General features: G+C 40.3%; 1 protein-coding gene across 3 annotated transcripts; it reads right to left on the bottom strand.

Annotated features, from left to right (window-relative positions):
* Window positions 1–9233: 9233 nt before the first annotated feature.
* LOC140070862 (melanopsin-B-like) lies at window positions 9234–83106 on the bottom strand. Of its 3 annotated transcripts, none has more exons than XM_072117873.1 (10): window positions 82892–83105; window positions 43459–43598; window positions 42542–42675; window positions 35600–35803; window positions 34728–34899; window positions 33048–33203; window positions 31199–31306; window positions 29286–29460; window positions 13346–13489; window positions 9234–9818 (listed from the first exon to the last, which is right to left on the bottom strand). In XM_072117873.1, the coding sequence occupies exons 1-10, from the start codon at window positions 82904–82906 to the stop codon at window positions 9411–9413; spliced, it is 1656 nt and encodes a 551-aa protein (XP_071973974.1). In that variant the 5' UTR covers window positions 82907–83105; the 3' UTR covers window positions 9234–9410. The 3 variants fall into 3 exon arrangements, with proteins under 3 accessions (XP_071973974.1, XP_071973982.1, XP_071973991.1); XM_072117890.1 differs by lacking the exon at window positions 9234–9818 and adding an exon at window positions 13716–13755 and having other exon boundaries at window positions 13396–13489; window positions 82892–83106; XM_072117881.1 differs by lacking the exon at window positions 43459–43598 and having other exon boundaries at window positions 82892–83104.
* Between the last annotated feature and the right edge of the window lie 47823 nt (window positions 83107–130929).

Here is a 130929-nt window from a genome sequence, read left to right as displayed (position 1 = left end):
TGCAGGTAGCCTTAGGCTGACGTTCAGGTTGAGTTTTTCCATTGTGATTTTGATTCATAACTTAGATGGAGCATCTTTGATTTCTTTCATTTAAAATGGAATTTTGATTTAGTGTCTCAACTTGTGTTTTGTCCATTGAGATTTCTAAGGTCTGCATTTGTGAGGTACTTTTTTTAATTGCGTTTTTCAAAGTGGTTGCTGTTTTTTGAAAATTGTTGTGGTTTGCATTTTAAAACACATGCAATCACATACACAAACAGCAGGGAGAACAAGAATACACTTCATATGTATAAATTCCAAGAGACACAGGTGAATTCCCTTAATGTGTGTACAGAAATGAAACCTTGTGTGCACTGATCAGAGACCAATACAGTAGTCTTAGGTCATGTTCACATGTAGCGTTTTTGGATTTTTTTTTTGGATACATTTTTGAAATTGCGAAAGACGTAAAAAGTCACTGGTTGTGCTTATTTCTATGTCTAGGTAGGACTTGGCATAGAAAGAAGCGCTTTGCAGCCATTAACTGGATACATCAAGGGGCTGGAGGGTTGGCGGGGCTAGCTTAAAGGAAACCAACCATTGTTTTTTTTTTCAGCAAAACCACTCAGCACAGGGATTAAACAAGATATGATTCTACATCAGTGTAGTTACAGCATTGTCAAGGTAATTTTGCTTCATAATGCATCAAATCAAATGGTAGATTTTCTCCACAGCCCCACTTCTATCATGAAGACCAAGAATTGCAAAGAAAGCACATTAACATGCTGGTGTTAGCCACCTCAGGCCTGATCTGCTCTTCTTTTAGCTTCTTATGCCCTGTTTTTTTTTAACAAAGACTTTTAAAATTATGCAAATGAGCCCAAAGGGCTCTGAGCTCCACAGATGTTAAAGGGCCTGCAGTCCTCAAGTTCATTTGCATACACACACCAGTATGTTTGGTTTACAATCCTTCATCCTGGTGGTAGATGTCCTTTAAGAAATCGGATTTCAGTTTATTCAATTCCTTAGTGTTTTTATTTTGCTTTCCAGTGCTAAGTGATACAATGTTAAATGAGATTGCAGTGTCATGTACACAAAAGGAGCCCATAGACTACATGGACTGCATCTTTTATGTAGTTAAGTGAATGTATCAGTAAAAACCATGGAGCATGCAGGGGCTGATTCTCTGCACAGACAAGGATCAGCCATGGCTGAAAGATTTTTTACTGCTGGGTAGATACTGTAATAAATCCAGTAGGGGTGATATTCCTAATTATATTCCTAGTATGAGGAAATTCCTAATATTCCTGGTTGGAAATTGAAAGTGAAAAATAGAGCAGAGTGTGAGTAACATCTGCATCCTTAAACAAACTGTTTTCTTCTACTCTGTTGAGTATTTTTATGGATCAGCCCAGCCTAATTCATCCCAATGGGCCACTTAAGTAAGTGATGCATGTATAGCAATGTGTCAGGCAAATCCTGATGAGACTTATCTACCGCGCCTGTCCATTATCTACCGCGCCTGTCCATTCACATATGAAAGAAATTCAATGAATTACAACCTTACTGGTTTCTTTTTACAGAGGAGCCACTTCAGATTTCTCATACCATGAATACCACCAACTCTCGATGAAGCCCACTGAGTTATTAACTGGGTTCTGATGAGTTGTCTATCATTTTGATGTGGAATATAACACTGTCTGTATTGCTACTACCAGGGTTCAGATCTAATGAATGACAACACTTGTTTTTCTATTTGTTGTGTAGGAAATAAAGTAATATGAATTTTACTCATTTATGTTTCCAAATCTGTTTTGACTAGCTCCTAGCAGAAAGTAACATTAAAGGGGTTGATCACTTTTCCTCATGTTTTTTGTAATGTATGTGTAAGTGTGAGTGGCAGGATATTAATAAATTTACCAATATACATCTCTTAAAAGTTCTGCTCTGCCTTCATGATATGTAAAGTGAAGCCTCCTGTCATCATCAGCTAGACATTCTGGTCTAAAATGGCTGCAGATTGAAGGTCATGTGATCTCGATCTGTCTCTGAACAATTGCCCTGGCAGAACCTTATGATAGTATTCGTGAACATAAGATCAAGGTGCAGGCAGGGCGATTGTTCATGGACAGATAGTGATCACATGACCCTCCATCTGCAGCCATTTTATGGACAGGAATGTCTGGCTGATGAGGTAAAAGTAAGGAGGCTTCACTTTACATATCAAGAAAGCAGAGCAGAACTTTTAATAAATGTATATTGGTAAATTACCTACTATCCAAACCCCCACACTTACACGCACATTATAAAAAACATGAGGTAAAGTCTCCAACCCCTTTTAATGTATATTTACTTTACAGATCAATTACGATAACTTGTATCAGTAAATGCATATTTTTTACTATTTCTATCCTGATTAAATGCAATGAAATCAGTTTTTCAACTTAATCCTACAAATTCAGAGGTCGAAAAAATCAAAGAGTTACAATACTTACCTGTCCTCCAAGGGAGACAACTTCGAACCCCTTCCTGCAGATGTGTTTTTTGTTTCTGCATGTTTTTGCTCCCCTCATTTAAAAATCAAGAACTTTTTTATTTTTCCATCTACAGAGCTTAAAGAAGCCTTGTTTTCTGCATAACAAATTGCCCTTCATAGTGGTGGTATTTAATATGTTTTGAAAACTGGGGGGAAAAATGCGGTAATAGTGTTAGAAAAATTTATTTTCACCAGTTTCTTGTGGGCTCTGTTTTTAACGGCTTTCATTGTGCGTCTTAAATAACATGTTCCCTTTATACTCTTGGTCGGTATGATCACAGCGATGCCAAATTTACATAAGTTTTATTGACTTTTCAATAGTTTAGCGTGCGGAGCTGTATAAGGTGTAATTTTTTGCAGGACATGATGAAATATTTATTTCTACGATTTTTTGGACTGTACAATCTTTTGATCACTTCTTTTTTATGAGCTGCAAAATGGTGAAAAAAATGCAGATTCAGACATTTGGGTGCCATTTTCCATTCCGGGATTCAACGCCAGGAATAACAGTTTTAATATTTTGAAACATCAGGAGTTTTGGGACATGGCAATGCATATGATTTTTTTTTGTTTATTTTTATATCAGTTCCAGGGGAAGGGGGTAATTTAAACTTTAAGTTGTTTTTTTTTAAACTGTTTTACTCTATTTGCAGAACCTCTTTGGCACTTTAACCCTGGGGGATCTTGTCGTTCCTACCACGTACTGCAATATAGCAATAAGGCGGTATATGGTGGATTTGGTGAAGATCTGTTACAATACAAAAAATACAAAAAAGATGGTAAAGCTTTAAAAATAGGTTGCTGCCTTTAATACATTATAAATAACGCGTAACTTTATTATACAAAACAACAGATAAATAATACATTTACATATAGTGAAAAGAGCTTAGTTCAATAAGCCTAGATGTTTGAAGGTTACAAGAAAGTTGATTGAGTTTAACAAATGTATAAAGTTGAACTTTAATATATCTGTATGTGCTGCAAGAAAAACAAAAAGGACCATCTTTAATTTATTGAGATTTTGGTATAACTAGCTCATACTTGTGCATCCATAGCCAAACAACCCACAAGTAGAACATATAGCATTATATTGACTCGTGCTTATCAAAGTCATGTGCTTTATAACATCCAAGATCGCAAAGAAGCTCTGAAGAAATTTGTGCTTAGCGATTTGTTTTCAATATTTTCCCTTTTAGTAATTTTTAAACAAATATACATAGCAATTCCATTGGCCACATGTCTCTTTATCACTTAATATAGAACAATCAGTGGTGGATTAAGTGTCCCATGGGCCCCAGGCTGTTCACACCACTAGGGCCCCCCAGCATCCAAACCGACATGTCCCTGGATTTTAGTACTTAAGTGCTACTCTACACTGACCGGCCACTTTATTGGGTACACCTGTCCAACTGCTCGTTAATACCTAATTTCTAATCAGCCAATCACATGGCGGCAACTCATGCATTTAGGCATGTAGACATGGTCAAGACAATCTCCTGCAGTTCAAACCGAGCATCAGTATGGGGAAGAAAGGTGATTTGAGTGCCTTTGAACGTGGCATGGTTGTTGGTGCCAGAAGGGCTGGTCTGAGTATTTCAGAAACTGCTGATCTACTGGGTTTACCATCTCTAGGGTTTACAGAGAATGGTCCGAAAAAGAAAAAACATCCAGTGAGCGGCAGTTCTGTGGGCGGAAATGCCTTGTTGATGCCAGAGGTCAGAGGAGAATGGACAGACTGGTTCGAGCTGATAAAAAGGCAACAGTGGCTCAAATCGCCATCCGTTACAACCAAGGTAGGCAGAAGAGCATCTCTGAACGCACAGTACGTCGAACTTTGAGGCAGATGGGCTACAGCAGCAGAAGACCACACCGGGTGCCACTCCTTTCAGCTAAGAACAGGAAACTGAGGCTACAATTTGCACAAGCTCATTGAAATTGGACAGTAGAAGATTGGAAAAACTTTGCCTGGTCTGATGAGTCTCAATTTCTGCTGCGACATTCGGATGGTAGGGTCAACAACATGAAAGCATGGATCCATCCTGCCTTGTATCAACGGTTCAGGCTGGTGGTGGTGGTGTCATGGTGTGGGGAATATTTTCTTGGCACTCTTTGGGCCCCTTGGTACCAATTGAGCATCGTTGCAAAGCCACAGCCTACCTGAGTATTGTTGCTGACCATGTCCATCCCTTTATGGCCACAATGTACCCAACATCTGATGGCTACTTTCAGAAGGATAATGCGCCATGTCATAAAGCTGGAATCATCTCAGACTGGTTTCTTGAACATGACAATGAGTTCACTGTACTCAAATGGCCTCCACAGTCACCAGATCTCAATCCAATAGAGCATCTTTGGGATGTGGTGGAACGGGAGATTCGCATCATGGATGTGCAGCCAACAAATCTGCGGCAACTGTGTGATGCCATCATGTCAATATGGACCAAAATCTCTGAGGAATGCTTCCAGCACCTTGTTGAATCTATGCCACGAAGAATTGAGGCAGTTCTGAAGGCAAAGGGGGGTCCAACCCGTTACTAGCATGGTGTACCTAATAAAGTGGCCGGTGAGTGTATATACTTTATATCCTTAATCTTGTACTGTTCATAAAAGTTATTTAATGATAAAATTCAATCATGCTTCTATAACCCATGTATTAAGAGAACCTATCCCATTCCCTAACTGCATGTAACCTTCCACCCCGTGTACCGTCCAGAACAAATGTCCCAGACAGTGTAAGAGATATGGATGCTGCCCCCTGGCCTCTGTGCGCTCTGAACTCCCCCTCATACTGTAAATACTCACTTATAATCTGAGGCTCCCAATTTTACCACAAAAAAAATTGGAAAAGTTGTTGACTAAGTATAAAACCTAGTGTAGGAAATGCAGCCGCTACTCTAATAAAATGCAGCTGCGCCTTATCACTGAAAAGTCCACAGCAAAGCCCCCCTTTAAAGAATTGTCCACTGCAGAGCCCCCTTTAATGAAATGTTCACAGCAGATGCCTCCCTTTAATGAAATGTCCACCCCAGATTCCCCGTTTTAATGAAATGTTTACAGCAGTTGCCCCCTTTAATGAAATGTCCACCCAGATGCTCCCTTTCATGAAATGCTCACAGCAGGTGCTCCCTTTTAATGAAATGTCCACCCAAGATGGTCCCTTTTAATGAAATGTCCACAGCTGATGCCACCTTTAATGAAATGTACACCCCAAATGTTCCCCTTTAATGAAATAATCACCCCAGAAGGCCCCTTTACTGAAATGTACACCCCAGATGGCCCCCTTTAATGAAATGTCCACCCCAGATGGCCCCCTTTAATGAAATGTCCAACCCACATGGCCCCCCTTAACGAAATGTCCACCCCAGATGCCCTCTTTAACGAAATGTCCAATATCTTCAAAAAGATGGCACCCTGGCTCTCCCAATCCCAAACTTTCTTGCTGTATAATCTCACGTGTGATGAGCTCAGGCAGAAACGCTTCACTCAGAAAAACGCATGATGGGGTACTAACAGCCGCATCCTGTCACGTTTTATGGGAACGCCCTTTTCATCAGACATCATGAAGGTAAATTTGCCTAGATCAAATCCCAGAACCGTGAAGCACATGTGAATTAATCATGGAAAGTCTTGAACTGCAGTCGTGTGAATTTTGCTAAAACAAGTGATAACAAAATGTGTGGCAAGTTGTATGGCTGTATATATTTGTTTGAAAATTACTAAAAGTAAAAATATTGAAAAGAAAGTTGTGTGTATTTTATTATTATATGACTGCTATTGGGACTGGGAGATTCAATATAGCATACAACTAATACTAACTTGTCTTGACTTGATCCATTTATATATTTGTCCACATCACCCCATCATACACTACTGGCAATTGCAGTAATCATTTAACAACAAGATCTATTTGCTGACATAGGCAGAATCATCTGTAGAAAGGTTAATTGGGAAGATTTTGAAATCTTCCCACAGCAGTCAAAAAAGCAAACAGAGGTAACCTCTCCAGAAAGGATCATGTTTTCTGTGTGATGCCTTGTACAAAGCCCCAGTGTGCTCAATTAAAGGACCATATATCGCTCTCTAATAGAATCCAAAATGTCACCAACAGAATCAAAGATTTCATCCTTACCTTTGTGTCATAGTGATAAACAAAAAGGATCTGATCATCAAATATGCTCTTTATCTTTTTTCACAACTTTATTGTTAAGGAAGGTCAAATAAAGCAGATAATGGTTAAAAGCTTCTCTGTGTATCTCAGGAAATCAGCCTTGGCCGTGTCCTCGGTCTCACTATCATGTGTTTGCATGTGTGACAGATGCCTAGAAAAACCTTTTACCATTGCTTTGTTTAAAAGAGTCAATCATTTTTAAGCTCAGTCCTAAAGCCTTTGTATATGTTGTAAGTAACAGCATGACAGGAAACAGGAAATGGATCAATTTTTTCTGGAATGTAGCATGCCCTTAACACTGTGGAGTCGTTGCTTTGCTATTCTGCCTGATGCGTACTAAAGATTTTACTCAGTGGGAAGTGGCTGTGGAGCAGCTGAATGCAGAGGACTTAGGAATAGCCAAAGGTGCCAGCCTCTTGCCATCAGAAACCAAGTGGAACACAATCTTTATGCGTATTCCCTCCTTCCATCTGGGTCTGACAACACATGACTCCAAGGGGCTGGCAGTTACAATGCAACCAAACCCTTGAAGTGATGCATAAGTCATTATTTTACACGTGGATGAATATACAGATCCCTCGTTATTTTGTGGTCACATGATGTAGGGTCATAGCAAGTGGCCCAGGGATGCTACTTCATGCATTACATAACCATGGACTTGTTTGAAATAAATGTGAAGTTTATTTTAACCCCTTAAGGAGGAAGGGTTTTTCGGCTCATTTCTCACTCTCCAACTTCAAAAATCCATAACTTTTTCATTTTTCCGTGTACAGACCTGTGTGAGGGCTTATTTTGTGCGTAACAAATTTTACTTTCCTGTAATGTTATTTATTTTAACATGCCGTGTACTGCGAAGCTGAAAAAAATTTCCAAATGTGGAAAAATTGAAAAAAAAACGCCACGTTCTTGTGGGCTCAGTTTTTACGACTTTCACTATTCGCTCCAAATAACACGCCTACTTTATTCTTTTGTTCGGTGCGATCGCGGTGATACCAAATTTATATAGGTTTTATTGTGTTTTAATATATTTTCAAAAATTAAACAAATGTGTACAAAAAAGAAAAAAAAAATTTTGCCATCTTCTGACGCTAATAACTTTTTCATACTTTGGCACACGAAAATGTGTGAGGGGTCATTTTTTGCGAAATGAAGCGACGTTTTCATTGCTACCATTTTGAGGTCTGTGCGACATTTTGATCATTTTTTATTTCATTTTTTATGTTATGTAAAAAGGTGTAAAAGTCGCATTTCGGACATTTGGGCGCCATTTCCCGCCTCAGAGGTCACCGCCGGCCGTAACCGTTTTTATATTTTGATAGATCGGGCATTTTGGGACGTGGCGATACCTAATATGTTTGTGATTTTTACTGTTTATTATGTTTTATATCCGTTCTAGGGAAAGGGGGGTGATTTGAATTTTTAATATTTTATTCATTTTTTTTATTTTTTAAACTTTTTTTTTCTTTTTTTTTTCACTATCTTTTAGACCATCTAGGGTACATTAACCCTAGATGGTCAGATCGCTGCTACCATATACTGCAATACTTCTGTATTGCAATATATGGCATTTTTGCAGCACATTCATTACAATGAGCCACTGGCTCATTGTAACGAATCTGCAGCCGCCAGATAGCCTCGTGTCAAAAGAAGACATGAGGCTACCATGGCAACCGATCGCCGCCCCCCCGATGACGTTCGGGGGCGTGGCGATCGAAAAAAAGATGGCGGCGCCCGCGCGCCGCCGTCTTTTAAATGCCGCCGGCGACTTTGCCGGCGGCAACGGGGGGGTTAATAGCCGCGATCGGTGCTAGCACCGACCGCGGTTATTAGCGGTGGGGGTTTTATGCATTATGCAAAAACCCCCACCTTTGTATGAAGAGGACTCAGCCCGTGAGCCCTCTTCATACATCCCTTATACCTCTGCGCCGTAGAGCTACGGCGCAGAGCGTTAAGGGGTTAATAGTGAGCATTCATTTTTCCTGCATAACCCCTTTTATTTCATAGAGGAAAAGGAGGATGGATCCTACCATGTGAGTACACAGTGAAATACATCCTAGCCCTCCATCGGGAATCCTCTTATATTAACTTATATCACTAGTGCTTGTTTTTTTTTTAATATATATTTGTTAACTATGTTTAAATGGACAGTGCTGTAAAAGTAAGAATAATATTGGGAGCATAATAGACATTGGTGACTGATAATCACTTTGCACTTTGTATTTGCACTCATGTCTTCAAATCTGGCAGTGAATATTTTTCCAAGTATGAATTCATAAAATACTCCTTTACTTTCCTCTATAGCAAATATGTCAGTGTTTTTTTTCCCAAGTCTTAAATCATAAAATCTTCTATTATTTTCTTATGCAGTTTGGAATATAATAATATACACATTTTATGTTGGTTTCTGAATGCAAAAAGTCAACTACAGTTGCTTGGGTTGTCAGGATCTTTGATGACAGAAACTGTGTGGCTATATAATGATGTGACTGTCAGATAGAGATGTATCACATCAAAACTATCAACATGAATGGGGAATTGTACTACTGCTACTGCTTATATACCAAATTCTGCTTGCCGTGTAATTCTATTATTACAGTTCAGTCCAATCATGGCCTAAACACTACTTTCTGTGCAGTTCTATCAAAATTATTTTAACACTGTTTAAGCTGTTGCATATGGACAATATATAACAGACATGGAATTTGAAATCTATCTTCTCTACTTGTTTTATGACAAAAACTTCTCAACCACTTCAAAAAGATCTGCAGTTGATGACAGTCCTTCAAAGTCCAATAAACTTGTGTCAATCTTAAAGTTGAAGAAATCATCATCCAAATCTTTTACACTTCTTTCATCACAGTCAGTGTCAGTCTGCTCCTGCCCTTCAGAGATGCTACTTTCTGAAGTTGGGATAATGACAATACGTGGAATTGTTGCATGAATGATCCAGTCTAGATTGCAACTCACATCACTATCCGTCAGTTTTGGATTACTGACTATATTGTCTTTAACCATAGATTGAAGGCCAAGTGGATAAGAAACTGTGTTGAGTGAATTTGATAGAAGAATCTCTTGTGGGTTTCTTTTTCCGGATCTCTTAAGTGGCTGGTGTAGCATATGTATGCTTGGTACAATCTAAGTTGCAGAAACATAAGTCAAACTATTTTGACACAAGACATAGCAGCTTTTTCTAAATAATTGTTACTCAAATAAAACAAAATGAAGACACACAATAAAATGTATTACATATAATAATATAGAGAAAAAGCTGTTTTAAAAGTTTGAAGGGTACAGAAATTATTCAGACCTCTTTAAAATTTTCACTCTTTGACTCATTGCAGGCAATTGGTAAGATCAAAAAAGTTCTTTTTCTTGCTCATTAATGTACATTCTGCACACCATTTTAATATTTTTGCTAATCTATTGAACAATAAAAAGTATTCAGACCCTTTTCTGTGACACTCATTTTTAACTCATATGATGTCTATTTCCTTCTGATCCTCTTTCAGATGGTCATACTAACACCAGGCACACACCTGTCTATGTAAGACTTCACAGTGCATGTCAGAGTACATGAAAATTATGGGGCTTAACAAACTGCCCAAGGAGCTCAAAGACAGAATTGTGGCAAGACAGAGATCTGGCCAATGTTACAAATTAATTTCTGCAGCACTCAAGATTTCTAAGAGCACAGTGGCCTCAATAATCCTTAAATGAAAATGTTTGGGATGACCACAGCTGTCCAACTAAGCAATTGTGGGAGAAGAGCCTTAGTGATAGAGGTAAATAACCCCAATATTACTGTGGCTGAGCTTCAGAGATACAGTATGCAGATGGGAGAACATTCCACAAAAAGTCGACTACCACTGCAGTGCTCCACCAGTTGGGGCTTTACGGCAGAGAGTGCTGACAGAAGCCTCTTATCAGTGTAAGACATATGAAAGCCTGTATACTGTTTACAAAAAACACATGAAGGTCTCTCATACTTTAAGAAATAAGATGAGACAAAGATTGAACTTTTTAGTGTGGTATATGTGGAGAAAACCAGGCACTGCTCATCACCTGCTAAATACAATCCCACCAGTGACACATGGTGGTGGCAGCATCATGCTATGGGGGTGTTTTTCAGCTGTAGGCACATGATGACTAGTTGCAATTGAAGTAAAGACAACAAGACAATGCCCATAAACACTCAGCTAAAAAACAAGGCAGTGTATTCAGAACAACTGTGACCATTCTTTATTGCCCCAGTCAAGACCCTGATGTAAACCAAATTGAGCATCTCTGGGGAGACTTAAAAATGGCTGTCTACCAATGTTCACCATCCAGTCTGAGGGAACTGGAGAGGATCTGCAAGGAAGAAGGCAGGGGATCCCCAAATTCAGGTGTGGAAAACTTGTTGCATCATTTCCCAGAAGACTTTTGGCTGTACTAGCTCAAAAGGTGCTTCTAGTCAATACTGAGCAAAGGGTCTGAATACTTATGATCATGTGATATTTCAGTTTTTCCCATTAGTATACCAAAATTACCAAAAATGTCAGTTTTTTTCCCTGTCAAGATGGGGGTGAAGAGTGTTCATTACTGGGCCGAAAAAATAACTTTGTTGATCTTACCAATTGGCTGCAATGAAAAAAATGAAGAACATTTTAAATAATGGTTTTCTTACACTTCTGACACAACCTTCTGTATATGTGTGGTGTATATTCAGCAACATTGGGATGACACATAATGGGGGACATGTAGGTTTATTTTCACTTATTCCCTTTTGTATATTTGTTTTCATTTTTTTGCCCCCTTTTGGGAGTATTTGCTAATATTTTTGTGCCTACGCTAGGGTCTTAAGAAGTTTGCTGGTGTGTGTTGCAGTGTTCCTAATGCTTCTTTACAAGACAGATGTTTTTGCATTTGCAACTGCACGCCTATTCTGTGCAAATTAGAGACTTTTTAGACAAAATTCAAACTACAACTAACCCATACTACAAAATGTACAAAACCCATTGCCTAAAAATTAGCAAAAAAATAAACTAAATGTGCACAATCACACCACCAAAAGAAATTACATGTTCTAATATATCAAACTGAGATACATAAGAAGGCACAAGTGTGTCAAAAGCAGACAACTTTGAAATGAGGCAGTAGAAATACAATGATACGTGCCCCAGTGTCTCCGTTATGGGTAGGATTGGGAGATTGAGAACCATTTAAGTAACAAATATATCACCGTATAGGAAGAACATGTTCACATGTGCTATGGAAACAAAGAGAAATTTGTCCATACTCAATATTCATGCCAGATTGGCTTAATTCGGCTTGAATAATTGTCAATAAAAAAATTCTTTTCAGACAGGACATATAAAACTGGAAGCTGTTGGATATGAATAAATATTATTTTAGATTCAGATTTTAAATCTTTTTGGACAAAAAAAAAATCCTAAAGGGGTTTTCCCATTTTAGGTATGCCTGACTTTTCCACAATATGGGGGGCATCTATTAATGGCTTTCCAATGCACCAATCAATTAATCCCTTGCGCCACAATCTAACATCACTGTCTTACTTACCGCACAGTTGGTGTGGCCAAATAATGGACCAGGCAACACTATTAATTAATGCCCACCTATATGTCTTACATATCTGATAGATATGTGTCTCAACCCTGAAAGTCACACTTGCCTTGAAAATGGAGGTCTTGATAGATAAGCCTTTTTAATTTCCTGTATCTGTACTGTTGTTAACAATATCCTGTGCATACATATATGACCACAGTATATTCATCTTTCAATGGATTATTACAGTACCATGTTCTGTCTTTATTTGGAAACTATAAAGCTATGGTACACTTGTTATACGGGGAAGCCAAACACCTTTTATCATACCCTATACACACTATAATGGGGTCTGTTGGAATACCATTAGAGCTGTTGGCCCCTAATAAGCTTTACCAGGTAAGTAAACTTTAAGAACCTAAAATGGTCACCTATATCATAGTTACTCTGGTAACGTTTCTCCATAGGTATCCCCTCGAAGGTTTTCTTGGTTTGGCTTGCTATTCAAAGATTTGGAACCCCTGATTGAAATAAACTTCTGTTTGCACTGTTGATATTTTATTGTGTTTTTGCACTAAAGTTATTTGCCAGTGAAAACTAATTGGGTCTGTCAGACTGTGTTGATGTCTATTAGACCATACCAGTACAAAGTGGGTGCTGGATCCTTCAGTGACATGGGATCTGTCATTTCATAGAAAGAAAAGCTGTGCTATTATTTATAGCTACTGAAGAAAATCTGCAACAAAGGCTCAGAATGGAGCCTCCTAATAGATGTCCACTTCAATGAGAAAATGAGTTTGGTTCACACCAAGAATGAACGATTGCTATTCATCTGGGAGAGAAATTTGTAATTGTATTCCATGAAATACCTTGTTTTTGTTTTATGCATCCCTCAGATCTCAGTTCAAAAGAATCACCTAGGTGTATGAAAAGTGAGGCAGAAGTATGTCCAGACACAAATTGTATGATGCTATCACATGCTTTTGTCACCTTGGATGAAATCTCTAAGGTATCTTTCTAGCAATGTTGTAAATGTAACTCGTTTTCTCCTTAGTACTAAAGAGTTGAATCCAACACATAAGCATTTACGTAACTGCTGCATATATATAAATATATACCTTATCTTCAGGTAAAGCATTGCAGCTCCATGCCTTTAGAAGAAGCTGTCCCTTTGGTTCTTGTTTTTGACTTGAAGTCAATGAGTTGCTTCTTTGAAAACACATATTCTTGTAGACTGCTTCTTGCTCCACATCACTTAATATCTAAATGTAAAATAACACTTGTGAACAAGCATGAGTGTCCTTCCACTCAATTATTGATAATACATGTTAGCTGGGATTTCAGCAAAGGCTTTCTTCTACTGCAAAACACTGGGATATGACCGTGTAAATAGTTGAAAGAAGATCCCACTGTGGATTTTTTTCACAAAAGTTTCTACCTGGCCAAGTGTTAAGAAAAATTAGTACTAATTTCAAGGCAAAAACTTACCGTACCTTTCTTCATTCCTAACGTGAAAAGAAGCAGATAACTATAAGTTTAAGAAAATAATGGATCTTATTATATAGCAGGATCACACCAGAAACAGCCAATGCCGTTTTGATCTTTACATCAAAGGTTACTTTTCCCTTTCAATAGGGCAAAAGGAAGCATAAACACATCAGGAAAGATTTATTTGTAAAAAAAAAAAAAAAGTCAGAATTCTGGCATCATTCATTCCAAACAGGAGGTGTACATGCCTTATACCACATTATTAATTCTGTGAAACCAATTTTTCACCTTGTCTAACAAGATGTATGGCTTTTTAAGGTGGGCTTTTTAATAAGTAGTAGCAGATATTTAAGAATAATCTCAACCATTAGTGGCTAAACATTTGCCATTCTTGCCATAGGTGGCATTCAGAGCTCTCCTTGTGCGCATTGCATGCTGTCATTGCATGTCATTTTTGGTACTATATAGAGATCTAGCAGAGAGACAGATACCTAACTGTATAGGGCTCTCTGCTGCTTTCGGGAATCCCCAGCATAGTTCAGAGTAGATTTCTGGCTGCTGGGGTTCCTGCACTAGGGAATCCTCTGACAAAATATCATGTTGCTGGGGATTTCCTTAGCAGAATAGGAACCAGCCACAAGCTTAGGTCATCAAGTACAAGCCCTTTTGGAATCCTATCACCTGATCATATAAGTAAATTCCCATCTCAGGGAGGATCAGCTCTGGTATTAAATTATTTAACATCATTGTCGCAGAACATTACACACAGTACAAACAATACAGGACAAACAATACACTATGTCACCCACTGTACACATGACAAGGAATGCGACTGCAAAATGTCACTTTCTCACCAATACAGTCACATACACTAATTATTGCTGCCGCCACCCTATCTTGTGGCCTACAAGATTCCTACTGCAGGACTAGTTCAAGAACACACTACTCTAGGTACAGTTAAATTACTCCCAGACACACACTGCTACAGCAGAACACAAGCTAACAATTACCATGAAGTGGAGGTATGGGAATGTATCTAGAGCTACAAGGAACACATTTAGCAGATGACAGTTTAATGCGAAGGTAAAGTTCCTACTAGTTACAAAAAAGGATGTAATGAACAAGACATACATAAAAGCAAGTAGTCAGCAAAACAAAAGGAAACATAAAGAAAGAACAGACCACTTACTTATTGGGTTGGCAATAGAGTAAATGAGGAGACCTGACAAAATTGGGGACATTTGACCAAAGCACATCCTTAGTCTAACCCTGGGTGGATGCTGGCATGCTCTTTTTGAATATCTACCTAATCCCGCTTCCTTTGTCATGTTAGAGGGGGTCCCCCAACCCCCTTAGAAAATATACATATTTGTATACTCACACATTTATACACTCTTACACTTATCCACACATATTTATGCTCTGAAATATACATTTATACACTTACACATATCTGTCCCAATAGCTGCTGACTATATGGGTGAAGTTCATGGCAGGAATTAGAGATAAGAGATCCCTATTCATTCCTATTAATTCTGCTGTCCCCTCACTCTCCCCCGACATTTCTTATCTGAGCTGTGTATGCTGTGTACTGTGGAACATGTGAAATGTTATATAGCATCCTGTACAATGTGCAGCATAATATATATAATGGAGCACATCCTCCAATATTTAGTGTTTCAGGTCAGATGTCGGGTCCTCCTGACACTGTGGGCCCCATAGAAGTTGCTATGGCTGCTACCACTGTAGTTAGCAAATTCCCTAGCAAGAATTTACAAATCTAGCAAACTAAACATGAGGATGGCACATTTATTCAACTGCTCATTACCTTTTTTTTGGCTTTCGGACACCAAATCTCTTGGTACTTGACACCCGAGCCCTGAACATAAATTCATAGTTTAGATCTATGAAGTATGCCATGGGTGGCTTGGATGCATAGCTTTTATATAGTCCTAAGCTGGCATTTCCAATACATGAGACAAGATACATGGGAGAGACAAAGAAAGTGACTAGCGAATCGATTCGAACGAAGTGGAATTCAGTCCGAATTTCAAGGAAAATTAGATTCGTCACAGATCCAAAGTTTATGGTGATTCGTGGGAACGAAAGTGCTTTTTTTCTCCTTCATTACCAAAATGGGCATGAGCACAACATGTTACATGGGGCAGAGAACTCTGGGAAGGAGAATGGAACACCCTCGAACACATGTGCACAGACCTGTAAGCCAATCAGCGACCGGCAGGCTTATGTAATGTCATACAGCCCTATAAAAACAGATGGCTATGTCCAATCGTGGCATTTAACAGTGCATTTGCTGTCTCCAGCATCTAGCTGTTTGTACTGTGCTGTAGCAATTTCTGCTCCAATCCCAGGGTGTTCATTTTAAGGGATCTGTATACCCCAAGTAGCAGTTCTTTTTTGTTGCTGAAGTGAATAGGAAGAAATCTGTGTAAAATCCACATATTTTCTGTAGTGATATCTTCTCAAATCCCAGGGTGTCCATTTTGGGGGGATCTGTGTACCCCCAATAGCAGTTCTTTTTGTTGCTGAAGTGAATAGGAAGAAATCTGTGTAAAATCCACATAGTTTCTGTAGTGATTACTGCTCCAATCCCAGGGTGTCCTTTTTGGAGGATCTGTATACCCCAAATAGCAGTTCTTCTTTTGTTGCTGAAGTGAATAGGAAGAAATACGTGTCAAATCCACGTTGTTGCTGGAGTTATTTTTGCTCAAATCCCAGGGTGTTTGTTTTCGGGGATCTGTATAGCCCAAATAGCATTTTTATTTGTTGCTGAAGTGTATAGGAAGAAATATGTATCAAATCCACATAGTTGCTGGGATTTTTGCTCCAATCCCAGGGGTTTTTTTGTTGCTAAAGTGAATAAGAAGAAATCTGTGTAAAATCCACATAGTTTTTGTAGTGATATCTTCTCAAATCCCAGGGTGTCCGTTTTTTGGGGGGGATCTGTGTACCCCAAATTGCAGGGTTTTTTGTTGTTGCTGAAGTGAACAGGAAGAAATCTGTGCAAAATCCACATAGTTTCTGTAGTGATTTCTGCTCCAATCCCAGGGTGTCTGTTTTGGGAGATCTGTATACCCCAAATAGCAGTTTTTTTGTTGTTGCTGAAGTGAATAGGAAGAAATACATGTTAAATCCATGTAGTTGCTGGAGTGATTTTTGCTCCAATCCCTGGATGTCCGTTTTGGGGGATCTGTATACCTCAAATTTCAGGGTTTTTTTTGTTTTTGATGTGAATAGGAAGAAATTTTTGTTAAAATCCACATATATTCTCTAGTGATTTCTGCTCCAATCCCAGGGTGTCCGTTTTGGGGGATCTGTATACCCCAAATAGCAGTTCTTCTTTTGTTGCTGAAGTGAATAGGGAGAAATACATGTCAAATCCACGTTGTTGCCTCTAGTAATTTTTGCTCAAATCCCAGGATGTCTGTTTTTGGGTATCTGTATACCCCAAATTGCAGGGTTTTTTTGTTGCTGAAGTGAATAGGAAGAAATATGTGTCAAATTGGTTGACTAGGTCATCCACTTCCTCCCAAACTACATCTGACAACCCCAGCCAAGAGTCTGTAGGTTCGTCAGATACAACCCTTAGTTGGCATGGCCCAGAAGCAGGTCAGTGGCACTCACCTATCCTCAACCTGACTCTGTCCTGTTAATTTCCCTCAGCCAGAGATCTACTAGGTGGTCAGCGCCACTATACAGCGAAGATGAATTCTTTCAGGACAGTCAACAGCTTCTTGGCAGTGAAGAGATGAGGCAGACATCCTCTGCTTTGTGTAGTAGGCGGGAAAGTAGAGATGTGGAGAGTGGCACGGTATGTTATGTTGCCTTTGCAAGTAGTCGGGCTGTGCATACTGAGACCATTGAGGTGAATAGCAGTGACAGGGAAACACAAATCGATGATGATGTAACCAATCGCACTTGGGAGCCGGGTAAAGCCAGGGATTCATCATCATCGTCGGGAGAGGAGGGTGTCAGCTTGCGCGTCAGGCAGCGAAGCAAGCAGCAAGTCGCTACTGTGGCCGTGAGTCAGCAGGGTGGCAGCAGTGCAAGGAAGGGAGCCAAATGGCCGCGGGGTACAAACCCTGCTTCGAGGGTCCAAGTAAGCAGTGGCACAGGGGCTCAGCGAGGCAGCTGCATTAGTAATCATTCAGTGCAGAGTGTTGGCAGTAATGTCACCACCTCAGCGGTGTGGCAGTATTTTGTTAAGACAGCAGAGGAACTGAACATGTGTATATGTAGAATCTGCGGGCAGAAATTGAAGCATTGCCAGGGAGCTAACGTTGGCACCATGGTCCTGCATCAACACATGCAGCGTCACCATCCAATGGCCTGGAAGAAACGTAGCTCAGTTGTGGAGGGCCATCCTGCAACAGCAGCAGCATCTAGTGACACACATGCTATTTCAGCCAGTCAAGACATCAGCACCTCTGTCGAAGAGAGCTGTTTGTCTTTGAAGTCATCTCCCAGTCCAGATCCTCTTGCTCCTCGCTACGCATGGCACGAGCAGGCGTTGAAAGAGGTGATTACAAAGAGACAACTGTATGCGTCCAGCCATTCTAAGGTTCAGAAGCTGACCGTGCTCCTGTCCAAGTTGTTGGTGCTGCAGTCCCTCCCTTTCCAAGTCGTGGACTTGAGCTTATCTGTTCTTCCCAGGTGCTGCAACTATGGTTAGGGCCAGTACATGTCCTCTACGGCCCACTGGGTGAATGTGCTTCCCACCTAGCCACACCAACAACTTGAACAGGAGACGCCGCACACACAGGGGAGGAACTGGTCCGCGCCATGCAAGAAGAAATCAATCTGTGGCTCCACGACGACTGAAAACCGGAACCATGGTGACAGATAATGGGATGAACATGGTATCTGTGCTGCACCAAGGAGGGATGGTCCATGCGACCTGCATGGCGCACATGTTCAATCTGGTTGTCAACATGTTCCTCAAGTCTTCTACCCATCTGCAAGACATTCTAAAAATGGCCAGGAAACTGTGCATGCACTTCAGCCATTCTTACAAAGCCAAGCACACCCTCCTCAAGTTGCAGCCGCAGAACGGCCTCTCCCAACATAGTCTGATATGCAGCCTCCATAAGTTAGACTGCCTGTATGAACAGAGAAAAGCCATTAATGATTTTTTGATGATGCAAGCGGACCCAAGTACTCCCCTGTGTAACTTTGATGTCAGCCACTGGCAACTCATGCGTGACTCCTGCCGTTTGCTCAGGCCCTTTAAAGAGGTCACATTATTTGTCAGTCGCCAGGACTGCTGGATGAATAACGTCATTCCACTGCTCCATGTCTTGGAACTCATGCTGCAAAATCTGTCTGGTCAGGGCACTGGAGAAGTGGCTACTACATCTCATGGCCACATGAATCCGGTGGGGCCTGAACTGGAGGAGGAGGACATGGGAGCACAAGCAGAGTCTGGTAAAATCAGTGGTTTTTCCGCTCAGCAAAGAGTGGAGCACAAAAGAGGAGGAGCAGATGACCCAGAAGCACCGTGGCAGTATACAGTGGAGATGGAGGCCGGGAGTGCCTCAGGGTCACTTGCGCAGATAGGTTAAAGCAGCATCCTGTGCTCCAACTAGTGACAGCTGAATAGTCAACATCCGACATAGGGATTACTTTTGGCTCTCCACCCTCTTGGACCCTTGCTACCAGTCAAAAATGGGTGACTTTTTTCCAGCTGCTGAGAAACAACTGGCATACTTTAGAGAAATACTGTGCAGACAGTTGGCCACTGCCTATGAGCATTGTGCCACTCTGTGGCCTCCCATGTTGCTGCCAGCTAAATAATTTGTTATTGTGCCACTCTCTGACCTCCTGCTGCTGCTTATGATGCTGCCACCTCCACACTCTGTCATTGTGCCACTCTGTGGCCTCCCATGTTGCCACCAGCTACACAATTTGTCATTGTGCCACTCTCTGACCTCATGCTTCTGCTGCCATCTCCACACTCTGTCATTTTGCCACTCTGTGGTCTCCTGCTGCTGCTGCCGCCACCTCCACACTCTATCATTGTGCCACTCTGTGGCTTACCATTCTGCTACCACCTCCACATTCTGTCATTGTGCCACTCTGTGGCCTACCAGGTTGCTGCCACCTCCACACCTTCCATAATGCTGTTTTTACCCTCCACCACTCTATGAAGTTGTCACTATTTGCTTTTCCCCTTCATTTCATCTGTCAGAAGGAATAAAAAGCCTAAGGATTGATAGCCAGAAGCAGGAGTGGATACAGAACACAGAGGACATGCGAATATCCCATTTACTGGTTATCCCTGTTTTGAATCCACTCTTGTTTATTTTTGGCTTTAGCAATACTGATGATGGATTATTGACCGATTGAAAGTGGACACTGACGGATGGAATGAAGGGCAAAATGATCAGTGAAGTCAATGCAAAATTACTGCCGACACCCTCTCCATTTTTTGGGGGGGTTTCTACATGTATCCACGTTTAACAGAACAGATTCTGTCATAATCTATGGAATCATCTGATGTCAGTGTAAAAAGATTTCACTCTTTGATGTTATAGTGGGATCTTGTCCCTCAGATCAGTCCTTTCAAGTTGGCACAGACGTTACCTTGTTGGGCTGCGTTCCCTTTCACTTATTTGGTCAAGTTGGCCTCTGTAAGTGCCCATGGATTGAAGAGTGAAGCGATTCTAAGAGCGGCGGCTGTCATGTGTGTGTCATACTAAAACACAGCATTGTTTGAAGACGAAACCATGCTCCCTAAGGATATTTGAGCATGGCACAACGTTCTACAACACCCTACAGGCTCTCTGCAGCCAGGGAATACCTGTTTTTTAACGTGATTCGTCATGATTCAATTCGGTCGAATCTAATGTTCGTCTCAGCCCCTTGGTATTAACACACTGTCACTGATTTCAGGTATTAACTCTAAAAATGTTACTGGCAAAGCGGCCAGTGTCATTTAAAAATACTGGCGGCGCCAACATGGTGACATTTTACCAGGCGGCATTTAAATTGTAACCCCTGTGATCCGTCACAGTACCAATCATGTATTACCAGTGGTAGTGAGAATTCTGGTTCGGGTAACAGAACCTTCCAAAGTTGGCCCGAACCCAAACCTTAATGGGTCTGCTCATTCCTACCTATAACCCATAACAATCATTATATTTTATTATGATTGGTAAGGTGAACTGAACCTTCTGCCATTAACATGGGAGTCCAGAACATCAACAGTGAGCCATGTACGGGGGCATGTATCAGGAATTGGCCTTTTAGCACCAGAGTTGATAGTCGCTTAACCTAGTACAACATGAACTTATTTAGGCTTAGCAATAAATGTATATGAATGGTATTTATCCTCTCTATACAGACGTGTAACTCTTTAGGAGATGTACGTTTTTGGCCTCCCATTAAAAAAACAGGCCCCCCAACCTACAGGTTTCCTTTATAATACTTGTGTGTTCATATGTGGAGAAGCTACTAGGGGTCTCTGTGTGACTGCTGAAGTAAACAAGAGGGTATCCATTCACCAACAGCAGACATACAGGAGTTATTGTAAATGATGAGGAATAAAACACAAAGAATATCGGAAAAATACATAGCTCTTCTTGCAATAATTAATAGATGTAAACCCCCTATAAGTAGTTTGCGTAGCTCCAATAAATAATAAAGTGTCAGAAAAATGCTACAATTTTCAAGTACATGTCTCCTCATTCAATTCATAAATACCCGTACAGTCTGTCTAAAACAGAACATGTTTATTTTGAACACATCCTTGCATGCATGTCATAATATATGTACTGTTTTTAGCTTGGAGCAAACAGTCGATTAATTTTAGTGGGCAGGAGCATCTTCATGACAGTGTCCAAACATTAAGCAACCTGCAGTCTCTGCTACAAGCCTAGCATTACATTGTCTAAATCTGAGGAAGATCGAATAGGCATCTGCACACCACGGCAACTGTGTATTAACACAGAAGTGTACCTACAGAGACATCCAACCTGACACACTAAAGAATGGAGAATGTGCACCATTATATACAGGCACATCTTACGGTATAATATCTTCTATAACAGTGCACATCTTCCACAGTAGACAGCATGAATTGGCAGCTCTAATTAAAAAATGTCGGGGGAGAGAGAGGGGACAGCGGAATGGGTGGAATAGGATCTCTCATCTCTAATTCCTGCCGTGTCCTTCCTCCATGTGGTGAGCAGCTACTGGGACAGATCTGAGTAAGTGTATAAATGTATGAATAGTGCATAAATATATCAGTGCATAAATGAGTATATGTGGATATACATGTTGACATGCAAATATGTATATGTTCTGAGGGAGTATATTCTGAGAAGTCTGTTTCACTGGGAGCTGAAATGAAGTATATAGTCACAATAACAGACTGAGATCGAAATTAACGTAAAGAGAAATTCACACTGTTGTTATGGAAAACTTGATGACATTACACCTCAACTAGGATCTGTTTACCATGATAAGCAGGTCATTGGTCATTCCTTATGATAGGACTAAAAAAATTTTTTCTAAACGTTTACAGTGGCTTTAACACTATGAGGAGGATTCATTATTGGCTTTGCACCATTTTTTTGGGTTTGTCTTGTATTTTTTTATTTTTTTTGCGGTTTGCGAAATGTGAACCATATTTATGATGTGTCAGCGCAATTTAGCTTCTTTTCCGACACTCACACCTTTCTTTTTGCTCAATTTGGCACAAAATTAGATAAACAAAAACAAATTCTAACAACTTCTAAACCCCTTCTTGCAGTTTCACAATTCTGACATTCATTTGTTCTTTTTACAGTGCCCCAAATACATTAATGCCTTACAACAGAATATAACATGAACAACACCTAATGCCAAAAATAATGAATGCTTCCCTATGTGATTTAAGTAAAAACAGTTTATTATAAGAGATTCCTCTTGCATCTGAGACTCTGTTCAGCTATTATTTTCACTATAGTAAATTAGGCTAAGTTCACACAATAATAAGGATTTCCAATTATTTACCTCAGTTACAAAAAGAAACTGAACATAACGGATGGCAGTGTCCGTTAACAGTTCAAACTATTTACTTTCACTTTCAAGACATCAATCTATAGCTTCTTTATCTGTATATGTATCCATCTCTCAAATCTATCTATTTGTCTATCTATCCCTTATAAATATCATCTACAGATATATCATTACTACCTACCTATTGATCCAGATGTTCTGTCTACCTATCTACTTATTGATCTGCCTACTTATCTTTATACCACACATTTATCTGTAATCTATCCATTATCTATTTTACTATCTATAAATATTAATGTTAACTATTTCTTTCAATCAATAACTGTCTATTTCTTTATGTAAAAAAAATGTAAAAAAATTACACTTACTATCCATCCCCATTGACTACAATGTAAAAGATAATGTAATTGGTTATGGTCAGTTAGGCATCATCCATTTTGAATCTTTTTTTTTTTTAACGGACAGAAGTTTTTCAAACTCTGTCATTCTTTCCGTCCAAAAAACAGAAGAAAAACAGATGATTGTCTAACAGATAACAACGGATGACATTAAAATTGCATTGTTTTCAATGAGATTTGTAATGGATCCATCCAATTGCAGTTCCATACTTTTTTAAGTGGACGCTAGAAACGGAAATCTGAATGGTAGTGTGAACTCAGCCTTAGAGAACTGGAAATAAAGCCAGCAATATTATTATGCAATCTAGTTTTAGGAATAGAGTTCACTTCATATCACCAATTAAATTTCATTATTTTTAATGTAGATTGAATGATAATCTGCCATACATAAATATTTCTTCAATTAGATGTTATTAAGGACTTACTCCTTGGATACGGCCACCTCTACTAGAGGTATTGCACAAAGAAACAAAAGGTTTATGAAATATCCGGGTATTACTGCATGTCCCACAGTTGTCCTGTAGTAATGATCGCTGAATCCATGTGGTCAGGCAGGGCTCAATAGTGCATGTCTGGCCACTGCTGCCAAAATGTGAGGTGGTCGTAACCGAGGAAGCCATCTCATTTCTAAGGGACAACATGGCAACATTTATGAGAAATTATCTTCACACAGGGACATTTTTTAAACAACATCCAATTGAAGAAATGTTTACATATGTCAAATGAATTACATTAAATGTGAATGCCTAAATGGGAATACCCCTTTAATTAGCACAGAGAAACAATGGCAATGTTCAAAAATAACATTATTTTATCTGTAAAAAAACGTCATGATCACATACATCAATCAACCATGGTGCACCATATTTCTCTGTGATTTAAAGACAAAAGGAATTGTGTTAGGATAGTGGAAACTAATAGCTAAATCTGGCAACTGAATTTGAGTAATAAAGCTATGCCTACAAAATATAATATAAACATAACTTTTCCCACATATACTACTATTTCTAAACAGTTTATCCTCTTCAGTTTTCAGTTTCAATATATAACATTTAGAGATAAACAAGAGGGTAAGTACATTGAATGCCCCAGTATTTCTACATAGGATGAGCTCCCCAGTAATACAACAACAATGCAACTTGTAACCAGCAAAAGTACTCCAAAAAATAGAATGGGAAGGGAAATGTCTTTACATAGTGCAAGAATAAAAGTAATGTTCTACATTTACATTATACAAGTTGATGTATATACTGTAATACTGTAAGGCTAACTGCACATGATGGGGAAATGGCTGCAGAATTTTGCAGCAATAAATCTGCAAGCATTCCAAAATGGCAAACCCAGTAGTCAGGTTTCTGTATTTTTTGATTCTGTTTTTTATATTAGGGAAATTCTTAATCTGAATGAGTGTTGTTGTTGCAAATGGGATAGTTAATGTAAGATGACAGCATGCACTTCATACGATTATAAATTTAGTATAAATGAAATTTAATTGGTCTACATTTGTATATTATGAAAATGAAGAATTGGATGTTAAATTGTGCCACAAAACAGGGTGAATAAAAGGAGTAGAAGGTATCTTATTAGGAATGTAAATGACAATAGAAGAAGACAAAGAACAAATAGCAAGGTTTGTCCCACATGACACATTTTCTTGTGACATTTTGTGCTGAATCTGATTTATTTATATCACAGAGCATACTTGACTACAACCAGGGTCAGTAATTTTCATCTTATTTTTATGTCCTAAGTACACTGAAACTTCAGTCCTCTTCTTCCACCTATTGTGGTCCTGCCCTGTTGTTAGGAAATACTGGGTGAAGGTTTGTAAATTAATTTTTGATAAAATGGGCCCAGAAAGCCCCAAGGTGTGCTTCCTCCTGGTGGATCTGCATCTGTTCCAAACCACTGCGGGCATTGAAAGGGTCAATTTTTTCTGTAAGAGGTACAGTCTGGATGAGATCCCTTTTAAATTGTGAATGGTTTTGGATCCTAATGATGAACACTAGCTATCACAATGGCCTTAATTGTTGAAGTGATCTCATTTTAAATGACTGAATGTTTTTACTTTGTATATATTTTGGCTCATTTACTAAGGGCCCCGCGGACCACACTTTCATTGGACATCCCGACGATTTGCATTTTACGCCGCTGGGACAGGGGTTTAAGAGGGGTTTTTGGTGCGCGTATCACCGGCTTTCAAGCAACAGATATTGGGGGGCGGGCAAACCACGGAATTTAACTTCAAAATTGTGTCGCAAGCCAAGCACTTACATGCACCGGGGGGAAGATGGTGAACTCCGGCGGACTTGAGCTGATAAGAGACACATGCAGGGAATCGGGCGCACGATCTAAGTGAATTGCAGCACAGTGCATTCCGGACGGACAGTGCACTTTCGGGAACTTCGGGGGACCAGGGTTAATATTAATAATGTATTTATAGAAACAAAGGTCTTGTGATTCATTATTATATATATGAAGATCTTGTGATTCATTATTATATATATGAAGTACCCTCACGAATAATATATACAGGTGGTCCCCGACTTAAGAAGACCTGACTTACAGACCACCTCTAGTTACAAACGGGCCTCTGGTAATTGGTAATTTACTATACTAGCCCTAGGCTACAATAAACAGCTATAACAGTTATTAAAGGTGTCTGCAATTAAACTTTATTGTTAATCCTGATTCTTATGACAATCCACCATTTTTAAAATCCAATTGTCACAGAGACCAAAAGAAATTTGGCTGGGGTTACAATTATAAAATATACAGTTAAGACTTACATACAAATTCAAATTAAGAACCAACCTACAGAACCTTGTACGTAACCCGGGGACTGCCTCTATTGCCAACATTTAAAAAAAATGAAAACTTTTTCAAGTATGCTAGATTTTAAAGAGATTGTATCCTTTTAAAGCAGGGGTCAGGAACCTTTTTGGCTGAGAGCCATGAACGCCACATATTTTAAAATGTTATTCCGTAAGAGCCGTACCAAATGGACATGCCCCCCAGTATATAGGTAGACCCAGTGTCACGGGTGCCCCTGCGATCTACGTCTCGTGCCCCTCTCCATGGAGGCGCCCCTTTCCGAGCTCACTCAACTCACCACTTTCCGACTCCCGTCCCGGCTGGCCAGCGCTTGCGAGCCGGCACTTGCAGATTTAATGGGCCAGTGCGCTGCTGATTGGCGCAGCCCACTTTCCGGGTTGCTATAAAGAACGGCGGCTCCCAGCATTGCCCGTCGGATCTTAGTGCTTCATACCTCGAGGAAGCTTTCCACAGTGTTGACCTCCCATTGTGACCCCGGACCAGTAGATGGGTAGCCACAGCACATACTCCCAGTAGATGGGTAGCCATAGCACATACTCCCAGTAGATGGGTAGCCATAGCACATACTCCCAGTAGATAGGTAGCCACAGCACATGCCCCCAAGTTGATAGGTAGCCATAGCACATGTCCCTCAGTATATAGGTAGCCACAGCACATGCCCCAAGTATATAAGTAGCCCCAGCACACGCCCCCAGTATATAGGTAGCCCCAGCACATGCCCCCAGTGCTACCTGCAGCCAGCTCCTCATCGGACCCATGCTCTTCTCTTTGACCCAGGCTCAGATGATGGCGCCTGGGTCGTTCAAAGGACGTAGGCGGCGGTAACATACTGTGTCCAGTGATCAGTCTAAGAGACACACAGCAGCCATCACTATTTATTAAAGTTCTGTCTAAGAGCCATATGCAGCCAACAAAAGAGCCATATCTGGCTCCCGAGCCGTACGTTCCCTACCCCTGTTTTAAAGGAAATGGAGTTTCTGAATTTTATGTTGTTTAGAAAAATATATTGTTTCCCTTAAACGTACTGCTTATGTATTCAAGGGTCTCTCTATCAAAAATCTAATAATGACCTATCCACAGGATAGGTCATTAATAGGTCATGAGTACCCAGAGCAATGAGCTGAAACTGATTAAGCCAGACACAAACAGCTCAATCTATAGTTTGATGTCTATCTAGGCTTATGCACTTCTATGAGAGCAGCAGCTACAGTAAGCCTAGACCAGGCCTGGGAATTACGGCCCGCAGACCAAATCCGGCCCCCTATCTCTGACCGGCCCAACTGAGCTTTTTGAAAAATTTGAGCTCCCATCCCCATGATTAATAATGATGCAATGAGGTCCTCCATGTTTTCATTGAATCAATGTAATGTTTTATTTACAGTTTTTTTTGTGTAGGGATAGTATATACTGAATACAGTATATATCTATTGAGAAGAATGGAGTTAAGCATATTAGTCTGCCCCTCATGCCATCATTCCAATTTCTCATGTGGCCCCTTGGGAAAAATAAAGGCCCACCCCTGGACTAGACAGTGGCAGCAATTTAAAGAGAGCGTGGAAACTTGATCAGTGGGGGTCCTCTGTGTCGAACTCCCGCAGACCACCGTTTAAGGATCAATCCTATAGATTTTATCCAGATAATACCTTTTAAACTCTTCTTATTTAGTTTGGATGAAATTTGCTTAAAGGAAAACTACCAGTTAGGATACAAAAAAACAAACCCGGAGCTATGGGCTCCTAATTATAGGTCTTTTTTCTAGGCAATCCCGACATGTCAATTTTAGAGAAGACCAGCACCAGGATCAAATGAGGAGGAGTGCAGGTGAGTATGTCCGGTTTGTTTTTGTATATTAACTGGTAGTTTTCCTTTAATGCTTTTTTGGTAAATATTATACAAAAGTATATGATGCAATGTTACACTTTGAGATCCGTTCTGAAAACAAAGTATCTATTGATGAAAAAAAAAAAAAAACTTATTCCATGTATTAATCTTCTCATGTGTGGAATTCTGAATACATATTTAAATAAAAGGATTGAAAACAAAGAGGAATTATTTATATTTTTCAGTGGATGATTTTTTCATTCTGTTTTCTGCCATCAAAGGTTTCAGCTTCCCCTGTTTAACCCTGGCATGATTTATAGAACTGAAAACCATGGACTTTATATTATTAGAGTCTGAACTCTTTTTCTCTAGAGCACACTGATGATTCACTCTGATGCTTGAGAGTTCTAGTCAAAAAGATTCTGTAGAATATTTCGTAAGTAAAATCAGCATTGTTTGGGGCACTTTATAAGCTTTCAGACATAGTTTTCTTGTTTCCCACTGATCTGTCATTTTGCATTTTTATCTCCATGCAAATGTGCAACAGGGACATGACCGCAGCTGCTGGTGCACCTGTTCTCTACTTTCTATGCTGCCTAGGATTATCCTTTTACACACTGAGCAGCATAGAGAGAAGGAAAGAGGTACAACAATAAGTGCAGCCACACATCTGATTCAGTCAAAAGCTTGTCTACATAAATACAATATATTATTAAGGTATTACTTTAATTCTTTTTTACAATGACCTATTGCTGAAAAATAGAAAAGGTCCATATGAAGAGCTTATAAAGTTTCCTACACAATGCCCTTGAGGAATTCTTATTATTACTTGCCTAATCATTTGGGTACAGTTTAATCATACAATAGTCTATGGCAGTGATGGCAAACCTTTTAGAGACCGAGTGCCCAAACTACAACAAAGACCCGCTTATTTATCGCAAAGTGCCAACACAGAAATGTAATTAGCGATTTATACTCCCTGTTCTGTCACAGATTTCATTGTTACCAGCACTCTGAGGCACCAATAAAGCAGAAAACAGTGCCAGGTACAGCTGTCACTTTAATATAGCTCTGTGCACAGCAAGTCCTGGGCTGTCTGGGACTGCAGGAAGATACCTGGAGTCCTCTCTGGTGATGGCCTGAGTGCCCACAGAAAGGGCTCCGAGTGCCACCTCTGGCACCAGTGCCATAGGTTAGCCATCACTGGTCTATGGGCTCTATGATTATAGATTTCAATTACCATTAGATTTCCACATTTGTAATGATAAAAATGTTATATATACAATTTCAATACAATTTACATAGAGACTATCATATACTGTAACGTATAGCGAGTTATATAGTGTCTGGAAGAGAATGGACAGTTCATAATCTACATTCATGGATGATTTTAGTATATTTTTTGGTTTAAGTATTGTTAAATATGCTCTGTTCATTTATCCCAGACATACCTACAATATCCACTAGGTGGTGTGATCCAAAAAGTTGAACTCACTGTTTCCGCAGTAGATACTGTAGAGATGCAGCTGTTCTTTTTTCTTAAAGCTAGAGATTGGCGACTGTAGACTGATCCTCTAAATGAGGAGTCAAAATTGCTTGTACACATGCTGTCTTTTTTTGGTAGTCTGATGAGGAACCGAAGACATGGTACAGTCTTGTGAATAGTTTCCCTAGGAAGACAAATTACTTTATTATATTGATGAATAAAAAATATTTGGAAAAAATCCTCTGAATCACCCAAAATCACCTTTCTGCTTCTGCGGCTCTTTTGAGAGCCCGGCATGTTAGTTTTTCTGGCTTTGTTGGAAGTACATGCACAATTTAACAATAAGCAAGTAAGTGTCTGTCTTGTGGACAACTTTTTTATGTTTTTCCATTTCTGACCAACTTCCCTGACGAAAAGATCAAATTCGATGGAAATGGCAAGAAAATGCAGTTACCCCAAAACTGTTGTTTTCATTGATATTATATTGGAAACTGTAAAAACTTTTAATCACTTTTTATTAAAAATGCTAAATAAAATTGCTAAAAAAGTGGTGATTTCGGCATTCGAATTTTTTATGTTGTTTGCTGAATGGGAAAATTATATTGATAGGTCAGGCATTTTGGGATGCAAAGAAATTTAGCATATTTATGATTTTGTTTATTATGTGCATACTTGGGAAAAGGGGGGTGATTAGAATTTTTCCAGGCTAAGTTACATAAAAATCTAAGTCTTTTTTTTTTACAAGGAATGAGCTAGAGATGATCATTTTAACCTCTACTCTACATAGCACTGGTGGTACTTTGAACATATTGAATGATGTGGTAGATTTCCTATGTTCCATGCTGTACTGCTGTGGCCACACATCTCATATCTTGTCCATCATGTTCCTTATTGTGTTGTTGCTGCTACCACTACTACCACTATACATCTTTCTCTGTTGTTTTTTCTTCATGTTTTTTTAAGCCATTGCTTTAATTTCCACCTCAATCAATCACAGTCACTGGCAAATGCAGTTGTGGCGGTGAAAGGAGTAGGTGGACATTATTTTTATACATTTGCTTATCCACAAAAAGAGATCATTTTTGGACTGCTTGTATAAGCCATTATTTATTTCTTTGTATAAACCATGGAGCATTTATAAATCCGATAAAGCTCGGCCTCATTACGCCCACCTATGTCATTCAGCATTGCTGTTTTTTTTTTCTGCACAGTTTGGAAGAACAGGTTGTTACAGCCATAAACTCTGGGAAGAGTGCAGGAGTGGTTAATTACCACTTCTGTCTTCCTCTACTAGTGTTCAACTGTTGTGAATAGAGCCATCATCTCTTTATTCTCTGTGTACTAAGCATCTGAATGTACATTACAGTTTGCAAAGTGCTGTCTAAACCATTTATTGTAAAAAAGTCAATCAATAATGTATGAAGCTGAGACATTTGCACTGTAATGACACTTACATATTGAAACCTAAGTCTTAGGAAAGATGTTATATTTACAACAGTTATGGCTCTGGGTGCATGTGTTCCAGCTTTCCCAGGACAATCTGTGCTTCCTATGAAAACCAGTTATATAGTAAACTAGCAGTGTTTCTATAAAAACTGGGTGACCAATAAGACCACCATTTTATCCCCCCTTGAGGAATAAACTCAGTGACAGTCCATAGGATCACAATATTGCTAGCCATGCTGCTTAGTACCCAACTAGACAGCCATCTCAAATATTTATTATTGTGGGTATTTTGCTTGTTATAGAAAGAAATGTTCATAAAAAAAGAAAAATCTATTGTGTGATCTGACAAATGGTTTGAAAACTGTGGAAATAGAGGTCATGAGAGAGCAACAATCTTCCTCATTTTCTAGGCTATTAATGTTTTATCATTTTAATAGCAGGAGACTCTAGATAACCTAATGCAACTTAAGACTTACCTGTACTTAGGATGTATTATTCCATAGATAATAGGATTATAAATTGCAGAAGCTTTAGCAATCACTGCAGGAACTGTCTTGGAAATTGGTGTTAAAGAATTCCCATGGCTAAAATAGAAATGTATAAGTAATCAGTACAGGATTTGTAGATGTTGAGTAATCTTTCCAAATCTTCAAAGAAATATTCAAAGGTGCAGATAGATATTTGGTACATAGATATAACATAAGTGGATTTGAATATGTAACAGCTTTGCCTTTTTGGTCTTCTGTGCCATCCTTTGTTGGTAAGGTACAGCTGAGGATGTGCTGATATGTGTTTTTGTGTTTAATTCTGTCTTTGCTAGGCTGAGCACTGGTTTATCCCTTTACTAGCAGCTTTATTTAGTTTCTACCACACCTGTCTCCTGTAAACTGTGCTCTGGTTCACTAACAGTTATTTGGCTGTTATGGACAGAATCCCTCCCCACTCTGATGTCACAGAACTGATTCAATTATATTCTCCACTAGGGTTCTGTAATCTCATAAAAGGTTTTGTGTACAAATATTCGGTATAGTATTGCACTTAGCTAGTGTTCATTTTGTCTTTTGTTTTCTGGTACGTTTAACCTTATGCCTGATTCTCTGACTATGCAATTGCCTAGGGATTTTATACTGGGTTGTTCTTTTGGTTTTGACCCAGATTTGGCAACTATCCTTCTCTTTGTATTGCCTTGTCTTTATTTCAGTGTTGCAAGAAAGGAACTTTTACCAGTTGTCTTCTACCGATCACCCTGCATTACAGAATAGATAGATACTACATAAAGTTTTGATTATAGGGAGATGGAATGGGAGAGAGAAAGATAGGTGAAGATAGCCGCAACTCTGTTTGTAAGAAATGTAAGGATTTACTGGTACTTAAACATTTCACAAAATCCATCCATTGTGGAAACTTTGGATCTATTGATATATTGGCACTTGAGACATTGTAGGGTGAATGTAGATTATAGCTTAGTTTCAGTGATTTAAGTAGAACCAGCCACTCCTCTAGCTCATTGTTTGTATTGATGTGCAAAACATTTTGTTGGATAAAGATATTTGTATTTTAAGTCACATATACATGCTAACTTACATAAGCAATTAACCCTTAGTGCTCACACAGCACAGGATATAGACTGCATGTAACTGAGTTACTTAGGATTTGTTCCACTTATTACATGTTCCCTTCTCCTCCATGTGATGGAAGCCGCCAGGCTGTCACCATATACATCCTGCATGTGCACTGTGCAGTGTTCAGTGGATTTACTTGAGGGAAACTAAATTGATTTAATGCTAAATTACTTTGAGAGAGAAGACAAGGCATCATGGGATCTCTGGGCAAGCTAGCTGGCCTCAGCCTTAGGGCATAGACTGACAGATATTAGTCTCCGCCCACTTCACCTCTGGTGAGAAATATTTCAGAACAGAAAATGCCATAACTTTGGAAAGAAAAGGATGAGCAGCACAAAGTAGGCATCGTTCTGTTTGGGGAATTACATATAATAATTCAGTAAAATCCTCATAGCTTTACAGTTACGCTTTAAATGGCTTTCCTTGTGTAATTGCACAGGGTAACAAGTTATCAGATTAAGTTTAAGGATAGTTACAAGTGATAAATAGGACCATATTTATGACCCTTGTGTCATTGGTGTGCAAGGTCCCACTCACACTACCGTAGAATAGACTGCCCTCCAAAATTTGCAGCTTGGCCATTCAGCTCATACATGGAAATCACAGTCATGTGTATGTACCTACACAATGATATTGAGACATGTGCTAACCATATAAACAACAGACAACAAAAGACAACTTAAATAAATGTTAGTGTGCTTACCCAGCCCATGCTATTAATGTGACGCAAGCATAAGGAGACCAAGACAACACATACACAACTATAATGACGAATGCAATCTTTGCCATTTTCCACTCATTCTTCATAGTTGATGATAATGCGGTTTGCCGTCCACAGGAGGCTAGCTTCTGAACATTCCTAAGGGAAAACGTGCAAATTATACCAGACTTAAATAAGTGCAACATCTTGACAATGGGCAACCTTTATAAAAAGTAGTACAAACTGCACTAGTTGCAGTTTGCCTGTAGAGTGTGCGAAGTATGGCAGATAAAGCAGAAGTGGTGCATGGTCTTGATTGATCTGGCGCGCCCTGCACTGCTCTGGAAGTGTACACCAAATTTTTCTTGGTGCACCATTAACATAGAGTGTGCAACACAATTCTGTCAAGTCGAAGTAATAAATGTGGTGCACGGTCTGACTCTACATTGGAACGCCCCTTTAGGCGCAGAATTTTGCGGCACAGTGGAGAAAATGCAGCCACATCACAAAATACTTTGAAAATGCTTCTAATACTGCAGACAGAGAGATAACAGAAAGGGTTAACCCTTACAGCTATGCACCACATCACTTCTAATTCAGCAGGCATCATTTTGGGAGTATAATTCACTGCTAGACACCTATAGCTTCAGTATCTTCCAATCCTTGTTTCCTCTGGGTGAAAGATGGACTTAAGTGAAGTTGCCCCCCCCCACCTTGTTCAAATCAAACAAAATTTGTGTCCAACGTTTGTGCTACGTTTTTACAACTGAAATTTTAGCTGCTATCGTTTTTAAGATATTAATAAAAGTTTCCAGAGGTCAACCAGCTCCCCAGCCAAAATCTAACAAAACTGGTGGCAATCAATTTGTTCTACGTTTGTGCTGGTTTGTGCTGCTAAAATATTTCTTTGTGCTGCTTTAGTTTTGAATATATTAACAAAATTGTAAAGGTCAAAAGGTCAACCAGCTTCCCACATTAACCGAATCAAACAAAACTGGTATCAAACATTTGTGCTTTTTGTTTGTGCTGCTATCATTTTTAATATATTCATAATTTTTTCCAAAGATCAGCAGAGTTCATTCCTTTCAAAGTACAATGTGTTTGCTAGCTCCCCCTGGTGATCAAACCGGAGGTGTCACTAGGTCTGTTTTTTTACCGCTTCATCCTAAACCTACGTAAATACCTAAAATGATAGCAGCACATATGAAATTTTTTGCTGCACAAACGTAGCACTAACGTTTGACACCAGTTTTGTTTGATTTGGTTAAAGTGGGGGGTTTGACCTTTTGACCTTTACAAATTTGTTAATATATTCAAAACAAAAGCAACACAAATGCAATACAATTGATTGGCACCAGTTTTGTTTGATTTGGGTAATATGGGGGGCTGGTTGACCTCTGATGACCTCTGGAAACTTTTATATCTTAAAAAAAAATGTATGCTGCACAAATGTAGCACAAACATTTAACACCAATTTTGTTAGATTTGAACAAGGTGGGGGGCCAACTTCACTCAGGTGACAGATGGACTTCCCCAATGCTCATCTTATGGGTTGAATCTGTTATTATTTAATATGTTAAATAGGTTTTTGTCTTTTAAATCCTAATTATCAATACTCTCATAATAGTTTAGTCATTATAAAAAATATGACCTATCCTAGTTACGTAATTACTCATATATTACCTGCTAGTATTTCTGATTGCCAAGAACATAAGCAAATAGCAGTGAAATATCACAACAAGTGGGATGAAGAAGACACAGCAGCACAGCATCATAGTGTAACTTTTGTTTGCAGTTGTAGATGTGACATAGTCCCATGTGCATGATATCATTAAACCTTCAGGCACATAGGAACCTAATGAAAATGGAAAAAATATAAATTATCTGACAGAATAAATGTACAATACAAAGCTGCAGGTAGTGTTAGGTAGGAGAACTGAAGAGCTCTTTGCCTTCGTGGGAAAACCCCTTTAATACATCTAGATAAGGACCATAACACTATGGAACAATTATGCAACATCATAAATAAAATCCTGATCGAATAGATAGCATGGAAGTGTGGCAAAATATAAACTTTGAATATTCCTCAGAATCAGGGCTGGGGTTCTTTAAATGGGGTAATTAACGAGGGCTCCCTTCCCTTCAGTGGTCCCCTGCCCATTGTGTACATGAAAGTAAATATCCTCTAGCACTCAGGAACTTGGGATTAAAATTTCATTCTTTTCATTCATTTATTTTGCATAGACTTTTTCTGGATTTTGGGTCCCAATTTTTTATTTTTGAACAGGGCCCCACTTAGTCTAAAACCAGATCAGATTAATAAAATATGAATAAGGTGATATAAAAATCATACAATAAACGGGAAATTCATTGCAGGCAATAGAGTCTCAGACTTTAGTCTTTTAATCTTAAGTAATATTACATAATATAAAATCTGTTTCATCTAAGAAGTGATTTGAATGAGATACAATGCAGTTAATCAGTGTGAGTGCATCTTAGCTATCATTCAATTTCTGTATGTATACTAAAATATATGTCAAAGTGATTGCACTTACTCCAACCAAGTAATGGTGCCATGCTCCACATTAATGAATAGAGCCAAACGAGAACAATAACTTGCATTGTTCGCTTTTTTGATGACCATTGTATAGATTGTAATGGCTTGGTTATAACTAGGTAACGATCGATGGCAATAGCTAGTAACGTCATCATCGAGGTTATTCCAAATAACGCCCCACAGAATGCATAGACATTGCAGGCTGAAGAAAATGAAAAACAAAACATTATTAGTGTCAGAATAAATTTTACATAAAACATCATAAATTCAAAATAGTATATGGCTATAGCAATGATATAATAAAATGCATCAAAATCTAGTAAAGTTGTTAAGTTTTGTTTTTTTATTTCTTTAAATGAGCTGGGGCATGTACCTGCTTTCTACTTGCTGTAGTTTCTTTCTAAGGGGATTAAGAATCATTTTGTAAAGGGGATTTTGAGGTAGATTTGACATTGTGTTGGCTTTGCTTTGTCACCTAGTAAATGGCGTACCTGTCACATAAGCTGTGTTCACGTGTAGAGAAACCCACCAAAAATATGCTACAAATCAATTATAGAAACATGCCATTGGTGCAAGAGACCTAACCAACTAGACAGGGGTGTAACTAAGAAAGACTAGACCCAAAAGCAAAAATGTTTGGGTCCTGGCCCTGAGGAAGCTGACAGCAAAATGATTGTCAGGATGCTGTAGTGGTGGTGATTTCTTCATGGAATAATATGCAACAGCCGGCTTGGTATATGATGTTGGTTTAGTAATACTGTAATCCTTCCATTTAGGATTTTGGAGTACTATGTGGATTACATAGGATATTAAACATTGTATTTGTGGCTCTCTGCTTACTACCCAGTGCTTATTATATGAATTGTAACATTATGTCTATTTGAGGGCAGCTGTTTTCAGGTTCACAAGACCATTTGTTTTTAAATTGTGTAATAGTATTTATTCATTAATTTTTTTTGTTTATGTTAGTTACTTTCTGTACTACTTGTAGGCATTAAAAAATGTTTTTGGGCCCTGCAAGGGCTGCAATGCCTATTAATGCGTCTATGGCCTAAGGCTATCCCTACACAATGCATTCTGGTAGTAGTAAAAATATAAGAACTGTCACTTATTGCCAGGCATTTCTCTAGTGGTATTTCTCAGGCACTTATCCTCCACAAGGACTGCATACGATGGAGAAGATTTAATGTCCGCTGCTTTAGATAAATCAATGTGTCTGATGCTTGATAATAATTTTGGGGTAGTGGAAGAGTGGTGAGTCATATTTTGTACCATATTTTAGTAAGCCATCTTTTTTGTGCCAAATTAATTAACTTTTTGTTTTACACACTTAGGCCCGTTCCACACTTGTGAGTGTGATGCAATGAACTCGCATCACACTCACAACGCGTTCTGCCGGGATCTCCTGGCCCGAACACTGCAAACCAGGAGGGAACTGACATGCTGAGTTCAGTCCTGATGTGCAGCGTTCAGCCGTGCGATCTGGGCAGCATGCATTACGAGTGTGATGCGTGTTCATCGCATCATACTCTCAAGTGTGGAATGGGCCTAAGCTTGTACTTTAGCTTCTATGTTGAAGGTGCACCTAAAAGAAATGGTGCATACTTCCAGAGCAGTGCACTTAGTGCAGTTTGCCTCACGTTTGATAAATCTGGGCCATTTTCTTTTGTTCAGGAATCTGAAGGGTAAACTGAGAAGTAAATGCATGTCCTGTGGTTAGACTTTAAAGGGGTTTGCCCATGAAACAAAGTTCATCAAATTTTAATCCCCTAGTGATTTTTAAACAGTAAAGATCAATTTTAACCCCTTTACTTTACAATTTTACTCGGTTTTATTGTCATTTTAGCTCCTACAACTCACTAATGATTAGTGTAAGATTCCAGAATGTGGGCAGGGACTCTCTAAGCAGAAACTATATGATCCTTCCAGTGCTGTGAGATGCAGTGTGCTGACAGTGTGCTTAGATTATCAGGGTGCAGGTTTATCTAGACTTTTATTTAGCTTCTGAAAATTCTACTAGAATCTGAAAAATAGAAAAAGAGAGATAGGAGAGACTCATGAGATATAAATCACAATGTAGCTCTGCTACCTCACCTACTCAATTAAACACATAGTCAGCTCTGCTTGTCTTGTCTGTAGCTTGTAGTGTAAGTCTCTGCACACTGCTGCTAGCATTAAAGGGGTATTCCCGTCTCGGCATTCACATTCAGTTTCATTAATCTTCCATATGTAAACATTTCTTCAATTGGATGTTATTAAAAAAAATGTTTCTGTGTGAAGATAATTTCCCATAAACATAGCCATGTTGTCCCTTAGAAACGAGATGGCTTCCTCGGTTACGACCACGTCACATTTAGGCAGCAGTGACCAGACATGTATTATTGAGTCCTGCCTGACCACCTGGATTCAGCAATCATTACCACAGGACGGCTGTGGGACATGTAGTAATTCTCAGACTTTTTGTTTATTTGTACAATCACTTCAGCAGAGGTGGCCGTATCTCAGGAAGCTATCTCGTTTCTAAGGGACCATATCACTACATCTATGGAAAATTATCTTCACACAGGAACATTTTTTTTAATAACATCTAATTGAAGAAATGTTTATTAATGGCAGATTAATCAAACTGCATGTGAATGCCCAGACGAGAATACCCCTTTAAGTACCTGTGTCTGAGCTGGTCTTGGAACGCAGGGGGAGATGTAGGAGGCAGAGAGCACTGTAGTATGCAGACAAGATACGCTATTTCTGAGAAGAATCCAACCATAGTCTTAAGATTTACAGTTGTAAATCTTTTGGGCAACCAAAATTGTATACTACGATTAAGGATCGCTTAGATCTGAAGCACATCATTTTCTTTATTTGTCATGGCAAATGTTTTTTAAAAGTATGGAATAAATTGTGTATTTAACTCCACTGGATTTTCGTATGGATTTGGCTGAATGCTGGACAACCTCCTTTCCTTTGTGATACCACGTACTGACTCCGACTCAGATACTGCGTGCATCGATCAAGGGGGACATCAGAGAGATGAGCTGAAAAGAAATCTTGTTGTTTCTTGTATACACCAGGACTGATAAAAACAAGTTGGAATTATATCTGTGAAATCCTGTATTTTGAATTAGAGAATGTTTTATTTTGTTATCCTGAGTATATTTAGGAATCTTGTCTCACTGGTCTATTAAAGAACACATATTTCACTCTGTTCAGACAGGACAACTCTGTTTAACATGTTACGCCATCTCCATGATAAATATTTCAGAAATGTATTCATTTTTAGAAGGAACTACAAAAATTAAGAACTATTTCAAATGTATGCAATGCTGACACTGACACACATATGGCTGTCACTTAAAAGTAATTAAATGTGACAGATTAGTAGACAAATTGCAACAAATTGCTGCACATGCTTTTGAAGAAATAATGTATTTTTCCAAATGATAGAACAAATTAGTTCAGTAGTTCTGACACTTAGAGCAATATAGATAGATACAAGATCAGAGAAATATAGTAGAGTCAGGGATTGCGTATGTTCCCTGGCACCCTGTGAGCTTCCTTCTGTTAGCTCCCCTTTCCCCATATGGCATACTGTCATACATTATAAAAATGATCATGGCATATAGTACCAACCTATATAGTATGCATAAAAGAAAGGTAAATACAGAAAGTAAAGGTGGTCTTAGAAATGTCAGTCTTTTATTTTTTATCACAAATATTTTATCACAAAGGTAAAAATATAATTGATACCTCCATAAATAGTATGCACATTATGATAATTTACTTGCCAAAAAAAATGTAATACTTTATAATTAGTCTTCAATATTATAATATTATACCATGAGCAACTACTATATCTACTACTACTATGTATCTGTTTGTCACAAAATCCTTGGTTCACAAAATAATACAGCAATGCAATGTCATGTCATTCAATGATATGCCATAGGTGTCTATGTGTGGACGCTATCTGTGGTTCAGTTGTCTGTTGTATTTTTTTAGGGGTTTTCTTACTATGCTAAAAATATGCTTTGAATTAGTGTAATTGCATTGGAGCCTGTAAACAAATTCAATATATGATATATATATATATATATATATATATATATATATACATACATACATACATACATACATACATACATACATACATACTCAGTGCCTTGCAAAAGTATTCGGCCCCCTTGAACTTTTCTACCTTTTGCCTCATTTCAGGCTTCAAACATAAAGATTTAAAATTGTAATTTTTTTGTGAAGATTCAACAAGTGCGACACAATTGTGAATTAAAACGAAATTTATTGGAAATTTTAAACGTTTGTAAAAAATAATAAATTGAAAAGTGGGGAGTACAATATTATTCAGTCCCTTTACTTTCAGTGCAATAAACTCACTCCAGACGTCAGTGAGGATCTCTGAATGCCTCAATGCTGTCCTAAATGACTGATGATGAATATAATCCACCTGTGTGTAATCAAGTCTCCGTATAAATACACCTGCTCTGTGATAGTCTCAGGGTTATGTTTAAAGTGTAGAGAGCAGGGTTAGACTGGCCCACTGGTAGACTGGGGGATATCTGCTTCAAAAACTCTGCAGCAATGAGTTACAAGAAGGTTATTTGCAAGGTACTGGATGTGTCCTGTGATCATTGACTTACTATCTAGGTTGTAAGACAACCATCCTGCTGTGTAGTGTGATATCTCTAACCAAAGCCCAGCCACCAGGAGAAAGGTGTTATTACTATACCATCCCCAACATGTATACCCATGTTTCATGTATTCTTTGGGTTGGTATGATCAAGGGTATACCAAATATATATAAGTTTTTTTTAATGTTTTCATACATTTACAAAAATTAAAACCCCCTGTATAAAAAACCTACCATATTCTGGCATTAACTTTTCCATACTTCAGTATGTGTATCTGTGTTTGGTGTAATTTTTTGCAACTTTTGATGACGTTTTCAATGCTACCATTTTTAGGACTGTACAGCCTTTTGATAACTTTTTATATAATTTTTAAATATTTTTCAAAATGGCAAAAAGTGGCATTTTCGACTTTGGGTACTATTTTATGTTATGGAGTTAAATGCCAGGAAAAACCCTTTTTATATTTTGACAGCATTACCCAATATGTTTATTTTTTACATGATTTTTGCTGTTTATTTATATTTATATCGATTCTAGGGAAAGGGGTGGGATTTTTTGATTTAATTTTATATATATTTAATATATATATATACACACACATAACATACCTTTATAATTTACCTTGGTCTACCTGGTGTGGTGGTCTAATTTCTCCATGACATCACATCCAAAGGCAGCTTTTTGGTGTAGACAGCTGGCTGGAGAGCCAACGGTAATCCAAGAAGCTGCCAAAGAAGAAAGGAGTGACGTCAGAAGATGGCCGGTAAATGAAGGCATAACATTAGATCTATGCCATGCATCAACCTGTTCTCATCCACACCAGACAACCAAAGGCTTTTATACAAAAGTGGTTTCATCCCCAATCATCAATTTACTTCAAATGTCTTCCAGGCTCAAGTTTATAATAAAGTGAATACAGTGATATATGTTGTAAACAAAACTGGAATTCTCCCTTAATTCAGAACATTAAGACTATTAAAGGCAATAAAGTTTTTCAGTCCTAAAGTGGTTCTGATATATATTTTCATGGCCTGGTCAGCAACTGCACATGTCTGCTGCCAACCAGGAACCTTCCTTATATATCACCTGACCAGTATCCTACATGGATACAAGTCTAGATTTTAGGCCTCATAAACACAACTGTAATTTGGCTGTAAGTACAAATGGCGACAAACTCACGCCCCCATTGCTTGCTATTGGGTACATGCATGGTGAAGTGCTTACCCACCAATGTCAGACAGGCCGCAAGCAAGGGATCACGTTCCCCTTCTTGTGGTCCGCAAAATGTATATTTTGTGTACGTGAGGCCTTAAAGAAAATGAATCATCAAAATCAGATATGATAAACCAGGGACACTTACTCATACACCCAGGAACTGTGACTGCGGTAATCTTCTTATATTTGTTATCCATTTAAAAGTTTTAAATCAACTTTTAAAATTATGACTATGAGCCTGAAGGGTCCCTCTGTGATCTGGCTTTTCAGACTGAAGGCAGTGTCTTCATCCTCTCCCCTGGTCCCCCAGCACTTGTGTATTGAGCAGGAAGTGTATCTGGAAGATTATTTGGGACACAATGCTTCTTTTATCTTTACAGCATTTTATGGTTTAGATTCTATATGGAACTAGTTTGGTTTCATAGCTCTGCAATTACTTTAGAGTTAGCAACATTTGTGGTGGATATTATTTACCTAATTTTCTTTAATTTGTTCCACCTCTGTGACTAGCTTGTTGGAGGAGCCGCTGTGCTTAAGTTGGGCTTTCAACCAACATGAATTGTACACATTTGGTGGAGAAGGCGGAAGAGGCAAAAACCTGGTAGGGCGAGGCATTTGGCGTCTAATACAGACTGATTTTATACATGTGGTTTTATGGATGTTTGTTAGTAAATTTATTTTATTTAACCTAAAACTTCAAGAATCTATGCTATGTGCCTATCCAATTAACATTAGGAACCACAGGGAACTCCGGACACTAAGGGGATCGTTTTTGGCGATGGAACCACTACATCGGACTACTGGATGCATAATTTACCTTGAGAGTGCATTTCTACGACTTTTAGGAGTGGTTACAGGGCTAAATTTATAACCTTTATGTGCATAATTCACCTTATGTTTACCCTGTCCTCTTGATTGCAAGATAACAATCTTGTCAAAACGCAGTATAATGCTTTTATTTTGTGGAGATGTGGGATTTGATTTTAAAGGAAGGATGAGAGAATGGTTTGTAACTATATTGAAAACTAAGAAGTAAATTCTAATAAACAAAAAGAATGAATATGTTAATGCAGTTACATTACCTATTCCACCAAGGATCCATTTCCTGTTAAAACTGTTCAGGAAACAGACTGGTGCTTGGGTAGCAGACATGAGTAAGTCACTTACAGCTAAATTCATGATGAAGTAGTTTGGTGCTGTTCTCAGCTTCTTATTACTGAAAAAAAAAAAAAAAATGTCTTAATAATGTGAGGGATAAAATAACAATAAATGTCCTAAATAAGAAACGAATAAGCAGGGTTCGTTTTCTCCAGGACTCCTTCAAATAGGTTTTGGAAATCTGAAAAAAATCATGCAGTCTGAGTCAAAACTCTCTGAATGGGTTGCTGCAGACTTTGAGCTTGTGATTCACTCCCAGGAACTCCATAAATACCTAATTTATTTATAATGTGTATTCCAGCCCTCGCTATTTTATCTGACTACTATGTTTCCTAATAATTCTGTACCTCCCCTCCATATTAGATTTGACCTGATTATTTTTACTGTGTTTATTCGCTTGCATTTGTCTATTTATCTGTCTGTCTTTCTCAGAGACAGTGTTTGTGGGTGATCTTAGGTCCTGCAGCTCTTTCTCTGTCTTGACATGTAGACAAATAAGCTACTGGTTACTTTCAAATTTCTGTTCTAGATTTTTTTTATTTGATTAAAGGGGTACTACAAGGGTACAAGGATTTTACAAATCCACAAAGAGCTTTCATTTTGACCTTCACTGAAAGTGAATGTATAACAAATCCACCAAAAATATCACATATAGTATGTTGCATCTGAATCATATGCAGTACTATATATGAGTTAGAAGTGTAGTGATATTATGAATGTGTGTGTTATAAAGCTACAATTTTAACTACAATTATATTTTAGCGATGCAGTATCTAGAAATAGTGATATAATAGTAATTTACATACCAAAGAAACAAATAATTATTTTTTGGATACTCTACCTGTAAAATGCATACAGTACTAGTAGATTTCCAACAACACCAACTGAGCCAATAATAAGGATACAGCTTCCAATTGTGTACAGAATTTGGTCTGGAACTTCTGGGAGGGACAAGCCTTTGTGAGGATCGAGCTCCACTGCCTAGAGAAAAAGGTTTTTAATATTTAACTAAATAAGAGAAATAACATTCAGTTTAAAAAAAAAACATTAAAAAGCTGATTTAAGCGAATTTCAGTTACTGATATGCCTCCACAAGCACACCTACCATGAGGCAGGTTGAGATTTCTGCCTCGGGAGGTGCCCCCTACTGTTTAGGGATGGGCGGCATTTTCAGTGCTGTTACTATAGGTTAGGCAGCCAGGACATGTACTGTAAAATACAGCTAATCGCAGTACATCCTTGGATGGCAGGAGGAGAGGTCAGCAGAATCTGAATATAGTGAGAGAGAGGGGGTCTCCACCATCCTCTTTCCCTCCCCACTTGTTCCTCCCAGCATGCTCTACACTCCAGCTTTCTCTGGAGGGCTAAACTCCTGTAGAGAGAAAGGAGGAAAATCAGCAGCTATGGCCAATCCCCAAGCAGAGAGGGAGGCTCAAAAAGAAGAAAATGTCTCCACCAGAAGAGGAAATGAGGCACTGACACTCCATGCAGCTGCAAGTGCAAGTATCATGTCATCCCCTCCTCCACATTCCCCCTGCTGTATGACATTGCCTTACTTAACCCCTTGCTATCCTGTTTAGCAGCTGTCATATAAAGATTACATATTTCACTTGCCAACAATAAAGCCCTCCTGCGTCTCTAACACACATACTCCTCACTATGTAGAGATGTAGCAGTGCTGATGTGGTATCGATCTGGTACTTCTTTCCATTTAGCTATATGTCTGCAAATTTCTGCTTCCACTTTACTGTTCTTACAGCTGTCCCACTGTGGAGCAATAGATAAACTCCCCTAACTATTTAACAGCTCTAACTATATGCTGCCTTTTTGGCATCAAGCAGAGACTTCAACTTGCATGGATCATAATATAATAATAATTATTTATATAGCGCATACAGATTATGTAGCACTGCACAGAGCTTGCCAAATCAGTCCCTGTCCCCATGGGGCTCACAATCTAAGCAATCTACCAGTATGTTTTGCAGTGTGAGAGGAGGAGGAAACTGGAGGACCCGGAAGAAACCTAAGCAAACACAGAGAGATACAAACTCTTTGCAGATGTTGACCTGGATGGAACATGAACCCAAGACTTCAGCGCTGCTGTAGTGCTAACAACTGATCCACGGTGCTGCCCACACTGCATCAGCAGAAGATCCCCTATAAATGTAGCTTCAACACATGTCTTCTGAACTCCATAAACAAGTTCACCCACACCATCAATTCATCCAGTCCACTTCTTGTGATATCCTGTGTATCCAAGGGACTCCTATTTTACAACATAAACAGTGAAAACTAGTCTATAGTTTCATATAGACTATACGTCCCCTTTAAGAACTAAATTGCTTTCTTTATCTAAACTACTTTGGCATCCTGATCTCTATGACGTCTTGAGGGCCCACCATTGTTCTGAAAAAGATTTTACCCACCAATCTGTAGCTCACAACACCAATTCATTAATTATGGTTGACAGAGATACTTTAGATTTATCAACTAAGTCCATTGCAAATTACATTTAATGGTTAGATCAGGCATCCATTACATTATCCATAGAGGAACTGCAGAAACTGCAATGACTCGCCTTCGCTAGAAGAGTGATAATACTAAAGGCAATACAAGAAGAGTGATAGAATTATTACATCAAACTCACTCACTTCAGATCCCTTCAGTATTATTAGCACTTGACATCGTTTGACTGCATAAATTGATCATTCACCTTCTTGAGGCTTTCAGTTATTGGACTTGGGCAATATTCTCAGAGTTACAGTATTTCTGCTTTATATTCATCCCACATTAGGTACATTATCTATGCCCTTTGATATCACCAAAGGTACTCACTGCCCCTCATTTCCACTAATTGAGACACAAATAATCACAACTTATATACCACAGTACTTATTATTTCCAACCCTTTGGAATATTATTCCCCCTTTCATTATTTCTCCTATCATGTCAGCTATGATAAATGAATAGCCTGAAGCCCACAAATTAGCAGAGCCAAATTTTATATTTGATATTTCTAAACTAGAATTAGATTAAGTAGCATTAGGTTTTACCCATTGAAATTCTCAGTTATGGAAAAGTTTAGGACGCATATATTTACGGTAATCCACAAGGCAATGATGTCTTTTATGCCTTTTTAACTAAATTCTACACCCCCATTTTACAATTCTCATACACACAACTTCAACCCTTCTTTAAACACCTCAAGTTTAGAGACCTCATCCCATAGCTCATCCCTTCTATGATTATACACCAACCCAAGATTAAAAGGACTGAAACCGTTTTACAATATTCTTGACCAACACCTGATATTTACTAAATCCTACCTGATTTGGTTGTAGGATCGAGATATAAAAATGTCTTATCTTGCTACTGACTGGTCATCTTCAATCAGGTTAGCCAATGCCTGGCTGAAAAGCACAAAATAACTAGACTAAAACTATTTTCAGATACTATTATACTCCTGATTGATTGACTAAATAAAGCATAACCTTTAGCCTTTAGTCTCAGACAGTTGCTGGAGAAAATGTGACTTTGGTGGCCACTTGTTACACATTTTATCGGAATGTCCAATTTTGTAACGTTATTGGTCTTTAATCTCTTTTTTAGTTTCTTCCCTCACAGTCTCCACCATTCAAAAAGCACTAGAAGTGGCCTCACTCTTTTAAACTATGTCTAAAATACCTCTGAAACATTGAGGCATATAAGGTTTTTACCTTAGCTAAATAGTGTGTAACAAGATGGTGGAAATAAACATTACCCTCTACCATTAAGAAAGTGGCTGACTATCAACACCATGTATATTGATGAACTAACTATATCCCAGAGTCGCTGGAAAATTCTATCTTTCAACAAACTATGGGAACCATGGGTAAACAACCTCTTTTCTCCACCTTGATAGCTGGAAGAAACAAATGAGTTCCATGTACAACCTCTTTTGATCAACAAACAACAATTTAGTCCTCATGTACTTGTCCATGCAAAATACTATTATGCACTGATGTGTGTTTGTATGTTCATATGTACACTGAGACCAGCACTCTTTGGTAGATGAGTATGTTTTATTTTGTTTGTTTGGTTTGCAATTGGACTACTGTTTGGTCCATTCTGACCCTGATGTTTTTCATAGTTTTTAAGGCCAGAATACAACCATTGAGCTTCAAAGCTAAATCAAGATCCTTGGGATAAATTCCACACAGCCAGTGACTGTCTATTATTGTCTAGTGCACAAACCATAATATGCAGTGTATGGCTACATTCACACGAATGTATGGTGGACATGTATACGGCTGTTGTATATCCGACGTATCTACTTCCCATACGCGGCAATGGGTGCACGGCACCGTATGGGAGTGGTACGGTGCTGCACATATGCGGCACTGTATGGTTCCATACACGGGAGAAAAATAGGACATGTCCTACCTTTCTCCGGAATACAGCGACGTGCGCCATATATCACTATGGCGCTCACCCCCTCCTCCTGTACCTGGCGCTGATGTATGCATACATCGCGTGAATGTAGAATATGATTGTATATTTCACTGTAATTCACTGTATGAATACATACCAATCTTTTATATGGTAAAGTTTGTTTTGAATTGTAAACCTTAAATGATCATTGTTAACCTTTTTGATCATGAACCTTGGTGACATTAATGCAAACATAACATTTGCTGCATCATTTCATCTATTAACTAGGACAACTATTCGCATTTTCACAAAAGGGAATGAAAGCATTTTAGTTATAGCACAAATAAATACTCACATGTTTTTGTTAAAGTTATCTTGCCTCAACCTTCAACATTGTACATTTAACTACACTCAACGTTTTCAGTGCTAATTGGTTTTCAAGGTTATTTCTCAATTAAAGGACTGGATAAAGTAATATGTAAAATTTCAGTAAATGGCTTATAGGCATACTTGTATGAAGTTGGCATAAGCAAGTGAAGTGTCCATATATCTAACATGTCCACCCAAATGCATCAAATTTGTCATACCGCACAATTTGATAAATTTGTTGGTCTAGCTTGTCTAAATCTATGGCCTACCTCACTTAAGTCAGTAGTACAATATTTGTGTATGAGGAGTAACAATATTCCTGGACATTAAATTACTTCTATACTGTACTGTATTTTCAATGTTATTTTTAAATCTCCAGGCTATGTTCAAGACCGCATTAAAGAGGCAACTACCAGTACATGCACCCTGGTAGGTCCATCACTGCAATGAGAGTACATCAATCCACCATATTTTCTGGTGTGGAAAAATGGCCCTGCCAAACCTGTAAAATATCAATGTATTGCAGCAAGGCCACATAAGGTAAAACAGGAGAGATATAATTATTATGTCTAGCAGGTTGTAGCATCATGCAGTGGGTCTTCTGCCTGCTGTTACAGCTACACTAAATTCTAAAGCAGGTTAACCTGCCAATAAGTGAGCAGGGAAGAGGAAACACTTTGATCTGCTTTGATATTGGGAAGTGAAGTATCCCAAATCATTCATTGAGTAGATTTATGACAGGAAGATTGCCAAAAATATCCCCACCATTGTAAGGACTAGAGATGGGCGAATTTTTCATAAATTCGATTCACAGAGTTCGTTGAATTTTCTGACAAAATTTGATTTGATCCAAATCATGTGGAATCACATTAAAAAACAGGTATTTCCTGGCTGCAGAGAGCCTGTAGGGTGTTGTAGAACGTTGTGCCATGCTCAAACAATGCTTTAGTATGACACACACATGACAGCCGCCGCTCTTAGAATTGCTTCACTCTTCAATTCCATGGCCACTTCCAGGGGCCAACTTGACCAAATAAGTGAAGCGGGAACGCAGCCTTACAAGGTAATGTCTGTGCCAGCTCGAAAGGACTGGATTGAGGGCCAAGATCCCACTATAACATCAAAGAGTTCACTCATTTTACACTGACATCAGATGATTCCATAGATTATGACAGAACCTGTTCTGTTAACAGGGGGGCAGCAGCATTATGAGGTCAGAGTCGCACAATGATAAATTATGGAGTGTGGAGGTGGCGGCAGCAGCAGGAGGTCAGAGAGTGTCAACATGACAAATTCTGAAGGTGGCAGCAACATGGTAGGCCGCAGTGTGGCACAGTGACAGAGAGTTGAGGTGCCAGCAGCAGCAGGTCAAAAAGTAGCACAATGACAGAGTGTTGAGGTGAGTGACAATTCCAGTCCCTGGTAAAGATGGTGAGAGGCAAATGGAGAAACTGGCAGCAGATGTGTGGCATCAGGCAGGTGGCAGCATCAGAATAGTGGCTGAGGCAGGTATTTAGAATCCAGATTCATTTCTCAACGTTTGGGGGAGGTGTCATGACTGATCTAATCTTATGCATAAGGCATTGCTGTGTTGAAATCCTGGCAGATCCAAGCCGGATTTATCTTGACAAGGGTCAGTCTCTCCACATTACTGGTGGACAAGCAGGTTCTCCTTGGGTAATGATGGCCCCCAACACCCGCTCTGTTGCCACACCACTGGCTGGGCAGGACAGCTTCTCTACTGCAAACTCCACAAGTTGCGGCCACACATCAAGCCCAGTAGTCCAGAGGATCGTCTACCTGAGGTGGTAGAGTGCTGTCCAAGTCGGCTTCCCTCCTCACTAGGCGGGTGAAGGAAGGTGCTCATTAATGATTCCAGACTTAAGATGTTGCTGATGGAGCTGCTGCTGCTCCTACCCCGCCCCATCTCCCCACAGCAGCCGTGGCAGTAGTATGTGAGTTATGACTGCCAGGAATCCCCTGGTCAGACCTGACAGAGGACTGACAATGGCGCACATTAGCAGCGGCCAACTGTCTGCACAGTAGTTCTCTATAGTACGCCAGTAAATTATGCCAGTTGTTCCTCCCTCTCGGCAGCTGGAAAAAAGGCACCAATTTTGGACATGTAGAGAGGGTCCAAGAAGGTGGAGAGCCAAAAGTCATCCCTATGCCGGATGTTTACTATTCGGCTGTCACTGGTTAGGCAAAGCAGCATGCAGCAGGCCATCTGTGCAAGTGACTCTGAGGGACTCCCGGCCTCCATCTCCACTGTATACTGCCACGGTGCTTCTGGGTCATCTGCCTCATCTTCTACCTCCTCCGGATGTTCCTGCTCCTCTTCTCCTGTCACCTGAGTAGAAAAACCACACATTTCACCAGACTCTGCTTGTGCTCCAATGTCCTCCTCCTCCTCCAGTTCAGTCCCCACTGGACTCATGTGGCCATGAAATGTAGTCGCCACTTCTCCAGTGCCCCGACTAGACAGATTCTGCAGCATCTGTTCCGGGACATGAAGCCGTGGAATTACGTTATTCATACCGTAGACCTGGCAACTGACAAATAACGTGGCGTCTTCAAAGGACCTGAGCAAATGACAGGGGGTCACGCATGAGCTGCCAGTGGCTGACATCAAAACAACACAGGGGAGTACTCTGATCCACTTGCATCATCACAAAATCATTAAAGGCTTTTCTCTGTTCATGCAGGCGGTCTAACATATGGAGGCTGGAATTCCAATGAGTGGAAATATCGCATATCAGCCTATGTTGGGGAGCGGTATTTTGCCGCTGCAACTTGAGGAGGGTGTGCTTGGCTTTGTCAGAATGGATGAAGTGCATGCACAGTTTCCTGGCCATTTTTAGAATGTCTTGCAGATGGGTGGAAGATTTCAGGAACCTTTTGACAACCAGATTGAACGGGAGCCATGCAGGGTGTATGGACCATCCCTCCTCGGTGCAGTGCGGACACCATGTTCCTCCCATTGTCTGTCACCATGGTTCCGGTTTGCAGTTGTCACGGAGAAAGCCACACATTGATTTCTTCATGCATGACGCGGAGCAGTTCCTCCCCTATGTGACTTCGTTCACCCAGGCAAACAAGGTGTAGAACTGCGTGCCACTGCTGTGCTCTGCACATGTGCTATGATGGAGAAGCACTTAGACTTGTGGAGGCTGAGGTGGTGGTGAAGAAGGAGGAGGCGACATTGGCACAGGAGCAGCAGTTTGACAACGTGGAGGAGAAAGCGGCGTCTCCTGTAGAAGTTGTTGGTGTGGATTGGGGGGAAGCACATTCGCCCAGTGGGCCGTAAAGGACATGTACTAGCCCTTACCGTAGTTACAGCTCCACACGTCTGCGCTGCCGTGCACCTTCGAAGAAACCGATAAGCTGAAGGACTGGCCCACCTTCTGTTCTACATATTTGTGAAGGGCTGATACTGCCTTTTTGGAAAATAAATTTTGTCTTGCAACTCTCCACCTCGGTTTGACACCAGCCATTAGGTCTCTGAATGCTGCAGAGTCCACTACTTGGAAAGGGAGGGAATGTGATCGCCTCTTTCAACGACTGCTGGCGCCATGTGTAGCGAGGAGCAGGAGCATCTGGACCAGTAGATGATGTCAAAGACACAGATGTCAAACAGCTCCCTTCGGCATAGGTGCTGGAACCCTGACTGGCATGTGTGCTGCTTCCTGTGGCGGCAGGATTGACCACCACATCTAAGACACGTTCACCCCAGGCCATTGGATGGTGACGCTGCATGTGTTGACGCAAGGCCATGGTGCCAACGTTAGCTCCATGGCCACGCTTCACTTTCTGCCCGCAGATTCTACATATACACACGTTCGGCTCCTCTGTTGTCTTAACAAATAACTTCCATATCGCCGAGTTGGTGATTTTACCACCGTTTGTCTCACGTCCTCGCACTGCTGCTACCTGGCTGACTCACAGCCACTGTAGCGACTTGCTGCCTGCTTCACTGCCTGACGCGCAAGCTGACACTCTCTTCTCCCTTGCTTCACCCGGCTCCCAAGTGCGATTGGCTACATCATCATCGATTTGTGTTTCCCTGTCACTGCTATTCTCAATGGTCTCAGTATGCACAGCCTGACTACTTGCAAGTGCAACATAACCTCCCGTGCCACTCTCCACATCTCTTTCCCGCCCACTGTTGTCTGCCTTCACTGCCAAGCAGCTGCTGACTGTCCTCAAAGACTTCATCCTCACGTCCCCTTACTGTGTTGTGACCTGTGCCTGTTCCACCTGCCACCTCTCTTTCTGACATATTGGTTACTCAACTATGTTGATTTGACATGGATTTCTTGATATCAACTTTAGCTACAAAAAAGAATTGAACTTTGGAGAATACAGAACCCAGAAAACTGACACCCTGGACTTTGAGCAAAAATTACTCCAGCAACTATGTGGATTTGACACGGATTTCTTGATATCTATTTTAGCAACAAAAAAGAATTGAAATTTGGGGAATGCAGAACCTCATAAACTGACACCCTGGACTTTGAGAAAAAATCACTTCAACAACTATGGTGATTTGACATGGATTTCTTCGTATCAACTTTAGCAGAAAAAAGAATTGAAATTTGGGGTATACAGATCACCCAAAACAGACACCCTGGACTGTTTTCACTACATCAGCACATGCAGTGTGAAATGACGGGATTGCAAATGGCTTTTTTTATAGGGCTGTGACATCACATAAGCCTGCCGGTCGCTGATTGGCTTACATGTCTGCACATGTGATTTAGGGTGTTTCTTTCTTCCCAGAGTTCTCTGTCCCATTTTACACATTGTGCTCATGGCCATTTTGCTAATAAAGGGGGAAAAAATAAAATTTGTTCCCACAAATCACCGTAAACTTCAGATTTGTCCCGAAACAAAGTTTTCTGAAATTCTAAACGAATTCCACTGCTTTAGAATCGATTTGCCTATCTCTAGTAAGGACATTATCATCCTTCTTAGACAAAAAGGGGTCGGTATATATGGTCAAGTTAGAATGTCTTTAGAGAAAAATGCATCTCTATGGGTTATACACTGTATGGGTTACACTAGATGTAACTGGGCTGTAAATGAATAGCACTATGTACAAGTAAATCATATTATAGACAAAGTCCATCCATCTAGACATCTTGACGTTGCTGTTCCTCTGCTTTATAACCCGGTCAGTGACTTAATTTTTTCAAACTTATAAAGAAGAGAGATGGTCTCCAGAGTCCTTGAGCCCACCCGCTCTCTCCTCCCCAGAGCACCCACTGTTCCCCGTCTATCTCAAGCCCACTGTCCCAATCCCAGGCCACTCACTGTGTCTCTCATTACAAAACAGAATCCCACTTCCTGCTGTTCATTTTTTGCCCTGGAGCCCCACCCAATCTGCTTTCTTCTGCCTAAACCCCCACAGGGACCTTTTCGGTTGGTTGTTTTCTGATACATTTTCTCCTTTCTACATCTTTCTATGTTTAATATACATAAATGTAAATATCCAAGCTGATGAAAAATCAACGGACTTCTAAAAAATAACATTTTTTTGGGAAACAGAAAGATTCTACAGTGCCCTACACAAGGGTATGGGATGTTTAGGGAATGGTGAACTTGATTTGACTGCCTTTTATCTAACTTTATCTACTTTACCATGAACAATCAGGTTTCTGTACTCCACACTATCTAAAAATATAGTCTCAAAAAATCTCCTTTCAGCTGACTTCAAAATTCAATTATTCTTCATTCCTTTGGATTGTTCTACCCCTTTTGACACATTACACCACTAACTATTTGGTATGCTCCTCTCTCTTGGCTTTTAAAGTGTACCAGTGGGTTCATATAGTTTTTTTTACCAAATTTTTAAATTTGATTCCCCCTTTTAAAGCAAACTGAACAATGCCCCTGCCTGGAGCACTAAGCATCCACTGACTTTCTTTCGTGCACCCCAGCAGAATCACAGAAATAATAAAACACAGTTAATGGCCTTTGATGGCCTGAGCTATGAAAGATAGCAAAGAAACTGCTGGAAATAGGTAATGAGGGTAACTTGGTCCAAATTTGCAGTAAGTGCTATTGATAAAATAAACTTATCTGTGACACTACTCTCTCTCTTGCTTTTTTGCTGTCTGATTGATTGCTCATTCAAAGTATTATTTGATCTAGTATTCCCCTTGGGGTTTCTTTTCAGGAAGGCACTATTAGATAAATGCAGGTAACTTCTAATATCAGTCAGTTGAAGTGTAATCTACAGGCTAATTTTTCACTATCCCTAATCCTATTCTTCTCCATACTGTACTCCTCCTTCTGCACTATCCTCTGAACATGATTTTTTTTATCCAACAGTACTCTATCTTTGGTGCCCTTATAAAAAAGATTTTACCATATATACCTGAGTATAAGGCAAGTTTTTCAGCACAATTTCTTTCCTGAAAAAGCACCACTTGGCATATACATGGGTATCTAAAAAAATAAACTCTGTACCTTTCCGACACCCCTGCTGGTACTCTTCTTGATCCCTGCCCACCAGCAGCGGCAGGTCTGTGCGTGCTGGCCGTATATGCACTATAATACAGCAAGCAGCTAACATCATAGTCTGTGCGCTGCCAGCATGCATGGACCTGTCACTGGTGTGCAAAATAATAGTTTATTTTTATGTATTGGGAATACTGTGGGCAGGAGGCTTGCTTGTTATGTACTGGATGCAAGGTGCTGGCTATAAAAGGAGGCAGGGGGGTGGAAAACGATATACTGGGAGGCAGGGTGCTGACTGGCTAGCTATATACTGGGAGCAGGGGATGGATAGCTATATGTTGGGTGGAGGCTCTAACCAATTCATATCCAACCCTAGGAACTAGTCAATTGGTTCTTTCAGGTTTTTGTGGTAAAATTAGATACCTCGGCTTATATTTGGGTCAGCTTATACTCAACTATATACAGCAATTTATTTTTTATCAATTATACTGCCCTTATTTACAGCAAAATAAAAAAGTAAGCAACCATTCTTTTACTTGCTCACCAGAGAGATGTATTTAAAAGATTCTCTGAAAACAATGCATATCTGTTCCTGTCATGGTCTAAACTAAAAACTACAGTATCATCCTATCTTTTTAGTCAGTTCTTTCGCTTACTCATTTAATCAATAAAGAGCTAATCAAATAACTTTACAGGATGTGTAAATGAATGCTAAAAGCATTTCTATTAGTGAATGGGTCAGATAACAAAGAGATGTATCTTTCAAAACATATACCATATCTACTATGATACATTTAATCTGGCAGTGAAAAAATAGCCGAATTTTTTTTTCTTTTCATTTTTTCAATCCACAATCAACAAAAATCTGAAAAATGGTGATTTCTACATGTAAAATGCAGCCAAATACTATATAAAATTAACATGTAATGCAAAGATAAAGAAGAGTTTGTGAAAACACTGGTACATTTTTAATTATTATGTAATTGATTCCCATGTAAGTATTATGGAAAATGGTTTTAATTCTGCCACAGTGAATCAATGATTTTTGATAGACTCATCACACAGACTATTTGGAAGTTGCAGTGCTGCAATGATGTGGAATATATGAAAACATTTAAAGCCACATTTTAAATCTAGTACTTAAAAGGTTGCTTTCAGCATTCAAGCGTATAATTGCTTAATAATAATAATTAATAATTTCAGTGTAATAAAGCGTATGTAGATGTAGCAGCCACACAGTACATATAATTAATATTACTGTACACATAAACAATGTTATATGAAACAGATACAGTAAATAATGCTGCTACAAAGTGTACAGATCAAATTCCCTTAAACATTTTATTATAAAAATAAAAGAACAGACAATAGAAATATAAAACTTTTTAAAATTAAAATTAATTTTTGTATGCAGAACATATGTAACCCTGACAATTTGTGGAGCAAAAGAGCCCTGATATGTGGCAGAGTAAACAATTATGAAACATCTCTAGACTCTATGGGTCACATTGATCAAAAACTGTGCAAACTGAATTTTGGTGCACAGTCATTATGAATCTGGCGCTCCCTGCACTGTTTTGGAAGTGTGCACCATTTCTTTGGTGCACTTTGTTCATGCTGTAGAATTGTAGTGCAGACACAACTGTGGCACAAATTGGACAGAAATATGGAGCACTGACACACAGTTCAGCTGCGACACAAAACAGACACTTAATAAATACACATGCAAGCAGTTTGCTAGTTCTTTGTAGTGCAAAGTTATGCAGAAAACTGCCGCAAACACTTTAATAAATGTGGGCCTGGCACTTAAATCACTGCATTCTAAAGTGGGTCGATGACCACGAGTAACCGTTGGTTTCAATCGGTGGATTTGATAATAGGTGTAGAATATTGCACTAGCTTTGCATCTGTATTCAAGGTAGTGATAGCTACATCATTATTTTCTTTGTCTATACATGGTTCCAGAAAATTGCAGGATAAGTAGAGTCTTGTATTCTACTTTGATAACTGTGCTGATGGACAATAAAGCTAAATTGCTTTAAGTGTAATTTATTTTAAATACAGTATTATGTTTCTCACAATTTATGTTTCCATATACAAAACTGAACTATTATTTAAAAAAAAAAAAGATTTACAAATAAAGCAATTTGCTTGCCTTTAAGAGAGTTTAGAGGAAAAAAAGATAAGCTTTTGTCCTGACGATTTCTGTGCATATGTAAGAATGCATACATTCTTTGGGATGATAAATTTATTTTCAGACAGCAAATGTAACAAGAAAAATAGGAGGAAAAGCAGAAAAACATAATTTTTAATATCACAGCCAGATATTACCATTAATACTGAAAACAAGATTGTCCTTATCCTCAAATGACAGGACATCTGTGTATGTATAAATAAATATGTGCTGAACTCACGTTTAAAGAATGAAGCAAATATATTGTGTTCTACTTTCCAGTTCCAAAAATGAAAACATGCCAGGAACTCCGTTCTCAAGAGCCTGACAAGAGAGCTAAAAATCTAAAAACGAGCATGTTCTAACAGTGGAAAATGTTTTTTTGTCCTCTCTGTACTTATAATACTATCTATGCCTCATATAATATGTATTCAGCATCTTCTGTGCAGGTCTTCCTGCTTTACACTGTTGAACAAAACAAAATACAGTTTATTTTTAACTGAAAAAACTCTCTAATGGTATTTAATAAAATACAACTAAATATGTTGTCCCCAAGGATGTTACTACCAGAGTAGCAGCCATTGCAGGTGTCAACATTATAGGCACTAAATAATGTATTTCTATGCATGTACACAATGCATTTCTGTAGAGAGGGTCAGGGAGTAGAGAGTTTGCCAATGAAGACTGGCTTGTGGGCATGGGAATTATGGCCATTGTTGCTCGAGTAGGGGATTCTGGCTAATATGCAAATATGTTTTTTTACGATGGGACAAGGAAAACAATGACGCTTTTTGATATCTTGGCAGGCAACCCCTTAACACCACACATGGCTTTCAATAAGCCGAATGACATGATGTGGGATTAGAATGTAAGCAGTGTATCTATTCCAGAAGGAACGGCTTCCAAACTACAGACAGCACAGTTTCAGTGTGGTTGTGTCTCTTCAGTATAGCGTAGGGAACTGGTTTGGCTGAGTGAGAGGTTATTGACTATGGTCAGGAAGTAAGAGTTCTTGTTATGGAGACTTTGATATGAATGCATCTGAATTACCAATTAGCAGCCACACTGTGCCTGTATTTGATATTATTTATATGGCAGGTAAAGTCTAGCACTTAATTGCAGATCCTAAGTTTTTATCTCTGCTGGGAAAGACATAAAGCAGTGTACAATTTAAGCCTGTCAAATCCATACAACTATGAAGGTCAATAATACTCCTGCTTTAGTGGTGGATTTGAAATGTTTAACAATATGTTCCATATTGGGTTATCAATTGGTAATCTCAACTCTGCAATTCATTTGTACTCCATTCAGATTTTTTATTCCTTCTCAGAGGCATTTAATAAACAACTGAAATAAAAAATGAACTATAAAAATACAACTTAACATAATTTGTTTCTACATCAGCATAATACAGTGGGCTGCAAAGTATTTTGGCTGCAAACTATTTCACATTTGTAAACATTACAGCCACACACTATAAAATCCAGCATTTACAATTTCTTTTAGATGTTTAATTTGTTTAATTAGACTAATTAGATTACAATGCATGTCAGTATGTAATGTATTATCAGTATCACTTCCACAAGTGCTAACCTTCCAAGACCTGGTTGTGCAACTAAACAGATAGACAAAATGAAAAATAATTATAGATGCAACTAAGAGACCCAGGGTCATTCTGGGAGTGCTACAGAGATCCACAGCTTAGGTGGGAGTATGTGTCCACAGGACAAGTATTTGTCATAGTTTGCGTACTCCACAAATCTGACCTTTGGAGTAGTTAGGCAGGAAGAAAATGAGGACACAGCAAGCCTATGAGAGAAGGTGCTCTGGTCAAAATTAAACATTTTCGTCTATGTATGGAAAAAAAGTCAACACTGCAACCTGTACAAGCCTTTCACACCATGAAGCATGGTGGATGAAAAACATGATGTGAGGATGCTTTGTTTCAGCAGGGACTTGGAAGCTAATCAGAGATGCTGTATGGAGCTAAAAACAGGACAATCCTGGAAGAAAACCTGTTAAGGGCTACAAAAGACTTGAGACTTTGAAGTGAGATGTAAATTGGTTCTATAAAGTCAAGAATGCAGAGAGTTCAACACAGAAATCAAGATGGCTGCCCTGAAAGCCTCCTTCTCTGTGATTGACATCATGCATCCGACTTCTGGTTCTGGTTAGTGATGTGTCTGGATGCAGGATCATCAATTACATTGAGAAAGAAAGAGTTTGACTTCACTGTTAAAATCTCTGCCTCCTTGACTTTATGTAACCAATCTACATCTCATTTCAAAGTTGATTTTCTGGATGATGCCACCACACTGTGTCATGAAAGAAACACAATCTGGAAGGTGTTCAGCTGCTTGGCAACATATTGATAGTGGTTTATTAGGTCAATTTCTGCTGACAGGTTCCCTTTAAACATACAGTTAAAGCTAAAATGGAATGTTGTAAATCAAAGTATATTCATGTGGCCCATACAAAGTCCAGACCTAAATCCCATTGGTCTGACTTGAAAATCGCTGTTTTCCAACCAATCTTTGCTGAAGCTATATAGCAAAAAGAAAATAAATATTTACTCAGGGAATTAAGTACATATGCACTACATACATATACCTTGAATATGACCATGTGTTAATTACTTGTCAATCTGGTGTAGTCATCATTACATCACAATTTATCAGGTGCAACAAAAGTACTCTAAGCCAGAAGTTTTTTTTTTAATGTTATCTATGCACAAGGTAGTCCACCACCTCAAGCTGGAAGCCACAGCTTAGCATTCGACTCAAAGCACTGTCAACCTAAGGTGCCATGGCCCAACAGATACAATTTTTTCTGGAGGCCCACCCACCCTTGAAAATAGACCCAGCTTGTCTCCAATTTGGATTCTTTTCTGCTTAATACCCTAGTGTTAGGTATTAGGCCAACTGAAGCATTCTCTGGTACACTAAAGTCCAACTCTGATTCCAATCTCATAGAACAGTTTCCCCCTCACAGTTATGTCTGCTTTTGCAGTAGTATAATAATGGCAGTGGCTCTTTTTTTGTCAAAATTTGGAATTAAAATAGTTTTATTATTATTTATTATGGATAGATGTCCACTTCAGCACATTTATATCACACACTCAATAATCTATTGCTATGTGACCAATCATGACATGACATTTAAGCAGATGGTTTGTTTTCTATATTTAGAAGGAAATGTTCATACAACGTCATAGAACGTATTTCTGTACTTCTGTTTCACTGATAATGATCCTACATAACTCAGAAGGAGTAAGAATTTTCTTGACAGTACTGAAAATAACTACTGTAAATTATGCCCTATATCAAAAGGCCACATTTGCATTGGTTAATGAAGGGAGACATGTATACAGTATAATGTAAAACACTATGGAAAGTGAAAGATAACTTACTATATTTTGTGAACATACAGGGTGAAGCAACATTGATCATCTCTGTCAGCTGTATTACTTCAGGCTATTTCTAACCTTCGTCTTGTTCTTTATAATCCCAGACATACTGCCCTTAAGGCTTCAAAATGCTACCTGAAACTTAGTCTTTATTTAATTTTTTTTTACCTTTGTGAGGGTCTCACAGTTAGGGAATAAAAAGCAATAGCTCTATACTAACATGGTAACATCACGTTTCCAATAAATCTAAAGATACAGTTGCAGTAAATTGTAATGTAACAAACTTGCATCATCTTTTTTGAGCTAATGTTTTGCGATAATTTATATTGGTTTTTCCTATATGAAAGTCCTTCTCAGTCCCTGTTGAGCATTGGAGCATCACCTTAGTAAAAAACCTTTATACAGCAATAATAACCTTTTGCTCTCAACACTTCTTGCAATTTTCTTACATCTACCATCTACCACCTTACTTGGCATTTATGTAGCAGCTTAATTCACACTGCAAGTTTCTAGAATTTAATCTTTATACCTACATTCATTGTTTCCAAGGCATTAATAAGCAAATGGCTCCATACAAATAGTTTCAGATGTACTCCTAGGTTGCTGCTGCTGTGGCTAACAAATAAAGATCCCTCCCTTATAGTTATAGTAAGAGATGCAACCACTCCTATTTTCTTTACATTCAGAAACATAACAAGTTTTCAACTGTAATTGGTCTTTATCAATCACAGATGCCACTAGAAGTAGCATTTGTGTTTCTGCACATGGGACTGATCACATGACCTTGTATTAAAAAATGAACCTAATATGGTAATACCAAAAAGTATCCTAACAACTAAACTGATACAAGTAGAAAAGAGAAAGAGAATGCCCATAAATATTGAAAAGCAAATCTTTATTAATCTTTATTAAATATGACAATATTAAATCAATTAAAAAGTACAATTCATGTTCCTACATACCAACTCCCCACTCCTAATTCATGCTATCGTATACCACACAGCAGTCACATATACAATAGATCACAGTTCCTCAAAAGTGTGTGAACTACATAATAATATAACAAGGTAACCTGTATATACGTTAGAATCAAATACATGTACTTTAAGTAATGAAGCAAATTAGAGTCATCAAAGGATATCAAAAGGATATCAGAAGAAGGTAACGAATAATAAAAACATCAATAAGGTAGATATCTTAATATAACTGTACATATAATTACCTCGTATGCATGAATATCAAAATTCCATAGAAAGAATGGGGGGAACCTCCCCACACATATTGTACATCACACAGGCTTTCTCAGGGATAATATACAGAGAGCAAACACAAACTATTTATACAACTGAGACTTACCCCCAGAAAAAACACAGCACCAGTGTGGCCAGGGGTGTACCAAGCCTGCCTGCTGCCTGAGGCGAGACATAGAGAGACGCCCCCCCCCCCCCCCCGTGCACATATATGTAATATATCATGGAGTGTCAGGACCAGATCCTTCATATTGGTTTGGTGTGAAAATAAAGCAATGCAAAATGCATACACCTCACCACCATGTAGTATAAAATGCACACAGCGTGCCACCATATAGTATAAGATAAATCCAACAGCGAGGAAGCAGCACTCCAAGTTTCAGTAGTGGTATTTATTTCACCAGTGGAAAAAGATACAACGTTTCAGCTATCTCTATGTAGCCATTTTCAAGTACAACGTTTCAGCTATCTCTATGTAGCCATTTTCAAGTACTTCAAAATGGCTACATAGAGATAGCTGAAACGTTGTATCTTTTTCCACTGGTGAAATAAATACCACTACTGAAACTTGGAGTGCTGCTTCCTCACTGTTGGATTTACTTGTGTAGGGGTCTCTTTGAGCCAGAGTCCCTGAAGCGTGCACCCACACGGATCTTAATCCAGTATACCATTGTGCTACTCCTTCAACTTTTCCTTTATTTTGTGCCTTATATAGTATAAGATAGATAAAGCATACCACCATGTACAAAATGCATACAGAGTACCGCCATGTTGTATAAAATACATACAGCGTACCACCATGTAGTATAAAATGCATACAGAGTACCGCCATGTAGTATAAAATGCATACAGCGTATCGCCATGTAGTATAAAATGCATACAGCGTATCGCCATGTAGTATAAAATGCATACAGCATACAGCCATGTAGTATAAAATGCATACAGCATACAGCCATGTAGTATAAAATGCATACAGAGTACCGCCATGTAGTCTAAAATACATACAGAGTACCGACATGTAGTCTAAAATATATTCAGCGTGCCGCAATGCAGTATAAAATACATACAAAGTACCGCCATGTAGTATAAAATACATACAGCGTACCGCCATATAGTATAAAATGCATACAGAGTACCGCCATGTAGTATAAATGCATACAGCATACAGCCATGTAGTATAAAATGCATACAGAGTACCGCCATGTAGTATAAAATACATACATTGTACAGCCATGTAGTATAAAATGCATACAGCAGATTGCCATGTAGTATAAAATGCATACAGTGTACCACTATATAGTACAAAATAGAAGCTCTTATGAATATCACAAATACAGCATATATATATATATATATATATATACAGCATATATGTACACATATACAAACAGTAGATACACCATATACACACACTGTACATACAGCAAATATACACATATACTATATATACACACACATACTGTTTATACACACACACACATACTATATATATATACACACACACACACACACACACATATATATATATATACACACACACATACATATACATTTATACATATACACACATAAATATAAACACACACATATATACATACACACATATATGCATACATAAGATAACCTTACCTTCCTTTCAGGGTCTTGGTAAGTTTGGTCTTCTCCTGCGGTGGTAGGGAGGTGGGGGGGGGGCGGCTGGCCAGGGAGCGTGTTGTTGGGGGCGGGGGCCGGATGTTCCGGGAGCGGGGCGGGACGGTCCGGGAGCGGGGGTGGATTATGGTTGGGCTGGGAACGGGGGTGGGTTGTGGTCGGGCTGGGAGCGGGGGTGGGTTGTGTTCGGGCCGGGAGCGGGGGTGGGTTGTGGTCGGGCTGGGAGCCGGAGCCTTTGCTGGAAGACAGGAGCGAAGGTATGTGGGGAGTGGGAACAAGGTGCCGGCCGGAGCACTGAAACGCCAGGCGGGAGTTCGATGCCGGAGAGCGAGGGGGCGGGCGCACGCTGCTGGCGCGGAGCATGATGCACGGAGGACGGGTTGAGCCGGGAGCAGGAGCATGGTGCCGGACAGGAGACAGGAGCAGAGGGGGGTTGAGCCGGGAGCACAGATATGCGGGGAGTGCGGGTGGGAAGACAGAGTCGCCCACCAAAAGGAACGCGGGAGTTCTGTGCCGGTCGGCGGGGAGGCGGAAGCACGGTGGCGCCGGCGGTGGGGAGCATGTTGCCAGACGCACGGTGCCGCCCCCTCGTCGAGCAGGAGGCGTGCCGCCTGAGACGAGATGCTCAACTCGCCTCATGGCAGGTGCGCCCCTGAGTGTGGCACATAAAACAAATCGACCACATGCGTTCCACAGAGTGTAGGCGCACAACATTGGAACAAGCACAGCAAATATGGTGTGCACGTCAAACACTGGATATACCTTCCATCTACTGGAAGTAGCAGCAGTAAATATCTTGTTCACACAGTATTAGAAACACTGGATATGCATTTCATATACGTTTCTTATGGTCTCACCAATGCACAGAGTGTGCCAGATTATTGAATCCTGGTCCTGGTTCTTGAGCAGTATTTGTGTCAACCTATGCATCTGCATTGGCCATCTGCTGTAATACACTGCCAGACATTAGTATGGCAGTGTATTACTTTGGACAAGCGATTAGATGCAATCAAATCGCTTGGTCAGGTCCCAGAGTGGAACAGTACATTAAAACTCCTACAAAAGAAATGTGAAAATGGCCACATAAACAGTACATATAATATATTCATAGACAATGAAACAGCCGACAAACACCATACCCTTTTAGTACCTCTTGTCAGTTATAGACCAGGTGAAAATCACACATTCAGAATGTGCATGGGATTAGTCCCGCTGGCTGCGGGTCTTGTAAATTCCACTTGAACATACGAGGATCCAGCACAAATCTTCATAAAAATGAATTCCTTTATTGAATCATCATTTAAAACATCATGGCTAGACAAAAATCGCCAACATTTATTTTTATGAAGATTTGTGCTGGATCCTTGTTTTTTCAAGTGGAACATATAATATATTGCTGTGTCCATAACAACTTCTACAATAAAATACAATCATTACTAGACTCGTACAGTTAACACCTTAAAAAAAAAAATAAAGGCCACCACAAATTTATTTTTCTGTGCTTTCAACCAAACAAAAAAGCAATAAAAAGTCATCAAAAAGGTCACTGTACATTACACTACATTACATTACATTACACTGTAATGCTTCCAATAAAAAGTTTAACTCATCACGCAAAAAATAATTCCTAATGCACCTCAAACCAGACGGGGATGTAAAAACGTGATTTTTCTCTCCAAATTTGTTTCTCATTCAGCAAAATTATTCAAACATAAAAAAGCTATATAAAAAAGCTATATAAATAGGAAAAAACATGTTACCTATGTCAGCAGGTAGTTCCCACACTTGGACATCCATTTATGTCCTGCCGCAAGGATGACAATTGTAAATAATGACAGTGTGGGGTTGTTATAGTCATGATCCCAGTTACAGGCGCCACAGTCAAACAGGACCATGGCGTTTATAGGGCTTCCTCACCTGAACCCACCTCGATCGCCACCCTCAGCATGCCGGCTTGGGGGGGGGGGTGCAGACAGCGTCCATGTCAGCCCCAGGATACGATGAAGACCCCCCGGACTTTCTTCAGCTGCTGAGTGACAGATCCTGTTTCTGACAGGACCTGTCACTGGGCATATCAGTCTATGCATCTTCATAGGCTGACTGCTCTCATGCACCACCATACATCAGTATTGCAGTGTAATAGCGATAAGATGATTGCTTGTTCAAGTCTCATATTGCGAAGGTAAAAAAAATATTTTAAAAAGTGATAAAAATAGAATGGATGAGGGTTAAATTTGAAAATGGAATCACTTTTTAGGGGTTTCTCTTGTTCTGGTATGTTATAGGCTCAGGAAATGCCACAGCACCTGAAATTTGTTTCAGCAAAATGTGCCCTCTAAAAGCATGATGCCGCTCTTCCCCCCCAACCTCTGTTATGGGCCCATAATGACATTTACATCCTTATGTGATGTGTTTTCTCATTTTATACTGCATGAACATGTAAATTTAGGGCTAAATATGTATAAAACCTCCAGTTTATTTAATTTCATGTTCAATGTTTAAACATTTAACAAGCTTAACAAGGGCTGCTTTGAATAGTTCAGGAGGGGGTAATTTAAAATGTGGAACTTTGTGGGGAGTTTCTAATAAATAGAACTTTTAAAACCCCTATACATAGGCCTCTAAAATAAATCAACTCTATCCCCTTAGTGACCACCCATACGGATTTCTCCGTCGGTCAATATAAGGGGTTTTAGGCTAGGCCGATGGGTTTCTCCATAGACCTAACCTAAGGAGAGAGCAGTGCCCCGGTGGTCTTATGACAGCCTAGATCCTGCTGTAACTGTTCCGATACAGCTGTTAACCTATTAGATCCCAATAAACAAATTAATGAAAACGAAAAATAAAATTCATAAAATCTCCCAATTCATTAAAAAAATGGAATAAAGTAAAAAAAAAAAAACACAACATGTTAGCTATCACCACGTCCCAAAATTTCCAATCTATAAAAATGTAATAACGGTTATTCCTGGCGGTGAACCTACAACAGAAAAATGTGCTCAAATGTCCAAATTGGCACTTTTTTGCAGTTTCTCAACAGATATAAAACACAATAAAAAATTATCTAAAGGTCGAACAGTCCCCAAAATGGAAGTAATGGAAATGTCGGCTCGTCCCGGAAAAAAATTACACGTTTTTCAACTCTGTCCTCCAAAGTATGAAAAAGCTATTGGACTCAGATTATGGTAAAGGTAATAATTTTTTGGGGGTACATAAGGTTTTAATTTTTTGTAAAATCTAATAAAACCTATATATATATTTGGTATAACTGTGATCGTACCAAACCAAAGAATATATTAAACATTCCATTTGGAATGTACAATGAAAGACGTAAAAACAGAGCCCACAAGAAAATCACACAAATGTGGGTTTTTTTGTAAATTTTACAGCATTTTGAATGATATTTCAGCTTCCCAGTACAAGGAATGGAATATAAAATATTGTCAATAGGAAGTACAATTTGCTACATAGTAAACAAGCCGACAATTTTTTAGTCGCCAACTTATCATGAAAAATATTAATTGCCGTTCCGGTCGACACACCTATGACCTCTGCTACTTCGTGCACTTTCGTTCATCGATCAGTGAGTTTTATGTCGTGGACTTTTTGAAAGATTTCCTCCAAAGTATGTTCGCCCACGTTTAAATCAGTTGAGCTCTGTATATGGAAAAATAACCCCAAGCATTTGAGGTTTGAAAATAGCTAATTTTTTCAAAATGTTTACCAAATTCATCTTTTTTCATAAATGAATGTAAATACATCAAACAAAATTTTCCACTATTTTGAAGTACAAAATGTAACGGGAAAACAAACTCAAAAACACTTAAGTTAAAGTGTTCTAAAGTTATAACCTAATAATGTGACACATGCTGGTTTTGAAAAAAACGCCTTGGTCATCAAGGCACAAATGAGCTTGGTCACTAAGGGGTTAAAGGGGTTTCCCACAAAAGACGATTCTCAAATTTCCATTCCCTAGTGATTTTTAAACAATACAGATTATTTTTAACCCTTCACTTCAATTTTACTCAGTTTTATTACTGTGTTATAGCTTCTTTTACTCAGTGATGGTCTAAACAGACACATTATAATCCACCTACTTCTTTGATCTGACAATGTGGATAGATTATCAGGGTACAAGGTTTATATACACTTTCATCTGGCTTCTGCACATTATACTTACACACTGACACATAGAGAGAGAGATAAGACAGATGAGAGATGATGACATGCATTAAGGAGTAGAGTTATCAAACTGTCTAAGAGTGATAATGTGCTTAGTTGCCCATGGCAACCAATTACATCTCCCCTTTAAAATATTCACGAGCACTGGTAAAATGAAAGATGAGCTGTAATTGGTTGCCATGGGCAACTAAGCACATTCTTACTCTTAGGCAGCTTTATAAATCTACCCCATATAGAAAGAGAGATGCGACAGATCAGAGATGACAGATGATGAGATTCATGAGATGCACATAACACACATTAACACTCTCCTGCTCTGCTAACTCAGCTATAACACACAGTAAGCACTGCTATATGCCTCCCTCCCCTGCTATCTAGATGTTATCTGTTCTGTAGCTTGTAGATTTAATCTCCTCCTGATGCTGTTTGCCATCAGGAAATGGTCATGTGAGTTTGTCTTCGTGAGCTTGTCTTGGAATGCTAGGGTGGGGGCTGCTGCAGAGAGCAGACAGGAGAAACTATTCATGAGAAGAATCTGCCATGCCTAGTCAGAAGAAGACTGGGGGTCGGATCCAGCGACAACCAAAATTGTGTACACCAGGACTGATAGAGACAGTTTGGAAATATATCTGTGAAATGCAGATTTTTTGTTAATATTAGAAAAAGTGTTATTTTGTTATCCTGAGTACATTTAAGAATCTTGTCTAGTGGGAATACCCCTTTAAGGTGAAAATTAGCTGGGTCCTTAAAGGGTTAAACTATAGAGCTCAAATAGGATATATTTTCTTTTTCTCATGACTAAAATGTTAAACTTTAGTATGGTTCAGTTCAAATTTTAGCCTTTTCTTATAATGTTTTGCTTCTAAAAACACTTTCACCTATGTCGGATACTGTCAAACAGTTCTTACTTTACAGTTGGAAGTGCATTTTATACCATATTGGTAAATTAAGAACATGCTGTAACTAGGAAACATTGCCCATCCAACAAATGCTGTTTACTTCATTTAATCAATCCAGCTCAATAGCATCTTTGCTGTTTGTCACCAGGCATTATGTAATAGAAGCTTAGTTATTTGCTGTATAAAAATGTTAGGATGTCAACCAATTACCAGTTAGGCTGCAAACAGGATATAATAACGAGTCTGCACAATAAATCCTAGGCACCCTAATCCTGTCCAGACTGTAGGTTAGACCTGTTATCTATGATGCCGTAGTCGTGTTATCTATGATGCTGTAGTCGGGATATGGTAGTGGTCGGGTAGGTGTCTGCATACAAACAAAGGCATGGTACTGGCAAGAGACGGTGCGGGAGAATGGGAGTGTATATATTTTTGTTTAAAGCAGGACATCCCCTTTAATGCAAATAAAAATGCATTTGTACTAGCAAGTCATCGAAGATTATGTAGTACATTTCCAATCACAAGGATCTTTCACAGATACTGGAAAAATAACAAAAGGTTCTGTAAGTTCCAAGATATTGAAGATGCATTAAGGGAATGGACTAGAGGCCAGACAAGTACAGTGAGCACTAAGGCTAAACCCCCTTCCAAGCTGTCCCTACCTAATTGACCAACCTATCCTTTGCAGTAGATGACAGCTGGAGACTGGATAATACAATTATAAGAGGGTCAGAATCAAGAGAACAATGCAGAATCCATAGACAAAACAGATGGTAAGAAAACAGGCAAAGGGTAAAGAAATCAAAAATACAGACATCAAGATAAATGCCAGAAAGCTTGAAACAAGACTTATAGGAATCAAGGAAAAAATAGCAGGCAAATCTTTTCTGAGATCAAAATTCCGATCCGGAAGGTGATTGGACCAGATCCCTGACACCCAGACAAGGTAGACCGACAGGGGATAAATGAAAGTCGAGGAAGATTCTGCTAATTTAACTGTCTGCAACCCTGAGTTAATTCAACAGGAAACGGACGGGTGCGGTGGAGATCAATTAAGACCGCCAGGAAAGGAATAATGCACTGTTCAGACTATAAAGTTAATCACATTTATCATTGCATCCTCAGTTGTATTTTAAAAACAGAAGATGGCACTGCAGCCCGAATGGACAACGACTTTTACTGTATCATATATCAGTGTAAGAAATGAATATGTGATTACAGTACATATTTATTATATGTTTTTGAACCTAGTGGATGCCATAAAATACTTGAGAGGGAAAGCTCACAGCAAGGCAGTACTTTATGTCCTGCAGAAAGAAGTTGGTCTTTGAACTCTCTTGGAGAGAGAGACTTTTGGTCTGTCCAAAGAGGACTGGAATTAATTAGCTACTTGATTGAGCTTAGTGAGAGCCATGTTATGAAGGTCTTCAGCCTGCGATGTATCGTTGAAGAGACTGAGGGGCACATTTAATAAGGGCCGTGCGCCAGTTTCTGTCAAACTTTGCACATTTTTTTTAGTTCAAACTGCTAACACAGGTATTTAAGAAGTGTCTGCACCACATTTGTGTTGCATGCGACCCTTTTGGGGTGCGGCTGCACTAGGCATCATGCATCACAAATAAGGGGGCGTTCTGGTGCTCAGTCGGACTGTGCACCAGATCTAACATGCAAAGTCCGACACAATTGTATAGCATGTCCCGTGTTAAAGGTGCACCAAAAGTGGTCACTCTGTCAGCATTGCAGGGGGTGCCAGATTCATGCAGAATGTGTGCCACAAATCCAGAATCTGACACACCCTGCACTAAAAACACAGGCAAACTGCTTTTAGTGCAGTTTGCACTGTTGTTAGAAATTTGGTCCTGAATTTTAAAATGTGCACTTTCTTAAAAAGTCCATCAAGCATCCATCTTCATACAGATACAATGGGGCTTATTTTCTAATGGGGCTTATTTTCCGTGTGATTTTGGAAATTTTTGGGATTTGCGTCGCTGGAACAGCTATTCAGAAGGGGATTGTGTCGCACGCGATCGGCACCAGCTTTCAGGCGACAGAAATTGGGGGCGGGCCGTTGGACAGTCCGACTGATTCAGACTGAGCGCGGCATTTCATATTCAAATTGTGCCGCGACCAATGAATTGTGGCACAGTGCATTGTCGTTAGACAATGCACTTCGGGTGAACTCTGTAGGCCAGGTAAGTAAATGTGCCCTAATGTTTCTTTAGCTACTGCAAACCTCATCACAACACTTCTGCATCTGGGCTGAATTGTTTCAAATACCAAAAAAGACACAGCTTGCCTATTTTTTGTCAACATTATATATACATTTTGAGTTTTTGGTTTCCATTTACAATAGAAGCCATAATACAGAGTCTAATCCAATAATGGCTAACCTATGACACGCATGTCAAAAGTGACACACCAAGTCGTTTTTGCTGACATTAAAGAAGGCTGACAGCATCCGGAGGTGGGGCAACTCTCCTGCTGAGAGCACAGTGCAGTGCTCTTTACCAACATTAGTAAGAAAGCTGCTATTCACGCTGCATTTTACGTAGGAGAATTGCCTCACTTGGGGACACTGACAATGTCAGCTTGCTGCTTTGGCTTTACTACCTGACAGTGTCAGCATCCACAGACGGGGCAATGCTTCAGCTGAGAGTACCTGTGAACAATCTTACAACCGTTATTGAAGAAAGTTAGTTATGCTGTGTAGCGAGAGCCCTCACAGCTGGAAACACTGCACCCCCAATGTCCATTGCAGTGACTACTATACAGGGAGTACAAGAGAGTCATGGAACCAGTGAATGTAGATCAATTTATAGGATGCAGACTGTACTACCCTACACCATGTTCTTACACAAATGTAAGGAATGTCATCTCCCCAGTGGTTGCCTCCATGCCTGATACCCCTTCAGGCTACTTCGAAGATTGGCTGTGTCAACTAAAATGATTAGAATAACCCTACCCCTTAACCTCTTAACAACCAGGCCCTTTTTTTTGTTTTTCAGTTTTCATTTTTCACTCCCCACCTACAACAACCTAAAATTTTTTTATTTTTTCCATATAAAGAGCTGAGTGACAGCTTATTTTCTGCGTAAAAAATTGCAATTCATAGTGACAGCATTTAATATTCTATGATGTGTTCTGGGAAGCGAGAAGAAAATTCCAAAGTGAAATTGTTATAAAAATGCATTTGCACCATTTTCTTTATAATCTTTTTATACATTTTCAAAAATTAAAATCTTCTATACAAAAAATGAATTATTCATTTTGCCATTTGCTGGCCCTAGCAACTTTTTTATACTTCAGAGTACGGAGCTGTGTGTAGTGTCACTTTTCATCACTTTTTCTAAAAAAATGTATATGTGGCAAAATGTGGCATTTCCAACTTTGGGCGTAACTTTTCTGTTACAGGTCAACCGTCGGGAATAACCCTTTTTGGATTTTGATAGATCGTACACTTTGATACGCGGCGATACCTAATATGTTTATGATTTTTACTGTCTATTTATATTTATATCAGTTCTATGGAAAGGTAGGTGATTAGAATTTTTTAATTGATTAATTAATTTATTTTTAACTTTTTTACATTTTATTTATTATTTATTTTACCATTTTTACACCTAGGTTGTCTGACTGATTCTACCCTATACTGCCATACTACAGTATTTTCATTTTTTTTAAAACCTAAGTACAAACAGACCTAAAGAATAATGGGGAGGTGTAATTCGAAGAACACAGTGAAAGTAATAAAAACAGAGCCCACATAAAATGGGGCAAAAACATTTTTTTTCATCAAGTTCACTGTATTTGGAATTTATTTCCTGTTTCCTTGCATGAAAACTTAAATACTGCCAATAGGAAGGGCAATTTGGTGCACATAAGTCTTTATAAAGATATGCAAAAATAAAGTTATGGATTTTTAAAGAAGGGGAGCAAAGTTTCCCTTGCTTTATGGCAGTTTCACAATCAAAGACCACTGTTTCCCGTCTATGTTGTCCAGGGTGGAAGTGCAGGCATCATAGTGATATCTGATGCAAGGAGTCCTTGCTTCCCCATGGAAGAGCAATACAATGCCTTTTTGATGACTTTCCTAGTACCAGAGGTATTATGTGGGCAAGCTGTCCAGCTTGTCCACATCATACCTCTGGCTTTTGCATCTGATTTATATACATCTGCTTTAATGTATTTGCCACACTGTAAGATGAACTTATGAGGATCGGAAATGACAAACCACATTTATGAAGGGGTTTATATGTTAGTAGACTTGCGCTTTGTTGCGCAAATTCTACGACAAAAAAGTGTTGGGAAACTAGAAGTACAAGAAAAGTGTCGGGATTGAAGAGCTACACGTTGAGTGACATAATAAAAAAAAGTTATGAGTGTTTTTATCATAGATAAAAAAAATAAATTAATGAGAAAAAAAACAAAAAAGGCTAAAAGCCAATAATAAATGCCTCCCTAAGTGTTCCAAACCTATCTATCCCAAGTCATCCTGCACAGTAGAATAATATAATAATAAAGAAATTGAAAGGAATAATATAAAGCTTAAAGGGGTATTCCAGGAATCAGCATAATTCATATACAAGTGGGCACTCAAAATATAAGCTAATGTGTAATTAGTTGTTATTTAAAATTTTGCTCCCCTTAGCAGAAAATGCTGATGACATAGACTGTAATGAAGAATTAAAATGCTACTGGCCCTTTAATCAGTCCGTTAATTTCCTCGCGCGGTCCGTCGCAGAAAAGAAGATGGCCGCTGGTCACATGTCCTGTACCTGCCTGGGCAGGGTCATGTGATCACCACTACGTTTGGCTGTAGTCGGTTGGTTGCAGTGCATCCAGTATGGTCAGTGTTGTGGTGATGGCAGTTACACATCATTACTATGGTAACAGAGCAAGAAAACCTGTTACATCCTCACTGTTAGCAGAGCATAAGTGGTAGGAGGAGTTAATGAGAACTAAAGGATCATGGAACTTGTAGTTTCCAGTGGCGTCCATCTTAGTGATAACTCCACCTACTTTAGAGAGGCCATAAATTTTGTAAATCATAAAATCATATTATTTTAGCTCCGTTTTGTGACTAATGACATTGAGTATTGTTGTATTTATTTATTTATATCATCATGGGTTTTTGTGTCAGACGTTCATATTCCCGGAATACCCCTTTAATAAATAGTGAAAAATAAATCCTCTGTTCATTTGCATATACAGTACAGACCAAAAGTTTGGACAAACCTTCTCAATCAAATAATTTTCCTGAATTAAACAATTGTAGAATCACACTGAAGGCATCAAAACTATGAATTAACACATATGAAATTATATACTTAACAAAAAAGTGTGAAACAACTTTAAATATGTCTTATATTCTAGGTTCTTCAAAGTAGCCACCTTTTGCTTTGATTACTGCTTTGCACACTCTTTGCATTCTCTTGATGAGTTTCAAGAGGTAGTCACCTGAAATGATCTTCCAACAGTCTTGAAAGGCCATTGTGCCCTCATTCAGGTCGGTGACCCCGGAGGCCAAGTCATCTGGCATAGCACCCCATCACTGTGACAATATTTTTATTTTCACAATATCTCTATCAATATAATATCCAGCAGTTTATTCGCTATCCTTGTCAGTCAAAGCAGTTGCTACCTTCTCTGAGCTGTTCTCTGAGACTGTAGGATGTGTAAAGAAGAAACTATTAACTCTAACTGCTAGATGGGAAGGGCTGCTGCTCCCTGCTGGCTATAAACGGAGGGGGCGGTCATGTGATACTGCTCTGTGTAGCTAGTGGGAGTCATGTGTACATGCAGATCTCTTGATGAAGAAGTACGAAAAATAGTGTGGTAGAAGGCTTCCCTATCAGTCCCTCAATCCTAATCTATGAATCTGCATAACTTTTTTCTACCCCTCTTTCTGCACAGCACAGACTATACACTTCATGTAACTTTTTCACAGATGGTTTCTACTATTTGTTTCATGCTCTCCATGTGACCAGGGCCGGTTCTAGACAAAGTGGGGCCCTGGGCAAAACTAAAAGTGGGGCCCCAAAATAAAACTATTTTATGACCAGTCACAGTCAGTAAGTGGCTCCCTTTAGTATGGTAAAACAAACTGTAATTTTGAAGAATTTTATAAGAGATAGATCATAGGGAGATTGATGGGCAGCATGGTGGCTCAGTGGTCAGAACTACAGCCTTGCAGCGCTGGTCAACATCTGCAAAGAGTTTGTATGTTCTCTCTGTGTCTGTGTGGGTTTCCTCTGGGTCCTCCGGTTTCCTCACACACTCCAAAAAATTACTGGTAGGTTGATTAGACTGTGAGGCCCATTGGGGAAAGGGACCGATATTTTCTGAAAGCAGACACTTGCCCCATTTTCGATATTGCATCAAAGAGTTTATAGACATAGGCGCCTTCATGCAAACTGAAACGTTTTATAAAAAATATTTTAAAATTGACTTTGATGCCAAAAAATTTGTTCCAAACAGAAAATATTTACCTTCACATCTCCTAAATGTAATAGATGGACATGTGTAGAGTTCACAAATGTGCCCTGTTGATATGTTCACATAAATAAATCCATATAATATCACTAAAACTGTAATAACTAGATATCTGCTTTTGAGCTAGAAATTTTAAGACAGTCACAACCTGCAAAATATAGCAATAAAACAGTAAAGGCACCATAAAACCTTTATAATTTTGAAAGCAGACAACCAGGAGATGCATTTGACAATTAACATTCAAAATTTCCTCTAAAATATGTACAAATCCAGATACTTATATAAAGAAAATATACTTTCTTAAAACAGTAAGATGTGAGGAGATCATACAGACCCCACATGTGTATATTCACCAATATATACAGCAAAGGGAACTCCAGAAAATTGCACTGAGCTTCACACAGATCTATCATTGTATACTCCTTACACAATGGTCACCCAAATAATAACTATATATCCATAAACCAAGCGAATGAGATAATAAAAGTCACTTTTAGATGTGCGCCATTGTATTAGCCGCACAATAACAGAACCCTCCGCGATTCATAAGAACGAGAGTGAGAACGTCATAACATTGGTGTAAATAATGGAGGATGGTGGGAAATAAAAACTTTATCCCAGAACATGTGTGTGTTTTTGGTGTTGCAAATAACTTTTTGGGCATGTTCTGGTCGCGGTGTTGTCACATTAGGCGAAGAGGATCGAATGTTCATCGTATCAGTCAATTTTCCCAACAAAAAAAACTATCACAAAATAAAAGGCAATAAGAGAGAAAGTGTGTTCTTAGATAGTTCTGCATAGAGAAGGGTTAAAAACATGCATATTAGTTGATATTATCCCTTCTCAAAATGTAGTAACATATAAAGTGAATATTTCCATTTTCTGTGAGGTGCAGCAGCTCCTGTGTGCAGCAAATTCTCTCTGCAGCCTGATGGCTAAGAATCTGGATTGGGGGGGGGTACACTTCAGGGGGCTGTATCTCTGGTTCTGTGATACATAGAACCTCACTTCTTTTTTCCTATGAAAGAAGAGACTTTCCTCTTTTATATGAATCTATATGAATTTGTGTTTCTAAGTGTTAGGAAAACGGAGATATTATCTGTTAAACTGCCGTTGGGAGTGATTTTTATATATAAAAATGGCACCTGATTCTCACTTTAAACTTTAATATCTCTGGATCCAGGGCACCTAGAAACACAATTCAAGATTCATTTGAAAGAAGAGATTCTCCCCTTTCAGGGGGCCCTGGGCAATTGCCCCCTTTGCCTACCCATAGCGCCGGCCCTGCATGTGACTATAACTCCCAAGCTAGTTACTATATACACTCACCGGCCACTGTATTAGGTACACCTGTCCAACTGCTCGTTAACACTTAATTTCTAATCAGCCAATCACAGCCAATGCATTTATGCAAGTAGACATGGTCAAGACAATCTCCTGCAGTTCAAACCGAGCATCAGTATGGGGAAGAAAGGTGATTTGAGTGCCTTTGAATGTGGCATGGTTGTTGGTGCTGAGTATTTCAGAAACTGCTGATCTACTGGGATTTTCATGCACAACCATCTCTAGGGTTTACAGAGAATGGTCCGAAAAAGAAAAAAACATCCAGTGAGCGGCAGTTCTGTGGGCGGAAATGCCTTGTTGATGCCAGAGGTCAGAGGAGAATGGGCAGACTGGTTCGAGCTGATAGAAAGGCAACAGAGACTCAAATCGCCACCCGTTACAACCAAGGTAGGAAGAAGAGCATCTCTGAACGCCCAGTACGTCAAACTCTGAGGCAGATGGGCTACAGCAGCAGAAGACCACACCGGGTGCCACTCCTTTCAGCTAAGAACAGAAAACTGAGGCTACAATTTGCACAAGCTCATCGAAATTGGACAGTAGAAGATTGGAAAAACGTTCCCTGGTCTGATGAGTCTCAATTTCTGCTTCAACATTCGGATGGTAGGGTCAGAATTTGGCGTCATCAACATGAAAGCATGGATCCATCCTGCCTTGTATCAATGGTTCAGGCTGGTGGTGGTGGTGTCATGGTGTGGGGAATATTTTCTTGGCACTCTTTGGGCCCCTTGGTACCAATTGAGCATCATTGCAACGCCACAGCCTACCTGAGTATTGTTGCTGACCATGTCCATCCCTTTATGACCACAATGTACCCAACATCTGATGGCTACTTTCAGCAGGATAATGCGCCATGTCATAAAGCTGGAATCATCTCAGACTGGTTTCTTGAACACGACAATGAATTCACTGTACTCAAATGGCCTCCACAGTCACCAGATCTCAATCCAATAGAGCATCTTTGGGATGTGGTGGAATGGGAGATTCGCATCATGGATGTGCAGCCGACAAATCTGTGGCAACTGTGTGATGCCATCATGTCAATATGGACCAAAATCTCTGAGGAATGCTTCCAGCACCTTGTTGAATCTATGCCACAAAGAATTGAGGCAGTTCTGAAGGCAAAAGGGGGTCCAACCCGTTACTAGCATGGTGTACCTAATAAAGTGGCCGGTGAGTGTAGATCTTGCAAGTACACACTATACAGGCCTCAGTCAATTTACTTGTTGAAATCTCGATAGATTTGCTGCTAAACTCCTTCAGTAGAGAACACAAAGCATCAAGGGAATTAATGTAATTGCCTCAGCCTAGGGCAAAAACAGGAAGAGGTTAGTCTCCGCCCACTTCACTGCTGTTGAGGAAGATTTCTGACAAGCAACTTCAGAACAGGAAAATACATGGAAAGAAAAGTGTTGAGCAGCACAATATAGCATTTTTCTGTTTGTCTTAAAATCAGGACTGACAATTTGGAAAATTCATTATAAAATCAGAATTACAATTTAACCACTGTTGTTCCTAAACCTGCAAAAAGGTTACCCTTGTTCTAACTCTCTTTTTTTGACAATTGCTACACTACAACATAGATTTACCAAGTAATCATTAAGAAATTATGGGGCACATTTACTTATCCGGCCAACGGAGTTCACCCAAAGTGCACTGTCGCTTCCCCGCTCAGGTCCGCCAGAGTTCACCATCTTCTTCTCGGTCTATGTAAGTGCATTGGTTGCGACACAACTTGAATATTAAATCTTGCGCTCAGTCCGATCGCCCGATGACACAATCCGCTTCTAAAAAGCTCCCACTGCCGCGCCAATTGCGAAAATTTCCAAAATCCGACGAAAGTGCGCTCCGCGCACCATTTGTATATGAGCCCTTATGTCTGCCACGTTACCTAGAGAGGACAGATCTCCTATGACAATATATACACAGGTAATGTGTAGGAAAAAAACTATATCTATGCACCTACCTTTGCAATACTATACATATGACACAGTCAAGGATGCCAGTTCTAGGAATCCCAGAATTATTACCATATTATTTCAGTCTTTTCATTAATATATGTCACAAGGTCACATTGCAAGTTCTTTACTTGCACTTCACAGGAAAGGAGACGTATTTATGTGTGACACGGTGAAAAATCTAATCCAATAATTAAGTATTCTGATGCATGTCCACACTGAATCATTCAACACAGCTCAGAAACATCAGAGGTGTCAACAAATCATTTCACATTTCAGAGACATTTTATGTATAATTTGCTGGTTACTAAACAATCCCTGGAGTCACATTACGGATTGTAAAAAGGAATTATGAAAACTATTATAGGCCAGGGACACCCTGCAGAATCACGAGGAGCTAAACAACAGCAATTTACAGTAGCAGCATAGTACAAAATCCCATCCTAAATCCCATGTGCTACAAAAAAAATTTAAGATAAATTACTCCGACAGACTCTAAGCTTAGTATTCAGAAAGGTTGTCAATTCCTGCCCCCATCCCCATCAGAGGACAATGTATGTCCCTAGCCTGAGGGTGCGTTCACACAATCAGAGGAATTTAATAAGTCTTAATGATCCCCTGCCTGATTTATTATCACCAGCTGGCAAAAATCTAATTTAATTTTTTTTTGTGCACATACAGTACTGCCCTGTGCCCCAATAAATTAAGTCTGTGCGCCACTTTATTAGGCGTCATTCACACGACCGTAGAGGGACGTATATACGGACACAATAAGTCCCCCATAAGCTGGCAATGGGCACACGTGTCGCACTGTACCGCTCTGTACACAGGGAAAAGAAAGACATGCCCTGTCTTTTCCTGTGTTATGGCCGAGTGGCCATGCATCTCTATGGAGAGGCGAGGGGTCACCACTCTTACTCTCCATCGCGGCGAACGTTTGCGGCCCAGTGGGCATATGTTCGTGTAAACGCAGCCTTACAGTGTAGATGTAGACAGAAAGTGGGAAACAGCACAGTCGTATCCTACGACACATGTAATAAAATTCCTCTCAATGGGGCTTATTTACCAAGGGTCCGCGGGTGCACTTTCGTCAGACTTCCGACATTTCGGTGTTTCGACATTTGCGCTGGGACTGTCGCAGGTAATCACATTTTGGCTCAGCTGTGCTGGTTTTTCTGTGACAGAAATTGTGGGGCGTGCCCTTGGACGATCCGACTGGGTGTTGCAGATCCAAATTGTGTTGCAAGACAATGCACTTACATGCACCAGGAAGAAGAAGGTAAAGTCCGCCGGACCTGAGTGGGGATGCGACACATGCATGATATCGGGCACGCGATCTTAGTGAATCGCGGCACAGTGCGTTATAGTCGGACGATGCACTGTGAACTCCACGAACCAGGTAAGTAAATGTGCCCCAATCACAAAATGTTTTCACAAACACCTAATTTGTTTTGTATTACGAATCTCTATTATTAATGGGCAAAATTATACTTAAAACGCATGCATTTTGGTGAAAACACATTTGCATTGTGTGTTGGATTTTTTCCTGATGCTTTTACGATATAATTCAAAGCAAAAACTGTACCAATGGTATGGTTTTATGGTATTGCAAAGTAAAAGTCACTTTAAAAGGGGACTGTCACTAGAAATGGCCCTGTTACAATAATATATCCTCAGGTAGAGTATGAAATGTATTTTCTAGATTTTCTTCTTTTTTGTGAAATCTTTTTTTTATCTATAAAAATATATCTTCCAAAGTCATGTAAAAATGGAGTTAAAAAAATAGAACCGACCTACTTCGTCAGAAACCCAAAACAAGGGGCTGAAGCAGTTAAAACAGTTATTTCCATACACTGGGATACACTCCTAATGGACCCTGACGTTAGGGAGTTCTTGAACACTCAACCCTCCAGCACATATCGAAAAGGTCGCTCCTTAAGAGACCGTTTGGTACATAGTCATTTTGTTCCGGCTAACCAAACGACCAGGCTAAGTAAACCCATGGTTATGGGGAACTTTCAATGTGGGGGGTGTGTTGCATGTCCCTACATGCTGAAAATAAAGAACTTTACCTCAACTGTGACAGGAGACAGCTTTGATATTAGATTATTTATCAACTGCAGATCTCAGGGAGTTGTATACAGGGCCATATGTATATGTGGCCACGAATATGTGGGTAAAACCACGCAAGAATTTCGTAGGAGGATTGGGGCCCATATAGGTGACATTACCAACCAGAGGGATACTCCCCTAGCGAGGCATATTCTGCAACAACATAACGGGTGCACTAATGTTATTAAATTCCATGGAATTACGAAAGTCCCCCGAAGCCCCAGAGGTGGAGACTGGGATAAATTGGTCCTACATTGTGAGACGAGGTGGATTTTCCATCTTCAAACAGTGTCCCCTGGGGGTCTCAATGAATGCATAAGCTACGCCCCTTTTCTGAAACCCTAGATCTATGGATCCTAGAGGTGGACCCAGTTACCGGCAACCTCTGACCTACGGGTAACCTTATGTTCTGGTCTCTGATTAATTTCGTAACTCTGGTCCATTGTTGTTTATTATTCTTATGTTCCTCTCATGATTAGAGTAAGACTCTCTCCTGTTAGGTGACATACCCCTGCCACTAACTGTATGGTAGTACTTATTGACCTAAGAATCTATAAATTTGTAAGTTGTCACAACATTGAGCACATACTTAATTGCCCCGGTTAGGGAGCTATTCTCCTCCTTGTAGTAAGAAACCAGTTGTAATATCACGTTATGTACAATCAATAAGTCCGCATCTGTTACTCCTCGATGGTGTCATAATAGCCATGATAGGATCGCCTGTATATATTTGTATCATTAAAAAGGAGGAGAACCTATTTTTGTGCTTTGAGATACTTACATGAACCACTGTTTAAGATGGGTTAACAGAACACTGCGCGAAGCGGACCGCCTCCACTCCCCTCTTCACGCCCATACCTGTCACGTCAGAGAGGGGGTGGGATTTGGGGAATTCCGGAGGACGGACATAGTGCTGACGCACTTCCGCTCTGGTCCAGATGACACTGGGCTGACGCACCTCCGCTCCGGACCCGATGACGCGACCGACTGCTGTTTTATTTGGCGCATGCGCAGCACTTTGGCGCGCACGCCGAAACCTAATAGCAGCACCGCTCTGCTGCGTCAGCTAGAAAGTGAGGACCACTGCCCACTATCTCCTACCTATTTATTGCACCACAGCAATGAATTGGGCACAGTATACCTTGATCTAATAGCCCCCTATACAAGCATGGAAGAAACGCGTTGGGCAAGTTCTTACGGGCAATCATCTGTCTGAGTGTAGGGATTGTTTACATAGGAACAGTTGTGGACTGTCCTTGTCAGGGCAGGAGTCTGTGGGACCACTAGGGTTAAGATAGCCCATAGGGAAATCATAGGGCTTCGACCCATTGCCCTCCCCTGACCAGAAGTGACTTGGACCATTAAAGATACACAGACTCCCCTGATGTGATACCAACTCGTGGGTGAGACTGTTCCTTTATTATTAATATATATCCTATGCTCTTTGGTTTGATGTACCCTTTGTATATTTATGTTTGGTCGCACTACTGTGGCACCTATTATTACTAATGTCTGAAGCTCATTTTATTTGTACTGTACTGTGCATAGCAGTCTTTTATCTGTGACTAATTAAAAGTTAAGTTTTATGGATCTATTTTGACTTGTTTCACCAGTGCTGAATTGACTAAAAATGGAGTTACATGCCTGGGAGGAGTCAAGTTTGGAAGCAGCAGGGGGAATTCCTCTTCATTCAGCTTATAGTTTTACAGTATAGTAGATTGACTAGGGTTCGTGTTTCTGTGAGCTGCAGAACTGAAAACACAGGCAGATGAAAGCATATTACGAAAGGTGAGCTGTAAATTAAGATCCAGTTCTTGCTTTTTTTTTTTTTTTAACTGTCTATCTCTGGTTCTGCAAAACCACAATGGAATCAGAAAGATAAGATTGTTATTGTTTAAAATTACATTAAAACATGTTTCCAGGTACTAGAGAATCAAAGATCTCCTTCAGCCTCTAAAAGTGACAATTCGCAGGCAAAATATGTCTCTTCTCTCCCCATTGAATGAATTAATAAATTTGGGGGACACAGTAGTTTAATGTGGTCACATCATGGGGCTCATTTACTAAGGGTCCTGCGGCTGCACTCCGACGATATTCCGACGATTTCTGATCCGCACCACATCGCGCCAGGGATTGTGTTGCATGCGATCGGATTTTGCTGCATCGGAGCTGGCTTGCACGCAACACAAATCGGGGGGCGAGCCATCAGATAACCCGACGGATTCGGACTACGTGCGGAATTTAACATTTCAAATTGTGACGCAAGACACGCACTTACAAGCACCGGGAAGAAGAAGGTGAACTCCGGCGGACCTCGGTGGGGAAGCGACGGATGCAGGAACTCGGGCGCACAAGCTACGTGAATCGCACCGGACTTCATCTTCGTCGGACCTTCCGGATCAGGGATTGCGATAGGACAGGGTAAGTAAATTTGCCCCCATATGTTTACATGCTGTTGACATTATTGATAACAGTTGATGCTGTAATTTGATGAGGTTTAATAAGATGCTGCTAAATTAAAACTGAACAAACTGTCCTCCTGTTCTGTAGCCAACCTACATAATACACACCATTTGGACATGTCCTTAAAAATCAACAAGAAACATAACTGAGCTGAGACATTTGACTCACAAGACACTGCAATAAAATAATAATTTCCTATTTTATATATTAAGTAATATGATCCTGGCAAACAAGTCCCAATTTTAAGCTACTAACCAGCTTTAACCACACATGTGTTATTCATAATCTACATTCTCACATATGATCACTACAATGTTAGAGAATCATTTATAAATGTTTGACTGATATCGGATTTATGTTTTTCTCGGTTTGTTTACCGCAATCTCCTATGCTTGTCATTTATTCCTACAGTTTTTAATATGTTTTCCTAATATACATAAATTATACAGATGAGCGCTTTAGTGCACTAAAATTATCGTGCACCAAACCATATACAGTGCAGTACACTGAAATCCTGAATACTGTACAGCTGTTTGCAATCTGTGAAATGCTAGATGAACATAAGTCAGTCTACTTTAGGACAGAGGTAATCAATATAAACTTTAATACACTATTATACATGACCCTATTCTCATATTACCCTATGCTCTACCCCATAGACTTCTACAGGTGGCAGTTCTTTTTGATTGACCTTTTCCGCATGGACTCTCAGTGTTGCAGCTGCAGATCATTTCATCTTTTTAATGATAAGAAGCTTATTAATATATAAAGCATGCATGATTTTGTACAGAATGATATTTACAGTGTCTGTATTCAAGTAGATAGCCAGAACATTTACATGCTCCCAGCACTGGGTCCCCTCTCATTCAGATTCCAGAATCACTGTGGACATTCCTAGATATCAGAGCAATTGCCTTCCTAAAAGTTCAGGAATAAAGCCATCACAGCAGAGAGCTGTGATGTAAATCATGCAGATTTAGGTTATGCTCACTAGAACTGATGACATATATACTGTCAAAGCAGAATCCCAAACCACACCACCTGAGGTCTACATTATGTAACTGATGGTAAAATACTATGAGAAATAGAAGTGCAGCAGATCCTTACCTCCAGCTCTGCCATCCTCCTGTCTAGCAGGGCAGTGGGTGTGCTGTGGAGATGGCAGGTTGGCCCCTAGGAGGACTGGGGGCTCTGTCCCTGTGATGAGTTGAGAACTGTATCTTTCTGTCTCAGCACATGGTACTCAACAGCAGCAGCAGCTACAAGACAGATGAGACCTCCTGCTCCCCCTCACCTCAGTGTGAGCACAGCCTTCTGACTACAGGGAGACACATCAAGTCCTCACTGAGCTGGAGGGGGAGTGGGCTGGATTATTGACTGATTCTTGGTATTCTGGGCATGTCCCTTCTTTTATGGTTTACAGTTTTCTATGTGGTGTCCTGGAACCAAACAAAAATACATATAATATATCAGTGTCCACGTGGATACATACATAAATACATAGTACCATATATAACAGATTTGTTATGAATCATTTCTATGGCTATTATTAAAGGCATTGATTCATCCTCCTGTGTCCATTAAAAAAAAATAATAAATGCTATACATTTTGACAACATATATTGTCACAACATATAGAGTCATCCATCTTTTATCCATCCCTGTAACAAATACGTCTATTCATATAATATGAAAGCAGAAAATGTGGTACTCCACTACAAGAAAAAAATAGCACATATTTAAAAATATATATATTAAAAGTAAAAAAAAAAAAACAAGCAGTCAGGGTGAACAAAATGCCATTGTTTTTTTACTTTTAATAATTGTTTGAAAACACTTGAAAAAGCTTTATAAAAATTTGAGAGGTATAGAAGACCTACGGGCATAGAACTCAAAAGACCCAGACATTGAGCATTAAGAAGTAGAATAATCTCATAGCTGTAAAATGAAAGGGAAAGGAATAATAATTAGGATTGGTCGGGCAGATTTACAAAGTGTTTTGCTATATGTTTCCATGTGTCACTTGTTGCCTGTAAATTATATTCATAATAAAATAAAATTGAAAAGAAAAATAATTATTTGAAGTGCTCTCTCAATATAATGCTCATGCCACAGGGACATATCCCTCGCCACCCAAAACAGCGACACAGAATACCAAGGACGTTCTGGTGGAATTTGGGATGGTTGGGTGATTTGGGTACTACGAATTAAACTTTCAGGGATCAGGGAAAGCTGAGAGACTCGGTTGTAAATTTAACAGCTAAAAAGCACATGATAGATTCCCATTCGTTTCTCTCCCAGACTCATTCTGGGGGCATACAAATATTTTTTGGTTCTAAATCATAGAAACACATTTACAGTAGTTGGAGAACCACTGGTGTCCAGTCCTTGTTATATCACATAGGATAATATCTGCATAACTATCATGTATTGAAAATAAAGTTAAAAAAAAGTACATGTGTAAGTGCAAATATTTGTACTTACTAGATGCAATACAAACGGACAGCTCTGGGGTTTGCTCTGTATTACAGAAGTTTCCTGTGACTCAAGGGTAAAAATTTAGTTCACCAGTTGTTCACCAGTTTGAGCCTTTTGCACCAGCCGAGCCATTTAAAAAAAAGTGGGTGGGGCACAGAACAAAGTGACAACGAAGCACACTCCAGTCAGATTTACTATAACCTGTGCCAAAAAGCTAGCGCAGGTTTTATTTATTTATGGGAAATTTATGCCTGTTTGTGTACATTTCAATTCACAATTTGCCAGTCTCCCTGGAGCATTTTCTGACTTCAGTTCATTTCTCTGCTGCATTTCTTGACTCCATGCAGTAAATATGGGTTTCCACATCATTGTAGCTTTACAGCAGAGACAGTTGAACATTTTTGGGCTTTGGACTTTCTAAAAGTTGTGTAAATTAGATACCTGGAGATGAGTTGTTAAAGGATGAGAGGTAAAGCAGAATAATTTTTCCGATTTTTTTTTTTTTCGGCCAAGAAGGAAGTTTTCCCCTAATATTGGTGTCAGACTCACAAATTGTTCTGATGGGATCAGGTTTCAGGCTTCTTGCTGGAAAACCTCACCCAGTGCTGCCTGTGATTGACAGCTCCATTTCTGACCCTGGGAAAGCTGAGTGTGGCTTTGTACTCATTTTGTCTACAGTTGCCGTGTGAGTGATGGACGGCTGAGCCAGTCAGTGCTGGAGGTAGTGTCCATTACTGCCTTATATTCTGCCCTGCCCCTTCACAGTCTCCTGTGATCTCTAGTGCTCTTGCCATTGTGTTTCTGGCTATTCTGTGTATTGACTTCTGTTTTGCCTCCTGACCATTCTACTTGCTATACGAATCTGTACCTTCGCTGCAATCTTTGTTTTGACCCGGTTTGTTTGACTCCGCTTGTCTGTCTGTATCTGTTGTTTGTCCCTCAGTACCGTTTATCTCCTAGTTTGACGCCACTTTCCTGTCTTAGTCTGGTTTCTGTTACCAGTGTGAGCACTGACCTATATCTGTATTCTGGTTACCTGTCTGCTCCACCATCCAGCAGCTGCCAGACAAAGTAAGTCTTCCCTGTCATCTTGTAGGGTCACTAAGGGATCATCAGTTAGGTTCCTGATAGTGGAGTCGCCCTTGTCAGGGCGGTTTATCTGCTTTAGGCAGGGCCTTAGCCCCCAGGGATGTCTCAGGGTGAGTTCACCACCACTTACCTAGTCTGACAGCTAGCGCCAAGCCTGGTTGTGGCTGTGTGGTTGCTGCACAGGTACTGACAATAGGATGTTTGTAGTTTGTTTTCTTTTGGGTCAGAATTGTGGATTTATAGGTTGTGCCGACATTGTACTTATGTTTTCCTTTAACCTTATCAACAATGTAACTGATTAGTTAATTGTATTCCTATTTAGGTTTATCCCTTGTATTATGTTTTTTATCTTCGATTACAAAGGCTTGCAACAATTGATGTACAGGTTATATATCTCATTCATACAAACAGAAGAACCATTAAAAAAATTACAGCCAGTATTTTAACTATGGATTGTGCAATTATATAGTGAGCAGATGCTTTAAAATATGTGTTACTTTCTAGGAGAGGTATGTTTGGTTTTCTTCCTGCCTCATGGTCTATAGAGGTGTGCATTTGCAGACTGCAATGTACATTATTAAAGACTAGATTTTTTAAATAAATCCACAGGAATAGAGTCTGTTAATATTATATCCACTCTCTAATGTACCCATCAAAAAATGTGTTTGAGGTGGATATTTTTTTACTTTACATCCATTTGCAACATATCAAGTGGGTACATAAGAGGACTGAAATTAAAATCCTTTTGACAGGTTAACACTTGAGCCTTAACCATCAATTCTCCATTGACATTGTGTGAATATCAGAGGTTCTCGCCCTTAAAGCACTATAAATCTGTATCTGTGTGGTCATTTAACCCCGTAAGGACACAAGGTCTCTTTATTTATTAGAACTTTCTACAAATCACTCCATTTTATACACACCTCAGACTTTTCAAAAATGCTTTAGGTAGGCTTTTAAGCATCTCACATGCATTAAAACAAAATGGATAGAGATGAGCAGACATAAAGTTCAGGTTCGGAGTTCAAGTGCGTTCCTCCCGACCTGAACCTACGCTTTGCGTCTGTTCATCTCTAAAAATGCCTAATTCAATGACAGCAATGGCTGACAACTGCAGAGACTCAGAAATAAAGTAGAAACAATAAAGAAAACCCAGCAATAGACCCATTTAAAAACTTTAGGAATTTACCAAGAGATATACAGGTGGTCCCCTACTTAAGAACACCCGACTTACAGATGTTCTTCTTCTGGATGTTGGTAATTTACTGTACTGTAGCCTTAGACTACAATAAAGAGCTTTTATATTTTAGCACATCTCTTCACCCTACCCCTATCATGCTTCTTTGTTCTAAAGTTTAATGTCAAGGGTGAACCACTTTTGTACTTATTTATTTGGCTTGATTTTTACAATAAAGAGCTATAATAATTATAAAAGGTGTCTGCAATAAAGCTTTATTGTTAATCCTGGTTCTTATGACAACCCAACATTTTTAAAATCCAATTGTCACAGAGACCAAAAAAAATGTGTCTTAAGTTACAATTATAAAATATACAGTTCTGACTTACATACAAATTCAACTTAAGAACAAACCTACAGAACCTATCTTGTACATAACCCGGGGACTGCCTTTAGTTAGCATTTTGATGCCATAGCTGCTTTCAAAATGTCAATGTGAAATGGCTGGTATAAAGAAAAAATTGATAGTTTTCTACATAAATGCAATTTAAATACCCAATATGTTGTGCTTAGTTTACTGTGGAAATTCAACTCTCTAGTTCTTATGTTGTGTTTACAGATTTTAGGAACGTAATACCTATGCCTTTTTTGTTGATGGAGTGTTTTAGGCTGTGTTTTTTTTTTGGAAGAGTATTTATTGGTATCATGCTGGCGTAAATGTGACTTTTTGATCATTTTATATCTGTTTTTTTGTGAGGCTGGATGTGTAAAGCCCAATAGAACAAGACCTAATGTCAAGAGAACCCAGGTAAACATCCACCTAAACGGGGTGAGAATGTGCATTGAAACTCACTAGTCTACCTTAGAGAGGCATGGGCCTTTTATATTTCCCTCTTTGAGCATGTAGCACAGCTGCCCCTGTGTGAATGCAGCACAGTGATTTGTGTGGTCATTTCTAATTGGTGTCCAAAAAATACAGTATTTCTGCTCTAACAGATCCTGTATTTCCAGAGATGACTAAAGCTGTATGTCAGGGATCACGCTCTATAGAAATGTTACAAACCTTTGTTTATACAATAAATTGCTTTCCCTCTCGAAATAACGCACAGACATCTTGGCGGTTACTTGTTACATAATCGTAATGATTACACTTATTGAAGAGGTTCATAAAAGGGTGAATACCAGGGAAGTTGCTCGAGATGTATCACATTCTCAGTAGTGACCACACTCCTATACATTCTCCTCACATGTGCTTGCAGCCAAATAGTACTAACAATATGTAGCACAGGAAAAATCCATGCCTATTACATTCAGTGACTGCAGGTGAGGTGGTTTTTGGAATGCTGACGCCCCGAAATACTGTGATAATGCTACACAGCGAGTCCCCTGAATTACTAGTAACACACCAGTTATACTCCCAAGTGTAACAGACTGTAAAATACCCCTCGTTCCGACAATGTAAATTACTCTTGCACTATGTAATGCCTCCCATTGTGGGCAACACACTATATTGCCCTCCTGTTCTGGCCCCACACAGCACACTGTTCTCATTGTAGCCGACACTCTTTATTATGGGCAGCACGGTTGCTGAGTGGATAGCACTTCTGCCTTGCAGCGCTGGAGTCCTGGGTCCTAGCCCCACCTAGGTCAACATCACCAAAGAGTCTGTATGTTCTCTCCGTGTCTGTGTGGGTTTCAACCGGGTACTCCGGTTTCCTCCCACACTCCAAAAACATACTGGTAGGTTGTTTAGATTGTGAGCCCCATGGGGAAAAGGACCAATTTCTCATGCTTTGTGCAGCACTGCGTAATCTGTAGGTGCTGTATAAATAAAGAATTATTATTATTATAACTCACCTTTTATTATGGCCCATTTCCCTGATCACTTACAGCTGCACACTGTCACAATCAGAGGAAGTGGATCCTCTGGACCACCGTGGGCGATGACGTAAGCCGACACCTGGGACAAGAGTCTAAGTGGTACCCGGTTTTCACGAGAGCTCGCCGCAAAGCAAGTTGGACTTGTTGTGGCATGGTACCACAAGGTCGTTCCACAGGCGCTACTTTGCCTGCAGTGGTGGCCAAGGCGTAGTGCAGGAGTCGTGAGGCAAACTCGTGGTCACAATGGAATCAAGGTCAAAACGGCAAATCTGAATAAACACAGAGGGTTTGGAATACAGCTTTCTCTCAGGTATGGAAGCACAAAGATCCGGCAGGGAACATAGAAAGGGGCTGTAATTGACTAGGGCAGGCACCTGGCTAGCGCCAATTAGCGGAGCGCAGGCCCTTTAAATTTTACAGAGCCGGCGCACGCATCCTAGGACACGTGAGCGCGCGTGTCGGAGCGCGGGCATTACAGGGATCGTCACTGGAGCGGGGACAGGTGAGTTCAGAAGCTGGGGCATATACTGTTACATCGACAGTTGTATAGGCATACAATTGCATGTCTAGCTGCAGGGCGCTTTCACACAATGGGGGGAATGTATTAACGCACTTGCGCCACAATTCTGGTGGTTTTGCGCCTAAAGCACAGTGTGAAAAGCCTTACACCACGTTTATCAAGGCTTTTTAGACCTGTTTTTAGCCATTTTCCGACTTTTCTGACTGAGGGGGTGTTACCTTCGGAAAAGGGGCGTGGCTCTGGCTGGAAGGGGCGTGGTCTATTTGAATATTCCATGCCCCAAAAATTGTGGCGCAGAGTTTAGACCACTTTAAAGTAGGTCTAAACTGGAAACCGACAGTCTTATCCTCCACCAGATTCATTAACACAGTGATAAATCTGGCACAGATAAATTCCCCCCTATGCGTTGTTTTTTGTTGCGTTTTTGATGCATTCTAAAGGCTTCAACCTTGATCACATGTTGAAGTAACATTGTGTTTCGATTGCGTTTGCTAAAATGCAATGTTACTTCAACATGTGATCAAGGCTGAAGCCTTTTGAATGCATCAAAAATCCATCAAAAACGCAACGCGTATGGATAGATTGAGCTACACCCTGCTCTCTGCAGCCCTGTCCAGCAAGGGTAAATAGTGTGCTGGGCAGTTTGCTGCTAGAGGTGGGTCCAGGATCTGCCTTATTTATATATCTGTCTAGTCCTATCAGACCTTGCTGGTTATAGGTTTACCTCAGTTCTGTATCTCCATGTGTGTTTGTGCTATTGTTATTCTATTTCTTACTCTGTTTATCTGCTGTCAGCTTTGTATTTACAACTATCCCTCTTTTGTGCTATTCTTGCTATTTCGTTATGACCTGGACCCTGATCTCACTTTCTGTGTTGTTTGTTTGTTAGTCTTGTTTTGTGACTTAGGGAGGGAACTACACACAGTTACTGCCCACTGCTTAGGGTGGGGCAAGAAAGTAAGCAGGTGACAGCTTCAGGGGCTCAGCTTAGGGCTCACTGTCCTGCGCCTCTTTGCCACCCTACGTACATGTGGTCTGTGTTATATTAGATGCACTGCAGGTGACGTCTTATTACATTACCACTTGTACCGGGTCAATGGCTTCAGAGACCTGTAGTCAGAGATTACCTAGTGTAGGCGGATGCCTGATGTCATCACATGTCACCTGTGAAGCAGCTCCAGCATTGGAGTAGAGAAGGGCGGCAAGTGCAGAGAGAAGGTGCAGAAAAAAATAATGTACATATGCTTCATTTAAATTTTTTCCATATGCTGCTGTGGTTACCACTGTGACTGCTGGCTTCTGGGAGCATTACTGTGACTACTGGCTACCATGGGGCATAGCTCTAACCACTGGCTACTGGGGTCATCTCTGTGACAACTGGGGGCAGGTGCTGTGACTACTGTCAAGTAGGGGTATCACTGTGTCTACTGGGGTTATTACTGTGTCTACTAGCTACTGAGGGGGTCTATTATTATGATATCATTTTATGGTTGGGCGTCACCACAACATGGGGAGCTGTATTAAAGAGTTGCAGCATGAGGAAGGTTGAGAACCACTGCACTAGACTTTCTGTAGAAATCTGGTGTATTGCTGCAATGAGCTGATTGTACCACTAGAATTGACATATGATATTTATTATTGTAACTACTGTGGTTAAGGGAGAACTTAAAGACTTGAGGACACCCTTAAGGTACATACATCAATCATACTATCCAAGTGGAGCTCACAATGCTATTCTTGGTGCTCAGCTAAGCTCCTGGACCAAGCAGTCATCAATCTATTCTGTTAGCTCACACTTTTCTGCCGGACTAATCTGTCTGTCAGCAACAAATCCTAGCTCCTTCCACAACATAAAAAGTTGACAGTAAATGTACCATGAGCAGAGAACCCTGACTGCACACCTCCCATTGCTGAACACCTAAGACAAGTAGAGGACCCCTGGCTTCCTAGTCTCATATTGAGTGTCCCCAAAGCAGGGGACACCCCCTTTGTTAAACACCTACAGTGGGTACATAACACTGAAGGTAGAGCAGCACTGTGACGGAGGGGACTAGAGTCCCAGTTTGGGTGCAAGCCTCCGCTGACTGGACTCAAGGTAAGCAAACAATGAAGAAAAAAAGGAGATAAGGCAGGCACTCCTGGAAAAGGCTAGGTGTTTATTCACCCAATGTGGAAAGTGCGGTGCGACGTTTCAGCCCCTCAATGGAGCTATTTTCAGCTACGTTTCAGCCCCTCAATGGAGCTATTGAAAATAGCTCCATTGAGGGGCTGAAACGACGCACTTTCCACATTGGGTGAATAAACACCTAGCCTTTTCCAGGAGTGCTGCCTCATCTCCTTTTTTCTACAGTGGGTACATAAAGTATTCAGACCCATTTAAAATTTTCATTTTCTTTGTTTTACTGTAGCTATCTTGACAGAAAAAAACAGAAATGTAGATATTTTTGCTAATTTATTAAACAAGAAAAACTGAAATATCACATCTTCATAAGTATTCAGACCCTTGCTCTGATGATGAACTTTTTCACACCTAGACATTCTTCCTTGAAGATCCTTTCCAGTTCCCACAGGTTGGATGGAGCCATTTTCAAGTCTCTCCAGAGGTGCTCAATTTAGGTCAGGGCTCTGGATGGTCAAAAATGGCTGCAGAGTTGCTCTGAAGCCTATGCTTTGTTATTTTAGCTGTGTGCTTAGGGTCATTGTCTTGTTGGAAGGTCAACCTTCAGCCACAATCTGAGATTCACAGCACTTTGGAGGAGGTTTTCATCCAAGTTATCTCTGTACTTGGTTGCATCCCTATTTTCTTCAAATGCAACCAGTCGTCCTGTCCCTGCTGCTGAAAAATTCCCCCATAGCATGATGCTGCCACCACCATATTTCACTGTTGGCATTGTATTTGGCAGGTGATTAGCAATGCCTGGTTTTCTCCACACATATTTCTTAGAATTAACACCAAAAAGTTCAATATTTGTCTCATCAGACCAGAGAATCTTATTTCTCATAGTCTGGGAGTCATTCATGTGTTTTTTTTGCAAACTGTATGAGGGCTTTCATGTGCCTTGCACTGAGGAGAGGCTTTTGTCTTAAAATCCCAACTGGTGGAGTAATGCAGTGATATTTGACTTTGTGGGACTTTCAACCATCGTTCTACTGCATCTCTGGAGCTCAGCCACAGTGATCTTGGGGTTCTGTTTTTCCTCTCTCACCAAGACTCTTCTTCCATGATTACTTATGTTGGCTTGCCGCCAGGTCAAGGTAGAGTTGTGGTCCTCCCAAACTTCTTCTATTTAAGGATTGTGGAGGTCATTGTTCTCTTAAATACCTTGTTCTCTTAATACAAATTATTTTGTAAACTTGGCCAGTTCAGTCCAGTTGCCTATCACAATCATATGAGGTCCTGTCCAACAGCGCTCATATAAGGGACCGATTCCATGGGTACAATAGGAGTATCTGGGGGAGAATTACATACCTAAAGCTCATGGTGGGTCAGCAAACTGCCTTAGATTGACCATTTATGCTAGAAGAGATAACAGAGGCAATGAAAGGGATGGCTAATGGGACCTGCGTCTGTACTATATAGTTGGTCAAATAAAATATATTAGGAATTGGTTGTTACCTGCTCCTCTAAGGGTACATTCATACAGTCGCATGCCTGCCCGGCCACAGCTGGGGCAAGAATACAGCTGTGCACTGGAGAGGAGGAGGAGGTGACCCCCCCCCCCTAAAAAAAAAGGAATAATAAAAGGAAACAGCTTTTCGTTATTTATCAATGCTACCTTAGTCTGAACACCTCAGATAGGTAGAAGAGTGCATAATAATGAGCCCTGGCTTCCAAATGTCCAATTAAGTGCCCTATAAGCAGAAAACGAAAGAGTATAATCTTCCCTTCTAACCACTTCAGAGAGAACCAGCTCTAAAATGTCTGGACTGCTGAGTTCTCATTGTTTGCCAATTGGAAAAGCCCCCTGAAGATCTTTACTCCTTCTCCCACCACATTTATAGGTATTTGTCTACTTCATGTTACCACATACATGAAACACTTCAAAAGTCAAAAAGAGTTCATAGAAATTATGCAGGAGGTGATGCACAGTCACAACACAACTATACAGTTTCATAAATCAATATTCACAAAAATCCTACAATATACAGAATTAAAGCCTTTGGCATTTGGTTATGAAGTTGGGTGTGTACCATCTCTATCACCACATAATTTCCTTGATTTGTTTTTCTTCACGCATTTGGACTAAATCTTATTATGGTTATCTTGCCTTTGTGCTCAGAATTCTCATTGCCACATGTTCTGTATTCAGGCATATACGCTTGTTAAGTCTACAATGTAGAGTGTTGTATTACAGAAGAGGCATGAAATATAAAAAAAAATAGACAAAGCATTGAATAGAAAAGGCATGGAAATTGAATGAAAAAGCCTCCCTTTTTGGACGATTTTCCAGTAATTAACAAAACAAGAGGAATTCAAACATAAAATGAAACAAGTGTTGCAAGTGTGCAATAGAAGATTAAGCTGCTCTGTTCTTCTTCTGAAACATTTTGTATTTGATTGAGGGTGGGATTTGGCCAAAACCATAAATTTGATTGGATTTTATCATCAGTAGACAAATCAACAAACAACTTAGGCTGCATTCACACTGCCACATGGGAGAAATATATACGACCGGCGTTAATACGGCCTATATACGTCCCCCATAGACGGCAATGGGTGCCCAACGTGAGCAGTACGGTACATCACAAGTGCGGCACTGTACTGTTCCGTACCCCTTGATAGGACATGTCTTATCTTCTCTCGGCATACGGCGCCAGGCACTCCTCTCCCTGGCACCGACGTGTGCCTGCTGTGCTACGGTGTGTGTGCATGTAGCCTTAAAGTCATTAAGTCAGTAGTTTTGTACTTCAGAAAGTGTTGTAGATATTGGCCCTGGAGGTCTGTAATACCACAACTTGTATGTGTTGTTAGCAGCAGCAGGACTGTGAAAAATGCATTTGTTTTAACCCAGAGTGCACTCTGCTGCACTAAGTTGCACTACTGTGTGACATCTCTTTACTGAATATAGCACAACCTATCCCCTCCTAAGTATCAGGAGCTACTACAGCAGTTATGTATACCTGAGGGAAGGATTTGTGCTGTGAAGAGATGTCACATCTTCATGTCAGACTGGGGTTCCTTGAGCCCACATTATTCTGCAAGTCCACCCAGAAAAATGATAAAACAAACCTCCAGATTCTGTTTCTATGGGGTCCAGTATTAGGTTAGAGCCTAGGTCTTTTGAAGGGTCCTCTATTACCACTCACATACAGTACTAGTCATTGTTATTGACACCCATGAAGTTTAAAGAGGTATTCCCATTTCAGCAAATTAATGTTATTGATTGCATTATGGAAAATTATAAAATTTTTCAATATACTTTCTGTTTCAATTCCTTTTGGTTTTTAGGATAACAGAAAGCAGAGATCCAATAAAAAGCTTCTAAGGCCCCTTTCACACGCGTTTTCTGCGCGTGCTTTTGACATGCAGAACTTGCATTGCACTCTGACCCATTGTAACCAATGGATCTTTTCAGACTTGCATTTTTTTTTCATGCACACACGCGCGTTTTTTTTAACGCGCGTTTAAATCTCAACATGCTCTACATTTGCAAGTCACGTGAAAAACGCACCGTACAAGTCTATGGAGATGCATCAAAAACGCATTGCACTCTGAGACACTTGCAAGTGCAATGCAAGTGCAATGCGTTTTTTTACGCATCAATTGCCATAGAAAAGATAGAGCTCAGTCCTGAGTCCATTTCACGCGCGTTTTCTGCGCGTGAAAAACGCATTGAAATCGCATTGAAATTGCATCAAAAACTCGCGTGAAAAACTGAGACACTGAACAAACTCTGACTGAAAACTGATTGCACTCTGATGCAAAATGTGCGTTTTTCACTGACCAAACCCTGATCGCACCCTGATCAAACTCTGACGTTATCTGCAACACAAGTGTGGAAGGGGCCTTAGGGACAAGAACTGATCTGGCAATCTCTGTGCATTGCTGTGTAATCTGTGTGCACTATATAAATAGAGAATTCTTATTATTTTTATTATTATTATCATTATTATAGAAAAACATAAAGCTTGCTGTGACAATGGTATTGGTGTCCTTTACATTAAATTAGTATGGAAAAACATTTACCTGTGGAAACTTGCAAATGTTAATAGACTGTGTTCATTTGTCGATGCACTTGTGATTAGCCAATGCATGATGACTTCAGCTACACGGTAGGCCCTGTTCCTTTTTCACAATAGTAAACACAAAGGAGCTGTGTTTTTTTTATCAAACACAAGACTTTCAAATAGTATAACGCCTTCCCCATAAACCTTGGTATCCCAATTTTAACAGTGTACAATGTTATTTAGAAGTTTGTCTGAATGACTGATATTTGCCAAAGAGTATCATCCAAAATGAATAGTTGAAAAGGAATAAATACACCGCAAAGAGTCATTACTTCAATCCCATTGAAAATCTTTTTGTGAGTTGGATTCTGCCATTGGGATAAAAAAAAACCTTGAGACATTCAAGAGCTTGAACAAACTGTAAAGGAAGAGTGTGAGAAAATCCTAGCTGAGAAGTGCCAGAAGCTTCTAGATAGCTTCAAGAAATGGTTGGAGGCTTCATCAATGCCAGGGTGTGCAATCAGGTATTCCTTAGGGACCTTCATTGCTGCACATGCTGTTTATTCAGTTTTTTATTGCTTCATATAAGTTGAAAAACAAAGTTTCATTGTTGTATTACAGTACTTTGGGTCACTAATTAAAAACTCCCAATGATATAACTTTGGTGCATGGGGTGAAGGGGTGGCAATAATGGTGAGCAGCACACTAAGGCCCCTTTCACACTTGCGTTTTTCACGCGCGTTTTCTGCGCGTGCTTTTGACGCGCAGAACTTGCATTGCACTCTGACCCATTGTAATCAATGGGTCATTTCAGTCTTGCATTTTTTTTCACGCACACACGCGCGTTTTTTTTAATGCGCGTTTAAATCTCGACATGCTCTACTTTTGCAAGTCACGCGCGTGAAAAACGCACCATACAAGTCTATGGAGATGCATCAAAAACGCATTGCACTCTGAGACACTTGCAAGTGCAATGCAAGTGCAATGCGTTTTTCACGCATCAATTGCCATAGAAAAGATAGAGCTCAGTCCTGAGTCCATTTCACGCGCGTTTTCTGCGCGTGAAAAACGCATTGAAATTGCATTGAAATTGCATCAAAAACGCGCGTGAAAAACTGAGACACTGAACAAACTCTGACTGAAAACTGATTGCACTCTGATGCAAAATGCGCGTTTTTCACTGACCAAAAACTGATCGCACCCTGATCAAACTCTGACGTGAAATGCAACGCGAGTGTGGAAGGGGCCTAAGGCCCCTTTCACACTTGCGTTTTTCACACGCGTTTTCTGCACGTGCTTTTGACGCGCAGAACTTGCATTGCACTCTGACCCATTGTAATCAATGGGTCTTTTCAGACTTGCATTTTTTTTCACGCACACGCGCGTTTTTTTTTACGCGCGTTTAAATCTCGACATGCTCTACTTTTGCAAGTCACGCGCGTGAAAAACGCACCATACAAGTCTATGGAGATGCATCAAAAACGCATTGCACTCTGAGACACTTGCAAGTGCAATGCAAGTGCAATGCGTTTTTCACGCATCAATTGCCATAGAAAAGATAGAGCTCAGTCCTGAGTCCATTTCACGCGCGTTTTCTGCGCGTGAAAAACGCATTGAAATTGCATTGAAATTGCATCAAAAACGCGCGTGAAAAACTGAGACACTGAACAAACTCTGACTGAAAACTGATTAGACTCTGATGCAAAATGCGCGTTTTTCACTGACCAAAAACTGATCGCACCCTGATCAAACTCTGACGTGAAATGCAACGCGAGTGTGGAAGGGGCCTAAGTGTGCACCTCAGTGTACCAAGCCCAGCTACAATCCTTTAATATGAATCCATGTTTTACAGTGTAAGGCCCCTTTCACACTTGCGTTTTTCACGCGCGTTTTCTGCGCGTGCTTTTGACGCGCAGAACTTGCATTGCACTCTGACCCATTGTAATCAATGGGTCTTTTCAGACTTGCATTTTTTTTCACGCACACACGCGCGTTTTTTTTAACGTGCGTTTCAATCTCGACATGCTCTACTTTTGCAAGTCACGCGCGTGAAAAACGCACCATACAAGTCTATGGAGATGCATCAAAAACGCATTGCACTCTGAGACACTTGCAAGTGCAATGCAAGTGCAATGCGTTTTTCACGCATCAATTGCCATAGAAAAGATAGAGCTCAGTCCTGAGTCCATTTCACGCGCGTTTTCTGCGCATGAAAAACGCATTGAAATTGCATTGAAATTGCATCAAAAACGCGCGTGAAAAACTGAGACACTGAACAAACTCTGACTGAAAACTGATTGCACTCTGATGCAAAATGCGCGTTTTTCACTGACCAAAAACTGATCGCACCCTGATCAAACTCTGACGTGAAATGCAACGCGAGTGTGGAAGGGGCCTCACTGTTGCTAACAACACACACAAAGAGAAGGTTTCACAAATCTCCATGGTGACTATCTAATGCAGTCTGCAGACAAAAATTGCTGACAGGTTCCCTATAACTCATAAACACTGCTTATTTTTAGATGTGGTGAATCGTCCATGTGAAATATCTTTAAAGTGATCTGCACATATGTTCAAAAGCCTATAATAATAAATATCTTAGTATCTCTTTATAAAAGCTCATCTGAATTTATCTATTTATTTAAGCAATTACAAATTTATATTTAAAGATAAAAAAAGGTGCCATACCTTCATGATAGAACATTATAAAAGCAGCCATGCTCCCCCAACATTCACTATTGTGTACTATACATGAGAATTACCAGTGACCCTCCATATCCCAACAAAGACTGCTGGGGACATACTATTATAGCACTTGTCTTTTAACAGTGTGTCATGAATTGCTTGTGCAAGTAGTGAACAACTGATGGGCTCATGCTGTAATAGTTTGCATATTCTTCTCTGATGTTGCCAGTTTCTTTGGCAGAAGGACAGGGCCCTGTATCTGTTCATTTACAGCCCAGCAATATGATTGTTTGGTACTAGCGGATTATTCACATCAACTGCCTGTCAGAAATACATAGACCAGACTATAATACTTTGGAAAACTAATTATTTCACAGCATAAGTACCATTGAGAGGTTTACAAAATGCGCAAATGGCTAATTCACGTTTCAAAAACCAATGAACTGCTCTGCAGAATAGGTGATCAATATCAGATACCGCATCAGCAGTTGGAAGTTGCACTCCTATGAACACTACTTTTGCTTGACAGGCCATGGTTGTCATCACAAGGCCAGGTTGCAGCTTATTCCATTATGGCAGAGCTTCAATAGAAACCAATATTTTTAAAAATATTAAAAAGTATACAAATAGAGAACAATTGGATTGTAGAAACCTAAAGATTTAAATCAATTTAATTTCCACCCCACCCCCCCTTTGGAAACATATTTTTATCCCAATATCATCCAAAATTAACATAACAACATTAACAAAAGCTAATCCCAGGATAAACAAGCCCTAAAACATATGGTTATGTTAACAGAAAAAATAAAAAATAATAGGTGAAATTTATCATACACTGATGCTGGCGTAGGATTAAGGCCTTGTCCCCCTCCTCCCTCCCCCAAGCGCAGCTAATACATCGAGAGGCATAGGCTTCTTGATGTATACATCAGGTGAATGCGCCGCTGGGCAAAATTGTACCAAGTTTTCCCTGTTGTTGTTTTGCATACAAAACCTGCAAACTAATGTTCCTAGGTTTATAGAAGGTACGCGGCACGGGGCAGGATCACGCCATGCCGGCCCACTCCTTTGGTGGCCGCGCCCCTGCACACCCACATGGTGATGAGGTGGTATAGCAGCAAAAATAATCACAATTTCTTGCAGTGAATAAGAAATTGAGATTATTTTAGTGCTTCTTTGCTAGAAACTGGTGTAGAAGCACTGATAAATGCCCCACAATATGTATGTGTGTCACAGAACGTGATGAGAGTGAAGTAATGTGTTTACGATTATATCTTTATAAACTGCAAATGTGTCAGATGTATGGATTTTATTATTTGATCTCAGGTTGGTCATATGCCTTTTATCAATGATGACTAAATAAAGGATTTTCATTTATTACTAGTGTATTTGCTGGTGTACTAGTGTATTTGCTGGTGTAACTTAGCACTCATATGGTTATATTAAAAGAATAATAAAAAAGTAATATATCTAAGTTTCCCAGAGTCTCAAAATTACAATAAGTTTCTATAAAATTAGAAAAGCAAATAAATATCTATCTCTGGGTCCACACTAATCCATAGAATATACAGCATATACATAATTAAACAACCTCCAAAATGTGTCCCGCAAACAAGGAGCCCCATTACATTTACAAAGAGAAGAGCTATGGTCCTTTAAATGCGACAAGATTAAAAATGTAAAAAAAACTATGGTCCTTGGGGCACAAATAATAATATTCCCTCTTTTGCTGCAAGAGAATGTTTGCCTATGGTAGGTAAATTAGATTTTAACCATCAACAGAACTGGGACAAAAGAGCGCATTTCCTGAAAGGAGTAATTTGTCAAATTTATAGAGAAGGAAAATATCAAGTCATGAATACAATTTGCTGCACACTGAACATTGTCATTTTGTATTCCCCTCCTGCATTACTCTTACTTTTTTTTTTGTGAACCATATCTATATGTATCCATGTATCCTGAGAGGTCTGTTCTGTTGCCTTCTAATCACTTCTGCCCTATAACAAGATTAAAGGTTGGAGTGGTCCAAATGCAAAGGGATGTTTGTGAATGATTCTCATTTACAATACTCCCCCTTTGCCCTTTCATCAAATCAATCGGAAACTTCAGGTGTAGCATTCTAAGAAAAAGACATATGCGAAACCAGCACTTATCGCAAGGAATATATTTTCACTGCAGTTACAGAATGTATTATAAGATCTTGTTATAACTCAAGGCTAAAGGTTTAACCTATTTAATTCAGTCATTCTATGAGAATATATCAGCTGTACTGTCCAGCACACACCTGACTGTCCTTCAGTGTGTTATGGACTGTGATATTGGTGCAGACACACTGTTATTTTATTTATGTATGTGCATGATGCTTAATTTGTGCCTTACTATAGTTTGCCATTAGTAACAAATTGCTTTCTGGGTACTCTAGTCTTAAACAATAAAGGCTTTTTGGGTAATATGTCCTACAATACAGCCAGTCCCGGTTTATGTACAAGATAGGTTCTTTAGGTTTGTAATTAGGTTGAATTTATATGTAAGTTGGAACTGATATATTTTATAGTTGCAACTAGAGATGAGTGAGCACTAAAATGCTCGGGTGCTCGTTATTCAAGACAAACTTTTCCCGATGCTCGAGTGCTCATCTCGTAAAACGAACCCCATTGAAGTCAATGGGAGACTCGAGCATTTTTCAAGGGGACCAAGGGTCTGCACTGGGAAGCTTGGCCAAACACCTGGAAACCCCAGAAAATGATGGAAAAAACACGGAAATGGACAGGAAAAAGCAGGGGCAGCATGCATGGATGCCTCTGAGGCTGCTTAATCGCACCATTATGCCAAAATTATGGGCAATAGCATGGCGATGACAGAGTGACCGAATGAGGCTAGATAGCATCTAAAACATCCAATAATTGACCCTGACACTATAGAAGACGGCATGCAGAGGCAGCGTCAGCAGCAGCAGGCTAGAGAGTGTCATGGCGACATACCCTAAATGGGCTCAGGCTTCAAACCAATGGGTGGCAGAGAGGAACCAAAAGAAGCGCTGAAATGATTTCCTATGTGAACAAAAGGTTGACGGTATATTTAGTCGATTACACAGCATGACCAAGTTCCATAACGTATCTGCTGAAACACCTGAAAAATTAGCCTGACACAGCTCGTTTGATAAGGGGACGACATGTGGGCAGCCATGGAGACAACTTCCATGATTAAGAGTGACAGTATGGGACATCCATATTGCTTCTATGATTGAACTTCAGGTCTCCAGCATGGTGGCGACAGATGCGCCGAGTTCCATTATGTATCTGGTGAAACACCCGAAAATTCTGCCTGACACAGCCCGTTTGATAAGGGGACGATGTATGGAGGCAGTAAAGTAGTAGTAGATTAAAGGTGCTGCAGTTAAAACTATGTTAGTTGGATCTTGGGATGGAGCTGGCGGTCCGCTGCCAGGCGAGCTTTCGCCTGTCCAAGCCCCTGTCTCTCGGCTCCTCCCCAAACAGCACTTCTTAGAACTTTTTGTATAAGATCAAGTGTAGTAGTGTTCTTATAAGTTTGGGTTATGGCGGGTGAGGGGAATGTAAACAGATGCGCAAGAAAACAACCCAAAATTCTGCCTGACACAGCTTGTTTGCTAAGGGGACGATGTATGGAGGCAGCTATATGGACGACTTTGGGAGGCAGCTATGGAGATGATGTGTGGAGGTAGCAATGGAGACAACGTGTGGAGGCAGCTATAAAGACGACGTGTGGAGGCTGCTATGGAGACAATTAAATTTGGATAGTGCCTGTATGTGGCAGTCCAAAAAAGGTTTCAAACCAGAGGAGCAGGTAGGTGGTCCTCCAGAAAAATTAAATGCATAGAGTACTATAGCTAGAGCCAGTTGGCCCTGGCAAAAAATAGCCAGTTTCCTCTGTTTTAGTGTACAAAGAGGAGGAGAAGGAGGAAAATGAGGAGGAGGAGTGCATATATTATTCAGGTTGAGCTTCCCTTACCTGGTGGAGAATGGAAATCCTGAGAAATCCAGGCTTTATTCATCTTGATAAGCGTCAGCCTGTCAGCACTGTCAGTCGACAGGCGTGTACGCTTATCGGTGATGATGCCACCAGCTGCACTGAAAACCCACTCAGACAACACGCTAGCGGCAGGGCAGGCAAGAACCTCTAAGGCGTACAGCGCCAGTTCGTGCCACATGTCCAGCTTTGAAACCCAGTAGTTGTAGGGAGCTGTGTGATCATTTAGGACGATGGTATGGTCAGCTACGTACTCCCTCACCATCTTTCTGTAAAGATCAGCCCTACTCTGCCGAGACTGGGGACAGGTGACAGTGTCTTGCTGGGGTGACATAAAACTGGCAAAGGCCTTGTAAAGCGTACCCTTGCCAGTGTTGGACAAGCTGCCTGCTCGCCTACTCTCCCTCGCTACTTGTCCCACAGTAGTACGCCCTCTGCTGCTAGCGCTGTCAGAAGGGAAATACTGTTTCAGCTTGTGCACCAGGGCCTGCTGGTATTCATGCATTCTCACACTCCTTTCCTCTCCAGGGATGAGAGTGGAAAGATTTTGCTTGTACCGTGGGTCTAGGAGAGTGAATACCCAGTAATCGGTGCTGGAATAAATTCTTTGATAGCGAGGGTCACGGGATAGGCAGTCTAGCATGAAATCTTCCATATGCGCCAGAGTCCCAACGCACAAGAATTCACTCCCCTCACTGACCTGACTGTTCATTTCCTCCTCCTCCAACTCCTCTTCTTCTGCCCATACACGCTGAACAGTGAAGGACTGAGCAATGCTCCCCTCTTCTGTCTCGCCAACATTCTCCTCCTCTTCCTCGTCCTCCTCATCCTCCTCCTCCTCCACCTCCTCCGATATGCGCTGAGAAACAGACCTTAGGGTGCGTTGGCTATCAACAAGGAAATCTTCTTCCCCCGTCTCTTGTGACGAGCGCAAAGCTTCCGACTTCATGCTGACCAGAGAGTTTTTAACAGGCCAAGCAGCGGGATGGTGAGGCTGATGATGGCGGCATCGCCGCTGACCACCTGTGTTGACTCCTCAAAGTGACTCAGCACCTGACAGATATCAGACATCCATGTCCACTCCTCATTGTAGACTTGAGGAAGCTGACTGACCTGACTACCAGTTCTGGTGAAAGTTGACATCTGGCAGTCTACAATCGCTCTGCGCTGCTGGTAAACTCTGGATAACATGGTTAATGTTGAATTCCACCTCGTGGGCACGTCACACAACAGTCGTTGAGCGGGAAGTTGGAAGCGGCGCTGCGCTGCCCTGAGAGTGGCAGCATCTGTCCTGGACTTCCTGATGTGGCGCACCTTCTTGAGCAAATCAGACAGATTGGGGTATGTCTTGAGGAAACGCTGAACTATGAGACTTAACACATGGGCCAGGCATGGCACATGTGTCAGTCTGCCGAGTTGCAGAGCCGCCACCAGGTTACGGCCGTTGTCACACACAACCATGCCTGGCTTCAGGTTCAGCGGTGCCAGTCGCAGATCAGTCTGCGCCGTGATGCCCTGTAATAGCTCTTGGGCGTTGTGCCTTTTGTCGCCTAGGCTCAGCAGTTTGAGCACCGCCTGCTGTCGCTTAGCGACGGCACTGCTGCTGTGCCTAGAGCTACCGACTGATGGCGCCATGCCCACGGATGGTAATTCGGAGGAGGAGGTGGAGGAGGGGTGGGAGGAGGAGGAGGCATAGTAGGCCTGAGAGACCTGGACTGAGGTAGGCCCCGCAATCCTCGGCGTCGGCAGTATATGACCAGCCCCAGGGTCGGACTCGGTCCCAGCCTCCACCAAGTTAACCCAATGGGCCGTCAGCAATATATAGTGGCCCTGCTCGGCAGCACTCGTCCACGTGTCCGTGGTCAGGTGGACCTTGTCAGAAACGGCGTTGGTCAGGGCACGGATGATGTTGTCTGACACGTGCTGGTGCAGGGCTGGGACGGCACATCTGGAAAAGTAGTGGCGGCTGGGGACCGAATACCGAGGGGCGGCTGCCTCCATGAGGTTGCGAAAGGCCTCGGTCTCTAACAGCCTATAGGGCAGCATCTCCAGGCTAAGCAGTTTGGAGATGTGGACGTTGAGGGCTTGGGCGTGTGGGTGGGTTGCACTGTACTTCCTCTTGCGCTCCAGCGTCTGGGGTATGGAGAGCTGAACGCTGCACATGGAGACATTGGTGGATGCTGTGGAGGATCGTGGAGGCGAAGGTGTGGTTTTCGCACAGGAGGTGTTTGGTCCTGGGCAGGGGGCTGACTAGCAGAGGCAGCAGGTGACACGGGGAAGGAGCAGTGGTGTGCCCGGCCGGAGGTGAACGGCCTTGGTTCCACTGAGTGGGGTGTTTAGTATTCATATGCCTGCGCATACTGGTGGTGGTTAAGCTGGTAGTGGTGGAACCCCTGCTGATCCTGGTGTGGCACAGGTTGCACACCACAGTCCGTCGGTCATCCAGTGTTTCTTTAAAGAACCTCCAGACTTCCAAAAATGTAGCCCCCGCCACGAACATTTGGCGCTGATGCACCAGCTCTGGCCCTGCCTCTCCGTCTGGCCCCACCACTGCCTCTTCCAACCTGTTCTCATTGAGGACTCGCCTCCGTCTCAGAAGCACTGTGTTCACCCGGCCTATCAACCGAGCTTGGGTCTGTCATCTCATCATCCTCCGATCCCTCAGGCTGCTCCCCCAACAACTTCACCACTGTCTGACAACCATGTCTCTTCATCGTCCGACACCTCTTTACACACTTCTTCCACTACGTCAACAATGTCATCATCACCCACAGACTGCGACCGGTGGAAAACCTGGGCATCGGAAAAGAGCTCAGCAGCAACCGGACAAGTGGTTTGTGATCCTGGGAAGGGTCCAGAAAACAGTTCCTCAGAGTATGCCGGTTCAAATGCCAAATTTTCCTGTGAATTTATTTTGTGTTTTTTTTTGTTTTTTGTGTTTTTGTTTTTTTAAGAAAACGATGCTATCCTATTGCTATGGCTAGTTTCTAACCTACACTGACAGCACACAACAGGATTTTGTGCTGTGCCTGATGACTTTTAGTTTTGAAAAAAAAAAAAAAAGAAAAGAAAAAGCAGACTGTGCCTAATTCAATCAAACCTCTAATAAATTGCCCCACTTAGGTGTTTGAGATGGATATGTGTGTTACTAAGAGCTAAATATAACGTTTGCAAGTCTCCCTGCAAATTCCTCACAATATGGTACTAACTGCACTAATAGTGCCAGCAAGCCCAGCCACAAGCAAACAAAAAAAAAATATATATATATATATAACGCTATTCTAGCCCTAACAAGGGCTGTTGGGTTCTTGTAGACTCACTCCTGCCTAACAGTAAGCTAATATAACACCCTAACGCTATCCCTGCAGCAGCAGCAGCTCTATCCCTGACAGCATCCAGACAGAGAATGATGCAAGCAGCGCGGGCAGGGGCTAGTCTATTCCAAGGTTACCTGATCAGGCCAGCCAACCACTGCTATCGATGTGTAAGTGTACCACATCATGCTGGGTGGAGTGCAGAGTCTCCTGGCTTGTGATTGGCTATGTTTCTGGCCGCCAAAAATCAAAACGGCAGGAGATGCCATTTTCTCGAGCTGGCAAAGTATTCGTCTGAGCAACGAGCAGTTACGAGTAGGCTAATGCTCGAATGAACATCATGCAGAGAGCTTCACCAAACGTCACAGTACAGAGAGGTCCCTCTGTAACTAGTGTTTGTCTGTGTTCTTAAGTATGGGACCACCTGTGTACAATATTATGATGTATTATCTGTTAAATTATTAAATTATCATAATAAAGTTAATATATTAGCAAATAGCTACTAGATGAAGAAAATCCCCAAAAAAGTAAATGCACATTTGACATCAATCATGTTAAAAATAGTACTGTTATATTGCAATATAAATGAACACCCATGTTTAGAATGATGGCAATGACATCAGGATGACATACATGTGTTGCACTAGGAGGCATTGTTATTACTGAAATAACTGCCATCATTATTTTGATCCCATCCATTACTGACAGTAAAAGCACTGCCTTTGTGACACTGGAAATTGCCTACCGTATGATAACATTGACACTAAAAAAAATTGCCTATGGAATTTATGTTTCCTGGCTCATACAAGGAAGTTCTGAATATCATATCTATGCTGTTCTCTTGCTTATGAAATTGTCAAGAGGCACCACAGTGATCCCCAACACATAGAGATCAGTGACTATTACTTTATTAAGTAAGTGACTATATTCCAGCTATTGTAAGTTGGGTCATATAATCTCAATATGACTCACTCAGAATTACATGTATTTTTGTATTTGACCAGTGGTCTCTATCACTTTCTGATGGGACCAGGTCTTCGAAAGGGGAGCACAAAACCCTATTACAAGTACTGCTGATTATAAGTTGCAGAGTTATAATAATAGAGATGACAGTGCATCTACTATACAGATGAAATCCAGCACCTGAGTGACTGATTGATGTCACCAGAGACTGTAAGCAATTGGCGGGATACCCAATTTTGATCTCCCCAAGTGTGTCAAAAGACAATTACCTATTGTTCACATCAAGGTTTTCTACACATTCACATGGCGTATGCAGCCCAGGTGAACATACAACCATACGCAGGAGGATGGAGAAGTAAGCACTGCTCTCCCCTCTCCGTAAAGAAGAACGACTGTCGCCGTAACATGGCAAAACATATGACATTAGCCAATGTATGCTCACCGCACAGTGACCCGGCACCATAGACGTCAATGGGGACCGATATGTGGCGGCATATGGTGTTCCAGTCCAATTACGTTTGTGTAAATGAGCCCTAACCATAACTATATTTAAAACTCTTAAGTTTTTACACCAACCTCTTTAGACACAACACTCCTTACAAGGTAATTCCCAAGATCATTGCATTGCGGCATTTAAACTTTGGAGGCTCGATGGTGCCACCATATTGCCCATGCCATTGACTTCATTGGAGGCGAAGATTGGTTTCCATGACAGACACCAAGGCCCCCAGGCCATATTTAACCATCAAAACTCGATCAAAAAGTCATACAGTCCCCAAAATGGCATAAATGAAAATTTCAGTTCATCTTGCGAAAAAGAGGATGTAAAATTCAGTCCAAACAGGGAAAACAACACTTTTTCATTTTCACTGAAATTTGGATTGCTTTTCCAGTTTCACAGTAAATTACATGTAATATTAAATGTACAATTTGTTATCGGGAAAACAAATTAACACATGTCTCTGTAAAAGGAAAAAAAGTTATAGCTTCTGGAAGGTGGGGGAGTAAAGTGGAAACTCAAAATTGAAAATGGGTATTTGTGGCAAGAGAATAATAGCTAAAATTTCTGTTTTCAGTTTAATTATAAGCAGTTAACTCATTGTTAGCACAGTCAATATTACAATTAAAAATATCACCTCTAATATATGATACCCCCTTTCACAATAGATTATAGTGCATAAACTCCCCTTCCTGCAGAGTCATGGTTTAGAAAAAGTTTAGAAACCTACCCCATGGAATTAAATGAACATCTCGAGAATATAGTTCCATGTGGCTGCTGTAATGGATGCCGCAACTCAAGCAGACAGACAGCACCTGTAATTATGTACAGATAATAGAGTCATATCTATAATAAGAAATAATAACAGATTACCATATAGGACACTTCACACTGTACTTTTAATGAACAAAAAATTGATGTGTGGTTAAAGGGGCTGGCCACTTTACTTCATCTTATTGAGTAATTTACCAATATACACCTATGAAAAGTTATACTTCACTTTATTGATATGTAAATTGAAGCTTCCTTTCTTTTTCCTCATCAGCCAGACATTCCTGTCCATAAAATGGCTTCATATGGAGGGTCATGTGAACTGTCCATGATGAACAATTGCCCTACCAGGACCTTATTATAGTGTTTATGAATATAAGATCAAGGTCCTGGCAGGGTGATTGTTCATGGACAGATAGAAATCACATGACCATCCCTCTGCAGCCATTTTATGGACAGGAATGGCTCTCTGATGATGAAAAAGACAGGAGGCTTCACTTTACATATTAATAAAGTTAGGTAGAACTTTTAATAGATGTATATTGGTAAATTACCTAATATCTTGATATGATAATATTACATGAGGTAAAGTGGCCAGCCCCTTTAATACATTCTTTTTAAAATAAATCTTATGTATTTCATTTTATTAAGTTCAGTAATGTTGTACTGTTAGTATTAAAAATGAACTGTCGGAAGCATATGCAAGTACCAGATAGAGAAAGACGTGTCCCTTCAGGCACCTTCATTAAGCGACAGCAGCGAACGAACCCTGGCTAATAAACCTAAAAAGGATCTTAAGTAGGGACAGACTAATTTTGGAAACAAGCTATTTTTTAGCAAATTCAGGCCATTCCAGAAAATATCATTAACTGATCCTCCGAGAAGATTGATGGTAGATTTATTTTAACCCCATAACAATTTGGACGTTGATGGCTTTTTGTTTCTGTTTTTTGCTCCCTACCTTCAAAATTCTATAAGCTTTTTGTGTTTCAGCATGCAGAGTTGTTTGAGGGCTTGTTTTCTGTTTAACAAATTGTTAAACACTTCTTTCATCAGGAAAAAAACTATATACAAAACTTTTATGCAAAAGTTTTACCATGCAATAAGCATAAGTGGCATAAATCTTATTGTACTCATCTTTAGTCCATAAGTCCATTCATCCAATGTAGTTCCATGGAAAATTTCGCAAACCACACCAAACACACTAACGGGTAGTGAACAAGGGTTTCGCATACTGTGGCATTTCAGAGAGCACGCCTTCTTCGTCAGACATGCGTGATCAAAGCACAGGTGAGCTTATATTGAAACTTTTCATGACATCCTTTCACCAACTCATCAATTTATAAAATCTTTACTTCCCTACCTAAATATTCTCACCTAGTTGCTTCACCATACTATCAAATACCGACATTACAAAAATACATTAAAATACATAGCTCATTAAGACTGTGCGGCTGCAGCGCTTCCATCTTGTCAATCCAGAATACCTCATGTTGTAGAAACTTCTGTTTGACCCAATTCGCATCTGTAACGGACACCTGTTCTAACTCCAACTATCTAAGATCATACACTTTGTGACCCTTTACTTTAAAGTGCTTTGCAACTCCTGTTTCATGTCTATCGCGTTTATTTTTCTCTTCTTTTTTTGGACCCTGTTCACAACTGTCTCTTGTTTGTAATTATTGTTAAATGGTAGATTTCTGCTCATTTAGTAAAGCATGTATGTGAAGCAACTAGGTGAGAATACTTAGGTAGGGAAGTAAAGATTCTATAAATTGATGAGTTGGTGAAATGATGTCATGAAAAGTTTCAATATAAACTTACCTGTGCTTCGATCACGCATGTCTGAGGAAGGAGGCATTGCCTCTGAAACATCACAATATGCAGAGTTCTAGGGGTTCTAGAGTTCTACCCGTTAGTGTGTTTGGTGTCGTTTACAAACATTTTCCATGGAACTACATTGGATCAATGGACTTATGAACTAAAGATGAGTACAATAAGATTTCTGCCACTTATGCTTATTGCTTGGTAAGTTTTTGCAGCCAGCCACCTGGAGAATATAGCCTGCCAGCCCCCAATATGGCCAGCACATAAAAAAATACCGAGTACTTTCCATTCAGCCGCCCCGGACAGCTCCTCTTCTTTCTTCATGTGCAGTGGCTGACATCAGAGTTTGTGCAACGGTAGGTCATCGACAGATCCATGCCCAAAACACGGCCTACGCAAAACTATGATTAAGAAAGAAGAAGAGCCACCCAGGGGGGCGGATTGGTGAGTACTCAGTTTATTTTTTTATATACTCGAGTATAAGCCAAGTAAGGAATTTTCAGCAAAAAAAAAAAAAAATCGGCTTATACTCATATATATGGTAATGGAAAGTAACTACTCTGAAATCTTTATTACCTGTTCATTATAGTGACCTGAAACAATACTTCAGTTCTCACAACATGCAGTCTCTCCAGAGTATGTCCTTAGGACACAATTCACACTCTAAGCACAGTATCTCTATAGAAAGTTTCAAATGGAAATTCTCATCAAAAATTCATCCAACAGGAGCTCGAGCACCGGGCAGATTAAATTTTTATAGAAATCTAATTTGGAACTTACTGTATAGGTACTGTCCTAGGAGTGTGAATTGTGTCCTATGGACATACTGCAGAGTTGCTGCTTTCCAATGTTTATTGTTTTTTAGAACACAGAGGCAAACAGTTTTCAGTTTTTTTTATGTCTCTTGAACTAGTCGGGGACTTTGCCAGAGAAATCAATTATGTTTCTATTCTCTATTATTTTGAGACTGACATTGAGGAGCCCTGTTGCTGGTCTTATTACACAGATGAAGACTAATAGGGAATAGAAAGACTCTCAAATGCAGTTTTCACTCACAATTATAAACCTTTCTTACAGATTAGCAAATAATAATTTTTGTGGAAGGTTTACTTTAATATGCTCATTGGCTGTGTTATTTCTGTATTGAGAATCATTAGTTATAAGTTAATAAAGCGTGTTTGATTCTTTTATAAATATAAAATATATAATTTCTGAAAATGTGCAGTGTGTATCATGTACCACAGAGAAATATAAAGTATTTAATTGTATAAAGAATGTGAAAACCCAATAATGGGACCATGGTACAGAATTGAATCAACAGGCATCAATAGTTTTAAGTTTATTCTTGAGTTGACAACACTATTTATAGATGTGCTTAATGATGTATGGAAACATGATGGAACTGACATCTCTTCATATGCTTATATGTCATGATATAAAGCTAACGAAAACGTCACTCATTCCAGGGTATTGTGAATACAAGTGATTTATTGATAGTAGTACAGGACACCCGACTTACAGGCGACCACTAGTTACAGATGGACCTCCCTTCCCAATGTGACCTCTAATCAAGCTTTCTATAAAAGGCAGTCCCCTACTTAAGAACACCTGACTTATAGACGACCACTAGTTAAAAACGGACCCCTCTAATCACTTTGACCTCTGAAGCTCTCTGGATGCTATACTTTAGTCTCAGACTGCAATGATCAGCTGTATGTCTGTAATTAAGCTTCATTGATAATCCTTGGTCAAATTACAGCAAAACAATTTGAAACTCCAATTGTCACTGGGGCACAAATTTTTTTGTGTGGATCTACAATTATAAAATATACAGTTTTGACTTACATACAAATTCAACTTAAGAACAAACTCTTAGAAGCCATCTTGAACGTAACCAGGGGATTGCCTGTACTTTAATTTAGTCCCAGACTGCAGTCATCAACTGTAAGTTTTGTGTAATGAAATTTTATTTATAAACCTTATAGCATTATATCCAATGCACATATATCCATTATAGCAAAAATTTTGAAAATCCAATTGTCACTGGGACAAAAAGAAAATGTAGCTTGGAGTTACAATGATACAATATACAGTTCCAACTTACATACAAATTCAACTTAAGAAGGAACCTAAAGACTGCCTTTATAGCATTCCAAAATATAGTAATGTGCAATGCAATGTGCGAGCCTCTAACTATTACAGCTATATACCGTACTTCTCTCCTGCTGCCCTTCTCAGTGGCATGCCCCCTACCTAATTCTCCTACAGCCCACCCTCACAATCTGTGCATTACGCAGGACCCTTTGGGGTTCGAAATGTTGCACATTATCGTATTTTGGATTGCTATACTACTATCAATAAATCACTTTAATTCACAATACCCTGGAATGAGTGCAGATTTCTTTTGTAATTTATATGGAGGGGGATGATACCCTAATCATGCACCAAAGATTGCAGAAAAGATTAAGGAGTGACGTGTATTATCACACTATGATTAGAGATGAGCGAGCACTAAAATGCTCGAGTGCTCGTTATTCGAGACGAACTTTTCCTGATGCTCGAGTGCTCGTCTCGAATAACGAGCCCCATTGAAGTCAATGGGAGACTCGAGCATTTTTCAAAGGGACCATGGTTCGGGAATAAAATGTGTTAATTAATTGAAAAAGAACGTCTTCTGATAAGTTAGCAGATGTATGCAAACATCTGCAATCTATTCTTCACTGTTCCGCGCGTATATTATCTCCCGACAAGTTAGCAGATGTGAAGAACAGTGAAGAATAGAATAAAAACAGTGAACACAGTGAACACAGGATCATTTAAGTGAAAAACACAGTGCAGAACACAGTGCAGAATAGATTACAGATGTTCGGCACATCTGCTTACTTGTCGGGAGATACGCGCGGAACGGTGCGTACAAAATAGCATGTGAAGAACAATATATATGTGTGAAGAAGACATTGCAGATGTATGGAAACATCTGCAATGTGTTCTTTACACACATATATATTGTTCTTCACTAGAGATGAGCGAACACTAAAATGCTCGGGTACTCGTTATTCGAGACGAACTTTTCCCGATGCTCGAGTGCTCGTCTCGAATAACGAACCCCATTGAAGTCAATGGGAGACTCGAGCATTTTTCAAGGGGACCAAGGCTCTGCACAGGGAAGCTTGGCCAAACACCTGGGAACCTCAGAAAAGGATGGAAACACCACGGAAATGGACAGGAAACAGCAGGGGCAGCATGCATGGATGCCTCTGAGGCTGCTTAATCGCACCATTATGCCAAAATTATGGGCAACAGCATGGCCATGACAGAGTGACAGAATGAAGCTAGATAGCATGTAAAACATCCAATAATTGACCCTGACACTATAGGGGACGGCATGCAGAGGCAGAGGCAGCGGCAGCAGGCTAGAGAGTGGCATGGCGACATACCCTAATTGGACTCAGGCTTCAAACCAATGGGTGTCAGAGAGGAACCAAAGGAGGTGAGCAAGAAGCGCTCAAATAATATCGGTACATGATAAAAGTTTGCCAGTATATTTTGTGGATTACACAGCAGGGTGGCGACAAAGTTAACATGGAAGCCATGAAAACAACCCAAAATTCTGCCTGACACAGCTCGTTTGATAAGGGGACCATGTATGCTTACAGTTCATGCCAGTCGCTGCACTGGCTGCCAGTCTCCTTTCGAATACAGTTTAAAATAATAATAACCCTCATCCATAAAGCTCTGTATAATGCTGCACCCCCCTACCTCTCCTCTCTTATCTCAGTCTATCGCCCAACCCGTGCTCTTAGATCCGCCAGTGATCTTAGATTAACCTCTACCCTAGTGCGGACCTCCCACTCGCGTCTCCAAGACTTCTCTAGAGCTGCACCAATTCTATGGAATGCTCTGCCCCGGACTATCAGACTAATACCTAACCTCCAAAGTTTCAAACGTGCTCTTAAAACCCATTTCTTTAGGCAAGCCTATAACACTCATTAACTGCATGAAGTTTTAACTCTTCTACTAACCCGTCCTGTGTCGTCCTCCCATCTGTTATCCAGCAACCAACAGGCACCAGACTTCTCTGCAGTCCCATTCACCCTGGACCTGGTATATAAGATGACGGCTGAGTGGTTCAAGCGACAGCAATTCCATTTATTATATTTTTTTCTATTCCCTAAGAAGAATGGCTTGACCATTAAATATTCTTTTACCTCGTGTTACCCCATCATCTTCATAAACCGTAAGCTCTGGCGAGCAGGGACCTCACTCCTGTTGTTCCATACAAATGTTGTGCTCTGTTACATTACATTTGTATTTGTTTCCTATGATTTGTAAAGCGCTACAGAATATGATGACGCTATATAAATAAAGATTATTATTATTATTATTATTATGGAGGCAGTGAACTAGTAGTAGATTAAAGGTGCTGCAACTATGTTAGTTGGATCTTGGGATGGAGCTGGCGCTCTGCAGCCAGGCGAGCTTTTGCCAATCCAAGCCCCTGTCTCTAGGCTACTCCCCAAACAGCACTTCTAAGAACCTTTTGTATAAGATCAAGTGTAGTAGCGTTCTTATAAGTTTAGGATATGGCGGGTGAGGGGAATGTAAACAGATGCGCAAGAAGCGCTGAAATAATATCCCTAAATGGTAAAAGTTTGCAAGTATATTTTGTGGATTACACAGCAGGGTGGCGACAAAGTTAACAACTTTGATGTGGAATGCCCTGTAATAGCTCTTGGGCGGTGTGCCTTTTATCGCCTAGGCTCAGCAGTTTCAGCACCGCCTGCTGTCGCTTAGCGACGGCACTGCTGCTGTGCCTAGAGCTACCGACTGATGGCGCCATGCCCACGGATGGTAATTCGGAGGAGGAGGAGGTGGAGGAGGGGTGGGAGGAGGTATAGTAGGCCTTTGAGACCTGGACCGAGGTAGGCCCCGCAATTCTCTGCGTCGGCAGTATATGACCAGCCCCAGGGTCAGACTCGGTCCCAGCCTGCACCAAGTTAAGTGTAGTAGCGTTCTTATAAGTTTGGGATATGGCGGGTGAGGGGAATGTAAACAGATGCGCAAGAAGCGCATGATGCGCATGGAGCTGGCGCTCCGCTGCCAGGCGAGCTTTCGCCAATTCAAGCCCCTGTCTCTAGGCTACTCCCCAAACAGCACTTCTAAGAACCTTTTGTATAAGATCAAGTGTAGTAGCGTTCTTATAAGTTTAGGATATGCCGGGTGAGGGGAATGTAAACAGATGCGCAAGAAGCGCTGAAATAATATCCCTAAATGGTAAAAGTTTGCCAGTATATTTTGTGGATAACACAGCAGGGTGGCGACAAAGTTAACAACTTTGATGTGGAATCCATGAAAACAACCCAAATTTCTGCCTGACACACCTCGTTTGATAAAGGGACGATGTATGGAGGCAGCTATATGGACGGCTTTTGGAGGTAGCAATGGAGACAACGTGTGGAGGCTGCTATGGAGACAATTTAATTTGGATAGTGCCTGTATGTGGCAGTCCCAAACATTTTTCAAACCAGAGGAGCAGGTAGGTGGCCCTGCAGTAAAATGGAATAGATTGAGTGCCTGTATGTGGCAGTCCCAAAAATGTTTCAAACCAGAGGAGCAGGTAGGTGGCCCTCCAGTAAAATGGAATAGATTGAGTGCCTGTATGTGGCAGTCCCAAAAATGTTTCAAACCAGAGGAGCAGGTAGGTGGCCCTGCAGTAAAATGGAATAGATTGAGTGCCTGTATGTGGCAGTCCCAAAAATTTTTCAAACCAGAGGAGCAGGTAGGTGGCCCTCCAGTAAAATGGAATAGATTGAGTGCCTGTATGTGGCAGTCCCAAAAATGTTTCAAACCAGAGGAGCAGGTAGGTGGCCCTGCAGTAAAATGGAATAGATTGAGTGCCTGTATGTGGCAGTCCCAAAAATGTTTCAAACCAGAGGAGCAGGTAGGTGGCCCTCCAGTAAAATGGAATAGATTGAGTGCCTGTATGTGGCAGTCCCAAAAATGTTTCAAACCAGAGGAGCAGGTAGGTGGCCCTGCAGTAAAATGGAATAGATTGAGTGCCTGTATGTGGCACTCACAAAAATTGTTTCAAACAGAGGACCGGGTAGGTGGACCTCCAGAAAAATTAAATGCATGAAGTACTATAGCAAGAGCCAGTGGGCCCTGTCAAAAAATAGCCATTTTCCTCTGCTTTACTGTACAAAGAGGAGGAGAAGGAGGAAAATGAGGAGGAGGAGGAGTGGATCAATTATTCAGGTTGAGCTTCCTTCACCTGGTGGAGATTGGAAATTCTGAGAAATCCAGCCTTTATTCATTTTAATAAGCGTCAGCCTGTCAGCGCTGTCAGTCGACAGGCGTGTACGCTTATCGGTGATGATGCCACCAGCTGCACTGAAAACCCGCTCGGACAAGACGCTAGCGGCAGGGCAGGCAAGAACCTCCAAGGCGTACAGCGCCAGTTCGTGCCACATGTCCAGCTTTGAAACCCAGTAGTTGTAGGGAGCTGTGTGATCATTTAGGACGATGGTATGGTCAGCTACGTACTCCCTCACCATCTTTCTGTAAAGATCAGCCCTACTCTGCCGAGACTGGGGACAGGTGACAGTGTCTTGCTGGGGTGACATAAAGCTGGCAAAAGCCTTGTAAAGCGTACCCTTGCCAGTGCTGGACAAGCTGCCTGCTCGCCTACTCTCCCTCGCTACTTGTCCCGCAGAACTACGCACTCTGCCGCTAGCGCTGTCAGAAGGGAAATACTGTTTCAGCTTGTGCACCAGGGCCTGCTGGTATTCATGCATTCTCACACTCCTTTCCTCTGCAGGGATGAGAGTGGAAAGATTTTGCTTGTACCGTGGGTCCAGGAGAGTGAACACCCAGTAATCGGTGCTGGAATAAATTCTTTGAACGCGAGGGTCACGGGATAGGCAGCCTAGCATGAAATCTGCCATATGCGCCAGAGTACCAACGCGTAAGAATTCACTCCCCTCACTGGCCTGACTGTCCATTTCCTCCTCCTCCAACTCCTCCAACTCCTCTTCTTCTGCCCATACACGCTGAACAGTAAAGGACTCAACAATGGTCCCCTCTTGTGTCTCGCCAACATTCTCCTCCTCTTCCTCCTCATCCTCCTCCACCTCCACCTCCTCCGATATGCGCTGAGAAACAGACCTGAGGGTGCTTTGGCTATCAATAAGGGAATATTCTTCCCCTGTCTCTTGTGACGAGCGCAAAGCTTCCGACTTCATGCTGACCAGAGAGTTTTTCAACAGGCCAAGCAGCGGGATGGTGAGGCTGATGATGGCGGCATCGCCACTGACCATCTGTGTTGACTCCTCAAAGTTACTCAGCACCTGACAGATATCAGACATCCACGTCCACTCCTCATTGTAGACTTGAGGAAGCTGACTGACCTGACTACCAGTTCTGGTGGAAGTTGACATCTGGCAGTCTACAATCGCTCTGCGCTGCTGGTAAACTCTGGATAACATGGTCAGTGTTGAATTCCACCTCGTGGGCACGTCGCACAACAGTCGGTGAGCGGGCAGTTGGAGGCGGCGCTGCGCTGCCCTGAGAGTGGCAGCATCTGGGCTGGACATCCTGAAATGCGCACAGATGCGGCGCACCTTCGTGAGCAAATCAGACAGATTGGGGTATGTCTTGAGGAAACGCTGAACTATCAGATTTAACACATGGGCCAGGCATGGCACATGTGTCAGTCTGCCGAGTTGCAGAGCCGCCACCAGGTTACGGCCGTTGTCACACACAACCATTCCCGGCTTGAGGTTCAGCGGTGCCAGCCACAGATCAGTCTGCGCCGTGATGCCCTGTAATAGCTCTTGGGCGGTGTGCCTTTTGTCGCCTAGGCTCAGCAGTTTGAGCACCGCCTGCTGTCGCTTAGCGACGGCACTGCTGCTGTGCCTAGAGCTACCGACTGATGGCGCCGTGCCCACGGATGGTAGTTCGGAGGAGGAGGTGGAGGAGGGGTGGGAGGAGGAGGAGGCATAGTAGGCCTGAAACACCTGGACCGAGGTAGGCCCCGCAATCCTCGGCGTCGGCAGTATATGAGCAGCCCCAGGGTCAGACTCGGTCCCAGCCTCCACCAAGTTAACCCAATGTGCCGTCAGAGATATATAGTGGCCCTGCCCGGCAGCACTCGTCCACGTGTCCGTGGTCAGGTGGACCTTGTCAGAAACGGCGTTGGTCAGGGCACGGATTATGTTGTCTGACACGTGCTGGTGCAGGGCTGGGACGGCACATCGGGAAAAGTAGTGGCGGCTGGGGACCGAATACCGAGGGGCGGCCGCCGCCATGAGGCTGCGAAAGGCCTCGGTCTCTACTAGCCTATAGGGCAGCATCTCCAGGCTTAGCAATCTGGAAATGTGCACATTAAGGGCTTGGGCGTGCGGGTGGGTTGCACTATATTTGCGTTTCCGCTCCAGCGTCTGGGGTATGGAGAGCTGAACGCTGGTGGATGCTGTGGAGGATCGTGGAGGCGACGATGGGGTTTTTGTGGCAGGGTCCTGGGCAGGGGGCTGACTAGCAGCTGACACAGGGGAAGGAGCAGTGGTGTGCACGGCCGGAGGTGAACGGGCTTGTTGCCACTGAGTGGGGTGTTTAGCATTCATATGCCTGCGCATACTGGTGGTAGTTAAGCTAGTAGTGGTGGAACCCCTGCTGAGCCTGGTTTGGCAAATGTTGCACACCACAGTCCGTCGGTCATCCGGTGTTTCCTTAAAGAACCTCCAGACTTCTGAAGATCTAGCCCTCGCCGCAAGAGCCCTCGCCACGGGAGCTTCACTAGTTGACACATTTGGCGCTGATGCACCAGCTCTGGCCCTGCCTCTCCGTCTGGCCCCACCACTGCCTCTTCCAACCTGTTCTGGTCGAGGACTCTCCTCCGTCTCAGAAGCACTGTGTTCACCCGGCCTCTCAACCCAGCTTGGGTCTGTCACCTCATCATCCTCCGATCCCTCAGTCTGCTCCCCCCTCGGACTTCCTGCCCTGACAACAACTTCCCCACTGTCTGACAACCGTGTCTCCTCATCGTCGGACACCTCTTTACACACTTCCACTACGTCAAGAAGGTCATCATCACCCACAGACTGTGACTGGTGGAAAACCTGGGCATCGGAAAATTGCTCAGCAGCAACCGGACAAGTGGTTTGTGACTGTGGGAAGGGTCCAGAAAACAGTTCCTCAGAGTATGCCGGTTCAAATGCCAAATTTTCCTGGGAGGGGGCAGACTGGGGGGGAGGAGGCTGAGGTGCAGGAGCAGGAGGAGTGGCGATTTCGGTTACATGGGTGGACTGCGTGGAAGACTGACTGGTGGTGGACAAATTGCTCGAAGCATTGTCAGCAATCCACGACATCACCTGTTCGCACTGTTCTGGCCTCAACAGTGCTCTACCACGAGTCCCAGTAACTTCAGACATGAACCTAGGGAGTGTAGCTCTGCGGCGTTTCCCTGCTCCCTCATCAGCAGGTGGTGTCTCACCCCGCCCAGGACCACGGCCTCTGACCCCTGCAGTAGTTGGACGCCCACGTCCCCGCCCTCGTCCTCTACCCCTAGCCCTCGGGTTAAACATTTTTAAAATGAGAGTTATAACTTTATTTTTTTTTTAACTTTTTTTTGTTTTTTTTTTGTGTTTTTTGTTTTTTTTTGAGTTTTTAAAACCAAACAATGCTATCCTATTGCTATGGCTATTTTCTAGCCAAGTATCAAAGCACACTACTATGCCAGATGAGATGACACTGAGTTAGTGCCTAATTGAAATCCAACCCCTACTAAATTTTCCCACTTCGGTCTTTGCTATGGATATGTGCGTCACTAAGCGCAGAACACAGCGGTCGCAAGTCTCACTACAAATTGCTCAGAATTGGCTAGTACATGCACTGCAGAAAGTACAGCCACCAGCAGATCAACCAGAAATCAAATATATAGAACGCTACTGTATGCGTAAGTAAGCTCTTTGTATTCTCCTATGGCTATTTTCTAGCCAAGTATCAAAGCACACTACTATGCCAGATGAGATGACACTGAGTTAGTGCCTAATTGAAATCCAACCCCTACTAAATTTTCCCACTTCGGTCTTTGCTATGGATATGTGCGTCACTAAGCGCAGAACACAGCGGTCGCAAGTCTCACTACAAATTGCTCAGAATTGGCTAGTACATGCACTGCAGAAAGTACAGCCACCAGCAGATCAACCAGAAATCAAATATATAGAACGCTACTGTATGCGTAAGTAAGCTCTTTGTATTCTCCTATGGCTATTTTCTAGCCAAGTATCAAAGCACACTACTATGCCAGATGAGATGACACTGAGTTAGTGCCTAATTGAAATCCAACCCCTACTAAATTTTCCCACTTCGGTCTTTGCTATGGATATGTGCGTCACTAAGCGCAGAACACAGCGGTCGCAAGTCTCACTACAAATTGCTCAGAATTGGCTAGTACATGCACTGCAGAAAGTACAGCCACCAGCAGATCAACCAGAAATCAAATATATAGAACGCTACTGTATGCGTAAGTAAGCTCTTTGTATTCTCCTATGGCTATTTTCTAGCCAAGTATCAAAGCACACTACTATGCCAGATGAGATGACACTGAGTTAGTGCCTAATTGAAATCCAACCCCTACTAAATTTTCCCACTTCGGTCTTTGCTATGGATATGTGCGTCACTAAGCGCAGAACACAGCGGTCGCAAGTCTCACTACAAATTGCTCAGAATTGGCTAGTACATGCACTGCAGAAAGTACAGCCACCAGCAGATCAACCAGAAATCAAATATATAGAACGCTACTGTATGCGTAAGTAAGCTCTTTGTATTCTCCTATGGCTATTTTCTAGCCAAGTATCAAAGCACACTACTATGCCAGATGAGATGACACTGAGTTAGTGCCTAATTGAAATCCAACCCCTACTAAATTTTCCCACTTCGGTCTTTGCTATGGATATGTGCGTCACTAAGCGCAGAACACAGCGGTCGCAAGTCTCACTACAAATTGCTCAGAATTGGCTAGTACATGCACTGCAGAAAGTACAGCCACCAGCAGATCAACCAGAAATCAAATATATAGAACGCTACTGTATGCGTAAGTAAGCTCTTTGTATTCTCCTATGGCTATTTTCTAGCCAAGTATCAAAGCACACTACTATGCCAGATGAGATGACACTGAGTTAGTGCCTAATTGAAATCCAACCCCTACTAAATTTTCCCACTTCGGTCTTTGCTATGGATATGTATGCCACTAAGAGCTAAACACAACGGTAGCAAGTCCCCCTGCTAATTCCTCACAAAATGGTACTAGATGCAAATTAAAATAAAAAAAGTAGAACGTTATTGTAGCCCTAAGAAGGGCTGTTGGGTTCTTTGAGAATCACTCCTGCCTAACAGTAAGCTAATAGAACACCCTAACGCTTTCCCTGACCAGCAGCAGCTCTCTCCCTAGCGGCATCCAGACACAGAATGATCCGAGCAGCGCGGGCAGCGGCTAGTCTATCCCAGGGTCACCTGATCTGGCCAGCCAACCACTGCTATCGACGTGTAAGGGTACCACGTCATGCTGGGTGGAGTGCAGAGTCTCCTGGCTTGTGATTGGCTCTGTTTCTGGCCGCCAAAAAGCAAAACGGCGGGAGCTGCCATTTTCTCGAGCGGGCGAAGTATTCGTCCGAGCAACGAGCAGTTTCGAGTACCCTAATGCTCGACCGAGCATCAAGCTCGGACGAGCATGTTCGCTCATCTCTATTCTTCACATACTATTTTGTACGCACCGTTCCGCGCGTATCTCCCGACAAGTAAGCAGATGTGCCGAACATCTGTAATCTATTCTTCACTGTGTTCTTTACTGTGTTTTCCACTTAAATGATCCTGTGTTCACTGTTTTTATTTTATTCTTCATTGTTCTTCACTGTGTTTTTTTAATTAAATGCTCGATCTCGAGCAGGGGAAATACTCGTCCGAGCAACGAGCCGTTTCGAGTACCTTAATACTCGAACGAGCATCAAGCTCGGACGAGTATACTCGCTCATCTCTAACTATGATATAAAACTATTCTGAATTATTAACTACTATACAATTTGGTTTATAAGAAATGAAAACAAGTGCACATTTTTGAGCAGTGCACATCGATAGAATGCAAACCCAATAAACAAACCTTGGAGCTCTCCTTGTGAAACGCGTTTCTAATTAGAAATATTAGCTGCTATTTATCATTAACAAATGTTTAAAATTAAACAAAGGGACTGTAATTAACATACTAAAAATACACAGGCAAAGCTTTTATTAGTACCATAAAAGGTTATAGAAAAGAAAATCTTAGATGTATTGTGAGCATAACATGTAAACAACTTGAATCAAACATTGGCATCAAACTCTAAACATGCTCATAATGCATTCTGTCCCCCAGTTTCTCCCTTTTCTGGCAACCTATCCCCTTATAATGCCCTCTTTCCTGCACCTCTTTTCGTATAATGCCTCCCAGCCACCCTTCCTTCCTTCTTTTCTTTAAAAAAAAAATCTGATACCATTCCCGTTTCCCTGCAGTAGGTATTTCTCTGCAGGGAATGGCCAAGGCCCGATGGCTGTGGACCCTGTTTTTAATTGTGGTAAAATGGAACCTAAACTGTATTTTTTTTGGCAACTATGAGACTTTAATAAGTTAATATGCACAACTCCCACAACAGTGTTATGAATTTCTGCCTTTCATTATCATATCATAAAAATAAATAATCATACCAATCACATCCTACGATGGCACTGTATTATCATTCAATTTGTAGAGAACAAGAGCTCATGTACAACTAGGGCCCCTTTCAGATGGCCGTATATGGTGGCAGTATGCTAAACATACAAACGGGAGCTAGCATACGACTACTGTACATACTACATTGTGCACATTGGGGCACATTTTCTAAGGGTTGTGATCAAGTTTTCTCTTGGATGTTTTTTTAAGTGAAAACTGCTCGCACAGGTATTTAAGAAGTATCCGCTCCACATATGTGTCGCACAACCCTTTTGTGCCGCACTATTCTTTATACAACACAAATTTCTGCACTGAAGGGTGCTTTCAGGTGCTTAGTCACATTTAATATGCCAACAGAATTGTGTTGCACGCCCCATGTTAAAGGTGCACTCAGTCGGAGAAGTGCAGAGGGCGCCATGAAGAACAAGCGCTAGAAAGGGGGCATGGGGACCCAACGATAATGCACTCTGGCGCGATTCACTAAGATCGTGCACCCAATATCCTACACCTAATACAAATAGAAAGAGGAAGGACGGCACTCACCCTAATTCTGTGTGAAAAGAGGTTCTTCTTTATTGAAGCGGCCGTAGCCTTCCCTTGAGCATCATGCATCACTCCCTCCCCGCTGTACCCTGGTGTTGATGTCTGGATTTTATTCCCAATAAAGAAGAACCTCTTTTCACACAGAATTTGGGTGAGTGCCGTCCTTCCTCTTTCTATTTGTATTCGTTGTTTGGACTTGCATCTTTTCGGGACTTTGGCACCACATTATTCTGGGCTCTGAGCACAAGCAAGATTATCTCTGATCCAACCCTCCGTGAAGCCGTCTACCTTGAAAGGGTAATTGGAGGTGCCGCTATCACTATCTGTTTCTATTGAAAGACTCTCAATATCCTACATCTGTTGCTTCCTGCGCTCAGTCCGAATGTGTGGGATCGTCCACCCCGATTTCTGTCGCATGAAAGCTGGCACGATTGCGCCAAAATCCATTCGCTTACAACACAATATGCTTCTAAATCCCTGTCCCAGCTATGCAATCCCCGAAAACGTCGGGAATCCCCAAAAACAAGATTTAATCACCAGAGGCAACAGGGCTATTTTACTATGAGAACTGTCAATCTGTATCCAAGGACAGCTGTAGTTTCAATCTATTTTTTTTCATCCAGTTGAAGAAATGTATGTATATGACAGATTGATTAAATAAAATGTGAATGTCCAGTTGGGAATACCCCTTTAAATCTTGATGGATGTTGAATTAAATGAAATTTTATCTGTATATATTTTTCATTTATATTTAGTTTAAGCATAATATATATCATGTAGGACAGTAATGCTTATGCTGCTGATAAACTACAGAACTGTAAGCATTATATAAATGTCCGCACTTGATGGATTGGACACCTCTATTTTACATGATTAAATGCACCATAAACAAAACCCAAAAGAGACTGTACTGCTTGAAGGACACCAGAGACAAGATCATAAGTGACATGATGCACTGCTTCCACAACATATTCTACAAAGAGAAAACAAAAATGCCTGCTTTATCAATTTTATTGTGGTATATTTATATGTAGAAGGATTGTTTTTATATGACAAGAAACCAATTGGACATACTAAGCCATATTACTTGCAATTTCATTACAGAGAATTAGATAATCCTTAAGCAATGAGAATATATTTGTATGCTATTTACATGGAGTAGAATCTCTAGATGAAGGCCCCAGCACTAAATAGAAGTAATCCTTATTCCTTAAGACCTCTAGCCTCTGATCTCTCTCCATTTGTTGAAATTGTCTCTCTTTCAATCTAGGAACAAAAAACTGAATATGGCTCCTAAATCAATTGTAGAATATCTCATCTATGCATTTGTATTTGATAGAAATGGCATCTTTTATTGATAAAAACTTAAAATATCTAAGATGTTTTGCTGCTAATTTATACTTTTAATAAAAAAAAATTGAAATATTTCATTGTAAAACAGCCCTGCTAATTACTAGAAACTGATTTGAAGATTGATTAATTCCGTGGATTGCAACAATAGAAATAATCTGAGCTTTATTGCTTAGCATATGTATTAGTGTAACTCTTGATTAAGAGATATCTAGTGGTCTGTTCCTCACAACAGAAAATACATTATTCTGAAATAATCCACTGTGATACAGTAATGTAAATGACATAGTAGCTATGTTTAGAACAAAGATGATTGTTTCATGTAATTACTACAATCTTATATTACTACAAATTACTGTATTCTGTACAATATGTCTTGTCTTTCTGCTGCCTTCCTGTGCTTACCTAAGGAATTACAAGTAGAAGGTTGGATGAAAGCCTGACTGAGCACAAATAGAAAATATAGTGAATCCCAAGCAGAAAATTGGTGATAGAAATATCCTTATTGAAGGAATCTTCAATAAGAAGATTGTTATTTTTATCAAAAAACTACCTCAGTACTTACAGAAGATACAATGACAAAAATAATGAAATTGGCAATATCTACAAAATCTATATATTTAGCTAATATAATACTATAAAATGTAAAACAAAATGATTGATAATCTTAAATATCAAGATCATTCTGTAGTCCTAGGTGAAAATATCCTAACATGAGTAAAGTATTTTAAGCTTATTTCATAAATTGTACATATATTGTAGCGCAGAATAAAAATGAGACAATTGTAAAAAAAAACAGTGATCAAAATTAGAGCACACTTTCGGATACCTGCAAGTTATTGGTGTTAATCTGGCACTTAGTGCTAATTTCCTTAACCCTATTTAAGTGGCTGCCTAAAATCCGGTGCCTTTCCAAAGTGACTGAAACCCTACGGCAGCACGTTGTCCAGATGAAGGTGAAATCAAAAGGCTAGACTTACCTTTGCTGAGGAGAATGTTGAGGAGGAGTGATCCACAGCTCATTTTAATGATGAAAGCAAGTTTAATTTACAAAGTGTGTAAAGAAGTCATTACAAAATTATATAAAATAAATAAATAAATAGACAAATACCATTTAGGGATGACTTCGATATTAGGTAATTAGGGACTAAATGTAAAGTAAAGCCCCCTGGTTCAGAAATGCTTTTTAGCTTATGAGTCAGCCTTAGCGATACCGATTAACACAGTGAAATACCTTAGAATATATGCTTAATTAATTCATTTTTAAAGGGTCATTAAAATGTAAGTTAATTTGTAATTAGATGTTAATTTAAATTTTTCTCCCCTTAGCAGAAAAATGTTGTGGACAAGCACTATAGTGAAGAATTAAATTGCTACTGGCCCTTTCCTTATTCCTGTGACTTTGTCCCAGTGTAAAATGGCTGCTGGTCACATGTCCACATCACACCTCCTGCAAGTGCCTGGGAAGGTCATGTGATAAGGACCAAGTTTTGCTGTAGTTGGTTGGTTGCAGTGGGTTAGATGTCACAGAGGGGGCAGGGCCTATCACAATTAAGGGACGGAGCCACCATCAAGGAGCAGAAGCCTCAGATATCTGTGCTGAGGGGTCAGTTCATGGAGGAGAGAAGTGAAGAGCAGGATTGGAGCAATGTATGGAGCAGTCAAAAGTGAAGGTGTGTGTGAGGCAGAATGCGACTAGATGAGCAAGAGAATGGACAATAGTGATGTCATTTATTGGGGCTGGAGAGAAAATAGAGTTGCATTTACATGGGGCTGCATGTAAGGGGCTGGAGGGATGAGGTTACATGGTACTGCAGTCAAAGCTAGAGGGATATGAGGGATTTATCTACATGGGACTGCATGTTAGGAGACTGGGGGAAATGAGGACAATATTTACATGGGACTATGTTGGAAAAATTTTTATGCAGAGCCTTTTGTGTAGCATTGTATGTTGGGCAGGTGATTTTTTTTAAATTTAACTTTAAAAGGGTTGTCTCGGATTTGAAAAACATGTCTGTTTCCCTCCATAAACAGAGCTGCTCCTGAAAACTGAGGCCTCACGGGAGTGGTAGTATCCCGTGTTGGCTATCTTGGAGACAGCTTTGCCCATTTTAGAAAGCCCCAATTTTGATTAATGACACTGAGTTTTTTTGTAGTCATTTATTCATAGCATTATGGGGTTTTTTTGTGTCAGATGTTCATATTCCTGGAATACCCCTTTAAATATAGTTAAGTCCTCAAAACATAATTTATCAGATCAGCAAACATAAGTAAGAGAAAGCAAGTAGCAGCAGGTACTGTACATTTGCCATACATTAAGATGCTGCATAGGGGGATGAGTCATTCCTTGTAGAAATTGTAGCACAGCTATTGGCAATATAAAGAAAATGTCAGAACAACATGAATCAAGTGTGACAACTGTACAGAAAAAAATGATCATGTGGCAAGTCAATGATGAAAGAGTAGTCCTTCTAAACATGTTGTTTAGTGTTAATTACATTGAAAACTTACAGAATGTAATGGTTGCAGCAATCAGTTAGTGGTCACTGAAGCACAGTTATGGTTGCCTAGCAGCAATACAACTTCTGTCCGGGTGACCACCATTTCAGTATATGTATATAAAAATGTTGTAACTATAAACTGTGTTTGCTCTACAAAAGACTTCCTCAACCATCTTATGCAATTAATAACGAGGGGGATCTCTAAAACGATAAACCCGAACACTGACAAGTAATGTGGTATATATGAATCTATAATTTGGTATATATGAGCATTTTGAAGACCAACTTCCTAATCCTGTGTACTACCATGAACACTGTAAATAACCACTACTTCTATTTTTGTGTAACCTACACAGCACTGCTTCTCTAACCCTATATACTTACGCACTGCCTAGTATGTTTCTATTCTGTAGATACTGTATGGGACCTGCACAGTGATCTGTACTAGTTTGTACCTTGTATATGTGGGTACTGCACGGTACAGTTTTTTAATCAGTACATATTGGTATTTCACAGAACCACCTCCCCTCTAATACTACCTATAACTGATTAACTGATAGTGCCATTTGTCTTAAGATTGATTTTGGTACTGCATTAGTGTATTAAGCTTGGTTCTGGTACGGCATCTATCAAGTAAGCTTGATATGTTACTGAAACTATGTAGCAATATAGTAAGCTGGGTTTGTGAACTGTGTATACATATATAGTATATATTTTGGCTCTTTTATTGGTATCATATTTACACACTGAGCTCAGTTTGGTTACTGTTTTCTATGTAGTGAGCTAAGTGATACACCTGTGTGTCATCACATAACCATGGATTAGTTTTTATCCACAAGAAATAAACAATAAAGTTTCTTATCTAATATATAAAGCTGAGTGTGTGTATGTGTATGTATGTATGTATGTATGTATGTATGTCCGCTAAAATAATCAGTACCGTCGTGTTTACAATCATCAAACTTTCCACAGCTGCTCACTGACTCAGGGAACTTCATAGACTTGGCTGCTGTCCTGCCACAGGTCATTCATATGAGCTCTGAGCTTTGATACTACAGGCAGTGAGTAGAAGACAACTTATGTGTGAGGTAAGATGGATAGAGATACAGAGATAGGGGAGATTTATCAAAAATTTTTGAGGTAAAACTGTTCCAGTTGTCCATGGAAACTAATCAGAGATCAGCTGTAATTTTATAAACAGCTGTGAAACTAGAAGTAGTTCTGCTCTCAGACACTTTTGCTTAATCTTCCCATAGACAAAGTGTCTCTGTCTCCAACTGTCAGTCACTGTAATGAGTGTATCAGAGACAGTCACTGAAAGAGACTGCCCGAGACAGACAGTCACTGAAAGAAACTGCCAGAGACAGACAGTCACTGAAAGAGACTGCCAGAGACAGACAGTCACTGAGACTGCCAGAGACAGACAGTCACTGAGACTGCCAGAGACAGACTATAGATAGATTTTATAAAATATTTTTTGCTAACCCATTCTATTTTGTTATAGCTAAGAGCAGTTATTTACTATGCTTGCACTGCCGGGAGCTACAGCTAGTGTACATATACAAATAAAATACTAGAAATCTTCCTGGTGTTGCTAATACTGTGTGTAGCAAGTTAGGGTCTGGTAATGTATCTACGTCGAAAGCTCGGGTATGCTACTGATACCATAAATTAAGCTTGGTCCTAGCATTGGAACTGTGTATATGCATATTTCTAATATTGTATAGATACAGTAAGCTTGGTTTTGATTATTTAAACATGTCCTAGACTTGGTTCTGGAACTGTAGGTATGTAGTATGTGCATATGTAATAAGCCTGGTTCATGTACTTATTCCCAATAGACTATGACACTATCATAGTAGTTTGCTAAAAGAAGTAAATGAGGAAGATACATTGGACCATAGTAAACAGATTTTATATAATTTCTGGAAACTGATGGTATCTTTATTGTCATTTTTGTCATCAATACAACTGATTATATTCACTAACCAGCAGCTGATGTTTTGTAGAAAGAGGACAGTGAAATATTCTATTATGGTCAATTGCAAACATTTTAAAAGGATTTAGCCCAGCTAATGTAGTTGCTTAGTTACGATATGATACATTGTTTGCATTGTGGTTTATCAGCTGAAAAAATCGTGGTAACCATCTATTAATTTATCTACTTGTGTAGTTTGTTTATAAAGTTATTTTGATTTCCGATACATAAGAACTGATTCAATGTTTACTATATTGTTTGTACACTTGAATTTACACTTGACTATGAATCATGACATGTTGTTTTTATCCTTTAATGTTTCGTTTTATCAGGTACATTTCAATCATTAAGCATTGTTATCTGTCATTCTCTTGGAGTGCTGCTGAAGTAACTTTACTATTTAGTTACACTTTTCACCTTTTTGAATCCAAGGATTTATTGTTGTAGCACCTCCAGAAGTTTACACAAGACGCAAAAGGAAACACAAAAACTCCATATTTAGCCCATACATGTTACCCAATCATCTTCTGTAAAATCTGCTTTCATCAGGTTGGTGTAAATGAATCATTTTTAAAATTTAGCATGTTTCTTAAAGCAGATGTATTCAGCGGCTTCAGAGAGACTTTTAAGCCTAAGTTGTGTGGAGGTTTGTTTATGAGTGAGTGACTTCATCCACATGCAGGTAGACCCTTAGCAAGCACCTTACTTACTGGATGTCACATACCTGACTGTAATGTAGGGGAAATGTGTTATAAATATAGACCAAATTGACAGATTCTCATTGACAGGTGAATAAGAGGATAACATTTAACAAATAACTTTTATATTGCTTTAACAGCTGCACTAGATTTTTGTATGTATTGTTTGTACCACAAAACAATCCCTTTGATTGGTCTAAATAAAAACCAAGATAAGTATCTTTAAAAAAATATCAGTAAATATCAATAAAATAAAAAAGAAAAATACACAATTTGCTTTCATCCTCAGTAAAATAGTATTAAAAGATAATCAATAATACCAAAATATGTAATTGAAAAAATATATAAATTAAGACTCCTTCTGATCACGAGCCATAAGATGTATACAAGACCGCAATAAAAAACAATCAAATTATTTCTTTAAAAATAAATGTTATTCCCCAAATGTCATTATACAGTAAAAAAGACATAATTGGTGCCACCTTTATTGTGATAATATGTGAAATGAAGGTAATATGTTATTTCATGGACACAGTGGGGGTCATTTGTTTTCTCTCGAATATTTTTTTTTCGTTGGGTTTCCCGAATTTTTCAGATTTGCACCGAATTGCCCCGGGTTTTTGGCGCACGCGATCGGATTGTGGCGCATCAGCATGCACACGACAGAAATCGGGGACGTGGCTGTTGGAAAACCCGACGGATTCGGAAAAACCACAGAATTTTTTTTTTTTAAAAGTGTCGCTTGACACGCGCTTACCTGCACCCAGCAACGGATGGTGAACTCCAGTGGACTTTAGCGCAGCAGCGACACCTGGTGGACATCGGGCGCACCACCTTAGTGAATTGCCGGAAGACCCGAATCCTCGACGGAGAACACGCCACTGGATCGCGACAGGACCGGGTAAGTAAATCTGCCCCAGTGAATAGTACAACATTTGAGGGAAGTTGTCACCAGGAATGTTATATTAAGCTGGTGACAGGGTTTTTATTTTCTTCAACTCTTTATTTTCATTTTTTAATTTTACAAAAAAACATCTGCCCAGGCATAGGCAACAAGCAGGTATGGTGTTCAGTTTACCTTAGGGGTACAATGAGAAATGAGCACATAAAGCAAAATGCATTCTAAATATAACCAAAAATACTAACAGAAAATCCTGCTACGCTTGCTACAGTGGAAGTATAAAGCATATAGAGAAATCCAGAGCAGTTTGCCTAAGAGCCTTAACCATGAGTCGAACGTGACTGGTTTTAATAGCCTATGTGATGATGATTTTAACCCCTTAAGGACGCAGGGTTTTTTTTGCTCATTTCTTGCTCTCGCCCTTCAAAAATCCATAACTTTTTCATTTTTCACAGAGCTATGGGAGGTCTTATTTTGTGTGTAACAAATTTTACTTTCCCGTGATTTATTATATCATGCTGTGTACTGGGAAGCAGGAAAAACATTCCAAATGTGGAAAAATGGAAAAAAATGTGTGTCACGTTCTTGTGGGCTCAGTTTTTACGACTTTCGCTCTGCGTTCTAAATAACACCTCTACTTTATTCTTTGGTTCAGTACGATCGCAGTGATACCTTATAATTTATAATTTATACAATTATACAGGTTTTATTGCGTTTTAATACATTTTCAAAAATTAAACCAATGTGTACGAAAAAGGAAAAAAAAAATTGCCATATTCTGACGCTAATAACTTTTTCATACTTTGGTGTACGGAGCTGTGAGATGTGTCATTTTTTGCGAAATGAGACGATGGTTTCATTGCTACAATTTTGAGGTCTGTGCAATATTTTGATCACTTTTCATTACATTTTTTATGTCGTGTAAAAAGGTGTAAAAAAAGGTGTAAAAAAAGGTGTAAAAGTCGCAAATCGGACATTTGGGCGCCATTTCCCATCTCGGAGGTCACCGCCAGTTATAACCGTTTTTATATTTTGATAGATTGGGCGTTTTT

This window comes from Engystomops pustulosus, chromosome 1 (assembly GCF_040894005.1).
Source record: "Engystomops pustulosus chromosome 1, aEngPut4.maternal, whole genome shotgun sequence".
In the NCBI taxonomy this organism is placed as follows: Eukaryota; Metazoa; Chordata; class Amphibia; order Anura; family Leptodactylidae; genus Engystomops; species Engystomops pustulosus.
This window is presented reverse-complemented; position numbering and strand designations above follow the sequence as displayed.

Coding starts and splice junctions, on each gene's coding strand:
- LOC140070862 (XM_072117873.1), bottom strand. Junction 33,204..34,727: donor GCAATCAGAAATACTAGCAG/GTAATATATGAG, acceptor GTTTTCCCTTAG/GAATGTTCAGAAGCTAGCCT. Junction 31,307..33,047: donor ACATTAATAGCATGGGCTGG/GTAAGCACACTA, acceptor TTTCTATTTTAG/CCATGGGAATTCTTTAACAC.